The sequence below is a fragment of the Rattus norvegicus genome, chromosome 13, assembly GCF_036323735.1.
Source record: "Rattus norvegicus strain BN/NHsdMcwi chromosome 13, GRCr8, whole genome shotgun sequence".
Lineage (NCBI taxonomy): Eukaryota > Metazoa > Chordata > Mammalia > Rodentia > Muridae > Rattus > Rattus norvegicus.
This window is the reverse complement of record NC_086031.1, coordinates 98819785-98941680: the sequence shown is the minus strand read 5'-3', so window position 1 is coordinate 98941680 and position 121896 is coordinate 98819785. Positions and strand designations below refer to the sequence as shown.

General features: G+C 46.9%; 2 protein-coding genes and 1 long non-coding RNA gene across 7 annotated transcripts; 2 read left to right on the top strand and 1 right to left on the bottom strand.

Moving 5' to 3' along the window:
* Positions 1 to 12926: 12926 nt before the first annotated feature.
* On the top strand, positions 12927 to 47334 carry Mtarc2 (mitochondrial amidoxime reducing component 2). Of its 3 annotated transcripts, none has more exon segments than NM_134410.2 (8): positions 12927 to 13210; positions 17173 to 17346; positions 22887 to 23055; positions 24172 to 24312; positions 37281 to 37342; positions 37424 to 37495; positions 40275 to 40422; positions 44321 to 44580. In NM_134410.2, coding segments are annotated over 7 exon segments (1017 nt in total). In that variant the 5' UTR covers positions 12927 to 12938; the 3' UTR covers positions 40402 to 40422; positions 44321 to 44580.
* A 138-nt stretch (positions 47335 to 47472) lies between these two features.
* Mtarc1 (mitochondrial amidoxime reducing component 1) lies at positions 47473 to 87446 on the top strand. Of its 3 annotated transcripts, none has more exons than XM_039091110.2 (7): positions 47473 to 47911; positions 51519 to 51692; positions 54931 to 55093; positions 56664 to 56804; positions 61794 to 61855; positions 62007 to 62078; positions 85203 to 87446. In XM_039091110.2, the coding sequence occupies exons 1-7, from the start codon at positions 47628 to 47630 to the stop codon at positions 85204 to 85206; spliced, it is 900 nt and encodes a 299-aa protein (XP_038947038.1). In that variant the 5' UTR covers positions 47473 to 47627; the 3' UTR covers positions 85207 to 87446. The 3 variants fall into 3 exon arrangements, with proteins under 3 accessions (XP_038947038.1, XP_063128699.1, NP_001094281.1); XM_063272629.1 differs by lacking the exon at positions 85203 to 87446 and adding an exon at positions 73904 to 78387; NM_001100811.1 differs by lacking the exon at positions 85203 to 87446 and adding an exon at positions 69347 to 70416 and having other exon boundaries at positions 47628 to 47911.
* LOC134481538 (uncharacterized) lies at positions 82162 to 86140 on the bottom strand. The gene is made up of 2 exons (XR_010057118.1): positions 86003 to 86140; positions 82162 to 82385 (listed from the first exon to the last, which is right to left on the bottom strand). It is a non-coding gene; the product is annotated as an uncharacterized LOC134481538 (long non-coding RNA).
* Positions 87447 to 121896: the final 34450 nt, after the last annotated feature.

The following is a 121896-nucleotide window of genomic DNA, read 5'->3' as shown; positions in this document are numbered from 1 at the left end:
CAGCTCTTGCCTCCAGGTTCAAATATATACATATATATTTGAAACAGTGTCTCACTATGTAGCCCTAGTTGCCTCAAAGTAGCAAAGGTCCACCTGTCTGTGCCTCCTGAGTGGGAGGATTAAAGGATGTGCTACTGCACCCAGCTGATATTTTCAATGTTTAGGTATATGTGTATGTGTCTGTCCATCTGTCCATCCATCTGTCTCTCAGTTGGTCTGTGTGTGTATGTGTGTGTGTGTGTGTGTGTGTGCGTGCACATGTGTGTGTACATGCATGTATATGTGTCACATTCAATGTATGGAAGACAACCTTTCTTCTTCACTTTGTGGGCTCCTGGGTCCAAACTCAGGTCATCAGGTTTGTTGACAGACACCTTTACCCACTGAACCATCCCACTAGCCCAGCCTCGGGTCCTTTATTTGTTTAAACCTGAGTTCCCTTCAATGCTGCTCCAGCATGGCCCTACAAGTTCTTCATGCTTTCTTTTTATTCCTGTTGACTTAGCAGTATTTTCCAATCTCCCCTCGTGATTTATTCGTTGATTGGCTACTGTTTAGGAGTGGGTGTTTGGTTTTGAATATTTGTGCTTTTCCCGTATGTATTTCTGATGCTGTCTTCCCAGGTCCCACAGGTTGCACAGGTTCGCTGACTCGCAGTCTGCCATGTTTTCAAACCCCGGAGCTTCATCAGTCCTGTGTGCCCGGCCATCACTGCGTCTGCTCTCCTTCTTCTGATTCTTTTCCTTTGGAGAAGAATCCTTGTTAATATATCTTTATATATTATACAAATATACAAATATATATTTATATAATATATAATAATATAGTATATTTTACTTGTGAATATAAATATCCAATATGCTCCACATCAGGCTCTCTGGCTTCAACATCTCAGGTAAGTCAGTTTTGCCAGAGATGGTAACATCTTCACAGGCACAGGACTTGGGATGCTATGTCAGCTGCCTTTCTGTTATTATGATAAAATGCCATGACCAAGAGCAACTTATAGAAGAACAAAGGTTCAATTTTGGCTTATGGTTTCAGAGAAGGAGTTCATGATATCAGAAACATGAGTTCTGGCTGTTCTTTCAAAGGAACTGGGTTCTGCTGGAGCTCTAGTTCTTTCTTGAAGGTAGCCAAGGGGGAAGAGTGTTAGCAGGGACAAGACTTGGTCATGTGAGAGAGTAGGGTTGCTTTCTATAATAATATATGTTTATCTTGACTTTAAGTTACTCTGAGGCCAGAAGCTGTAGGTCTCTGGATCAATTGACACTTGTTGCTAAAATTGGGGGCTGGGGGAGTGTTGGGAGTGGAAGATGAGTAGAGAATTAGGTAAAGGATTTATTTCTAGTGCTCTCTTCTCTGGCCAGGAAGTCAGTAGCCCCTCACTGACTTGGCTAGCTAATTCCTTTTAATCTGGAAAAGAAAGAAGGAGTCACTCACACAGAAAGCACGCACACCAAATGAAGCAGAAAATGGCCACACCACCTTTTATTTATTGCTTTTAGCTTTTTATAGCTTTTAATTTCTTCATACATACACACTCTGGTTGGGCCCAGCCATCTGTCCCATCAACTCCACAAGTGTTCATGCAGGCTTACACACACACACACACACACACACACACACACACACACACACACACACACACACCTTCCTACGTACATATAGACAAACAGACACATATTTTAGGATGGATGGATGGGACAGAGCCACCCACCTTGTTTCTTTCCTTTAGCCTTTTTATACCTTCTTAGACAAAAGTTTTTAGAAAGTTACCTCAGAGATAAAATTATAGAATGGGCGTTGTTACAGAGGTTGTTGATATGAAGTTCAAAGCAGTGTTTCATTATAATAAGCTCATTATAAGTTCAAAGCAACAGTTTTTACATGGCTTTGCCATATTATAGTGCACACCTGAGACTTTATCCTTGGACCTAAATGTTTTTCCTTGAAAACAAATATATCCCAAGTCTATTTCTCTTTTTAGTGTGATTATGAAAGCTCATTGTATTCCTTATTATGCAGCCTTTGTTTACTATCCTACCAGGAGTGGGCATATTCCATTCTCGATTATAACTTTATTACATCTTTCTAGCAAAGCAACTAAAACCGTCTCTAAAAATTTTCCTCCTAAAATTATTTGAGTCAAATCAGGAATTCTATAAAATCATTGACTCATCTAAACAGCATTAATCCATGAAAGTTCATCTTTAGGTTGGTCTGCAGGAAATCTGATCCAACAGGGTGGGCTGGTTATAAATGACAGGAAAGGCATAGCAGCTGCAAGAAGCAACCCTGAGATTAAATATTTTTGGGACCCTGCCTCACAGAGTTCATCTATCACAGACCAGGCAAAGGTGGTGTGCCACCTCCAGGAAGGCCACCTGCTAGCCTTAGTCTATCCTCATGGCTTCTGACAGGGTTCAGCTCTAAGCACTTACATAACAGCTTACAAATATCTGTAACTCTAGTTCCAGGAGGTTCAACACGTTCTAAGGGCATAGCATGCTCATGGTACACACACACACACACACACACACACACACACACATACACACACACACAGAGGCAGGTGTTAATGAACTTTTATAAGTGATAATTTTCCTTTACCCTGGCTAGCTCCCAAAATGAGACACTATTAGATTTATTCAATCGGCTTTATGGCACAATAACTGATCAGTTATTAATCTATTCTAATCCTCTAAGCTAATCTGGCTACCTCCTAGCCAAAACCCCCAAGAGACATGCATTTAGTATTGATCTGGATCTCTCTCTGCTCCAGGTATTACCATGGCTTATCCTCAACCCTCTCTTTCCATGGGATCCTCTTTTCCTCTTTCTCCCCCCTTCCTCTGAATGAGATGGGAAGTCCAGCCCTATTCTCTCTTCTGCTCTGTTATTGGCTGATCAGCTTTTATTGACAATCAGAGGTAACAATCAGAGATAATTGGTGAGCAATGTTTCATAACATTGAGACAGGAGAGTCTTAAAGTAAGTGTTGCAATGCCATGTCCAGATTGCAACCAGATTTAGGGGTAGAGAAATCAGCATTTGAATAATACAAGGGTAATCTTTACACAGTGCATAATAACACTATGACAACAGGCAGGTAAATAAATCTCAAAAAGCCCTAAACAAACAAAAACCCAACAATACTAAAACAATTAAAATAATGCCAACACTGTGTTATTATCCAGTCCTGCTTACTGATGCTGCTCACAGGAGAAACACGAGTGAATGAATGAATGAATGAGTGAGTGAATGAATGAATGAGTGAATGAGTGAATGAATGAGTGAGTGAATGAATGAGTGAGTGAATGAATGAATGAGTGAGTGAATGAGTGAATGAATGAGTGAATGAATGAGTGAATGAGTGAATGAATGAATGAGTGAATGAGTGAATGAATGAGTGAATGAGTGAATGAGAGCCTGGGAAACAGGAGTCCCACTGTGACTAACCATGTATCAATACTTCATATAATTTATAATGTTTGTATTATATTAACACTTTGTATGCTTCCACCCTTGGGGTAAGGATAGGAAAGCAGAGGTCGTAGGGAATTATCAGCAGGCATTGACTTATAGACACCATGCTTTGGAAAGGGCACCCCAACCCCCAGATTCTCTTCCCTCCACAGACATCTTGCCTTAGCCTCCTTCCTTCTCTCTGTGACAAAAAGCATTTCACAGCGAACCTCCCAGCAGCAGCCAAAGAAAACAAACCCAGGAAAAAGCAGCCACAGACCAGGGAGGAAGCAGGGTTCTGAACCCTGAGAGATAACAATCTTTTAATCAAAGCCACAGAGCCCACCACAATGGTGAAGGACTTCAGGGGATACCCGGAGCAGGTTGGCTGGAGGTCAGGTCCCTGGCCTCCGTCAGTTCAAGTCCCACAGTTCCGAGTTGGATATGAACTGGAAAACGACGCCTTCCTGTACACAGATGGAGACCCAGCAAATTCCTGGACCATTTATTTAACAAACAAACTGAAATTTTACTGTGCCTGAGGTGGGCAGGCAGATGAGGCTTGCATCTTGCTGACTCCTTGGCTGGTTCATTCCTTGGGCTGCACATTTAGGGCAGTCTGATTCCGACTTCTATCTTCCCTCCTTCCTCTCAGATGAGAGCGACTCCTGGAGACCACCTGCCATTTGGAGCTCTTAGTGTCTGGGTTGCTGTGGGAGCCCACGCTGTGTCTGCTGTGTCTGTTCCCTTTCTGACCTGAAATTGCCTCAAAGGCAACCAACCCCCATCCGAGACAGCATCACAGACTGCAATGTGTCACTAATGTGTCAGGAGCATTGGATTGGCCTGTAGTCTCACTTCTCTTGGTCTCTTTTAAAACACTTTTCCTCAAGGGCCTCTTAGGTCTGACTCTTCACTGAGCTGAAATTGCTCCTTAGGACTCACTGGCCAGGAAGGGTGCATTTCCTTCACTTCCCCCTGGAACTAGTTCCCCCTGGAACTTTCTCCCCACCATTCCCTCCAAAACCCCGGTTACAGTGCCCCCTGGTGGAAGCATGCAGCAACAGCCTGGGAAACACCAGCTTAGCAAGGGCCTCCAGAGGCCTAGGGAAGTCAGGTTAAATTGGGGAGGAGAGCTGGAGCCAGACCCTACAGAGTAGTGGGGATGGTGCTGGGACAGACGGAATATAGACAAAACTCCCTGTAACCAGGTAGTGTGAGCTTTCAAGACAAGCTAGAACTTCCAATTAAAGCAAATGTGTAGGACTGGAAAGATGGCTCAGTGGCTGGTCAAGAGCATTTCATGCTTTTCCAGAGGATGCTGGTCCAATTCCCAGCACCCACATCAAGTGACTGGTAACTAACTGTCTGTAACTCCAGCTCCAGGCGTATCCAAGGCCTCTGTAGGTACCTTCACTCACGTGCAAATACCCCCGTGTACATACACATAATTCAAAACATAATTTCTATTCAGGGCCTATAATCTCAGCACACTGGAGGCAGAGGCAGGAGGATTAACATGAATTTGAGACCAACCTCGACTATATAGGAGACCCCATCTCAAAGAAAATAAAGTAAAATAGCACAATTTCCACCAAGCTGAAAAGTTTTTCCTGCTACTTGGGGGAAAAAGTACATTTTCCTAAAGGTACATATTCACCACCAGAATACCAAATTTGAGCGTTCTAGAGATGTATATCCTCATAGGCATTGTGTAAAACCTGCACAGTTGCCCTGCTCCTACCTGCTAGGTCCTCCTCCACAGCCAGACCCTCCTCCCCAGCCAGACCTTCCTCCCCAGCCAGACCCTCTCCTCCCCAGCCAGACCCTCCTCCCCATCCAGGCCCTCCTCCCCAGCCAGGTCCTCCTCCCCAGCCAGGCCCTCCTGTTCTCCACACTTCTGCGGTCACAACAGAGCTGTTTTCCTTCCAGAAGTCACTTCAGATCTCTCCAGAGAGTCCTTTTACTTTAATAGGTTGTGCTGCCTCTGCTTTCAATCTTTGAAACTTCTATTCAGTCTTCAGAGCCCTACTTACATGCTCCCTCTCTGGGGTCTTGGGGCAGCCTAAAGCGACTCAATCCTCCATGTAAACCCTAATCCCTAATATCTAGGAGAACATGTCATATCACACATGTCCTCTTTGCTTACACATCTTTGTTTGAAATTTTATTTATTTAATGTGTGTACGTTTTTGCTGGCATGTATGTATGTATGATGATGTTCACCACATATGTGCCTGGTGTCCAAAGAGGCCATGAGATGGAGTTGGACGCCCTGGAACTAGAGTCACAGATGTTGCAAACCACCATGTGGGTGGTGACACGGGAATTGAACCCGTGTCCTCTGGAAGATCAGTGTAAGCAGTGTTAACCACTAGTCTCTAGCCGTTGTCACATCCTTTGACATGAGTTGTTGGCTCTAGGTCTTCTGAGACTCCTTCCAAATGGAAGCCTTAAGACTATCCACCCCCTCTTCTGCTCACCCAGAACCCGGTGACTGCCTGACTTAAGGCAGGCAGGATCATTTTGAGAAATTTTTTTTTAATGCTTTTTATTTCTGAATATTTGAACCAATACTGTTTGGATTCAGCGCTCAGATCGTGTTTGTATGTGGAAGTGACCTTCCTCTCCCTCCCAGGTCTCCAGTTCCTTGCTTTGCTTTGTCTCTGAGCAACTAATAATCCTCTGGCTAAAGTTCACATTCCACTGCGCGGTGTGGCTCTGTCCTGTGCTTGTTTATCTCCTGTGTCCTCCTCCCAGCCCCCTCCTGCCTTTCCTCTTCCCTCCAGCAGAGGGACCCGGAGGACTGGGCTCAGTTCTTGTCGGAACCATGAGGCAGGCCTGAGATTCTCTATCTGGTGGCCTCTCTCCAGCTCCTACCCGGGTCAGCTGCTCCTTGCTCACGTGTGGGCTTGCAGTCTATTGGTCCCTGAAGATGGGCGGATACACAATGGCCATTTTCAGCCAGCTTCTTTCAAGGCCCCATGTGCTACAACGTGGGCCACCTCCTTCTGGTGAAATGGCGTGACCCTGGCTGATGAGATCCTTCCCGATGCAGACAGCACGTGCCTCTGTGTCAGCAGATCCCTCTGACACGAAGACCAACCACAACCCCCCCAACACTAACGGCTCGGTGAATATCCATTTACACAGTAACCCCTTTGTAACAGCTGGGTCAGCCTTTGATGATGTCCTCTGAAGAAGGCAGCAGGCGCTTCCTTGATCAGGCACAAGAAATGCTGGAAGGAGAAACTCCTTATAACCTGGAGAGAATAGTGGAAAGAAACACGGCATCTGTTAAGGCAGGCCAAGAGAACAGGCTAACTGTCCCTTAGTGAGATATATATGTATGTAGATGCCCCTGGAGCCCTTCCCCTGCCCCCACGCAGTTGCTCACTGATGTCCACTGCTAAGTTTGTCTGCTTTCTAACTCAGAAAGCAGAGCCTTTTCTATCTCCCTTTTCCAACTTCAACACAAATCCTAAGCTCCAAGACCTGAGGTAGCTCCCTCCCTTTGAAGGGACCCTTCCCTCCCACACCTGCTTTGTGTTCCTGTCCTCTAACTTGCACAGCATGACTCTCTTTAACTTCCCTATCTCCTCCTAGTCACTGCTGATATCTCACTTATCCACTCTGGTTGTTGTTGTTGTTATTATTATTGTTGTTGTTATTATTATTATTTCTTTTCTTTCTGCCAAACTCTGGTTTAAATTTCTTTTATCGATGCGACAAAACTGGCAGACAGGACCCTGTGTTGTCCTGGGAAGAGAGTACAAGGATTGTCTAGATTAGGCTAGCTCATGGGTGTGTCTGTGGGGGGTGGGAGTTGTAGTAATTAAGTAATGTGAAAAAACTCTGCCCACTATGGGTGGCATCATTCTCTAGGTATGGGTCCTGGCCTGTTGTAAGAGTGGAGAAAAAGTCATGAGTGGAGAAAAAGTCGTTCTTAGGAGCGCATTCCTTTCTCTAGTGGTCTTGACTGTGGATGTGATCAGCTGTTTTAAGTTCCTGCCTTAACTTCTCTGAAATGATAGGCTATGTGCTGGATAGTTTTATGTCAAACTGACGCAGGTTAAGTCATTAGAGAGAAGGCAACCTCAATTAAGAAAATGCTTCCATATGATGGGGCTGTAGGGAATAAGGCAGGCTTGTGGGGCATTTTCTTCATTAGTGATGGATGGGGGAGGGCCCAGCACCCTGTGGGTGGTGCCATCTCTGGGCTGCTGGTCTTGGGTTCTTTAAGAAAGCAAGCTGAGAAAGCTATGTAAACAGCATCCCTCCATGGGGTCTGCATCAACTCCTGCCTCCTGGTTCCTGTCCAACTTCCCGCAATGTTGCACATCGATATGGAAGTGTAAACACTTTGGTTTTGGCCATGGCGTCTCATCACAGCCATAGTCATCCTGACCAAGACAGGCTGTGACTTAGAATTGTGATCTAAAGTGAACCTTTTTCTGCCCTGGGTTACCGTTGTTCAGGGTACTTTATCACAGTCACAGAAACTAAATCAGGACACTGTCTTAGTCAGGGTCTGTATTCCTGCACAAACACCACAACCAAGAAGCAAGTTGGGGAGGAAAGGGTTTATTCAGCTTACACATCCATGTTGCTCTTCATCAACAAAGGAAGTCAGGACTGGAACTCAAGCAGGTCAGGAAGCAGAAGCTGATGCAGGGGCCATGGAGGGATGTTGCTTACTGGCTTGCTTCCCCTGGCTTGCTCAGCTTGCTCTCTTATAGAACTCAAGATGACCAGTCCAGGGACAGTATCACCCACAATGGGCTGGGTCCTCCCACCTTGATCACTAGTTGAGAACATGCCTTACAACTGGGTCTCATGGAGGCATTTCCTCAAGGGAGACTCCTTTCTCTGTGGTAACTCCAGCTTGTGTCAAGTTGACAGCACAAAACCAGCCAGTACAGACACTGTCACTGCAATAGCCTAAAGCGCAGCCTCCTCCCACACACAGCAGAGCTGGGAGGAAGGCTGCTCCCTTAGCCGGGAGCTCCTTACCACCTCCAGCTGTCCTCACCACAGAGTAGCAATGTGATCTCCTCCTCACAGGAGGAGGCACCCCCCTCACACTCAGGTGACACTAGAGTTGCCCCACTCCAGAACACACAGCTGACTTTCTCTGGGGATGGACAGGGCACGGGACGAGTTGGCAAAGGTTAGTGTCCTTAGGACCAGTCCACTGCTGACACTGCAAAGTTGTTAGACTTTCCACTCTTAAAGGCTCAAAGGCAGACTCTGGACTGAGGTGAGTTCTCAGTCTTTCCCCAGGGCTCTCCCCAGCTTCCTCCCCCACAAGGCAACTGATGGCTTTCAAACTTGAGCTCCTGCCTCATCCTGTGTCAAACTGTTTAACTGTCAAACTCTGTTATCTTTGTTCCCACCACCATCAGTTTAGGTCTGATTCTTAATGACACCGTTAAACACATTTTGTGAAGTAACACAAAATCCCACTAGGCATGACAAGGCTTAAGTTTTTGCTACCTTGTGACAGTAGTGTATTGTGGACATGGCTGCCTTCTTAAAAATCAGCATTGCAGGGGGCTGGAGAGATGGCACAGAGGATCAAAGCCTGGCAGCTCTTCCAGAGGACCCAGGTTCAAATCCCAGCACCCACATGGCAGCTCGAAACTGTCTATAACTCCAGTCCCCAGGGGATCTGACACCCTTGTACAAGCAGGCAAAACACCAATGTACACAAAATAAAAACGAATACGTTATTAAAATTAGCATCATGTTCACTAATGTTTCCAAATCAAAACCAGGGCCTGTGAGGTAGACCGTACAGTCACTGCTGCAGATCAATGCCAGTACCCTGCCTGCCGCAGGGCTGGGATGCAGGGAGGTCACCTGAAGCTGAATGCTCAGTGAGGAAACACGTTCTTGCTGTTTTATTTCTCTGCTCAACCAAATAAAAGTGAAAGGCAATGTAGAAAGGTGAGTGGTGGTTCCCAACCTCTCATCAGCTGTTGTTACAGACAAGAGGTCTACAAAGATGACCGATAGGAGGTTTCCCTGCTAAAAGTCACCAAGACAAGGGCATCCTGGCAGGGCAGGTAATGGTGAGCTCGGAAAGTGGAGGATTGGCATTCACCATGGTGAAGGTCCTCACTGGTCTGATCAAAGAGCTCAGAAACAGCCTAGATCGGAGAAATCCAGCATCTATAGTTATGTCTTAGATCGGAGAAATCCAGCATCTATAACCATGTCTTAGCCGTGTACCCCATCACTTTACAACCAGGGCGGTAGAAGCCCAGAAGGTTCAAGTTACCTGTCCGGGAAGCTATTTCTTCTAGGATATCTCGAGAATACCTCATACTCAACAACAGGGCTCACCGCCTTTCTCCCCGGGCCGCCAGAATCTTGCCTTAGGTTGTCAGACTCAGTGTGGCTCACCCACAGACTCATCCCAGGCTGCTGTGTTGTGGAGACGGGAGCCACCGTCTCCTGACTGTTACCTAGCTCGTGTCTGTTCTCGGTGGTATCCCTGATTTGGTATGACATCATCCCACAGCAGTCAGGTGACCTCCCATCACCCCTCTGGCCACGATGCTCAGGTGGCAACATATTTAAGTAGAGGCCAGTTACATTTTCATCTGTCCTCTCTGTCCCACTCTTATGTCCCGTACTGGAACATTCTAATATAGACAGCATATGGGGTGGCCTGACCATGTCCCCCTCTTGCTTCTTCAGCTTCTTCCGGCCATGACTTGTGCTGTTCTTATTGTACAGAACTCCTTCCTCTACCCCACCACTCCCTGGAGTTTGTTTGCCATGCAAGTGTGTGAACCTTGGTTCAGATCCCTAGAACCCACAGAAAGCCAGGCATGGTAGCATGAGTCTGTAACACTGGGCTGCTACCAGGATGTTGGGAGATGGGAGGTGAAGGCAGGAGAATCACCAAAAATTCCAAGGCCAGGTAGCCTGGCTGACAGTGATCAACAAGAAAGAGACCTGCTTCAAAGCAGAAGGTAAGGAGGGATGGTTGGAGTTATCCCTAGACCTTCACACTCACACTGGAGTATACCTGCACAGGCACACACACACAGACACACCTGCACCCAATACACACAGATAACATACACACAGATATAGACACACAACAGACACACATACAGAGACATACACAGAAACACCTGCACACACACACACACACACATACACACAGATACAGACACACATACAGAGACACAGACACACAAATACAGACACAGATGCGCGTACACACACACACACACACACACACACACACACACACACACACACTCACTTACATCCTCTGGGAATGTAGACAGCCTGAATTTATCTGTTCCAAGTCTTGACCAGGAGTTCTGTTTGTCACTGTCTCATGGACTTCCAGATGGACAGGCAACTGCATCTAAACTTTAGGTGTTAGGACAAAGCCTGGTGAGTGGACAAGGCATTCAGACACACACACACACACACACACACACACACACACACACACACACACTGAAAGGAACAGATAAGACAAGGCTGGCTCAGATGGCTCAGTGGTTAAGAGCACTGGCTGCTCTTACACAGAACCTAGGTTGTTTCCGGCATCCACATGGTGGCTCACACCATCTGTAATTCCAGTTCCAGGAAGCTGCTGCCCTCTTCTGGTCTCTTCAGGAACCAAGCATTTATGTAGTACACACACACACACACACACACACACACACACACACACACACACATGTATTTAAAGAGTCCCTCCTCCATCAGGTGGCTTAGCCCGACTTTGGAGTGGATGACAGGATGACCTCCCCAAGAGGCCTCAAACAGACTAGGTCTTGATGTAAAGAACCATCCTTTGAAAAATAAACTCCCATCCTGTGTAAGAAAGTCCATTCTTATCCCAGTAGTTAGCTTGAATGAAGCTCTTTCAAAATAACAGCAGACATTAGTTAAACCACAGAGCCTGACTTTTATTCATCAAGTGGGGAATGAGCTCAGATCTCGTTTGATGTAGGCAGAGGTCATTGGGCTTTGTGGAGGGAACATGAAAGGGCAGAGAAGTGGGACACAAGCTACAAGGGTAGGCTCCCTTGGGGGTCTAGTGTCACCTATCAGAAGCATGTGCAAAAGATGAGAAGCAAACACACTTGCTCTGCTGGCCAGCGTTACAGAGGCAGAGGCTCATACTCTCTGATGACTCTGATGACTGTCCAAGCTGCAGAAGAATGGCTCAAAATTCTGAGTCCTCAGCTTTTTTTTTTTTTTTTTTTTGGTTCTTTTTTCCGGAGCTGGGCACCGAACCCAGGGCCTTGCACTTCCTAGGTAAGCGCTCTACCACTGAGCTAAATCCCCAGCCCCGAGTCCTCAGCTTTTTAAAAATTTATCTTTATTTTAAGTGTATGGATGTTTTGCCCGCATACATGACTGAGTATCACGTGTGTTCCACCTACCTGCAGGGGGCAGAAGAAGGTGTTGATCGCTTGGAACTGGAATTGCAGACAGTTATGAGCTGCTATGTAAGTGTTGGAGTCCAACTGGGGCTTCTACTAAAGCAGCAAGTGCTCTTAACCACTGAACCATTTCTCCATTTATTATTTACCATTTATTCTCCTCTCCTCTCTTCCCTCCCTCTCTGTCTCTCTGTCTCTCTCTCTCTCAATATCTCTCTCTCTCTCTCTCTCTCTCTCTCTCTCTGTGTGTGTGTGTGTGTGTGTGTGTGTGTGTGAACACGCGCGCGCGTAAAAAATGGTTCCTTCTCCACCACTTAGGTTCCAGGGACTAAATTCAAGTTGTCAGTGTTGGCAGTCGGGACCTTTGCCTGTTGAGCGGCTTTCAACTGATGAATTAATTGTTGATGTTTCTGAGACCGGGGTCTGGCTATCATAGTCCATGATAGTCTTGAACTTGTGGCTATCTCCTTGCTAAAACCCGACTTTTAAATAGAACGTCGTCTAAGAAAAGGCGACCAGAGTCCTCTATTCTGACCTCAGTCAGAGCAAGTGGTAAGTTCTGGCAGCATTTCCCTTCCTCGGGCTGTCTTAATTGGCTTGTGTACCTGTAACCCCCCAGGCCACACGGCCAGAGCCGCTCCAGTCGTCTTGTCTGTACCTGCAGAGGTTGAAGCCGAGCGTTCCACTGAGTTGGCGCGATCTCCGGGCAACCTACCCCAAAGCTGTTCCCAGGAAACATTTCCTCCATCCCGCTTCATTTGAGTGCGGCTTCTCGCACAACTGAGTGCGCTTTTAGAAGCAAAAGGGTAAACGAGTGCAGCGGGTTGAAGGACGGGGGCAGGGCCGCCTTAAAGGCGGACAAAGGCAAAGTAAAATGAAAGTGACTACCCCACGCGTGCGCCAGGTTCCGCCACCGGTCGCGACTTCAGCAGAAGTTTGACAGGCGCTGCGGCTGCGCCAACTCTGGCTCCTCCCACACTCCCCGAACCTTAAGCCTCGCCCCGTCCCCGCGGCCTGGTAGCCCAGGCCTGCCCCGGTTAGTTTAACATGGGTTCCTCCAGCTCCACCGCTCTGGCTCGCCTTGGACTCCCCGGGCAGCCGCGGTCCACCTGGCTCGGCGTCGCCGCGCTGGGACTGGCCGCAGTGGCGCTGGGGACCGTGGCCTGGCGTCGCGCGCGTCCCCGGCGGCGCCGGCAGCTGCAGCAAGTGGGCACGGTGTCGAAGGTTTGGATCTACCCGATCAAGTCCTGCAAGGGGGTGTCGGTGTGCGAGACTGAGTGCACCGACATGGGGCTGCGCTGCGGCAAAGTGCGCGACAGGTATGCCGAGCCCCGCGCGCGCTGCACCCCGTGCAGATGGGCCAGGGCGAGGGAGGTGGGGCTTTGCCTATCCCGGCTTGGAAGTGTGGGTCCAGGAACCGAGCGCCCCTCGGTGAGTGCAAACTTTGCGAGCCGAGCAAAGGAAGGAAGTCGAGAGAGGAGTTCCGTACCGCAATCTGTGTTCTCCCCAAACCTAGAAAGTAAGGGTTCGTTTGCATCTGGGAAACACGCACACACATATGGGAAAGAGCTGACATCAGTTGTAACACTGGGCACATTTGTGAGCATGTTCAAGTTGAAATCATAGTTTGCCAGCCCCCAAATGGCTGTTGGGAGGCCTTCGGGGAGGAGATTTTTAGCTTTACAACATTCAAATTTACTCTAGAGTGAAGCAGAGAGCCTCGATTTTTGGCTCCCACTCCTTCCAGCACAGCAGAATTGAGGTTTGTTGCCTGAATTCTCTGGGCTCTCGACCTTTGATCCTTTAGCCGCGTAGCCTATGCTTCTAGCTAAAGTAGTTTTGGAAGAGTAGATTGGAGCATTCCTGAACCCCCGGAGGAGAGAGACTCGCCTGTCACAGGACCAACTCAGCTGTCTTACAGCTCTCCTAACTGTAGGATACTAGAAATGTAAAATGCCATTGGCTGAATGTTTTCAAGAACATTGGGCCTTTCCTTCCCTCTAGTTCTGGTGACTACTTTAATGAGTAAGGAAAACAATTATATGGTTTGCCAGGAGTGGGGAGGGCGTGGGGTGAGGTGAGGTACCAGATGAGGATAAAGAGCTTGTCACATATGGGTACAAAATAATCATAAAGGAGGTTTGAATGGAAAAAAAAAATAAAGCAGAGAGCTTAGTTCTGGTACAGAGTAAACTTACAGATCAGGAAACTCATGGGTTTTCCATTCCTCATTAGCATCCTAGGTTTCCAATGCTGGCAGGCGCCCCCCCCTCCCAACCCCACCCCCCCAGCTGGGGACTGAACCAGGGCCTTGTGCTTGCTAGGCAAACGCTTGCCAAGGGCGCAGGAAGTAACAGAATCTTATCTTCCAGGACTTCAGTGAGGCATGGGGGCTCACGTCAGCCATCTCCACGGGGGAGGATCAGAAGTTCCCAGGTCAGCTGTAGACCTGGGTTCAAGGCTGGCCTGGACTATACGAAAACTTGTCTGTATACTGAAATAAAAATAGAAAATAAAATAAAATACCATCATTCCCCGAGAGTCCCATTCCTGTCCGGATGAACTCAAATCACCCAGAGTGGAGTATCCCCCAGGTGGTTGTTCTGCCATAATTAAAGGGTGTTATATGAGACCATTGCGAGAAAGAGCTTATTAAAGTGTGAAGGCTCAGATCTGGTCCCTGAGGCTGGGAAGACCTCGGGGACCTAGTACTGGATATTGTACAATATCAGGAGGTGCCGAGGCTCACAGTGCTTACCGAGGGAGGCCGTGAGCAGCTTCCCTCCCATCTGAGAACTCTGGGGTGTCTCACAGGTAACCAGAACCGACCTGCGTTTCCTCAGATCTTCGGAGCATGTTACGTTTGTCATTAAGATTGCTATGGCTTGGCTGTAGATATTCCTAGTGTAGAGTGAAAAGGTGTCCTGTGCCCTGCTCTTCAGATTCCTGGGGACTCAATAAAATAAATAGAACTATATCATTTCTCTTGGTTTGGGCAATACATTCTTCTTCTACCTTCTTCTTCTTCTTCTTCTTCTTCTTCTTCTTCTTCTTCTTCTTCTTCTTCTTCTTCTTCTTCTTCTTCCTCTTCTTCCTCCTCTCCCTCCTCCTCCTCCCCCTCTTCCTCCTCCTCCTCTTCTTCCTCTTCCTCCTCTTCTTTTTTTAAATAAAGGCTCTCACTCCGGCTGCCCTGAACTTGCTGTGTAGATAAGGCTGGCCCTTAGCTTGCAGGGATCCACCTGCCTCTGCTTCCCATGTGCTAGGGTTACAGGTCTGCACCACCCTGCTCAGCGGGAGCAATTTTCTCTTTGCCTGGTACGCTCTGAAGTGGAGGGAAAGTCAGAGAAGCAATTATGTGGTAGACGCTGGGCTAAACCCTGTCGTGTATGTTTGCCTGGCTAGGGTTGATTTTGTGGGCTACTATGAATGCCCCCGCCCCGTGGGTCTAGTAAGACCGTATTGGACCCCCCAGTGTGCCTGGGGGCAGGGGGTTACAAACCCAGCCTGTTCTGGGGGAATTGAATTCAGATCCAGGGGAGTACAGCAGCCACTTCTCTGAAACTAGCGTGTGATAGAGGAATGTAAGGAGCGCACAAGAGCAAGAGGCCTTGAACATTTAACCTCCCCCAACTTGAGTTTTATTATCAAAGGTAATTAATATTCAGAAGCAAGCTTGCCGGCCAGAACTCTGCTTAATGGTCTTTGTTTTCTGTTCCCGAATCAGGACCATAACTACTGGTCTTTCTGGAGGGAAAGAGATCTTTTGTTTATTTTGTGTCTGGACTTTCCTCTGCACTACTCCATTCCTCCAGCTGCTGGGGGTGTATGGCTAGTGTTCTCGGCCCGTTTGAGCTCGACCTTGTCCCAGCTCCTTGAGCTGTGAAGTGTTTGAGGTCCTCCCAGAAGATGGTAACACAGGCAGGCCGTCTGCTGAGGGGTGGCTTCCTTCCTTCATCTTGTAAATGTCTGTAAGCATCCGACTCTGACACCTTCTCTGTTACACACCTTTCTCTGAAGCCAACTGTCTATTTCTTCTGCATTTATCACCTCTTGATAAAGGGAACACCTTTATCAATTCCCTTCTCCTACCTTTCCCTTCCCACCTCTTTTGGGCCTCGTCTTTCCTTCCCCCACCCTCCTCCACCCCCACTTTGCTGACTAGTTGGCAGCAAGTCTTTAACTGGAGTGAGATCTTTCATTTGCCAGGGCACCGCCTCACTGTTACCCTGGTGTTCAAGGCCCTGCTGTTGACTGAGGGGGTTCTGAACTCTGGTCCATCTGCCGCCTGCTCATGCTTTACCGTAAAGTCAGGGTGCTGGTGACCTCTTATTGTGAGTCAAGTTGGGGGTAACGTGATTATGAAAACCCACTTTTTAGGCTCATTCTGTCTCTCGGAGATGGCAGGACACATTGGACCATTTATTCATGGGGAGTTATCTTCGGGCACAAGATAAAGTGTTCAGAAGGAGGCGGCTGAGGCTTGTTGTCAGAGGCAGCTGTCTTAGTTAACTGTTCTTGTTGTTGAAACAAATACCTGACAAGAAGCAGATGAAGGGGCCGGTTTCATGGTGTCCACAGTCAGGAAGCAGAGGGGGTAGGGGGAGCAAGGTGGGGGTGGCAGCTAGTGGTCAATTGACTTTGTCCTTTCTATTCAGCCTAGGACCCCAGCCCATGGGAGGATGCCATTCGCATTTAGACATTTCCTCAGGGAAGCCCAGAGGTGATTCAAGATCTCGGTTGCCTGTCAACCCTACAGTAGCCTGCTAGCTTTGTATCAATTTTTGTGCAGCTGCTGGCTTGAATTCCCTTGTAGTCCTCTTTTGTCTTTTCAGTTGCTACAATGAGCAGGCAGCTGCCGAGCATCGCTCTTAACTACAGCATTTAGTGCTCCGATGTTACACAGTGGCCTGGGCTAAGGCGGAGGGGTGTTGTCAGCTGAGGGACTGATAACCAGAGATAATGTGTTTGGTGCACAGGAGTCTTGTTTGGGGATGGGGAATGCTGAAAGTTAAAAGTTTAGGCTTGGGTGACATTTTAACCAAAACAAGGTGTCTTAGTCTGTTTTCTTTGGCTGTAAAAGTACATTTGAGATTCAGTAACAAATGAGTCTAGGGATCCTAGGAACATATGCTCACATCTGGTGAGGGCTCCTTGCACATCTTAAGGTGGCGAAGGGTGTTAGAGAGAGCTCCTTTCCGGGATGGTTTTGAGGTAAGGGAGAGCTAGAGGAAGTTCTTGAGAAGCGAAGATGTTCTAAATGCACACGTCTGCCTCTCTGCAGGTTTTGGATGGTGGTTAAGGAAGATGGTCACATGATCACTGCCCGCCAGGAGCCTCGCCTTGTGCTGGTCACCATCACCTTGGAGAACAATTACCTGATGCTCGAAGCTCCAGGCATGGAGCCGATAGTTCTGCCTATCAAGCTGCCCTCTTCGAATAAGATCCAGGACTGCAGGTGCTCTGCCTGGGGGAAGCAGGGACCGCAGTGACAGGCCTGACTTTTCCTTGCCTTTGTTACAGTTCATGCCAGAAGCATAGTTGATGAAATCGGTGCAGGAAAAGACTGAGGAGGGTTAGTCTCTAGGGTAGGGCTCAGGTGTGAGCAGCTGTCAAGGGAGCCCAGGACTAGCGTTTATTTTGGCTAGATTTTACCTCTGAGACAGGGGTCTGACATCCCAGGTTAACCTCTAACCTCTTTTTAAAAAATGTAATCAAGGATGGCTTTGGACGTTTGATCTTTACTATGTCTTTATCTCTTGAGCTCTGTGCCCCCTGTGTGTGACCCTTATCACTGTGCTCAGTCTGTGGTGCTGGGGACTGAACCCTGAGCTTTGTGTGCACAGATATTCACTCCATAGCCCAACTACAGCCTCAGCCTCAGGATTAGTGATGGTTAAGAGCTGCAGATGATGAGATGACTGTCATATAGGAAAAACTATCACTTATGTTAATGGACTTCTTTTTTAAAGACTTATGTATTCATTATATATGAGTACACTGTAACTGTCTTCAGACACACCAGAAGAGGGCAGCAGATCTCATTACAGATGGTTGTGAGGCACCATGTGGTTGTTAGGGTTTGAACTCAGGACCTCTGGAAAAGCAGTTAGTGCTCTTAACCACTGAGCCATCTCTCCAGCCCCATTGATGGTTTCTAGAAGTGGGTAGAGCTACCACACAGGGAAGCCTAGGGCTGGCCAGAGGCAATGTGGAGAAGGAGAGACCACTCCACTAAGGGAGGGTTCAGGTTGGCCAGTTAGAGTAACCTCAGTGGGCCAGGACATAGGTAGCTGTGTGGCTTATAGTCTGGACACCTCCTGCCTGTGCGTAAGGACTCGATAGAGTTTGCGGGTCATGCTTGAATGCGACAAAGACTATTGTCTCCAAGAAGTAGCTGGCCACCAGAGAACCAGTGACAGTGACACTAAAAGCATAGTTAGCACAAGTGCCTGTGTTCAGGGCAGGCAGGCAGGTGTGGTCCTGGAGCATTAGCCTAGAGTTTACATCCTAATCAGCAGGTGGGGGGAGGTGAATGAGAATGAATGAAAGAATATAAATATGCTAGCTAGCTAAATAAGAATTATGTGGGCTTTGAAACCTCAAAGCCTACGCCCCAGTGATAGACCATTTCCAACAAGGCCGTGCCTCCTAATCCTTCCCAAACTGTTCCGCCAACTGGTGGCATGAGCTACTGCGGAGGCTACTCTCATTCAAACCGCCACAGAAAGCAAGAGGCTTGCTTTTTCATTCCCTACCTCAGAGTCTGTCGCCTCTGGGTCCTCAACGAGTAAGCGTTTCCCTCTACCAACCCTCAAACCTTCTCTGGCATACTCAAACCGGTCCCCAGAAATCCAGTCCTGACCATATCTGCCTGGAGACAGCATCAGCCCTCACAGGTGAAGGCTTGGTCCTGTGTGTCTATTCCAGGTGTCAGACGCTGGTAAGGGGGGAACCCTGAGCCTCTCCGTCTCCTCCCTGGGCTCTGTTCATTTTCTAGAGTGGCCTGGATTTCCAGAGGCCTGGATTCGTGTTTGCTGGGTACTGATAAAAGATGCTTTAGAGGCTGAGGATGGATGGGACAGGCAGGGAGCTGAACTCCTATGTGCTTTGCTGGGTGTGCCTCCCTCTACACACATCTCCGCACTTGGGAAACTCTGAACCTTCCGGCTTTTATGGAAGCTTTATTACGTGGTGCAATTGATAAAAACAATCAGTCATTGACCGACTCAACCTCCAGCCTCTGCCCCTTTCTTGGAGGTCAGGGGCTGTGGTACTAAAGTCCAGCCCTCTGGTCTTGGGGTTGGCTCCCCTGGCAACTTGTTCCCCATCCTCAGGTAGCTTAGGAGACCACGGACATTAGTAATCTCTGCAGCACACAGTTGCCCTTCGGCGTCCTTGAAGGCTCCTTGGCCGCTTGTCTTCTTGTCACCATGCGGACCGTCTTATGAGCGCAGTGTGTCTCCCACTGTGTGAGTCTGTGGCAGCCTGTTCGTGCATGCTCATAGAAATCGTTCACTGGTCTTCTAGAATGTGAACGGTGTTCTGTGAGCATTCTTTTAAGGTTTGTGTTTGTTAGTTTTGATGATTATCTGTGTGGGGGTATGGAGGTATAGATGTTCCGTGCCCTCAGAGAACATAGGTGTTGGATTCCAGCTCCAGGCTGGCGTTTCAGGCCATTGTGAGCTGACTGACAAGGTTTCTGGGAATTGAACTCTGGTCCTTCAAAAGAGCAGCAAGCCCCTCTTTAACCACAGAGTCATCCCCAGGCCCCTTATGAGCATTCTCGTGTCTTCTGAGATGACAGTGTGGGCAGAGCGTGGAGGTCAGAAGACAGTTTGGGTGAGATCAGCTAGCTCTCATCTACCGAGTGGGATCCCAGGGATTGGACTCAGGTAGTGAAACTTTGTAGTAACCCCATTCCCTGCTGAGCTGTCTTGCCAAGGTATGGATTTTAAGAAGAGGTTACCTGGGTCAGTAGGCATGTAACATGTACTTGTTTGTGTAGAGACAGTCTGGCTGTGCCACTCAAAGTGGCTTAGAATTCTCTGTGTTGCCCAGATTGGCACAAATTCTTAAATTTCTTGCTTCTGAGTCTCCAGTGCTTGGATTATAGGTACATACCAAAACATGAGGCTCTAGAAAATGCCAAGCTGTTTTCTAAGATGAGCCTGCCGATTTGTACTTCCGTTGAGCAGGGGTCCACTGGGTAAGTTTGGTGTGAGTTCTTATCACATAGATTTATTTTTTGCAGCAGGTACAGGTCTGGTATGCCCGCCATCCGTGGGATGGCACGGGTTGGTTGGCATCCTCTTGACCTGTTGGGTACTTTCTGCTTTTCCAAAGTCTCCCGTGTGTGTGTACAATATGGCGTAGAAGAGTGTGCAGGGTTCTGAAGGAGCTATGGGCCACCCTTGCTTCTGCCCAGCCGCAGATAGACTCTGTTTTGTGTGTTTTATAGTGGTTTTAGATAAATGGCTGAAGATCAGTCGAGAACTTCGAGGGATCCTTAGATGCAGTCAGAGGCCAGGCAGTGCCCTAAGAAGGGTTTCAGATAAAAGGAAGGGGCTCTAGAAGCCTTAACAGAGGGTTATCAGGATCTGACGATGTGTGGCGTGGTGGTACGTACTTGTAATCCCAGCTCTGGGAGGCAGAGGATTTTGAACCTTCAAGAGCTCAGAAGTTCAGCTGTGAATGAGAATTCTGGGAGTTTCTGTTGGACTCCTTTGGCATCTTCACAGTAGGTGTCACAGCATTCACACGAGCTGAGTGTGTGTGCATGTGCATGCATTTCTCATGGTGTGTGTGCGTGTGTGTGTGCACACTTCTGATGGTGTGTGTTTGTTTATATCTGTGTCTGTGTGTCTGTGTTCACTTCTCGTGTGTGTGTGTCTGTGTGTGTATGTGTGCGTATGTGTGTGTAAACTTATGGTGTGTGTTTGTATGTCTGTGTCTGTGTGTGTACACTTTTTATGGTACATGTTGGTATGTCTATGTCTGTGTGTCTGTGTGTGTTTACTTCTCATGGGTGTGTGTGTGTGTGCACACTTCTGATGGTGTGTATTTGTCTATATCTGTGTCTGTGTGTTTACTTCTCATGGTGAGTGTGTGTACACACTTCTTATGGTGTGTGTTTATATGTTTATGTCTGTGTCTGTGTCTATGTGTGTTTACTTCTCATGGTGTGGGAAGGAGAAGAAGCTTTCAAGAGTTTAATTTCCAGCTCCTCGAATCCATAGTTTTCATCTGCTCCTTACCTGCCATGCCCACGGTGGTGTTGGATGGAACCCAGGGCCTCGCACATGTTAAGTCCTCTACCACGGAGCTAGCTATCATTTCTGTTTGTTGTTTTAAAGTGGGACTTCCGTATGCTTTCTTCGGTAACATGCACACTGAAGTTGGACTGATGCAGTCAGTCAGTCTGGCCCTGAGCACACAGATGTGCTAAGTCTTCTGTGTCCTCAATACTGTCATATAAACGTAATGAATAAATAATACATTTTAAAAAGTAGCTGGGTGGGGCTGGGGATTTAGCTCAGTGGTAGAGCGCTTACCTAGGAAGCGCAAGGCCCTGGGTTCGGTCCCCAGCTCCGAAAAAAAGAACCAAAAAAAAAAAAAAAAAAGTAGCTGGGCATGGTGACACAGCCTTTCACCTCAGCACTGGGGAGGGAGAGGCAAGTGGATCTCTGTGAGTTTGAGACCTCCTTGGCCTACTTAGTAAGCTCCTGGCCCACATAGTGAGACCCTGTCTCAATCCCATTTCCTCAATATAATAGGTAATGATAATGATAATGATAATAGTAGTAGTAGTAGTAGTAGTAGTAGTAGTAGTAGTAGTAGTAGTAGTAGTAATAAGTGGAGTTTTGCTATGTAGTTCAGGCTACCCTTGAACTCAGTGGCCTCCCGTGTAGCCTCTGGAGTTCTGGTATTAGAGGTGTATACGGTCATTCTCAGCCCCTTGTTCTTAGGGCTTATAAGAGGAAGGAAGGAAGGAAGGAAGGAAGGAAGGATGGACGGACCCAGGCCTGGTAATTCACATCTCTGCTCCCAGCCCTGGGGAGGTAGAGCAGGAGGATTGTGAATCTGGAGTCAAGTTGAACTACATTGCAAAATTCTTACCACTTGCCTGCATTGCGAAACCTTGCTTAAGAAAAAAATAATAAAATAAAATTGACACTAAACCTTGTCTGGAATTAAGTAAGATTCGTTGATATCCCAAGGGTTCTTTAATGCATGAATTTCAACTAAGATCTGCTCTATTTTTTAGAAATCATCAAAATTTACAACACAGTCATTTTATTAATATCATCAGTTACTTACAAGTCAAAATTATAATTTAATCTCTCCCAAGTGCCTTTGCCTATTAATTCTTATGAAACAAAATTTATTGATTCAAAGGAAATATTTTAGGAGACCAATAGCCATAAGTGTGTGCCAGCCTGCAATTATGTGGGGAAAAGTTGAACATACATATGTATTAAAAATTAAGAAGGGACCTGTTCAAAACTGGATCATTTATCAGGCATGGTGGACCTTGCTTATATCCCAGGACTGCGGGAGGCAGGAGGTTCAAGGGCAGCCTCTACTACATAGCAAGTTGAAGGCCAGCCTGGGCTACTGGAGACCATGTCTCAACAACAACAACAATAACAACAATGGTCAGTGTAATGTTCTCATCTCCAGCTTATAGCTGAAGCGGAATGATGAGAAGAAGCATTAGTTTATTTAAGACCGACCAGTGGGCCAAGGGAGTGAGAGCTTCCCATTCTGAACCAGGCTGGAGGAGTCCCAGCCAAAGGTGCAGCCCTCCTCTTCTGAAAGAACCCGAAGCCTTGGTATTCCTCAGTGGTCTGAGGACCCCTGCTCGATGGAAATATCCTGTACCCTCTTCTGCTCCTTCCCAGCTCCTCTCTGAAGAACTCTTAGCAGCCTTCTGGTACATTCGGGCCGCTGTCCCCCAGTGTGTCCACATAAGTAATCCTGTAATCTCCCTTCCAGGTTGTTTGGCCTCGACATTAAAGGCAGGGATTGTGGCGATGAGGTGGCCCGGTGGTTCACCAGCTACCTAAAGACGCAAGCCTACAGGTTGGTTCAGTTTGATACCAAAATGAAAGGAAGGACAACAAAGAAACTCTACCCGTCGGAGAGCTACCTTCAGAACTATGAGGTGAGCGTACAATCTTCCTCCAGCCAGCCAGTTACCCTGGGCTCTCCCTGCTTCCTTCTCTGTCCGTAGGAGCCCCTTGGGAGACTTCAGTTAGAAAGCCGTGGCAGCGGTCCAGGGCACAGCCTACACTTTCAGGATGGAGAGGGAATGAGGTGAGAGATTGTCTCAGTGCTGGGGACTTGTGCTGTGCAAAGAGGCCTGGGTACAGGAGATTTGTGGAGGGAGGAGCCAGGGAGATGAGAACTCAGGAGGAAACTGGCCGGAAGCAGAGTGTGATGTCTGACGCCTGTAATCCAGCACTTAGGTGGCTGCGACAGGAGGATTGCTGTGAATTCAAGGCCAGCCTGGACTAAAGGCTTTTTTTTTTTTTTTTTTTTTTTTTTTCTGGACTAGAGAGGAAAGGAGATTCTGGAACTAAATGTGCCTCTCCTGATGCAGACCCTCCAGGCTGCCTTCACCGCCTGTGTTGGGGACAGCTATTTCAAGGACAGGAAGGTCACTTCCTGCTAGAGAAAACAATAATGAGTCACATTTTAAGACACAAGTAGCTCAGGGATTCTCCTCTCAATACAGTAAGATTATTAATGATATCATTTATCTGCCTTGGTTACTCCAGGGGGCGCTGTCCCCCACCTAGAACAGTGTCGGGTATCTATGGGTAATCAGTAGGTTTTGAGTGATTGGGTGGTGTTGATGAAATTGTTACTAGAACATTCCGGATTGGCAGCAGACCTCCCTGTGATCCGGAAGTAGAGCAGGCTGGCGAATCGCAGCAGATGCAGTGGTGCACACCTTTACTCCTGTCATTCCTGAGGTAGAATCAGGTGGCTCTCCGTGAGTTCAAGCACAACCCGGTCTACATAATAAAGTCTAGGGCATCCAAGGCTGTGTCAAATAAATACATAATTAAATAAAATAACAGGAGGCAGCGCAAGCTGCTACCTGTCCAGGGACCGGATAGAAGCCACGTTTCAATCCTGTCTACAAGCCCCGACCTCCCTCTCCTGCATACTGCCCTCCCCTTCCACACTTGAGAGGGTTTCTTTCTGGACTCTGCTGGGCTCTGGAGGGAACAATGCCACTGGGGAGGCCTGACGGTGCTGTGTTCCGCGACAGGTCGCCTACCCAGACTGCAGCCCTATCCACCTGATTTCTGAAGCCTCCTTAGTGGATCTCAACACCAGGCTGCAGAAGAAAGTGAAGATGGAGTATTTCAGGCCGAACATCGTGGTGTCAGGCTGCGAAGCTTTCGAGGAGGTAAGGTGCCACTGACGCGGCCGTCGAACTCAGATGTGCTGCGCTCAGAGTTGGTGCAAACCGAGCTCTTGCAATAACCAGATTCCCCAGTGAAGGTGGTGGGGAGACAGACTCCTTTCCCTAACTTCTCTATGGTTGCTTTGGCCCCCTAATGGCCTCCAGGCCTCCAGGGGGCGCTGTCCACATTCTCATGCTAGGGCTGCAGAGCACACGACATTCCAGCGCGCAGCGGAGACTGTGCTATCGCCAAGGCGAAAGGAAAGGAAGATAAAGAGGACAGCCCTCCTTCTCCCTTGTATCACCCAGGAGTGTGTGCCAAGATTTCAGTTCCAGGTTCCCAAGTATAGGCGGTGAAGGTACAGGAGCTCCATCCATGGCAGTGCCCCTTGACAGGCATTGCCGTGTCCGAGTTCCACTCTTCATTCACTGCAGCCTGAAAGGGGCAGTCAATCAAAGCCTCTGGTGAACACACCCAGCGGGGTGTTGCATGGTCAGGAGAAGCTTCTGCAGTTGTGCTGGGCCTGGGGAAGAGAGGGGTATGCTTTCTGAGTGCCTTTAATTGGGTGTGAGGCCCTGAACTAATGAATGGCTTTATACTGAGCTCTCCCTTGACCCTTTGAAGTCTTATCCCCTTTATATAAGAAAGGATGCAGAGTTCCCCAACTCTGCCCAGCAGGTGGGGGAAGAGCTGGAGGAGCAGCACAAGGCTTGCTTCCTGCCTCTGTGGACCTGGGGTGAGTGTACCAGTGTACCCCCCCGGGGTGAGGAGACCTGAGTGGTTAGCACCCAGAGGAGAAGCTCTTAAGCATCTCAGCTCTTGGCTCCCATGGGTCCTTCTGTATGAGTAGAATGTGCCCTTATTTGTGGGTCCCCATGGTGCAGTGGTTCTCAACCTGTAGGTCTCAACCCCTTAGCAAAGAGAGATCTCCAAAAATATTTACATTATGATTCATAACTGTAGCAAAATTACAGTTACGAAGAAGCAATGAAAATAATTTTCTGGTTAGGGGTCACCAGAACAGGAGAAACTGCATTAATGGGTGACAGCATTAGGAAGGTTGAGAAGCACTGCTTTCCCATAAACCTTTGCAAAGAGCTGATTTAAGCCAGTTAAGTCACTATCTTAGTCAGGGTTTCTACTCCTGCACAAACATCATGACCAAGAAGCAGGTTGGGGAGGAAAGGGTTTATTCAGCTTACACTTCCACATTGCTATTCATCACCAAAGGAAGTCAGGACTGGAACTCAAGCAGGTCAGGGAGCAGGAGCTGATGCAGAGGCCATGGAGGGATGTTACTTACTGGCTTGCTTCCCCTGGCTTGCTCAGCTTGCTCTCTTATAGAATCCATGGCTACCAGCTCAGGGATGGCACCACCCACAATGGGCTGGGCCCTCCCCCTTTGATCACTAATTGAGAAAATGCCTTACAGCTGGGTGTCATAGCGGCATTTCCTTAACTGAGGCTGTGATAACTCTAGCTTGTGTCAAGTTGACACACAAACCCAGTCAGTATAGTCACTGTCCACACAATTTGACAATTTAAAAACAGTAGTATATGTATAACGTGTCTGTTAACTGACACTCTCCAGCTGTCTTACTTTTTGGCTGCTATCATAAAATACCCCCAAAGGGAGAAGGGGTTTATTCTGGTTTGCAGTTCTGGAAGGATAGAGCCCATCCTGGCCTTGATGGCCTGGTGGCAGGAGCAGGAAGCTGACTGGTCATATCTCGTCTGCACTCAGCAGATAGTGGACAGGAAGTGGGACTGGGTTAAAAACGTCAAGGCCGGACCCCTAGTGACACCCTTCCTTTATCTATGTGCCACCTTCTAAAGGTCCCACAGCCACAAGCAACACCTCCAGGGAGGGACCAAGTGTTCCTACCCATGTGTCTGTGGGTGTGAGCAGCTCGAATTCAAACCATACCAGCTGTCCATACAATTTACTATTAAGTTTCTTTGATTCCTTCTCATATTTGTTAAGTTAAAACTTGGGCAAGGGGGCTGGAGAGATGGCTCAGTGGTTAAGAGCACTGACTGCTCTTCCAGAGGTCCTGAGTTCAATTCTTAGCAACCACATGGTGGCTCACAACCATCTGTAATGGGATCCGATGCTCTCTTCTGGTGTGTCTGAAGAGAGTGATAGTGTACTCATGAACATTAAATAAGTCTTTAAAGAAGAAAACAAAAACTTGGTCATCTATTATGGGCTAGGCACTGTGTCTCAGATCCTGGGCACAGAGATGAAAAGAGGGCCTCTGGGGACAAGCTGCGTGGCACTGTGACAACGGTCCCCAGTCCAGCTGAGAAGTGCTTCAGTGTGAGTGTTTATAAGATGGATGGGTGCTTACAAGTGGTGTCCTACTTTCATTTCTGTTGCTGAAAAACAAACAAACAAACAAACAAACAAACAAAAACACCTTAAGGGAGGAAGGGTTTGCAAAGTTTGTGAGTGTGGAAAAGGAACCGAATCAGGATCTGAGTCACAGTGTCACAGTGCCTAGCCCATAACAGAGGACCAAGTCTTTTAATTTAACAAATATGAGGAAGTATTAAAGAAACTTGATCGTCGCCTGCACCGTCAGTAGCATAGAGTGTGTGCACGCGAGCTTAATGCTCTGCTAGCTCTCTCTACTTTTACACAGTCCAGGGCTTCAGACCTGCGGAATGGTGCCTCCTGCAGTGGGCTGGATCTTCCCATGATGGTTAGAGCAATGAAAATAGTCCCCCAGGCCCGCCTGGAGGCCAATGTAAACTACTGTTGTTGAGCCTCCTTCAGGTGATTTTGGATTGAGTTGAGACTGCTAAGTGCCTGGAGAAGGGGGGCTTGTGAGTGGGGGGTGTTTGATTTGGCTCCCAAGAAGCAATGCTATGCCTTTGTGTCCTGGCTTGTTCTATGTGTGGGTTGGGAAATCAGACAGATAGGAGGTGTAGAAGCATGAGAAGGTGGAGCAAAGAGGCCTTGAAGCATTTCAGAATTCCAGGGGCACTGGAGGACCGATGGAGGTGGCTGGATCGGGAGTCTCGGGAGGCTACTGTCCTAGGAATTTGATTTTTAGGGTGTGGCTGTTAAGAAGCTGCTGGTGTCTGAACAGGGAAGCTGTTGTGGCTGGCATCCATGTAGCAGAGGTGTAGTGAATGGCTGCAGTGTTCCAGAAAGTGCTAGAATGTGCAGTAGCCTGTCTCCCTCTCAGGAGTGCAACCAGCAGCTGGGAGGAGGCAGAATCCCAGTGCTGTATTCCATCATCACGGTCTCAACTCAGAGCCTCCTCAGGTCTTACCCACAATCCACAGCAGCAGCCGCCAGGTGATTCCACAGCTGTGCTGACAATGTCTCACATCTCACAGGCCACTCACCAGTCAGTGGAGCCAGGAAAGCCACTGGGGGAGGGCATGGCGGTCATGAAGGTAAGAAAAAAGAGGGGCTACTGGAGAGGAACCCTACTCTACTCAGGTTAAACCTAGATTAGATGGGACCTGAGAGGTGTGTGTGTGTGTGTGTGTGTGTGTGTGTGTGTGTGTGTGTGTGTGTGTGTGTGTGTGTGTGTTGGGGACACTTTAAGAAAAACAAAGCCAAAATTGCATGCAGGACTTTGAATGATCTGATGCAAAAGGGGCCTGGACCTGAAGCTTCATTTGATTCCTGGTCCTCCTGCTTATTCTCCCTGTCTGAGATTCCACATTGCCTGTTAGAGTGTTTATGATGAAGGAGCCCTTTTTAAAAAAAAGATTTATTTATTATATTAAGTACACTGTAGCTGTTCAGACACACCAGAAGAGGGCATCAGATCTCATTACAGATGGTTGTGAGCCACCATGTGGTTGCTGGGAATTGAACTCAGGACCTCTGGAAGAGCAGTCAGTGCTCTTAACCACTGAGCCATCTCTCCAGCCTGAAGGAGCCATTCTTAAAACACTTGTTAAATATCAAGGAGTCTGACATTCCGTGTTAAGAATGCATGTTATTAGCTGAGCCTGATGGCACAGGCCTGCCACTTGAGAGGGAGGCAGGAGATCTCAAGTTCAAGATCAGCCTGGACTACAGAGTGAGTTCAAGGTCTGCCTAGACTGCAGTGTGAGACCCTGACTCAGAATTAAAAATGAGGGACTGGAGAAATGGCTCACGGCTAAGAGTACTTGCTCCTCTTGCAAAGGACCTGGGTTTGGTTCTCAATACTCACACGGTACCTCTCAGCCCCCCATAACTCAACCTCTGACCTGTCCGGGCTCCAGGCATGAATGTGACACACATACGAGTGAGTCACATATCTCAAAATAAAAGTAAATCAATTAGAGAAAATTAAAAATGAAAAGAGGGCTGGGGAGGTAGGTCAGGCAGAGAGAACACTTACCTGGCATGCACCAGGCCTCGGATTCAAGTACCAGGACTGCTGAAACAGGGTGCCTTTTAACACCGGACCTGACCAAACTGGCCTAGGAATCATCCCATGAAGTAAAAGTTCTACTGTCGGTGCCTTGTAATTTGCCTGTTATTTTGGGGAAGTTTTACTTTAGGCACTGTTCCAGTTTAGTCTCTGTTGCTGTAATAAAAACTACTGACTAAAAGCAAGTAGGAACAGGAAAGGGTTTATCTGGGTCACACTTTTGGGTGACGGTCCCTGATTGAGAGGAGTCAAGGCAGGAACTCAGTAAGAACTTGAAACAGAAGGCACAGAGAAACGCTGTTTGCTGGTTTGCTCACTTTCTGGCTTATGATCCGTTAACCTTGTGCAGCCCAGGTTTCCCTGTGTAGGGAATGGTGCTTCCTACAGTGGGCTGGGCCCTCCTACCTCAGTTAATAACCAGACAGTCCTCCACAGGCGTGTCTACAGGCTGATCTGATTTTTATAGGCAAGGTGACAGAATGCTAACTAGGACAAAAATAAAATATTTTTTATTTGTTTTCTAAGACGTTGTTTTGGTACTAATTTTGATTTAGCCAATGGAAGAAGACAAGATGATGTCATCACTGGCTGTAGAAGTCTTGATTTCTGTAACCTGTCAAACTTAACCTAAGACTAATATAAGCATAGCCCTTTTCTGGGGCCATTTGGATGTGCAGGGGTTTTTTGTTTGTTTTGTTTTAATATTAAAAAATAAGCTGTTTAGCTGTTACATTTCTGAATTATGATGGGCTTCCAGAAATACTAAATAAGATATGACATTGTGATTTTTCTAGAAAATTCTATAGCCATGCATTTTTTTTTTTGTTCTTTTTTTTGGAGCTGGGGACCGAACCCAGGGCCTTGCGCTTCCTAGGCAAGCGCTCTACCACTGAGCTAAATCCCCAGCCCCTCCATGCATGTTTTTAACAAACTCCTTACTGTGAAACAGTGAGCCCTTGCTGATTTAGTCCCAGTCAAGCGAGGAAGCCCAGGCGTGAAGGGTTCGATGTGCTGACCTGTCCACCTCCTGCTGTCACAACCCTTTCAAATACTAATGCAGAGTGATTAAATGCATATTTAATCCTCAACTAATAAAAAAACACATCAGGCCTAAGTGTGATGCAAAAGTCCGGGCATTGTTTATCATAAACTATGGAGTAGGGATGCCTTGTGGGACCTTCGCAGCTTGTGGTGCAGAGTGGAGTGGACTTTCTCTGTGGGGAGTTCGAGGATGGAGCCGGTCTTAAAAGGCCTGGGCCGGTGTGGTGCGTTTGACTTCTGGATTACAGAGTGATGAAGTTTTAAAGACCAATGTTTGCTGCTTATCTCTGCCTCTGGCAAGCGAGGGGCTCTGTGTCCCCTGGACTTTGCTCACTGTCCTGAGCTGAACTTGAGATGTTTTAATGGGGCATTCTCTTTACGTAAGTCCTCACTCTGTGTTGAAAGAGCAGGGGTTGGGGGTGGGGAAAGGCAGACAAATCTCAGTGTGTTCTCTGTCACGTGGCAGGGGCTGTTTCTACAAACTTCTAGAGAAGGAGCTTGATTGTTTGTTTGTTGTTTGGCCTCAAACTCCCTGTGTCGTTGATGAGAACTCTGAACTTGTCATGTTGGGGATTGCAGGTGTGCCTTTTGTGACGTTCTGGGAAGCAAACCCTGGCTGGACGCATCCTGGGCAAGTGCTCTATCCAGCCTCAGTGCCCAGCCTCATCTGATCAAAGAAGCTAAGCAGGGTCAGCCCTGGTGAGCACTTGGGTGGGAGATGTTTTAAAGCCAGGCAGCTGTGCTGAGTCCCGGCCTCACTACTCAGTGCCGAGGCCAGGGCTGAGGAAGAATGAGAGGACCTTGACCTCACCAGCTTTGCCCATTCTAACAGGCAGAGGTAGCATTTGGGCAAATCCTCATTTCTAGACCTTTGTCTCTGAGGGTGTCTTCCTTAAAAATCTGTTTACAGATGCATGCAGTACTTGTGGAAGCCAGAGGGGGTGCCAGGTCCCCTGGAACTGGACTTACAGATGATTGTGAACTACCATGTGGCTGCTGGGAACTGAACCTAGGTCCTCTGTAAGAGCAGGCGATGCTGGTAACCACGGAGACATCTCTCCAGCCTCCCTTTAAAGACAAGCCTTTCTTCTTTCAATTATCTTGGTGCGTGCGTGCGTGTGTGTGTGTGCGCGCGCGCGCGCGCGCGCGCGTGTGTGTGTGTGCGTTTTCGCGGTAGTCAAGAAAATTAGAACTGTGCAATAGTGAAACAGGTCGTTCAGTACAGATTAGAACCGTACACACCTGGGTTGTGCAGGGGGCAGGCGGTTATGCTGTAAGGGTAATAACAGAGTCAGAAACCAGGGGCACAGGGAGCTTTTGAAATGGTCTATGGCAGAAACTTTGGCAGATAAAGCTATTTCTTTATTTTATAGAAGTAATCTTGAAGTGCCGCATGCTGGCTGGGTGTATGACTCCATGGTGGAGCAGTGCCCAGCGTGTGCACTGGAGAACCTGAACTGGCTCGCAGGTCTCTCATGGCCCTTTCCCAGCGTAGACTCCGCTCAGCCGGCTGCTCTTGTGTCTCTCTTTTCCATGTTTCCCTGCTCTCTGTGGCGCTCTTAAATACCAGCCGCTGGTGGGAAGACCCCACCTTGGCTTTTGTTGTCCCGTGATGTACACCGCCTTTCTGGCCAGTGCACACATGCATTATGATTGAGCATAGGTATAGCATGTTTTATATGGTGAGATGTACGTATCACCATGTCTGTTCACAGACAGGGGAGAAGGGAAGAGGAGGGTGTAAAAGTAAGGGTTTTTTGTGCCCACCCTTGCTCTGATTAACGACACGGAGGCCGTTAAACTTGCTAAAAGCTTCAGGCACTACAGCTGGGCAGATTCTGAGCTGTTCTAACACAACAGTGCGGACCTGGCCTACTTCCCAGCCACGAGATCCATTGCCTGCTATCTTGGTCTTATCTGAGACCCCCCCCCCCCTCTCTCTCTCTCTTGGAGCTGGGGACTGAACCCAGCTAAATCCCCAACCCTGAGACCTCTCTCTTTATCTGTGTCCTAATGGCCAGCTCCCCCTGGCCCCACTGAGACCCTCTGCCTCTCACCGTGCTTGGGAGTCCCACCTTTCCTCTCACCCTTCCCTGTTCTGTTTGTGTGTGGTTCCCTCCCTGCCCCCAGCCCATATGTTGCCTTTCTCTTAGGGTCTTGCTTATGGTGGAAAGCCAGTCATCTTAGCTTTCCTATTTACAAACTACACAGCCTGGCAGAAAATTCCCAGGATGGGCTGGAGAGGTGGCTCAGCGATTAGCACACTGGCTGCCCTCACAGAGGACCCAGATCTGGTTCCCAGCACATACATGGTGGCTCAAAGCTATCTCCAATCCCAGTGCCTGGGGACACAATGCTATCTTTGGGTGGGCTTCCTCTAGCACCGCATGCACAGATACACACGCAGAATCCCAGCACACAGTTAAAAAATTAATAACAATAAAGAAATTCTCAATGCCACTGCACAGAGTGTAACCTGTAACACAGAGTATTTCCCCCCTTTCTCCTTGACCATTTCTCTTCCCTTTTCTCTCTCTTCTTGCAACTCAAATTCCTCCTCGCCTTGACTAGGGGCCCGATTTTGTCAGAATGCAGCTGGGCTTTTCAACCAGCAGGGGGCGCACTAGGCACGTCTAACGGTTCCCACGTTTGTGGAGTCCCTGGAATCTCGCTGGATAGTGCATTTCTTTGCGTTATGTCTAGTGAGTATTAAACTCATCCATGATGCATTCAATTTTTGAGTTATTTAAAACCTACTCTTTTCCTTTAGGAACCGAATCGGCCATTGGATTTAAACTTAAGCGTAGCTGTTTTCAAAGTAGTAGCGCTCTTGAACCAAAATGTGAACAATGATCAGATGAGAATGGATGCCTAATAAAGCCGTTAACAAGACATAGTCAGAGTTAGAATTAGGCGTTAAGGACAGATCTTAGGAAGCCAGATAAATCGCTAAGGATCCCTGCACTTGGCCTGTAGAACGGGTGACCTAGTTGAGCTGAGACCCCCTAACTGAGCATGTCAAGGTCGCTGGCTTTCTGTGATAGCCACAGTGCAGAATTCCACAGACAAATAGCTTAGAATGTTGAATTCATTGTCGTTTGGAGCAAGGTCGGAGAGCCTTGGCCCCCCCAAGCTGCCATTGGCTCACATGCCTGTGGCTGCAGCGCCCTCGTGTGGTGAAAGGAGCGCAGACACCGGGCCCTTTCCCTTCCAGACAGGCGCAGCACTGGTCACCCTCCAGCGGGAGGTTTGTCACATGCTTCCCTGCAGTTCCACTGTTTGAACACCATTTGTCACATGGTGTGACCTTGGCTTTTACAAAGCTCACATTGCTCCTGGGCCAACTGATCGCTTGGAACATGGCGTGTATTCCCACCAGAAGCAGTTTCTTGGAGGGTGACTGGGGACTCAGGGCATCTGTGGAGACCTCCGTATTGTAGCTCTGGTCATACTGGGTGGGAGGTGGCAGTTGATACTGGGCTATGAATTGTGCTTTGCTCAATAATTCCTATAGGCCTGAGGGAGGACCTAGTTTGCCTTTGAATATGGAGTGGATCATGATGTCATAGCCAGTTGCAGAAGGGGAGACTAGGTAGTGCTCCCGTCTGCTCTTGCTCTGCCCTCTGCAGAAACTTAAGACCTTCTCAGGCCCCGAGGGAGTCAAAGCCACCAGCTAATCAGCTCAGGCCTTCCTCATATGCACCTCTACACACCCATCCGGCCTCACCTGGTTGGCGTCAGCTCATAAGGAACATAGTTAGGTGTAGATGCTGTTGCTGGTTTATGGGGCATCTGTTGAGAGGCCCATCTTCAAATGCCCCCTGATTCTGGAGACCCAGACCAACGATTGTACTATTTATCAGTGGGTCTCAGCAGGTCAGGCACAAACCTTTAAGAGATGGACCTCAGATTTTGTTCTTTCTGAGACAGAGCCTCCACGTAGCCTAGGCTAGCCTTCAACTCACTGTGTAGCCAAGGGTGACCGACTCATGGAATTCTTGAATCTGTGCCCATATCCCCCTTGGTCTGAAATTACAGGCCTGGGACCTCGTGCCAGGCTCCTAAATCACTTTTTAATTAATAAATAAATAATGTAGATCCGTGTAAGTGTGTGCTGTGTGGTATTACATCTGTAGCTATGGAATTCAAGGTGCTGTAAATGTCCTACCCCCAAGGCACGATACCCTGGCATCCTGATGAACTGGAGTTGCAGACACTTGAAAACGCAAATGCAGGAGGTTGTGCTGATGCTTGAATCGGATTCTCACGTAATCCAGGCTAGTGTGTCCTTACAGAGACAGGGTCTGGGGCTGGGGGAGCTGTACACACAGAAGCTGATCTCTCTCTCTCTCTGATTGGTCGTGGGTTCTCTGTCTTGTCACCCTCTCACTGCCTGCTGTTCCTTGTCATATTCAGGGTGTTAGCACTCAACACCAGACAGAAGCTATGCAGCCTCCTATAGGATGTAATCCCGCGATCTGTGCATATGTGACTATATGTGTACAACCAGCCCTTCATAGACAGACTCCAGACAAAACATGATTTGATGTCTGGGGAGAATAATCAGTGGTTAAAAGCGTTGGTTGTGTAATCATTAGGACATCTGTGCAGCAAGGCTGGCCTCTCACAAACACCTGTAACTGTGCTCTGCGGGCTCTGAAGCCCTCTTCTGGTGTCTGTATGTAAATGCAGGGACCGCACCCCAGCCACCCACATGTGTACACACACACACACACACACACACACACACACACCACACACCACACCATACACATACACATACACACACACACCACACCACACCACACACATACACACACACCACACACCACACACCACACACACACACACACACACCACACACCACACACCACACACCACACCATACACATACACACACACCACACCACACCACACACATACACACACACACACACCACACACACACACACCACACACCACACCACACCATACACATACACACACACACCACACCACACACATACACACACCACACACCACACCACACCACACCACACACACACACACCACACACCACACACCACACCACACACATCATTCACACACACACCACACCACACACCACACCATACACATACACATACACACACACACCACACCACACCACACACATACACACACACCACACACCACACACCACACACACACACACACACACACCACACACCACACACCACACACCACACCATACACATACACACACACCACACCACACCACACACATACACACACACACACACACCACACACACCACACACCACACCACACCATACACATACACACACACACCACACCACACACATACACACACCACACACCACACCACACCACACCACACACACACACACCACACACCACACACCACACCACACACATCATTCACACACACACCACACCACACACATACACACACACCACACACCACACACACACACATACACCACACACCACACCACACACATTCACACACACACCACACCACACACATACACACACACACCACACCACACCACACACACACACACCACACACCACACACACACACACACACCACACACCACACCACACACATACACACACACCACACACACACACACACACCACATCATACACATACACACACACACCACACCACACACATACACACACACACACCACACACACACACACACACACACTATGTCTTTTTTAAAAAATGTTTTTAAATTTGGGGGGAGACGTCAGTACTGAACTATACGCCTCTTGGGTATTATTTTCTGAAGGAAACAGTGTAACTTTACTGACTGTTTACATTCCGTTTTGTGACATAGAAGAACTAGAGATGACCTCAGGTATGTAGGGATGTATGCGCAGATGAGGAGACAGTGCCACGCCATTTCATTTATGAGGATTCGGGATTCTGGAGGGGGTGCTGGAAACAATCCCCCTTTGGACACCAGGACGCTGAAATGTATTCAAGTGACTGTGTTTGTAAGCCATATGCAGTGTTATGACGCAGTATGTTTTATGCGTGTGCACACGTATGTGTGTTTATGTTTTGTATGTGTATGTGTGTTTGCATGTGTTTCTTTTTTTTTTTTTTTTTTTTTTGGTTCTTTTTTTTCAGAGCTGGGGACCGAACCCAGGGCCTTGCGCTTCCTAGGCAAGCGCTCTACCACTGAGCTAAATCCCCAACCCCTATGTGTTTCTTTTTTAAAGCTATTTTTACTTCTCCATATATGTGTGAGCCTGTTCTAGTGTCTGTGCACCGTGTGTGTGTGTGCAGTGCCCGTGGGAGCCAGGAGGACAGTATCAGTCCCCTGGAACAGGAGTTGTGGCTACCATGAGGGTGCCGGGGAGTGAAGCCAGGTTCCCTGCAAAAACAGCAACTGCCCTTAACCACTGAGCCATCTGCAGCCCTGGTGCAGGTGTTCGTGTGTATTGATGTGTGTAATGTTTGTATATGTGTGCATTTGTCTGTATTCGTATCTGTATTTGCACTTATGTGCCTACACGTTTGTGTGTATGAGTTTGTATGTAAACATGTGTTGGTGTGTATTCACATATACATGCATGTGTATGTGTTGTTGTGTACATATCTTTGTATATTTGTGTGTGTGTGAGTGTACAAGTATCTGTGTACACGGAACTGTATGTTTGTGAAGTCTATGTCAGATGTGTGGGTATATTAAAAGTATCGGGGGACTGAAAGCTTTGCTTACATAGTAAAAGATTTTGAGACCTCGGCATCCTGCTTCCTCCTGGCGTGACTTAAAGTTTTACAGTGTGCTTGCTGCACGACTGTCTCTTGGGGAAAATGGGAATTGTAATAGCAGCTCCCTTCAAGTCACGAGGACTAATTAGAGACCAGTGTTCACGAGTGGAAAGGCAAGGGACTGTCTGTGGCGTGCAGTGCCTGTCTCCTTTTCACTTGTATCCTGTGGGGATTGTGCTTGACTATATGCTGACTTCAGCCGGCCTCTGCTGCCCTGAACCGGCGCTTCTCAACCTTCCTAGTGCTGCGACCCTTTAGAGCAGGTCCTCATGTCCTGGTGACTCCCAACCATGAAGTTATTTTTGTTGCTAGTTTTGTTCTAGTAAGTATGGTTGCCACTGTTGTGAATTGCAATGTAAATACTCTTGGTTTGCCAAAGGGGTCATGTCCCACAGATTGAGAAATACTGAGCTAAACCTTAGGCGAGTGTGGACTTGTCTCAATAGCTGCAGGTTTCTCGTTGTGTAGTCAGAAAGCAGTCTGATGGGTCTGCTGGGCTCGTTCTTGCTGACCTGGAAGAATCACTGAGCGAGACTGAATCAAGGGGAAGGTGCCTGGTGCTGGTGGGTAGTGCTGTGCTTGGCCCCTGTGCTCCGGCATTCGGTTCCACACTCAGTGCGGTAAAATAGTTTGTGAGAGCTTGATCGTAGCTCTCTTGGGCACTTTCTAGAGTACTCTGCGTTTCCTGAGTACCTGTCTAAGATGATGGAAGCCTGACTCTAAAAGCCACCTCTCCCTTTTCTCCTAGGACACCTGGGATGAGCTCTTGATTGGTGACGTAGAGATGAAGAGGGTGTTGAGCTGCCCCAGGTAAAGGCTGGACCTAGACGTGGCCTGTGGGTGTGGAGTGCACTTCAGTGTGTAACCACCGTCTAACTCCGGCCTTTACAGGTGCGTGTTGACTACAGTGGACCCAGACACCGGCATCATAGACAGGAAAGAGCCGCTGGAGACCCTGAAGAGGTAGGACACATGTGTGTACTGTTGCTGTCACCCATGCTCAAAATGACCTATTGTGCACCAGGGGCTTGTGTGATATCCCAGGGGCACCTTTGATTTGTATCTGTCCCTCCAGGATGTGAGTCTGCTTCTTCCTCTTTTTATTTTGTAATTTTCTAGGTGGTTCCTCTGAATCAATACATTTTCAGTTGTACAATGTTCTATTTTGAAACTTTTAACCTCTCACCAACTTCTTTTCTGATGTATGTGAGTATATGTGAGTATGTATGTGTGTATATGCATGTGTGTGTATGTAAATAGGTGTGTGTATGTGCTTATGTGTGGTGTGTGTGTTTATGTGTGTATGTGTGTGTTTATGTATGTTTGTATGTGTTTGTGTGTCTGTGTATATATATATATGTGTATGTGTGTATGTGTGTGTATATATGTATGTTTGTGTTTATACATGTGTGTTTGTGTGTATTTATGTGTGTATATGTGTTTGTGTGTGTGCACGTGTGTGTGTGTGTGTAGGGCCAAGGTTCACATTGAATGACTTTATCAGACACTTTTCATCTCTGTTTTTTGGATTTGTTTTATAGAAATCTCTTTTTAAAAAATAATCTATTTATTTTTTATGTTATGTACATCAGTGTTTTGCCTGCAACTATGTCTGCTCTAGGGTGTCTGATCTCCTGGAGCTGGAGTTACAGACAGTTATGAGCTGCCATGTAGGTGCTGGGAATTGAACCCTTGTCCTGTGGAAGAACAGTCAGTGCTCTTAGCCTCTGAGCCACCTCTCCAGCGATTAGACTTATTTTCATGGGGCAGAACTCCTAGGCAGTTTAGAGCTGCTGTTAGCAGTGGACCGCTGTCTTCTCACTCCTAGACATGAGGAAGAGGTCTCCACACCTCATCCCTGCACATCCGTCTGATCTAAAGCATCATACATAATCCCTTGTGAGCACACTCATGGCTCTGCATGCATGCATGCATGTTGGCAGTTCTAACCCAAATCCATATTCTGTGGCCATAAAAGTCTTAACTTGGTCCAAATTGTCTGAGGCCAGGACTTCAGAAAATGCTAGGTGCCTTGGGGCTTCCCGGGCCAGGCTCAAGGCGAATGGAACTCAGCCCCTGTTCCCGCTGACGTCGAAGAGGCATGTCACCCTGGCAGTAAGAACGGCACAGTGGCACCCATGCAGTTAGTAGAGACGAGGTGTGTGAGCCTCCTTCTGCAGGGACACACAGCAGTGCTGAGTGGCTGGGCCATGGCCAGCTTGGAAGCAGGGACAACCAGGAGGTGAAGACACATAGCTGCTGTGGCCCTGCCCACCCAGGATGTACCCAGGATGACCCAAGGCCTCTCACTGGCCAGTGAGCTCCAGGGACGGATCATCTGTCCCTGCCTCCCCAGTGCCAGGGTTATAGGCGGGTGCCACTGGGCTTTTCCTGGCTGCCTGAGATCTCAATCCAGGTCCTTGATCCTGCACAGCAAACATTTTACCAACAGAGGCATCCCCAGCCCCTCCCATCAATTCCTAACAATGTGAGAGTCCTGGGTTCCATCTCAAACATTGCAAAAAGCATAAGAGGACAAAAGGCCTAATTTAACATTTTTCAGGGGTGGCTGGTTGTTTTGTTTGCCTCTCTTCTGTTTTGTTGTGTATCTCTAACAGGTTTAGAAGTTTTTTCATGAGGCCTTTGGATCTTAATTTTGTCTCTGCTTTTTAAAATACGGTGAAGGACGGGGTTGGGGATTTAGCTCAGTGATAGAGCACTTGCCTAGCAAGCACAAGGCCCTGGGTTCGGTCCCCAGCTCTGAAAAAAAAAAAAATACAGTGAAGGTAAACTTTCTTCAGCTAGGCCTCAGACTCTGTCAGCAGTCTGATTGGTCAGTGACATTTCTGCCATAATTTTTGTTTGCCTAGGAACTCCAGTTTTGAATCTTAATGCTGGGAAACTTTAAATTCTAGGGGGCCAATGCCTTGACCCAGAGCTTTGGCAAGTGTTCTAGTCTCATTGCTGGGGTAAAATAAAATACCTTGATTAAAGCAAGTTAAGGGAGAATGAGGTTTATTGGAAGCTCCTAATTCCCAGGATCCAGTGCAACATTGTGGGGAAGTTGAGTCAGGAACCTGAAACAGTCATGTCGTTTGGAGTCGTGGACAGAGAATGAATGTCCACTCGCTTGCTGGCTAATGCTCAGCTTGATCTCTCCACTCTCAGACAATTCAGGGCACCCTGCCTAGGGAATGGCGCCACCCACACTGGGCTGGGTCCTCCCACATCAGCCCACAGGCCAACCCAGTGTAGGTAATCTCTCTCATTGAGAGTCTTTTCCTAGGGAGTTCTAGGTTGTGTCATTGACACTGAAAGCCAGTCATCTCAGTGGGGGAGGGGTGGTTCCACTCTGAGATTCTGTGAGCGTTTTCTTTCCCCGTGAGTTGTGAGTCTAAGGTACCTAAGTCATAAAGTATTTGTGCTTACAAACCCACACATTATTATTATTTTTATTTTGAGAGAAAGGGTTTATCTGTGTAACTCTGGCTGTCCTAGAATTCACTTAGTAGGTCAGGCTTGCCTCGAACTCAGAGACCCAGCTGCCTCTGCCTTCTGAGTGCTTGAATTAAAGGTGTGTGCTATAGTATTTGGTTACAGTCACTCCTGTCTACCTCCAGAAAGGGCTTGTTGTTGGCCCGTAATTAACCTAAGGAGCAGTCTTCCACGTTCTCTGGATAACACTAGACTCCTGTTTCCCTTTGGGGCCTGACGGCAGAGTTTGGCTTTTTTTTTCTTTCAGCTATCGCCTGTGTGATCCTTCTGTGAAGAGTTTATACCAGTCGTCTCCACTCTTTGGGATGTATTTCTCAGTGGAAAAAATTGGAAGCCTGAGAGTGGGTGACCCTGTGTATCGGATGGTGGATTAGTGGATCCCGTGGACTGACTCGGTAAAAGTTTCCCTTTGTTTGTAGAACTCGGACTCTTGACAGCATGGCCACATCTTCTCATCTTCTGATTCTTTAATAATTTTAAAATTACTTTACTATTTTCTGTGCATGGATGTTGTGCTCGCCTGTATGTGTCCCATCTGCATGGCAGTGCCCAAGGAGGCCAGAAGGGGGCCCCCGATCCTCTGGAAGTGGAACTACAGACAGTTGCGAGCTGCCACGTGGGTGCTGGGAATCAAACCTGTGTCCTGTGGAAGAACAGCCAGTGCTCTTAACCACTGAGCCGCTCAGTCACATGCCTGTGTTTGGTTGGTTTGGTTTGGTTTTCGAGACAGGGTTTCTCTGTGTAGCCTTGGCTGTCCTAGAACTTGATTTGTAGACCAGGCTGGCCTTGAACTCACAGAGATCTGCCTGCCCCTGCCTCCCAAGTGTTGGGATTAAAGGTGTACACCAACACCATCTGGTTCAGATGCTTTTAAAAGGAAAACCTTATGCTGTTTTAATTTTGTGGAGAATGAGCAGTTTGGGAATCAGAAAAAAATGCCCCCTCCCCCATTCTTTCCATACTCTGTGCCTTCACTGTTCCTCCTCCCGTTTGGTCATAAAATACCCAGGGCGGCTACACTGCCTGACTGGCAGGTACCCCTGGCTCCCTGGGGAACATCCCTAAAGGATAAGGAACCAGGTGTCATGGGCACGCCTTTGGTCCCAGGACTTGAGGCAGAGGCAGGCAGATCTCGGAGTTCAAGGCCAGCCCGGTCTACAAAACTAGTTTCAGGACATCTAGGGCTACTCAGAGAAACCCTGTCTCAGTCAGCAAAATGTCATCAACAACAAAGGGGAAATAAGAAATGAAGGCAAATGATTCTCTAGGGTTAGGGGTGTGTGTGTGTGTGGTGTGTGTGAGTGGTGTGTGTGTGAGTGGTGTGTGTGTGAGTGGTGTGTGTGTGTGTGTGTGTGTGTGTGTGTGTGCATGCACATGTTTCTGTCTGAGGAAAGGGAGCAAATATTGAAAGCAAGCGCCTTATCAGACATCTCTTAAATATAACTTAAGGTTAAAAACCAAGTGTGTCAGGCTGACTGACAGTGCTTCAAAGGTAGAAAACAATGATGATGTTCTTATGCTGAATGTATCAGGTCACCCGAAACCCTGAACCCTGCAGACACAAGCATAACCCTCGTGTTATTAGAGTGATGAGTCACGGGAAAACAGTCCTAAAGAGCCTCTCTTTCAGAGCCCATTATCTACCCCTGAAGCACTGCTCTTCTCTTCGATTTGTTTTTATGTTATGTGTATGAGGGCCTTGCCTATGGACATGAATGTGTACACATGCAGTACTTGCTGAGGCCAGAAGAGGGCGTTGGATTCCATGGAACTGGACCCAGGTCCTCTGTAAGAGCACCCACTGCCCTTGAACGTCTCCAGCCCTATTTCCTAGGTTTTAAATTTATCTCGAGGCCCAAACCTTTGATTGAGACTTTGCTCTCTAATTCTTCCCTGGGATTCTCAGATATGGTCACCTCTCTGCAGCTTTGTCCCTGCCCACGAGTGATCATCCTAAGGACAAAGTGCCCCGAGGTTCATGTGGACTAGGGGTAACAACAGCACATACATTGGGGTTCATCCTTAGCTCCGAGTCTCTATGGATTGTAAGTAGGAAGTAAAGGTCGTCCTCACAGGGTTGGGGATTTAGCTCAGTGGTAGAGCGCTTGCCTAGCAAGCGCAAGGCCCTGGGTTCGGTCCCCAGCTCTGAAAACAAAACAAAACAAAACAAAACAAAACAAAGATCGTCCTCACCAAAACATGTTATTTTGGTTTTAGTTCATTATATCAGAAACACAGAGACAATCGGTACGTACCAGCCTTGGTGTCTTTTATTGTCCTTTGGACCGTAGCATAGAGTTAGAGACCATTGAAGTATAAATGTGAGGCAGGAAATGAGAAGAAGGAAATCAAATCCCAGGGACCGACTGCTCAGTATGATGAAGTTCAAATAGAGAATGGTTTAAGCATCCCCTAATGCATCTACAAGGACCTATTAAAGACAAAGAATACAGAAAAACTACATCCTGGTTGGCAGTTGCGGGGAGAAACAAGCAAGCAGTTTAGCAAGCCAAGAACATGCACTTAGCTGGGGCGTTTTGACCCCGAGTTTCCAGAACAAGGTTGGGTGCTTTCCCACGGGACGTTTTAGGCCAAGGGGTAGAAACCAAAAATGGCTTTGGCTGAGACAGGATGGAGAAACCTTACCCTGTTAGGGCTACCTGCTGTAATGAGGACACTGTAATACTTCTGACCACGCTTCATTGTTCCTGTTTTTCTGAGACAGTTTCTCTAGGTAGCCCTGGCTATCCTGGAACTCACTCTGTAGACCAGGCTAGCCTCGAACTCCTAGATCTATTTGTCCATGCCTCCTGAGTGCTGGGATTAAAGGCAGGTCCACCACACCCAGCACTTTATTGTTTTCTTTTAAAGATGCCTGTCTAAACTATCTGAAACGCTTCTCATAAAACATAGGATGCATTTTACAGAAATTCTTGTGAGGAGGGTTGGAGAGATGGCTCAGTGGCTAAAGGCACTTGCCGCCAAGTCTGTCATCCTGGGTTCGATTCCCCAGACCCACCATGGGGGATGAGGAGAACTGTTTCTTCTCCCAAGTTGTCTTTTTTTTTTTTCATTAGATTTATTTATTTTATGTATATGAGTACACTGTAGCTGTCTTCAGACACACCAGAAGAGGGCATCAGATCCCATTACAGATGGTTGTGAGCCACCATGTGGGTGCTGGGAGTTGAACTCAGGACCTCTGGAAGAGCAGTCAGTGCTCTTAGCCACTGAGCCATCTCTCCAGCCCCCAAATTGTTTTTTTGATCTCCACATGTGTGCCACACCACACCACACCACACCACACCACACCACACGCGCGCGCGCGCGCACACACACACACACACACACACACACACACACACACACACACACACAGAGTTTTAAATAACCAGATGTGATCATTCACACCTTTAATCCCTCTGCTTGGAGAGTAGGGGTAGGAGGGTCTCTCTGAGTTTGAGGCTAGCCTGGTCTACATAATGAGTTTTGGGACAGCCAGTGCTACATAAAAAGACCATGATTCAAAGAGAAAGAAAGAAAGGAAGAAAGAAAGGAAGGGAGGGAGGGAAAGGAAAAGAAAGGGAAGGAAAGGAAAAAAATTAAATAAAACCCTTGTGCTTGAAAATCGATGTATTTTTCAATGGTTCTGCCTTGGATTTGATGACATATAGAGGACACCAGAGAGGAAATGACAGCTCCCATTGGACTTCCCCCTGCTGTCCCAGCTCTGGGTGACTGAGCCCAGGAGCAGTGCCTGGCTGTGACTTCTGAGCATCTTTATAGTTAGACTAGTTCCTACAGGTCACCTGGTGATAGGCCTACGTGTTCAGATCCCATCTGCAGTAAGCAAACATGGCCGCCCTTCTGTAGATCACTCTGCCGTTCCCACTTGCTCAGCCTCCCAGGAGGCCTTGAGTTTCACAAACCATCCTCTTAGGGCCTGTGTGGAGGGAATGGCAATGGATGCTTAAAGCTAAGCAGTAAGGCTCCTGTCGCCAACCGAGCTGGCATCGTGGGGCTGCGGGGGAGACACAGCCAAGACACAGTCCTCACCAGCACCCTGTTGTACTTCTGTGTATGAGGAAATGACCTCTCAGGGGTCACATTACTCCTCATACCGCTACACGGGAGCCTCTGTGGGCGCAAAGCACGGTGTGACCACAGCCAGCAGCGTCAAGTAAGAAAGACGTCTCCTTAGGACTCTGCTGGGAGTCGATTTTCACAAGCGGCTGTTTTCTGATGGTAGCTTCTGCAGGTCATAGTTTACAGTCCCCGCGTTTTAACTTCCAGGTTTGGATTATTCACAACTGACAGTCTGAGTAACAAAGTGATGGGGAATCTTGTCATTTACTCGGCTTCCCTGGGAGACGACGCATCTGCAAGTCCTCACGGCCATCTTCCTGGAAATGGATCTCTGTTCTTCCTCTGGAGCTGCACATGCCCGAGTTCATTCAAGAAAGCTACCAGAGGTGGTTTGGGAATGTGACGGTGTATAAATTTTAGATAATGAGGTTTTAAAAAATTAAACGGAATTGTTACTCCCACGGTTACATACATTCTTCTAATTCCTGCCTGTAACATTGCTGAGTGAAGAAAGTTTAGGGGCTGGGGATTTGGCTCAGTGGCAGAGCGCTTGCCTAGGAAGTGCAAGGCCCTGGGTTCGGTCCCCAGCTCCGAAAAAAAGAACCAAAAAAAAAAAAAAAAAAAGAAAGTTTAAAGAGACAGCCAAAAGCTGCCATTTAAAAAAAAATGTTTATACTTTTTATAGGTATATCATCTGAGAAAAGTAAGAAACGGAATCATCGTGTCCTGAATATCTATCTTATGCGCTAACATGCTCACAGAAGCCTGTCTTCGGTCTTCACAGAAGTCTTGACCTGGCTCTTGAGCCCTCCTGAGTTTTCATATATGGCGGCTGTGTTTACCTTGCTGTCACAGAAGCATGCTTACATACAGAAATGACTTCATAGGTCAAGGGGTTATTTTATTCATAGATTTTGTGTCTTTATATTTCGTTCCGATTCTATTAAGACAGGTAGAGTTTATCTGTAGCTGTGAATCCTTCCAATTCTACAATTTAAAGTTTAAATGAATTTAAAAGAATGGAACCTTCGGAAGAGACAAGGAGAAGCCATGAGCACAGTTTTCAAGGCTCGTGTCCATTTTTCATAGCTCGCTGTGACAGTGAAAGCACCCACTAAGGTCACAAGTAATGGCTTGCTTACAGCGGTATGGTTCCTTCGTCATTAGTAAGTGGGAATCTCTCCTACTTCCTCTGTGACTTTGCTCTTTCTTTATAAAATCATGTCGTGAGTCTTCCCTGGGTCCCAAGCCTTACCTGGTCACTGGTGTGTGGAGGGCACCTCGAACTGTGTGCACATGACTGTCTAAGCCAATGGTTCTCAACGATCCTTCCACAGGGGTCATATATCAGATATCCTGCATATCAGATATTTACAGTTCCTAACAGTAGCGATCTTACAGGTATGGAGTAGCAATGAAAATAATTTTATAACCATAAAATCATGTGGGGTTGCCACCACATGAGGGACTGTATTAAAGGGTGGCAGTATTATGGAGGTGGAGAACCGCTGGTCTAAGGCATTGTCGTTGATGACTTCAAGAGTCATCTTATAATCAACGGGGGACCGATGTTGTACCTTCCGCCTTCTCCTTCTCTGGGTTCTGGGCCCCTCGCCTCCAGGAGGCTGTGACGTAAACGTGGTCTACGAAGCTGTATCCTAAGTCAGTTTTAAAAATGATAATTTTTTAAAACGGTCACACTCAGTTTAAAGTCAACCATTAAATTTCGAGCCATTTCCTCTTTACGTTTCCAAAGAGAAGTAGGAAGCGTGATGAACACACTCGGCTCTTGGCGCCATCAAGATGGCTTTCTGTAGAGAGCGTAGAGCACCGGGCTCTCCTGTGGCACCGCTAAAAATCCCCAAGAGAACACCTTGAAGGAGGAAGGATTCATCTGTTCCACAGTTTCAAAGGGTTCTGGCTATGGTTGCCGCTCTGTTGCAGTGGGCGGAGCCTCATCTATGGGAGGCGCAGCAGGAAGGGGCCGTGTGCATCAAGCCCTCAGGAGACTTCCTCCTCCACAGCCAGCCTACACCTCAGAACTTACTTCAGCCTCCCCACATAGTGCTACCGACTGGGGACATGCCAGCTAGAGGGTGACATTTCATATCCAAACCCACGGAGGTGAGACGCCCAGCTAGCTGAGACCAGTGTGTGCTAGCATTCCGCTTCCCCCACTCTTCATAAAGTGACCTCTCCGGGGCACCCTTACAGGGCGTCCAACTGGGCCGCCACACATTACCCAGCCTCCCTCTGATACCTCGGTCTTGCATTTTCATTCCAGTATCACGTAAACATGGAGTTTGGGGGACTGTCCCTCTCTGCTTCAGGGCGCTTCGGGTCAGCAGGATGGTTCTGAGCAAAGTGTGATCCTACCCATCACGGGCCCTCCAGTGTGTCAGCTGCTGTCTCCTGAAAGGCAGGTCCGGCCCTGTCAGAACTGTGCGGAATCTCTCTCTGGGAGACGCTCTCCCTTCAGCTGACACTAGGCTCCCAGCCTTTTCCTTCTCTCACCCTGAGACTTGGGGTGGAGCAGAGTCGGTGTATTCCAGTTTCTCGGTCCACTGTTTTAATAGCGAGCGTGATGGCCTGAGGGAAGGGGCACAAACTTCTCTTCAGCAAAATGGCTTTATTTCTGCCTTGACTGTTGCAGCCGCGTTCACCCACCCCCTACCCTCTGCCCCTTGGCTGTAAAATCCCCAGCCCTTGTTTTAGTACAAAGTCCAATCTCTCTGCCTTATCATACTAGAGAAATACGGTTCTCCTTGTTGGAACAGTCTTAAATAAAGACTTGACATTTTAGCCACTTGATACATCAAACGGGTGCCTAAGGCGACCAAGGTACCTTGTTGGCCTTGTCTTTGTTGTTCAAGATATGGTGGCATTGGAAGAGACTCCTGGCAGTGCCAGTCCACATTAGGATGCCCGGGAAGGGGGTTGGGGTGGGTGGGAGTGGGGGAGCTTGTCTAAATTACTAGTCCACACTTGAGCCTCTGCGGATAGCAGCAGCCCTGGATCGGCCCCTGTAGATCCTCAGGGCTTGGTCAGATCTTTTCACTTCAGATCCCAGCTGGCTGGAAGCTCCCGGCTGCTGCCAAACTGCTCCCCACAGTCTCCAGAGGGGCAGCTGCCCGCAGCCTGGTTTCTAATTTCAAAAGCACGCCATGTTCTGCAAACGTTGTGTGTCTTGGGTCAAATAAACAACCCTACAAACATGTAAATAAGCTGTTCTGCACCGATTGATCGTGGGGCAGGGTCAGCCAGGGAGAGAGGGATGGAAGGAGGGAGGAACGAAGGAGGGGGCAGCGGGAAGTAGGGACAAAGGGTGAGAATAGTGACAGCTGAGCCACCACCTCCCGCCTAGGCCGAGTGAAGATGCTCAGCTTGGATTGGAGGGGAAGGGTCAGGAGTTGCTGGCCTTTGGGCTGAGGTCCAGGCCCCAGCCGCCGGCCACAGTAGCTCTTGGTCCAGTTGGCGCCCGAGGTGTATCAGCGCTCCCCCGCCCGCTCCAGCCATGAGTGCCCGCACCTGGGCGCTGGCCCTCCTCGGCTTCTCTGCGACCCGGGTGTCCCGGCAGCCAGGGTCCACCTGGGTCTGTGTCGCCGCGCTGGGACTGGCCGCGGTGACGCTGGGGACCGTGGCCTGGCGTCGCGCGCGTCCCCGGCGGCGCCGGCGGCTGCAGCAAGTGGGAACGGTGGCACAACTCTGGATCTACCCGATCAAGTCCTGCAAGGGGGTGTCGGTGACCGAGGCGGAGTGCACTGCCATGGGGCTGCGCTGCGGCCACCTGCGCGACAGGTATGCGAACGCCGAGCATCACCACGCTGACCTAGGCTGTGTGGGTGCGGGGAGGTCAGCGGGGTCCGCTCCCAGGTCCCTTCTTTCCCAGACTAGGGATCCGGAGCTGGAGAAGGAGTGGTGAGAAACAGAAAAAAGGGATCCTCACCCTCCGCCAGCCAACTACGGGAACTGGAATTCTGAAGTTTCCCAGTTTCCCCGCTTATTGGAGATGGACCGCTTTCTGTCCATCCTCCCGTGGCTGTTTCAAGTCTTGTGGTGTAGACGAAGCATTTCTCACGTCGGCCAATTCGCAAGCAGAAACTTCAGTCTCCCTCCACCCAGGGACCCGGAAGGGATTGACCCTTGGTTGCTGTACTCTTAGCGATAGTCTTAAATTTAGAGCGAATCCTAGGCACCGCTCACCACTGTTAGTGCGGTAGTTAAACACGTCCTTGCAGCTTAAGAAAGTCATCCGTGAGTGTTATTTCCCCAAGGCTCTTGGCAGATACAGGTTCTGCGCAGGGCTGAACCTCGGACTTGTAAACAGCAATTAAGAGTCCAGCTGAGGAGTGACCCGTATCATCTGGGCTTCAGCAAAGGGTCAGCAGCTCTGCCTCTCACCAGCTCCCAGCATTACTGGAAAGCTTGCCTTTCAGGATCCTCAGGGCCTCTCCTTCAGCAAAGGGCACAGGCTAACAGAGGCTGTGACCTTCGGTTCTCAGCTTTCTAATGCTAACACGAGCACTTCGCCCCCTACCAGGCCAGTCCAGTGGCTATGCTGATGGAGCGGTTCAAGAAGAAATGGAGATCCTTGCTCCAAAGCACTTCTTGTCTCATAGCTGATTTACGGGCGACTTTTACATAAGGTTGATGGGCAGTTACGGACTGGTGGGATTTTCCTTTCAGTATGGACCTTGTTGTATGACAACCCCCTGCCCCCCATCACCTGTGTTTTGCAATCCTTCATGTCTCAAGAACCAAAGATCATTAGAGGCTGGAGGTGGCTGACACACGGCTCTGGCTGATTGCCAGACTGCCTGCACCCCTCCCCCACTCTTGAAAATACACCAATGATTCTTTCACCAAGACACAGCAGTTCCCCACGAAGTTCAAAGGTCAGCTGCTCATCCCTACCTCAGGCACTCAGGAACCCTAACTATTCTCTGCTTTGTGCAGTGGGGCCTCGCATACACTAGCCTCTCATCTCTAGGTGGCTCCTGTCAGCCTTGGAGGCAAAGCCTGTTGACATTTTACTACCATTTGATTCAGAAAACATGTTCTGAACTGCACCACAGCTGTGGTGGCGAATTCTTCACTTTCCCAGGGAACGTAAGCAATAAATAAATAGAAAGATAGATAAACAACAGCAAATGCAAACAATCAAACAAAAAAATGAGGAACTGCTTCACTGGGGGACCGTGACAAGGGCCAGAGAACAGAGAGGACGGGTCCCAGAGGCTGTCTAGGGGGGACTTGGGGAGAATTTAACAAAAAAGAAAAAGAAAAGTCATTTGCTTATACTGAAAACTAGAAAACGGCCAAGCCCTTTCCAGGCAAGTAAGAACATTCTAGAGAGTTGGACAAAAACACCAGGCTTAAAGGCTGGCATGTTCTGATGTGTTTACCAGAAAGAGTTGAAAACCGGACAGGGGCTTGAATCTAAGGAATACTTTTGCAACATTGAAACGACCGTGCCCAGCAGCCAGTAAGAAGTGGAGATGACCCAAGTGTCCGTGAAGGGGTGAGGAGATTAAGTAAAATGTGGTTTATACAAACATTGGAATATCATCCAGCCTCGGCAAGGAGCACAGGCAGACAACGGAAACACAACACTAATCTAACTGAGCAGGACAGAAGGACTAGTTAGTTGTAAAGGATTTCAGCTCCAACCGCGCGACTCCAAATTCATAAACAGAAACAGGAGAGGAGGTTCTGGGGCTGGAGCGGGTGGGCGTGGTGAGTTCTTGTCTTACTGGGTGCAGAGTTTCTGTTTGGAAAGAGGAAAAGTTTTGGAAACGGTGGCGAAGGTTGCGCAACACTGAGCGCGCTGAGGGCATGACTCGCTCATGTGTGGGGGATGTTACTGGTGGTCAGTGTCTGGGTTGGGCCTTTCCTGAGTTCTCGGCTCCTTCTCTATTTTTTTTTTTTTTAAATCAGGGCTTGCCAAAGCAGCCGGTAACTTTATTTGAAGCAAGGCAACGGTACAAGTTTTAGACTCCAGCATCCAGAGGAATACACTGGCAAGACTGATTGACAGAGGCCACGTGACTGAGATCACTCAAGGGCTCTGATTAGTGCTCCAGGCTGGGGATCAAGAGAAGGAAGGCCTGCGTACGGGGCATAATGAGTGTGTCTCTCTGCCTTGGCTGACACATTAGGTCAGAATACTAGCTTTTCACGGAACATGTGCTTTTCACAAAGCATTTAGTTACAATTATACCAATGCCCACTTATTTATAGGCATAAGATGATAAGTGGGATATCCTGATTTTTTTTTTTTTTTTTTTTTTTTTTTTTTGTTCAACACAATTTAGACTTATCTGGGAAGAGGAATCTCAGCTGAGAACAAGCCTCTCTAGATTGCCTAGAGAAAAGTCTGTGGGGCATTTTCTTGATTAAAGATTGACGTAGAACGGCCCACTCTCTGTCCTGCGTTGTTTAAGAACGGAGGTAGAGCCAACTAGAACGAGCAAGACAGTGAGCAGCACTGCTCTGTGGCTTCTGCCTCAGCTTCTGCCCTGAACAGCGGAGAGGGGATGCATCGCACTTCCTCTGCAAATGGTTCTATCCGTTGCTCTTCCGTCTCCAGTTACGTTTCCCTGAGGAGTGAGCATCTCTAAACATGGAGAAGAGTGGGCTAGGAAAGTACTGTAGAGAGACACCAGACCTTTTCAGCAAACTCCAGAATCCACAACACCCTGTGTTTAAACATCGGGTGGGTGGGGCTGGAGAGCCGGCTCAGCAGTTAAGAGCGCTTGACGTCTTGTGGGTGAATGGGGTCTTTTGTTGCCAGCACGCCCTCTTCTGGCCTTTACAGGCACTGCATGCATGTGGTGCTCATACAAAGGGGAAGGCAAACACCCACGCCTAAAATTTAAAAGTAAACAAAGGCAGCCACCCGTTGCTCAGCTGAACTCTATGGCTGCAAACTCCTCACTTTTCTGCCCGGGAGAGCTCACAGCTTCCCCGTGACCCTCTGGCCGTCTGTGAAGTGGGATCTTCCCATCTTCTTGGGCCTTGCTTAATGAATATGATCAAGTCCTGGCAAGCGCTCCATCTGTTACACATTGATTCTTGATTGGTTATTAACTCCTTCAAAATGAACAGACGGTGTCAGGCCCCAGTCTTGCTCATTGCCAAGGCAATGCTGAGGACAACATACTCTCTCCCTCCCCCTCTCCCCCCCCCCCCCCAGCCCTCTCTCTAAGCTCATGGGGAGATGAGAACTGGGTAAAAGGTGCAGGCTGGGGGTTGGGGATTTAGCTCAGTGGTAGAGCGCTTGCCTAGGAAGCGCAAGGCCCTGGGTTCGGTCCCCAGCTCCAGAAAAAAAAAAAAAAAAAAAAAAAGGTGCAGGCTGAGGCTGCCTGTGCTGTTTTCCATGGAGTCCGTATTTTGTCCATGTCAGGTTTTGGCTCGTGGTCAATGAAGAGGGGAACATGGTCACTGCCCGGCAGGAACCTCGATTGGTCCAGATTTCTCTGACCTGTGAGGACGACAACTTGACACTCAGTGCAGCCTACACAAAGGACCTGCTGCTGCCTATCACACCGCCTGCCACAAACCCCCTTCTCCAGTGCAGGTGAGCAGAGCAGGCCTCTGGCCTGTGGGCCAGATATGCATGCACTGTCCCTCACTTTAGCCTTTAGTTGTTTAAAATTTCAGTTAGCTTATGAGATAATAGATGGGTTTCATTATGCCGTTTTCACACACACACACACACACACACACACACACACACACACACACATACACACATACTGTACCTTGCTCATATTAGCCCCATATTTCCTTGTCCTGTATTCCTTTGCTGGTCCTTTCTTCCCCTCAAATAATTATCTCAGTACTTCATATCACGTATGTATAGATAGGTAGGTCTGTGAATTCACCTCAGTTGGTCCAGTATTTGCCTACCATACCATACAGGAAGCCCTGGATTTACTCTCCAATACCACATAATCCAGGCATGATGGTACATTCCCCTAATTCCAGTGCTGAAGAGGTAGGGGCAGAAAGATCTGAAGTTTCAGGTCATCCTTGGCTACATGGTGAATTTGAGGTTAGCCTGGGCTACATGAAACGCTGGCTTTACATAGATAGGTAGGTAGGTAGGTAGGTAGATAAATAGTTAAATCTAGACTCTAAATAAAGCAGAAAACATGAGCTATTTTGCACCCCCATTTTTGTTTAGACTGCTTTCTCTCCATGCACAGACCCTGTGTTACTTCCGTGTCCTATAGATACACGTATGAACACATATTTATATTAAAATCCAGATCGTGCATATGCTCTTGCAATTCTGAGGATGTGTGAACAACAGAGAGGCTCCAGAAAGCACACTGTTAACAGCCATTGATTGCACAGGACGCCCTCAGCATCCAGTCCTCTGCCTCATGAGAGGAGAGACGCGGCTTCAAAAGCCGGTGTGGGAACAAGGGACACAAAAGCCCAATGTAGCAGGCTGAGGATGGGGCGCAGTGGTAGAGCACTAGACCAGCATGCTCGAAGCTCTGGGCTTGAACCCCAACTCAAATATAAATGAGCCAATTAAACAAAGTTCTATGCAGAAAGCAATGGGGGCCAAAGCACTTAGAGCATGACCCTAAGAGAAAAATAATAATCCCACCAAAGAATCCAGGACAAACTGGGAGCAGGTAGGAAGGGTGTCCTAGAAAGGGGGGAAGTCCTGTAATCTGCCCCAGGGCTGTCTTACAAAGGGCTCTGGTAACAATGCCATATTAAATGATACTCAGCTCCAAGCAGGGAAGTTGCAAAGTGGAAAAGAGGGGCTGGGGGTTTGGCTCAGTGGTAGAGCGCTTGCCTAGGAAGCTCAAGGCCCTGGGTTCCGTCCCCAGCTCCGGAAAAAAAAAAAGAACCAAAAAAAAAAAAAAAGAAAGAAAGAAAAGCAAAGTGGAAAAGAAGAACAGTGGTAACTGAAGAGGTGTCCTGTGCTCCACTGGAGGAAATGTGGCATTGCTCGAGCTGTTGGCACACAAGTCCGCCTCCCGAGCCCTGACGCTGGTGGGCTGCAGGAAGGGAGGTGCTCTGGGGCCTGACTTAGCAGCTGGGAAAGTGAAGCTAGCATTTCCTTTTGCCCGTTGTGGGGAAATGATTTGGCTTAATTATATTTTTGATATTGTTTCTGTATTTTTAATTTATATGAACATGAGTTGGGTGTGGTGGCGCATACCTTAAGCCCCAGCACTTGGGAGGCAGAGGCAGGCAGATCTCTGTAAGTTCAAGACCAGCCTGGTTTAAATTGAGTTCCAAAACAGCCAGCACTATACAGAGAAACCCTGTCTCAAAAAAAAAAAAAAAACCAATGAAACAAACAAACAAACAAATAAACACCCATGAATCCATCTCAGTCAGATCTGTAATCCCAGCAGGAGGGAGGCTGAGGCAGGAGCATCATAAGTTCAAAGGCAGCCTAGGCAACTCAGTGGACCCCACCTGAAAAAAAAAAATGAAGAGACAGAAAAAGGAATGGAGTGTGGGTCAGTGGTAGAGTGTTTGCTTAGCATGCACAAAGTCCTGGGTTCAAACCCCTCTACTGCTAAAATTTCTCTCTGTCTCTGTGTCTCTCTGTCTGTCTCTCTCTCCCATCCTGTCTCTGTTTCTCTCTGTCTCTGTCCCTCTCTGATTCTCTGTGTCTGTCTGTTTGTCTCTCTATCTCTGTCTCTTTCCACAACAATTAGCTGTGTCTTCCTATAACAATTAACAATTCCTCACTTGAGGCTCTTGGGTGACTGACTCTGAGCTCCCAGCAGGTGATTGCACTTCTTGCCACCTACCAGAGTTCTCTGGATTCTCAAATGAAAGACACACACACACACACACACACACACACACACACACACACAGAGAGAGAGAGAGAGAGAGAGAGAGAGAGAGAGAGAGAGAGAGACCATTATTTTTAATATGCCTTACTAGCTCACCCACTGGCTAACTCCACATGGCTAACCTACTTTCCCCTCCGATATTCCTAACTTATCACCTTTTAAAATCTGCATTTCATCTCTACTACTCCTACTTTCCTGGATTCTTACATCAGTGGTCTCTTAAGTCTGACTTTTCTGCTCCTTCATGGTGCATGGTCTGTCCTACACCCCTCTCCTGGCAGAATTCCTCTTCCCTTCTGCCCAGGAATCCTAAACACTGCCCAGCCATTGGCTGCTGGCTCTTTATTGATCAATCTAAAACCAACTGGGAACAGGAACCCTCAGCATCTGGACACATAGATTCCCGTGTGACTTTGGGAACCAAATTAAGACAAAACAAAAGACCCAATCCCCAATAGGCTCTGGGTACTTGGGTTCTCATGCTCATACCAACAGAGCCAGCTCCCCAGACCATGTCTCCCACCCTGCTCACGTTCTTCTGGAGATGCTCAAATCTGTTACCTCCCTTCAACCCCCTACACAGGCCTTCTGGGTAAGGAGTCACAGGTTTGCTTCCGTTGCATGGTGGCTGAAGCCTTTAATCCCAGCACTTGGGAGAAGAGGCAGGTGGATCTCTGAGTTCGAGGCCAACCTGCTCTACAGAGCGAGTTCCAGGACAGCCAGGGCTACATAAAGGAACCCTGTCTTGAAAACAAATAAGTGGGCAAAGCAAGTCTTCAAACAATACTCTCAGCGTCACTGGGGTTTGTCCAGATGCTTCGAGGCAGGGCCGAACTGAAAGTAAAGTCCTCTGGTGGTGAAGGAATGCCAAGCCGCATCACCGTTGGACCCGTGCCGCTTTCTGACCCATTCAGGCATAGTGTGACAGTACTCAGAGCCTCCAAATTGTCCCGCCCTGTTGCCCTGTCCCTGCTGCAGAGTGCATGGCCTGGAGGTGCAGGGCAGGGATTGTGGCGAGGATGCTGCTCAGTGGATCAGCGGCTTCTTGAAGACGCAGCGCTGTCGCCTGGTGCACTTCGAGCCCCACATGCACCCCAGGAGTTCTCAGAAAATGAGGGCTTCATTCCGGCCCACGGACCAGGTAAAAAGGCTGGTGAGAGGCTTGGTGTGGTCTGAGAGTGGAGAAAAGTTGTTGTGGGTTTCCCCACATGTGACACATCCCTGATAGGCTGTGGTTTTCACCGCAACCTCCAGGGTCCAGGGACTCCAAGCAACAGACAGAAAGAAAGCACTTGCGCTCACAGCCTGGGCCGGGACAGCGCTCCGGAACCAGGCTTCTAAATAGAGGGCCAAGACAGGCAGAGCAGTAAGGCCTCCCTACCACCCCGTTATCTAGGCTCCAGTCTCCCCTAAAAGCAGTCAGAAACTGGGAGAGGCAGGCCCACGTCCCCTGGCTGACATCACAGTCTCATGGCGTCCCACTGTGTCTCATAGCCAAAGGGAGCACTGCAAGTGTCTCTTGGGAATAAACTCCTTCCTACCCAGATAAGTATGAATGGGGTTCCTGTTTCTTGATTTTGGGGGAGCGTTACACTCCCTGGGAGTATCTACATTCCCTATTTGTGTTAGCTTTCTGGTGCCTGTAGGGATCTGACACTATTTATTCTGCAGGGATATCATTTCAATCAGTCCTGTAACAGTGTAGTCCAAATGTTTTTAGCTTTCTTACAATGTGTAGGGTGAACCCATATTGAAGGGGCACCTTCTATAGAGCAAGTGTGGGGAGTCCCAGACTTTCACACAGTCCGGCTTGTTCTTTGAGACATGGGACTTCAGAGATTCATGATGTAGGGAAGTAACACCCCCAACAGCTTTAATGTTAAAAAAATGAGGGGCAAAATTTATACTTCATATTAAATTGGAGGTTGCATAGAGACAGGTACCTATAGAACCAGTGAACATTTTCTCAAAATAGTGAGACATTGAACTCAGGACCTCTGGAAGAGCAGTCAGTGCCCTCAACCTCTGAGCTGCTTCTCCAGCCCTCCCCACCCCCAAATTGAGTGACTCAGTTTTTTTTAAAAAAGATTTATTTATTTAATTCATATATATGAGTGCACTGTACACCATAGCTGCCTTCAAACACACCAGAAGAGGGCATCAGATCCCATTACAGATGGTTGTGAGCCACTACGTGGTTGCTGGGAATTGAACTCAGGACCCGGCTGAGCCATCTCTCCAGCCAAAGTGATGATGCCTTTAAGGGAAGATGTGTAGTGATATAGAACTCTGAAGTCATGCATAAAATAAAACACAATTTTATAGCTTTGCGTGTTTTGCCCGAATGTCTATGTGCCACACATGTGCAGTGCCTATGAAGGCCAGAAGAGGGCATCAGATCCTCTAGAAAGGAGTCACAAATGGTTGTATGCTGCCAACGTGGGTGCTGGGAATTGAACCCTGGGTCTCTGCAAGAGTAACCAGTGCTCTTAACTGCCATTCTCTGGAACCCCTTATGTCACGCAGTACTGTAAGGACAGTTGAGATTTGAATTGCTGTGACACGTCTATGAAAAGAACTGGGAAAATAGTTGTAACGATGTGTGTGTGTGTGTTGGGGTGTGGAGGCTGAATTTTCAGGGACCAGACCCATGATACCCGGGATGAGGCATTCCTGGGCCACATTGTATCCAGTGTCTGTTCCCTTGTCAGGTGGCCTATGCAGATGCAAGTCCATTCTTGGTGCTCTCTGAGGCGTCCTTGGAAGACCTCAACTCTAGGCTGGAGAGAAGAGTGAAAGCAGCGAACTTCAGGCCTAACATCGTCATCTCAGGATGTGGCATCTATGCTGAGGTAACGTTTGGCCCGAATAGCCTCTTTCTTTTTATTTTGTGAAAGGTGAAATAGTTATTCCCAGGTGGCTCATAACGGTAATCAAAGCAATGGCGGTAGAGGCAGGAGGATTAGGAGTTCAAAGCCAGCCTGAGCTATGTAGTGAGTTCAGGGTCAGCCTGAACTTTCTCAGAATAACAACAAGAAGCATAACAGTTATTGGTATTGGGCTAGACTATTGCCAAGAGTTGTTTGTCTCTATGCTGCACAATAGCTCTATGGTAGCTTGCTGAGCGCCTAAGAAGTGAAGGCTTGTGTATGGAAGGCACACCAGAGGTGCTGCTGTGTGAGGTCTGAGGCTTACAGGAAGAGTCCTGAGGAGGCAGACTGACCGTTGAGCTACATGCACTCAGCACAGACTGTGTGGACTGTGTCATTCATTCAGGGGACAAACAAAATGCTTGTTTCGTCTTGCTACCCCACCCAGTTTCTGCCTAGCTGGTGACTCCTTTGAGGAAGAAAGACCAGCATTTTTAGCATGGCGGCTGGTAAGGGGTGGAACACTTCTCAGCTTGATGGTGCCATTCCCTAATGTCGTGGTGAAAATAAAAAAGGGGCGGGACCGATTCCCACGCATACCCTGGCAGTCGGTCGATAGTTCCGGCTCCAATGGGCCATTGGCACTAGGGCTAATTTACCTCAGATTAATATCTCTCCTGGTGGCTCTCTGCTAGCCTTGAACTCTCTGGTTCTAGCCACCTGGTAAAATCATGGTTCTAGAAATCCAGCATGGGCTGGCCTACTATGGCTCCCTGCCACGGACTCTGCCCACACTCCCAGCAACCACCCCCTAGTAGTTAAAGTATAAACTCCCAACTACCCAGGGATATCAAGACTCAACAAACTGTAACCCAACAATCAGATTTATGTGTTAAATTCTTAATCCACAATACATCCACACGATATCCTCTGATCCAACTGGTAAAATACAATTTGCCCATCTAGACAATACAAAATCCTGTACTCATCCAATATGTGCAGAGAGGAATCTTAACATCCGCCGCCATGTTCTCTCAGCCCTCCTCCTCGCTCTGGTCTCCTCTGCCTCTCTAAAACTTTTCTCCTGCCCATCCTTCCTTCTCATCCAATGACAGGCCTCGTTCTACCCTGTACCTGCCTTCACCTGCATAACGACATCAACCTACACCCTAATACTTCCAGGGCCACCTTCGTCTGGCTCTTAGGTGTCCCACATTGTGCCTCAACGAAGAGATCTAGGATGCTGGTTTCTAGTGTCCCATGTGGCCCTAGCACCTGACTTACCTTTGTGATGACCTTTGGGTGTTGACTTTGACTCTGCCTGATCTGTCATGAAGGCAGATGCTGGTTACAACAGAGCTGCATGTGAGGCTCATGAAGAAATGTGGGACAGTGCCAGGGATGGCTTCAATGAGATGTCCTCTGTGGACTCGGGCATTTGAATAGCTGGTCCCCAGTTGGTGTCACTGTTTGTGCAGTTTGGGACCTATGACTTAGTGACATTCCAGTTAGCCCTGTCTGCTTGTACTTGTGGTTCAAGACGTGAGATCTCAGGGCTCTGTTCCCACTGCTATGGTTTTGCTCTGCCAGCCCAGACTCTAACTTCTGGCATAGCCCACATCAATGGTTTCTCTTTTAGGTTGCTAGGTTGCAGTGTTTTATCACAGCAATAGAGATAGAAAAGTAGCCGATACAGGAATGAACGTGAAACAACTCACAACCACACAATGAATCTGATGTGTTTCTGGCAGTACCTGTCCACAGTGTATCACGTGACTTCACCACAGCCTCAGTTCTGAACACAGACATGTGCACTTTGAGCGGACCGTCGTCATGCCACACGACACAAGCAGATTTGAAACTTTTGTTTGTTATGAATTGGGGTGGATTTTATTGCGCATAACAGAGTTTCTGCACAGCGTCGTGGTTTCATAACTGAAAAAGAAGGTAATGTCTTTCTACCTCCGCTTCAGCACAGAGCCAGTAAGAATTTCTTTGGGTTTCTATTTTGTCACACAAACACATTCATGGCATTAGCGTACAGACTTCACTTTAGTCTTTGGCAAATGCCCTGAAGAATTGTTTTAAAGACAGTTTTTACGACTTATCAACGAATGTTTGGAAATCGTACCTATTTTGTATAACTGGATGCTTGGGGAGTCACATAAAGATTTCTCAGGCAAAAAAGGGGTTGTGAATGGAAAATACAAGGACCCTGGCATTGGGGGCCCAGTGAGTGAGGCTGGTATGGGTACCCAGCGGTGGAGTCAGCCTGCAAATAGGAGTTTACTTCTGGCCATACCTTTTGTATGCGTATAGAAAGGGAAAAGCAGAGGAGAGTAGACAGAGGCCCTGACCTCTGCCAAGTGATTGAATTCTAACCCCATATATTGGGGAAGCTAATTCTGCTTCTGTCAAATCTTCCTCTTTCATGGCTTTGCCTGTCACTCAATTGACCCTGACTTTGTCATGAAGATCACTTTCAAACACGGGTGCTTTCTTCCACAAACTCACTTTACCTTCATTGTTTGGAATGAAAGATGTGTGCTAAGGGCATGTGTATTCGAGTCCGAGGTATTAAATGTGCGTGTGTGCTAAGGCTGAGCTACACCACAACAAGAAACAGGTTTTTCCAGTGAACAACAGTCTCGAGGTTGACAGTGTGATCAAACATCTTGCAACAACATTCCTCTGATGACGGCAGAGTGTCTGCACAGTGGGTGAACTGCATGTATCCTTATACAATGACTTTGCATTGCTTCTGTTCCTTTGTGACAATGGGCCGTATGTCCAGGCTTGTGTCAATCATTGATCAGCTTGACAAAAGGCAACATCTTCTGTGCCTGCCGGCTGTGCCTCTAGAAAGCCATCACTCTCTTTCTCTTCCCCCCCCCTCTCTCCCTCCCCCTCCCCCCTCCAATTCTCAACTGTCTGCACCAATCCTGCAGTGCTCCACCTGTCACTTCTGAGATACATATAGCACAGGACTGTGGGCTGCCCCGTGCTGTTTGTATTTTGATGCTAATTACGCTTCCCCAAGAGGGGCTGCTCTGATGAGAAGTGAATCTTGTACTCAGGCTACCCGGACCTTCTTCCCAGTTTAACTTGTAAAATAAAGGCTAGAGCTGGTGATTGGGCAGCAGAAGGGAAGGTGGAACTGAAAAGTTGGGAGGAGAGAGAGAAAAGGGAAGGGGACAATGGAGGAGGAAGTGGAGGAGGGGGAAGGGGAGGGGGAGGAGGGGGAGGAAGGAAAATGGAGCAGAAACACGTGGCCTGGAGAAACTGTATGTTATAAGGGATCTTATAGCTGGGGAATAGAGTAGTTTAGTGGTAGATCTGCCCAATCTAGGCACGCAGCTTGTGTTCATGTTAATTGGGTTGTGTTTTCTTTGCACGGGCTTATTTGGTTGGAGAATTTACCACAACACAGGACTCCCTCTGAAGGGCTCAGTTCTGCTGATAAAGAAGATGCATGCTCCCAGGCTGCCCTCAGGCTCCTCTCTTACCCAGAGCCCCTTTCACTTTCCAGCATCTGCCTGGGGCACAACACTCTTTCACTGAACTTGGCACCGGAAGTTTGCTCCTGGCTCCTCCCTCTGCTCTGCCCCTCCCAGACCCAGTCGGGCGCGCTTGCCTTGTGATTCTCAGTTCTTGGCCACTTGCTAGGTCAGAGTTTGACACATCATCACATCTGGACCACAAAATGTTCCCTCTCAAACCCTAGAGAGGCAAGGGACAAGTTCCCAGGAGCCCTGCGGGAGCTCTTAGGATGTGACTGTCTTCCTTCTCTCAAAATGTCCATAGTAAGTCTGTGAGTGGGCTGAGCTCATGAGACTTAGCACTCACCATGACACCCCTCACACCCATTTACATACCCATACAATAGTAATAAATGAATGAGTTTTAATTCATCCTCATATTATTAATTCATAAATAATAATAATAATAAAAATAAAGAAGTCCATACCCTGTTTCCAGCTCTCAAGTTATGTCATAGTTCATTTTCCTAGCCTGTACTTTGGATAAGAGCACTATAAACTGTACATTGGCCTGCGGTGATATGCAGCCGTAGGCCAGAGTCGGCTCTGTCCAGACCTTTCTGCACTGAGCCCTTCCTGTTTGGAGACATTGCCTCCAGCCAGTGTGCCCTGACGTAGCCTCCCTTGGATTCTTCTGGCCTGGTGTGAAGTCAGTAGTAACAGCTTTCTCCTCCTTCTTCCCTTTGCTGCTTAGGGAAGCAGGGCACTTTCTAGATGGTGGGATTTTTACCTTAATTTTCTTTTTTTATAACTTTTTTTTTTTTTAAAGAGAAGAGTCATACTATATAAAACTGACTGGCCTGGAACTTGCTATATAGACCAGGATGGTCTCAGACTTAAAGAGATCCACCTCTTGCTGCTTCCTGATTGCTGGGGTCAGAGGCATGTACCACCATAACTGACAATCTTCTTTTAAATAAAAAGATTTATTTTTAATTACGTATGTGGTGGTGGGGGCATATGCATGTGAGTGCAGGTGCCTCTGGAGGCCAGAAGAGAGCCTCTGATTCCCTAGATCTGGCATTATGGTGGTTGTGAAGTGGTTGACGTGGGTCCTGGGAACTGAATGCTGGTCTTCTGCAATAGACTTTTTGTTTGCTTGCTTTAAACAGGGTTTCCCTGTGTAATAGCCCTGGCTGTGCTGAAACAAACTTGTTATGTATCAAGACTGGTTTAGAAGTTCTGATCCTGCTCAGAACTAGGGATCCAACCTAGGGTGTTGTGTGTGGATAAGCTTTCAAAGAGGAGATGGACAGACAATGCTTAGGAAGACAGGGAACTAACAGGTGTGTGGTGTCCGCTGGTCCCCTCCGGACTGAAGTGAAGCCCAGTACCGCTGAAGCAATGACATCATTAGGTATGACTCCCCACAAGTTCCTGCGCAGATGAGTACCCCCAAAGAGCTCCTGGGAATTTGTCCTTTACTTTCTAGGATTCTTGGAACGAGGTTCTCATTGGAGACGTGGAACTGAAACGGGTGATGCCTTGCACCCGGTAAGGCTTTTTCCTGTCCTGGGGGTGGAGGCGGGGCGGGGTGGAGGCGGGGCCTGGGCGGGGCCATGGGCATGGGCGTGACCAAAGGCACGGGGCGTGGCCAGGGCCTCTCTGCTTTGTCCCCCTTACAATACTTTGTGTGTGTGTCCAGGTGCCTTTTAACAACGGTGGATCCGGACACTGGCATCATGGACAAAAAGGAGCCTCTGGAAACACTGAAGAGGTAGAACCAGGCGCGTGGGGTCTCATCTGGGGGTCTGGGTGTCGGAGGAGCCATGTTTAATAATATTCACCATGTTTATTATTATTTATAAAGGGGAACAGTGGAAACAGCACACACACGCAGAATGGGAGCTTTGGGGAGTCCTGGCCATTAGGTAGTTGGTATGAATGGAAAAAAGACATTACGTCCAAGGTTCCATACTGCCTACAATTTGCTGTTCCCATTGGAGATCTTGGACGGTATCTCCAGAGAATAGTGGGGGTTGGGGCGGGATGGGGCTCCCATAAGGCACTGTGGGAAATGTCACTATGTAAGGTAAAATACCCCATGAGGAGCAGGCTTTGGGACAGCAATAGTGAGCCACTACAGCCCTTACTTTTGTCTGTCTAACATCAGAACAGTGGAGAATCCAGTCTTTTTATTTTCCATGGAGGAGATACAGCAAAGAGAAACCCAGGCCGAGCAATGGAAAGAGACCAACCATTGCAATGCTGTTTCTGTCAGCAAGTCTTTAGGCCAGGGCCTCCATCTGTTCTGCTTTTACGTTCTAGGGATTGAATCTAGAACCTTGTGAATGCTTGGTAAGCTGTTCTACCACTGAGCTCTGTCCCCGACCATCTTTTCTCCTCCTCCTCCACCTCTCCTTCTCCTCTCCCTCCTTCTTTCTCTTCCTCCTCTTCTTCATTTTCTTCTTTTTTCCTTTTTCCTCTTCCTTTCCTCTTCTTCCTCTTCATTTTCTTCCCCCTCCTCCTCTTCCTCTTCTTCCTCTTCTCCTCTTCTTCCTTCCCCCCTCCCCCTCCCCTCCTTCCCCCTCCCCTCCTTCCCCCTCCCCTCCTTCCCCCTCCCCTCCTTCCCCCTCCCTTCCTTCCCCCTCCCCTCCTCCCCCGTCCTCCTCATCTTCCTCCTCCTCATCTTCCTCCTCCTCATCTTCCTCCTCCTCCTCCTCCTCATCTTCCTCCTCCTCCTCTTCCTCCTCCTCCTCCTCCTCCTCCTCCTCCTCCTCCTCCTCCTCCTCCTCTTCTTCTTCTTCTTCTTCTTCTTCTTCTTCTTCTTCTTCTTCTTCTTCTTCTTCTTCTTCTTCTTCTTCTTCTATGTATGGGTGTTTACACGCATCTGTGCAGCTCGTATGTGTATAATCCACACATAGGCCAGAAGCAGGTGTCAGATCCCCTGGAAGTCTAGTTGTAGACAGTTGACAGAGCAGCGGGTGTGCTTAAGCAGCCATTACTTTTGTTTTGAGGCAGGGTTTCCCTAAGACATCCAGGTTGGTTTTGAACTTGGTAAGCCTTCAACTTGTGATTCTCCTGTCTCAGCCTCCCAGGTACCTTGAACTGTATAGGCTTGTATCACTAGACATGCCTCTGATCCTCATAAAATAAGAGATGGGGAAAACTTAGATGAGTCTACGTGTAAGGCAGACAAAAGACCTGGGAGCTGGTTGTCACCTTTGTGTCTCTTAATCTCTCTCTCACACACTGCTGGATACCAGACTTCCTTTCTCTCTGGCTTTGAAAGGCTCACGTGATTGTAGACGCATCTCCTCCTTAAAGGGCTCCAGGTTCTAGGGTTGTTTTCTCTGTACTGTCAGAGTCCCTCCCTTAGGAGGCTATATTTGTAGAAAGAGTAATGGACCCAAAACATAGAGAAGGACAGGAAGGGGGAGTGTGGGGGTAATCACAGGAGCCCTACTCACCTCCTGATCTTATGCAGGTTTCTTACAGCCCAGCCATCGGGCCCTAATTGCTTCTAATACCCAGAGAGACAGTGCTGCTGGCCTAGGTGTCTTCTGTCTCTCCCTGAGACTTAAAGTGCCACAGATATAGTGATTTATACTCTTCCCGGGACAGGTGGTCATAAATCTGGCAGGGAGAGGTCCCACTGCAGGGGTATAAACCATGAGCGGAGGGCACAGCCCTTCAGCGGCCTCTCTGAGTATTGCTGATGGCACTGCTTTGCACTGACTGTGCTGGGCAGGGCTGCTGACCTCTCAGCCACCTGCCTGGCCTTGCCTGCTGACTATACGGTGGGCAGGAGCAAGACAAGGCAGAGGGCAGAGGATTGTCCTCCAGCTAAGGACTAGTTCTGTTAGCTAAGCTCAGGGAGTCTTGTCTGCCTAAGGGACAGTACAATGAATGGATGAAATCACTCTGTTCTTTCTTAAAGGACTGGCTGAAGTGGGACGTCTTTTTTTTTTTTTTTTTTTTTTTCTTGTATAGTGCTAGGATTGGAACCAGGACACTGAGTATAATGGGTGAGCTCTCTGTCACAGAGTTCTGTCTTAGCATGCTTAGTATCCTGAGGTTTGCGGGGTTTTTTGTTTGTTTGTTTGTTTTCTGTAAGGATTTATTTATTTTTATGTGTACGGGCATTACCTGCATTCGTGTATGTGTGTATGTGTGTGTGTGTTTCTGTGTGTGTGCCTATGTGTGTGTATGTGTGTGTGTGTCTGTGTGTGTGTGTGTGTGTATGTGTCTGCGTGTGTGTCTGTGTTTGTGTGTGTGTGCGCACCCCAATGCATGTCTGGTGTTATGGATCCCCTAGAACTGCAGTTACAAACAGTTGTGAGCTTCCTTGGAAGGCTGGGAATTGAACCTGGGTTCTCGGGAAGAGCAGTCAGTGCTCTTAAATGCTGAACCATTTCTCTAGCCCCTGGTACTTGTTTTGTTTATTTGTTTGTTTGGTTTGCTTCGTTTTTGTAACAGAACTTTACGTACCTGAAATAAAGCGACTTGTATGACTTTCAATGGGTGACCGGGTCCTGACCGTAGGAAGAACTTTCTGTTCTTGAGGCTAGCTGCTTTCAGTGGCACCCAGCCCCATTGGTGGCCTAGAGTGGTGACAGTTTCTGTGTGTCAACCCTTTGGCAGCTGCCACAAGATACTTAGCTCAGAACCCAGCCTTGGAGATGGACAGTGAGGCCTCAGTGGGGGTGGGGGGGTGGGGGGGTGGGGGGTGGATCTAAGGCTGCCCATTGCTCAGTGATCTCCACATGGGGACTGGCTGGGGACCTTGCACTGCCGTGAGTACAGAAGGCCGTGCGATTCACACCTGCTCCTCACTAATGCACGGCACTTTGATATATGATGAAATGTTTCTGCTCACATGTAAGGATGGAGAAGTCTGACTGGAGAGAGAGTTGTTTGTTGATGGTTGCTTTCAGTGTTGGGATAAAACCCAGAGGCACAAGCATGCTAGGCTAGTGCTGTGCCCTGGGCTACAGTGTCCAGTCCAGAGGCCTCCACTTAGGGTAAATGCCATGTCTTAGGACCTCCTGCTGATCAGAGTAAGTGCATGTTCTCTATACACTCAAATGAAATGCATAGACATTTTTCTTTGAAATGGAATTTATTGCTCAGTAATGGGGCTATTAGTAGTCTCCGTATTTGGAGATTGAGGCAGAATGATTGGTACAATTTTGAGGCTAACCAGGTCTACAGAGTCAGTCCCAGGTCATTCTGAGCTACAAAGTGAGACACATCTCAAAATCTAATTTGTTAATGATAACAGAAGTTGCATATGTATTTATCCATATCTCTATCTCTATAGATATCAATATCAATAGATTGATACAGGTAGATATAGATACAGATATAGGTGTTAGATATAGATGATAACTAGATCAGACAAGACTTACGGGAAAAGTTTAGTACACACCTCTTGCAATACCCAATCATGTCCACCAGAGGCCGCTTTTGACCTCACTTGGTTTCTCTTGCCTGATAACTTAGTAACTGTCCAAGGCTAAAGGTGCGCGTGTGATTGGTTGCATCTCTGGATTCTTACTGGTCTTGGGGAGGAGGGTTGCTTAGGAATATGTAGATATGAAGAGTAGTTTCATCCTTGCTAGAGGATAAGATAGCTTTGAACTCCCAATCTTCCTTCTGGACTCTAATACCAGACAAGCGTTTAGAGACGGGATTTTGGCCACAAAGGTTTTGCCTCTGAAACTCACCTGTGGATCAAGGGTGTCACACATTCCTATTAAGACTCGTAAAAGGACTTAGAGTATCCTGGTAAGTGCTCGATGCATATGCAAGTACACAAGAGGCACAGGGATTCCCTGAGATAGGTAAGCTCCTCAGTCCAGCAGTAGAGAGCCTGGGAGTAAGATATGCCAAGCCCCATAAATGAATGCTGTCTTCCTCCTACCCCATGCTCAAATGTCTCTTCCATCACAAGGCAACCAAGAGAGAGACAAGTAAGAAGAGATACCTGGATTCATGGATCCAAGGCCACTGCAGGCTATGCCATGAGGAAACACTAAGCAAGCTGAGATAGCCCAGATTAGCAGCTTTATTCATCCATCTGTCCATCCATCCATCTGTCTGTCCATCCATCTTTCTGTCCATCCATTCATCCATCTACCTGTCTATTCATCTATCCATCCATCCATCCATCTATCCATTCTTCATCCATCCATCTATCCATTCTTCCTCCATCCATCTGTTTATCTATCCACTCCTTTCTTGAATGGCTGCAGTGAAAGCTGGCAGACATATTGTTATCCTACAGACTAGGGGAGGGGTTGGGGGCTGCAGAGGAGACAGACTCAGCTCTTTTTCCTCTATTAATTATTATTTTAATGTATTCTTTGACAACCTCACGCATTTATATAATACATTCTGGTGCTATAGCTCAGGGGCTTGAATGCTAGCCTAGCACGCTGAAGGATCCCCATCTGATATCCAGCACCTCCTAAGCTGGGCAGTGTCACACAGACCTGTTATTCTAGTGGGAGAGGATCAGAATTCTAAGTCGTCACAGCTTCATTCAGCCCCTGACCCACCTCGTGAGATCTTACCCCGAATCGACTTGCTCAACAGAAAATTTAGATCTTTGTTGGTTGTGGTAACACAACCAGAAAGAGATGCTTGAAGAGGCAAAAGTAGGAAGGTCAATAGTTCAAGGACAGCCTAGGCTGTACCTTTTGTTCACAGCCATATGACCCAAACATTTGGGATCTTGGTTGAGTCCCTGTTCTCATCAAACATTTATGTTTTGAAGAGTAGGTAGTACCAAGTTTTACAAGGCGTTGTTTTAAAGGTAAAGTAGAACAAAATTAATACTTTCAATAATAATGCTGAGGTCAGCTTAAGTGGGAAAGTAAAAGAAGTTTTCCTGGTGGAGAGGCGCTGGGGACAGGGTCTTACCGTGGCATCCCATGTTGTGTATATGGATTCTTCAAGGTTTCTTGAGTTTTCTGCCTGGCAGAGGGCATATCCCTCCTCCGCCCCCCATCAAGGTCTTGCTCTGTGTCCAGGTTGACCTTGAACTTGATATCCCCCTTCCTTGCATCTCCTGAGTGCTGGGATGACCGCATCTAGCTCGCACTGTCTTTAAGGGTCTCACTTACCAACACTCTTATCCAGTCAACAAGCAGTGAACTAGAACTGAGTGTAAGTGGATAAAGGGAACTGGACACACTTGGATTTCCCCAGGTCATTCTGTCCCGTAGAACAGACAGATGTGTGGGCTGGACCTGTAGGACAAACCATGGAGAGAGCGGAGAGATAAAGAAGCAGGAACTGATGGGGGTGTGGGCTTCATCGATGTTTGAGCAGAACCCTAGAGGGAAAGGTGGGATCCTGCTGCTTGGGGAAGGGGAGGAGGGATAGTTACAGGAGTCAGCAAGCCATGAAAAGCAGAGTGTTGCATGGGTGCAGTCTGTAGCAGGAGAGAAGGGTTTGAGAAAGCTGTCTGGGGTCAGGTACAGTGCTTTGCACACCATGTGGGAGAGCTGCAGTGTCGCCCTTTTTCCTTTTAAGATTTATTTATTTATTTAATGTATATGAGTTCACTGTCATTGTCTTCAGACACACCAGAAGAGGGCATCAGCTCCCATCACAGATGGTTGTGAGCCACCCTGTGATTGCAGGGAATTGAACTCAGGACCTCTGGAGGAGCGGTCAGTGTTCTTAACCACTGAGCCGTCTCTCCAGCCCCTGCAGTGTTATTCTTTATGCACTGGGGAGCCAGACAGGCTTTCCTAGTACAAGAATAATAAGATCAGAATGAAGTTAGGGCAGCATGGGGCTGGAGAGATGGCTCAGTGGTTAAAAGCATGAGCTGCTCTTGCAGAGGACCAGGGTTCAGTTCCCAACACCCATTTGGGGCACCCATAACCGCCTGTAACTCCAGCTTCAGGAGAGCCTTTTCTCTGGCACCCGCAGCCCCTGCACACATGGTCATTTATGCATGTGTAGAGCAATACTCACAGAGTTAAATAAAACCAACTCCTTTCTTAAAAGGGGCACTCGTAGGACAGCGTCCACAATAAGTTGATGTGGGGGAATGAAAAGTGAAGAGAGCTAAGAAGTTAAAGGGCTTGATAGTACAGCTTCTCACGTACATCAGCCATGCCGGCAGCAACACTGGAACAGTGGGAGCAAGAGAAGGGAATAAAACCAAATGATACCCTCCAAGGGCCTCTGCTCTGGGGGTATCATGGACCGGGAAGGGAGAGATGCAGTGGAAGGGGTGAGCTTGGACCAGGTGACACCGCCGTGGAGGAATTGTGAGAGAAAAGGAGAACTGCAGGCATGTCTGGTGAGAACGGTAACTCAAACGAGATCCCATTATACGTACTCAGGCATGTGTATTTGATTCCTTTTTTTTTTTAAATTTTAAATCTTTCTTAAAATTTTTTTCTTTTTTTCTTTTTTTCTTTTTTTTTTTCGGAGCTGGGGACTGAACCCAGGGCCTTGTGCTTGCTAGGCAAGTGCTCTGCCACTGAGCTAAATCCCCAACCCTGTCTTTCTTAAAATTTAAGCTTATGTTTGTTTGATGCCCCTGGGTGTTTTGCCTGCTTCTGTGCCTGTGTGCCATGTGTGTACAGTCCTAGCAGAGCCAGAGGAAGGAATTGGATCACATAGACCGGATGTGACCCAAGTGTTACAAGCAGTTAGGAGCCTCCTGGTACGGATACCGGGAACCCAACCCTAGTCCTCTGGAAGAGCAGCCAGTGCCCTTAACCACCGAGCCATCTCTCCAGCTCCAAGTATCCATTTCTTAACGTTGGAAGAGAGAATGTCCCTGCAGGGAAAAGCTGTGAGGATTTAGCTTTTGCCTATCTTTGGTGATTCCAACTGGCCTGTCACTCTCTGGCCGTCCGCCAGGGGGTGCTGGTCCCTTAGAACTGTTTGGAACCCGGCTCTAGGCACAGCCGGCCTGACTGGGCGGACACCTGCTTCAGCCCTGACAAAGCACAGCCACCTGGGGTCCAAGCTCTTCCGTTCCTTCTGACTCATCAGCGCCCTTTCCGGTTGCAGTTACCGCCTGTGTGAACCTTCGGAGCAAGCGCTGTGTGGAAAGTTACCCACCTTCGGACAATATTTTGCTCTGGAAAATCCAGGGACAATCAAAGTGGGAGACCCTGTGTACCTTCTGAGCTAGTGATGGGAACTGTGCGTTCCGGAACAACAGATGTCTCTTAAAAAAAAAAAAAGTTTTAAAAACTGACACCGCTGGAAATCGTTCTTCAGCCTATTCTTTGGATCTGTGGGTTCCAAGTTTCTCCTCTTTCAGATTTCCTTCTGTTTCAGTGTTTCCTGGGGCCAGCACGGAAAGCAGGGAAATACGGTCTGGCGAATTTAGGCCCCCATTAAGTTTCTTGAAGAATGAAGGGATTATCACATCGCCCTGTTTATAATTATGGAGTAATTTTTCTATTTCGGCATTCACTTGCCAAGACAGCAGATGTCCGTCATCTCCCTAGCCTTCTTTTGGGAAAGAGGAGAAAAAAGGAGGACGACTGTGTAAGCCAGAAGAATGTTCCAGAATGTTTTGCTACCCCTGGACATGGTGCGTACAATGGAAATTAAATACTCTCCCAAGTAAAGCTGGAATGACGGCATTCACTTTTCTCCTCGGGCCCAGGCTTTGGAAAGGGTTTAACGAGCAAATCCCGAAGATACAAATTGTTCCATAGATCCTGGATCAGACTCTGTTGCTTACCAGACAGCATGAAGATTCGACGGATCCGTTAGCCCAAGAAACCTCTGAAGTGTCAGGGTCTAAAGCTAGCTCTCTGGAGCACCCAGACTGCCTCTCAGTTCTGTGAAAAGTAATAAGATCCCACTCTGGAAGCAAAGCCGTTGATGCTCCCCACTAAGGGATTCGAAGTCGTTCCTAGCATGTGGGGACAGACAGTGACACTAGAGAGGGAGACACCTCCTTCTGGGTGTCTAAGATGAGATTTGAGCTTAACCGGGGAAAATGATGGCTCGCCGAATGTGAGCAAAATGAAATGGCCCTGTGAGGATATGGCGCCGCCTAGTGGTGGTGATTGGTAGCTCAGCCCACCTTGAGAAATATTAAAAAAAAAAAAAAAAAAAAAAAAGCAGTGTTGTACTTGCTGTTTAGTTTTAAAATCTGCTTTCAGATTTCCTTCTGTTTCATTGTTTCCTGGGGCGGGCACACAGAACAGAAATACAGTCTTTCGAACTTAGCAGGTCCCCGTTAAGTACTGGGCACATTTCCATCTGAATTCCCCAGGTGCCCCTGTGTTTCTCTGCTTTAGGAAAGTACTTTCTTTTATTATTTTAAATTTTAATTTATTTAAATATATAAATATGTACATTAGTATAGTAAATATTGGTGCGTGTGCGTGCGCGCGCGTGCATGCGCCATGATACACACGTGGAAGTCAGGATAATTTGCAGAAGTCAATTCTTTCCTTCTACCCTGGGATCCACTTCAGGTGGTCGGAGTAGTCACCTTTATCCTCCCTGGCCCTACGCCCATATCCCTACCACCATGTAAAGATGGCGTCCATTTCCCCACGGCTGTCGCTGCAGGTGAACCCCTCATTATCTCGGTACAGAACCTTGTGTGAGGTAGCTAGAGCTAGCGCTGCAGGGCAGCCCCCAAATGGGCGGTGGTACCCAGAACCCTGCTCACTTAACGCTTGCCTTCTTCAGCCCCTTGGATGAAAGGTTCTCCTTGAACACCGAGAACCCAGTGACCTCCAGAAGCTCTGAGCAGTTCTCGAGCTCGCTGTCAGTGAGATTTAAAGGCCATTTACTTGTGTCTATTTTATATTTAACGAGGGGGTTGGTACTAAAGGAAAAGCTGATGTCGTATATACTTTGAATACTGATCACATGCACACTCGAAGTAACATAGGATCGGGTGCATGGGCCATCACAAACCCTCAGAAAGAGCTTGTAACAGCCAGCGACAGACTTGTGAGGTCACGCCCAAATAGCTGCATTTTGTGGATGTTCTGTGCCTGGGGACTTTATGTGGTAATCATGGCGGACAGGTGAACCCCAGGGCTGCAGAACAGGAGGAGAGCTGTAGCATGACTCCAGTGGGCAACCTTAAAGGCTTGCTGTCTTGGCATCCCACAGAAAGTGCTAGAAACTTGCCAGAAGGAAGTAAAATAGCAACTTAGGCACGCAAAAACGGAAAGAAAGCAGGATGGGGTGGAGTGTGGTGGGATGAACCTATAAGCCCGGCCCCTGAAGGACTGAGCCAGGGGACTCATCATGAGTTCAAGACTACATTGGGCTCCATTGTGAGTCGGAGCCCTCTCCTAGTTTTGCTTAGGCTGCTGTGATAAAATACCACGCCCAGAAGCAGCTGAGAGGAAAACACGTGTATTTAGCCCATAATTCAAGGTCTACCATGTGGAAGAGTCAAGGCTGTGGGTATTTGAGGGGCCTGGTTGTATTCACAATCAAGAGCAGAGAGAGAAATGAACGCACATATCCTCACTCACTTGATTGTAGACAGCTCGGTTTCTTGTGGGTTGCACTGCATTTTCCACAGTGGAAGCCTGAGTTTGCAGGGGTGGGGGTTAGGGAGAATGCCATGGAGCAATATGTTTGAGAAGTCCAGCATGCCTCAGTCTTCTTCAAAGACACAGCAGCCCATCTGGAGGCATTTCATTTGGCCCTTGACAAATGCCATTCTGGTATCTAGGGAAGCTTGTGGAACAGCTCAGGAGTTCTGGTCAACAGGAGTGGTGCATTCGTGGGAAGCTGGGAAGAGATAAAGCGATCCCAAAACAAGCCCTCTGCAACTCTGGCTTCATACGACATCCAACTGCAGAGGTTCCCAAGGTGCCCAAGGACGAGGGTTGTCCTCTCTCCTTCTAAGAACTTACTGTAGTTCTTCTTAACTCTGTTCCTCTATATCTATCACCTATCTATCTATCTATCTATCTATCTATCTATCTATCTATCTATCTATCTAGTTGTGTGTGTGTGTGTGTGTGTGTGTGTGTGCATTTGTCAAAACATGGTCTAGCTGCGTGTCCCAGGATCCTCCTGCTTGAGGCTCATCAGTGTTGGTGTGTGAGATGTGCACTGCCACACCCAGCTCAATATTTATTTTTAACTATGCTTATGTTAGTAAGAACATAGATTATTTACAATACTTTCTTAGATATAGTCAGATGAGTTATGACAGCTCTATCTGTCTGTCTATCTTCTATGTATGTATGTATGTATGTATGTATGTATCTATCTATCTATCTATCTATCTATCTATCTATCTATCTATGTATCCTATGTATCTATCTGTCTGTCTGTCTATCTATCTATCTATCTATCTATCTATCTATCTATCTATCTATCTATGTATCCTATGTATCTATCTGTCTGTCTGTCTGTCTATCTATCTATCTATCTATCTATCTATCTATCTATCTATCTATCTATGTATCCTATCTATGTATTTATCTATGTATCTATCTATGTATCTATGTATGTATCTATGTATGTATCTATCTATCTGTCTATCTGTCTGTCTATCTATCTATCTATCTATCTATCTATCTATCTATCTATCCATGTATCTCTCTATGTATCTATTTTTTTGCAGCAGGGTTTCTTGTAGCCCAGATGACTGTGAACTTCTGCCCCTCTTGGTGCCACCTCCTGGGTTCTGGGATAATAGGCGTGCACTGCCACATCCAGTTGTATGCGGTGCTGAGGATCAAGCCCAGGGAGTCAGGCATGCTAGGCAAGCTCTACCAACCACACTCAGTTCACCAGCCCCGCATTATGACAATGTTGTAAATTACTTAATTTCAAACAAAAGGAGAAAAGTCTCTCAGTACAGCCAAGTTCTTGGAATCCATCTAATAATAAAATGTGCCTGCTGTACCCTCTGATCACCGTTTGCTCTGACTACACACTCTTAAGAAGCGAGGCCACGGCTTTGACTACAACCCACACACAGCTCCAGCCAGGCCAGTAGAACCATCAGCTTCCACACTGTGTCCCAGCTCAGAGACAGGAATTACCCTTGTTCACAGCATTAGTCTTCTTGGACAGCCTGGAGGTCCTGTTTCCCATCCACCTTCTCCCGGGGCCATTTTGGATGGGGGGGTCAATTTGGCTGTTGACCAATCTAAAGTGTTCACCATTGGTGGTCCTCAGTTGTGCAACTTTCCTCACAGAGCGTTCTACACGGGGACTCAAAGCCTCCCATTCCTTTCCTTCGTCCTCCTCTCTTTAGCTCTCTGTGCGTCCCTGAGCTGGATCTTCAATAGTCCAAGCCCCATTGAGCCTAATGGGTTCCGGGTCAGGCCCACCTTCTCTCACCCTCTTTAGGATTTTCCTGAGAGTCCTGTATATAAAGTATTGTCATAATTATCCCTGATTAATATTTTTGCACCTAATAAAGTCTCAGGGCCTGGGCTGGGGAGGCTCATCCTCCCAGATGGCTTCTCCAGCAATTAAAGTGACTTGTTAGTTGGAGGCCGGGGATGGCTGGGGGCAGCTGGAGAGCTGTCCTTTGCAGGCATCTCTGGTTAACATCAACCAGGAAAGCTCTCTGTAAACACATGAATAATTGATTGTGCTGCACTCACATAGCTACTGCGGATCTGAGCCCGGATGACTCATTTTCGAGGCATCCCTGTCGTCTGGATGCCATAACATTGGAGGAATGATGATGGTTTCTTGGAGGTTCTTCTGTGGCCGGCGTAGCCAAGTCGAAGACTGTAATGGTTTGTTATGATGACCTTTGCTATTCCATTAGGCTCAATTGCTTTAAAAAATGATGTGCATGTACTTTAAAAACATTTTTACCCTTTACGTTGACCTGACATCATAGTTTATATTAGCAAATGTATTAATGACAGAGGAGTGTTTTCATGTCCCAAGGACAAGTTTTAACAACCATAATCTGCCCTCAGTCATCATAAATATAAATGTATTGGTCAAACAGACCTCGTTAATGTGGCCAAGATAAATGCAAGTCTATATTTTAAGGCAGTAGAGGCAGTGGAAGCCCTAGAGGATACTCGGAGCTTTTTGTGGGGCTGTGAGTTTCTGTAGACGTGTTATCTCAGGATGAGAAAATTAACATGTTTCCCTGCTCTGGTTCTGCATCAGACAGATATAAATGTCTTGAGGACATCAAGCGAGATTGCTCACATAGTTTCTGGACACCGTTAATGCCTGGTGGGGTGAATCTTAGTTCTTAAAGCTGTCTCCTTGTTCTAATCACAGGGCTTTTAGAGAATAAGAAGAGACCCCAAGTGCTGGCAGTGTGCTACCCCACTGACACGTCTCTGAATTATATTGTGTCGTAGCTTTTTAATTATATCACCCTCCCCGCTCTCCAGTATCTCCTTCCCTTTGAGACAGGACCTTCTGTGGATGTGTGCCTGACATCTTACCTCACACTGGTTGGTAAACCGCATGTCAGGCAGACAGTGTTCCAGGCATCATCTGTAGGCAGGATGGGAGGGACACTCTGTTTCTCTCTTTGTTACAGCACACTCACAAGTGCTGGGCTTTCTTAGCAATGCCTGTGTTCTGAGCTTCTTGGGGACAAAATGGAGAGCCTTTTAATGGTATTTTGTTTTGAACCGTGAAAACTGCTCAGAGTGGGAATGTCTCAGGGCCCCTTCCAGAGAAGACTGTTTATAGGCAAGTCTGTCTCTCTCCGATATGATCAACTTGGTGCCATCACTAAGTTCTCCTTGGGTTGTGGTTACCTAACAATGAGTGATGGGTAGACACCCCAGAGACAGATGTTGGCTTTTTTCCCTTGTAGAACAATCTTCTAGAATGCATTTGTTTAACTGAATTTGCTATATTTTTTGATGGTTCAGAGATTGAGGCCTATACAATATTTTCGTAGCAGAGTTTTTTATAATGCTTGAGAGACAGAGACAATTCAAGGACTCATGGACAGATGGACAAGCACGGACAGACGGGTAAGCAAACACAGGCGAGCAGTAGGATATTATATTCAGCCTTAACATTTAGCAACGCCCTGCATGTACTCAACTCAGAATGAACCTGAAGAACATGAGACTACCAGAAAGAAACCAGTCACATGGCATACATATCGCACAGTTCCACTTCTGTGGGTACCTCGTAGTCAAACTCAGACCCAGGGAGAAGGGAGGCTTGGGATGGAGAGAGCAGGGGAAGGTAACTGGGATGCTGCTATCTAGGGGGTTTAGAGCTTCATTCTTACACGTCGAAGGGGGATCCAGTGAGCTATTGTACAGCAGCGAGGAATGGTTCCCGTGGCAAACATTGTGCTCTGTGCGCTTTGCTGAGATTTAAACATTCAAGAAAAAGAGAGGAGTAGGAGAAGGAGGAGGAGGAAGAGGAAAAAGGAGGAAGAGGAAGAAGAGGAAGAAGAAGAGAAGAGGAGGAAGAGGAGGAAAAGGAGGAGGAGGAGAGGGAGGGGGAGGAGGAGGAGGAGGAGGAGAGGGAGGAGGGGGAGAAGAGCCAAGCCCCGAGTAGCTTGCAGGTGAATTTAAACTCTAAGGCTCCCCTCAAGAAACACTGTAGAGTCCAACTATGGGAAGGATCCCACCCTCCCAGGCCCTTGAATGAGTCTTCTCCCAGACACTCAGACTAAAGCAAATGAACTTGAGACACTATCTTTGAGCAACACCTCCACTGAAACTGAGGTAATTAACCGAAGCTCTTCAGTTCTCGCCTCTGAACTGTGGTTCATACGAACACGAGACTCCTTGGAGTGAATGTTGGTGGGGTTTACATTCAGGTCTAGAGTGACTTTTTTTTTCTTTTTTGGCATTTTACTGTCAGGCCACATTTATGATTCAACTTGATTGTCGCATTCAGCCCTGGTAGGTTATGTTGGCCAATGTGGATGGAGATAATGTGAGATGGGGGACAGATGAAAGAGGATACTTCTCCATGACAGGAGGACTATTTGGTACTGACCCATCTGAGGGCCCCACAGGCAGAAGCCCTGCCTAGAGGAGCTGTATTAGAGATCAGGGCTGGTTCCCTGTAAGGACCTCTCTAATGCTTGGTTAATTATATGTGTAATGGATTCTAAGAATACAAAGTTGAGTGATTTTTTTTTTAAAAAAACTTCCATTTTGTTAACTATTATCTCTCTCTCTCTCTCTCTCTCTCTCTCTCTCTCTGTGTGTGTGTGTGTGTGTGTGTGTGTGTGTGTGTCAGGGAGGTGTGTGTGTCAGAAGTCAGAGAGTGGTTTTGTGGACTTTTTTGTTTCCTTCCACTTTTTTTTTCTTTTTTTTTTTCTTTTTCTTTTTTCTCTTTTTCGGAGCTGGGGACCGAACCCAGGGCCTTGTGCTTGCTAGGCAAGCGCTCTACCACTGAGCTAAATCCCCAACCCCGTTTCCTTCCACTTTTACACAGGTTCTGAAGATAGAACTCAGGTCATCAGCCTTGCACAATGTAACAATGTAAATTTATTACATCCCTGTTGCTGTAATAAAGCACTCTGATGAAAATCAGCAGGGGAGGAAAGGGTTTGCTTGGTTTACAGGTTTACAGGTCATTGTCAAGGGAAGCCAGTGTGGGAACCTGAAGGCTGGTCCTGAAGCAGAAGGTTTGGAGGAACACTGCTAACAGGCAGGAGCAACCACCACATGCCTTGCTCAACCTTCTTTCTATACCACCCAGGACCACCTGCCTAGGGGTGGTGCCGCCCACAGTGGACTGGGCCTCCTACATCAATCAACCAAGACAATACAACACAGATGGCCTACAGACTCATTGAATTGACCAATTCTTCAATTGTGGTTCCTTCTTCCTAGATAACTCTAATGTGTCAAATTGACCAAAACAAAACAAAACGAAACAAAAAACACAACAAACAAACAAACAAACAAACAAAACCAAGCAAAAAATTAGCACAGACAGCAAGTACCTTTACCCTCTGAGCCACCTTGATGGCCTCTGAAATGGAGAGATTTGGGGCAGAGGTGGTGCCTGTCTACAAGCAGCTCCAGAATCATCAATATTTATCCCTGTGGTGCCTTAGTCTTGGTCCCTCTTTGTGACCTCCTGTTCTGTCATCTGTGGAAGAGATTGGTAAAGTCGGGAGTGGCTAAGTCAGCCTCTTCTCTTTCTCCTCCCTATTCTTTCTGGACTCTGCCCACTTACAAGGTCACTGGGGCCTCTGGTGACCTTGGCTGAGAAGACCCCACCCCAACTGGAAGGGGACCACAGTTCTCTACTGTTGCCTGAGGCTGGCAGGATGAAGCTCACAGTGGGATTTGGTATCAGAAATTCCATTGTTTTGGGCTTTCTAAACCACATCTTTAGCCTCCTTTCCTCCCTCCTTCCCTCCTTCTCCTCCACCTCCATCCCTCTTCCTTTCTTCCTTTTCTCCTCTTCCTTTTCTTCCTTTTCTCTGTCTCTTTTTACAATGCTGGGGTTTGAAGCTGGGTCTCTAGTACACACTGAGCCGCACCCCCACCCCAGGTGGGGCTAATATTAGTGAGAAGCGGGTAGTTTGATCTCAATGGAACAGAATGAAACCGGCAAACAAACAAACACAAAAACAAAAAACAAAAAATAAAAAACAAAAAAAACAAAACAAGTCCCAGCAAGCCCCCATGGGTCTACAGTACTGTCATGGTTTGCAGGAGAAATGACTGCGTAAGAGGAGGTTTGTGGGAGGTGTGTCCTCGCTGAAGGACCATGTCACTGAGGGTGGGCTTTGAGATTATATGGTCTTATCCTACTTTCACTCAGACCATTCTGCCTCAGGCTTACATTTGAATGTGACCTCTCAGTCAGTTGTGCCGGCTCAGGCCTTTCATCCCAGCACTCAGAAGGCAGAAGCCGGTGATCTCTGAGTTTGAGGCTAACCTGGTCTACAGAGCAAGTTCCAGGACAGCCAGAGAAACCCTGTCTAGAAAAAAGAAAGAGAGATAGATAGATAGATAGATAGACAGACAGACAACAGACAGACAGACGACAGACAGAATGTAAGCTCTCAGCTTCCTGCTCCAGCCACCATGCCTGCTGCTTGTTGTCACGTCTCCCAACCAACGACGGTCTCTCGTTCATCTAGAAGTGTAAGCCCAAATAAATCCTTCCTTCTGTAAGTTGCCTTGTTCACGGTGTTTTATCACAGCGAAAGAAAAGTAGCTAATGTAACACAATCTTTTAATAAAAAAATTGTACTTACTCCTCCCACACATATGTAGCAGATGTGCAGCTCCCTGTGGGTCCTGAACAATTGTAGCAGAGGCTATCCCAAAAGCTGTTGCCTGCCTGTGGGATATGTTCTCCCAGCTGGGATGCCTCAGTGGGAGAGAAAGTGCCTAGCCTTACAGAGACTTGATGTCTGAGGGGAGGGGGCTGAGCCATTTACTCAGAGGAGAAGGGGATGGGGGGGTGGGGGAAGGATTGTGAGAGGGGGTGGCTGGGAAGGGGGCAGTGAGCGGGATGTAAAGTGAATAAGTAAAAAATTTAAATAAAAAGTGTACTTGTTAGTATTATTGTGTACATATAAAATATACATCATGGGGCTGGAGAGATGGCTCAATGGTTAAGCGCACTAACTGCTCTTCCAAAGGTCCTGAGTTCAAATCCCAGCAACCACATGGTGGCTTATAACCATCTGTAATGAGATCTGATGCCTTCTTCTGGTGTGTCTGAACAGCTACCGTGTAATATAAATATAATAAATAAATAAATCTTTAAAAAAATATACATCATGTGGTCTCACGTGTCACAGCATGAGTGTAGAGACAAGAAGACAATTCTGTGGAGTCAGCCCTCGACTTCCACACTCTCGTGGGTTCCAGAGATTGCAGTGAGGTCACTGGGATTGCCACACCCCCACCCCGGCCCCCCCAGCCCAATGCGTTCATTCCAGTTGTATCCTGTGTTTGTAAGGGGACCTGGAGTCTGAGGAGAGGTGGAGGAAGGATGCAAGTCTCTGAGAAGCAGCTTAGAGTCCCACAAACTCCTGATACACCGCTCACCGCAGTGGGTTCCAGAAGGTTAAGTAACTTGTCCACACTATACATGAGAGGCTAGAATCAGAATTCAAGGCCTTGGCTTCTGACAGGCAGCCCATGGCTATCCCTTCAAAGAACGGAAACAAGTCGCCCCTGTTAGCATCAGAACTGTCCACTGACAGCCAGAAGCTGTTTACAGCCAGTTCTGACGTCAGTGATGACTTCATCCCTAGGCAACGACTCTCCTACTGTTGCCGTGGCACCTGACCCACACCCCTTGCGCACAGGTTACTTGTGTTACTTTCATCACCTGTGTTAGTTACCTGCGTCACCTGCATTACCTACGTCACTGCCCGGATAAAAGACATGGACCCCGACCCATAGCTCTCTCCCTTGCTTCTTACTCTCACCCCACTTCAGGGGCGCCTCTGTCTGTAAAGAGCTCCCCCACCCCGTGAGAACTGTGCTGGCTTGGTGTGATCTGTCCAGGAATACGCCGCCTTCATCGAAGAGCCCCCAACCCCACCTTCTTGGTTTTAAATATTTGCTTGTAGTTTAATGACAGACACTGGAGCTCAGTGTAGTAAGTGTCATGTGTGTTTGGATCACCCCGAACTCTTGTTTAAAGTGGTTATTCACGTGTATGACTCTAAGCTGGTCGCAGCTGGTGGATCTGCAGTGGGTCTTAGGGGTCCTCGGACCCCAAACTAGTTAAACTCTCAACCCCTTTCTGTACACCAAGTTCCAACCCTGCCTCTACTCAACTGACATTAATGTCAACTTCCTCCACAAAAAAGACGTTAACTGGCATGGTCAAGTCTAGCTCTCTGTGAAAGTTGGGACCCCCTGGAATGCATTTATAGCCAAGGAGGGATGAGTTCACATTCAAATGCTCCCGCACAGCCTCCACTTTGAGAGAGATGGAGAAATACAGCAAAACTCTAGCGGCACCAGGACTCCCAGAGTCCCCACCCAGAGCTGTGAAATGGCCTATTTCGAAGTAACCCTAATCTTTAAGGCTTGGGGTTTCACTAGCATGTACGAATTGTGTAACATGTGCCTGTACATGTGCACCTTCGTTTGGGAGAATAAATGAGAAAGGATGGTTTGCTTAAAAAAGTCAACTATTGCCTTTTTGAGGAGTCAGTAAATAGAAAGGAATTCAGAATCAATCAGGGGTAATTTCAGGAGCATGGGGGCCAGGAGCAGGGCCTTGGGGTTTCTTGGTTGTTGTTGTTTTGTTTTGTTCTGTTACTTTTTTTAAAGGCCATCTCAGGACTGGGAACATTGTTAAAAGCTGGCAAGGAGGGAGGGAGTGTGTGCAGAGAAAGTCCTGGCTTTCCTCCCCAGCAGCCATGCTCCTCAGAAACGTGGAAAGATGAATTTCAGGCTTTGTCTGGAGCTCTGAAATCTTAAATCCTTCTAGAAAATAACCTGTCTCTCAGGAATTTGAGGTCCTAGAGAATAATAATCTCCCTCCCTCCTCCACCCCCGGCGGGTCTGTGGACTGGCTTCACTATTGGCCCCGATTACTTGAGTCTGAATAATAGAAGGATGTAATAAATCTGCAGGTATCTGCCCCGGTTTGTGATGGGGCAGAACCACAGGACGAGAGGTGGAACTCTGCTATAAACATGAAGCAGCACTTTTCCTCCAACCCGAGACATCGTGGCATTGGCTCCTAAAAATGTTTCTGCATTCTTTGTACATATTCCGACTTCTACTAGATTTTCTTCTTTCTGAACATGAATGCTGAATGACACTGCTTTTGCTCAGCCGGGCTGAGTAGACAAATCTGAGTCCTGATTCCTTTATGGGCTCTTGGTTGTGTGTGCGTGTGCGTGTGCGTGCGTGTGTGCTCGCATGGCAGTGAGTGTGGCAGCAAAAAGCCAACGAACCTCTAGCGTAATCCTCAACTCTGCTATCTATATATTTTTAAATCACACACACACACACACACACACACACACACACACACACACACACACACACACACACTACAGCTGGATTTTCACGTGGTTGTGAGCTGTTTTGTAGGGTGCGAGCCGGGAATCAAACTGAGACCCTCTCTCTGCAAGAGCAGTGGGCTCACCAATTCTGCTAGTATGGCAAGCTAGTGACCTGCAGAATCTACCTGTCTCTACCTCCCCAGTGCTGTGGGAATACAATTGTGTGCCACCACTTCTAGCTTTTGTATGTGACTGATGGGGATCCACACTGGGGTCCAAATGCAATGGTAGGCAAGCTCTTTATCTGCTGAGCCACACCCACATCCCCGCCCACACTCCCGCCCACACTCCCGCCTACAGTCTGCCCACACTCCTGCCTAGTTTCTACCCACAGCCCCGCCCACTTTCTACCCACAGCCCCGCCCACATTCCTGCCCACATTTGGCTCTGCGTTCTGATTTCAAACCTAGGCTCTTTATAGTCTACATTTTGAGTGTCTCCCAAAGGATGCCTGCTGAAGGCTTGGCCCTGAGCCTGTGGTGCTATTTGGAGGCAGTGAGGCTTTAGGAGATGGAGCTTAATAGGAGCAAGTTGGGATGTTGGAGGTGTGCCTTGCACTGAACAGTGGGACACTTCTATGTACTTGGCTCTTTGTTTCTTGGCTGTGAAGAGGGGAGCAGCTTCCTCCACTATCTGAGTCCGCCATGCTTTGTCCCCTCATCATCAACCCCCTAGATGATGGGATGACTCACATGGATTGAAACCTCTAAAACTCTGGGACCAAGTAAACATCTCTCTTTTTTCTTTTTTATGAGCTTATTTAGTTCACTTATTTTTGTCCCAGGGGACAAAGCCAACTAATACAGATCTCATGGCAAGAAAGATGTTTAAAAGGCAGAGAATTCATCCAATGCCTTCACCTTTTTAAACCAGTCTTTAAGGAAGTGATATTTTCTCATTTTCAAGACTTTAAGAGATTTTCGTAGATACCCAGAGCAGCAGCAGGTAGTATAAGGGGAGATGCAGCGGTCAAACCAGAGGCGTGGCAGTGCAGAGGGGAACAAGTGTCAGAACATTCTGGATTCATCTTCTGGAAGGCTCTGGTCTCGCTGTGGTCCCACACACTGCCAGAATAACTCAGGTAACATCAGTCCGAGTCTGTGCCCTTGGGTTTGGCTGAGCCACCCCCTGGTTTACATGAACAAAAGAGAGAGAGCTTTCAGACCACAGGATGGAGCTGCAACTGTTCTAAGTCACCCACAAGGCTTGTGCCTGGCTTTTGGTGTCCGATGAGAGCTAGGCTGTGCTTCGGTTCTACAACACAGAGACTATGCCCACACGGACGAGAACAGCGACACTGACAACAACACAGCAACACACTGAGTGCCGAGCACAACTACAATTCTTTGTGTTGCTGCATAAGCATTGCTTTGTGTGTTTTATGTGCATGGTTTTATGTGCATGGTTCTATGTGCATGGTTCTATGTGCATGGTCCTATGTGCATGGTTTTATGAGTATAGCTCCCATGCATTACCACTTGAAATGGATTCTCATGTAGCCAGTCCGGTCTTGAACTCACTGTGTAGCTAAGGATGGCTCTCAACTCTGGATCTTCCTGCCTCTACCTCCTGTGTGCTGAGATTGCAATAGACCAGCACACTCCACTTACTTGTTACTGAGGCTTGAACCCAGGGCTTTGTGAGTGCTGTGTGTGTGTGTATGTGTGTGTGTGTGTGTGTGTGTGTGTGTGTGAACTTGACACAAACTAAAGTCAGCTGGAAGGAGGGAACCTCCACTGGGTTGCTGTCTCCCTCAGATTGATCTGGGATCATGTCTATAGGGGTATTTTCTAGATTAATGAATGACTATGGGAAGGTCCAACCCACTGTGGGTAGTGCCACCTTTGGGCAGATGGCCCTGGGTTATGTGCAAGAAAGCAGGCTGAGCAAGACACCAGGATCAAGCCGGTAGCGGCATCCCATGTGGCCTCTACTTCAATTCTTACCTTGAGCTCACTCTGACTTCCTTTGGTGATAGAGAGAGACCTCTGATGTGTAAGCCAAATGAAGCCTTTCCCTCCTCAGCTAGCTTTAGTTACTGTGTTTGTCACAAAATAGAGAGCAAACCAGGACTAGGAAAACACTCTGTCAATGGAACTCTCCTTAGCACCAAATATGTTAGGGTTTTTGTTTGTTTGTTTGTTTCGTTTTTTAAAGATTTATTTGTATGAGTACACTGTAGCTGTTTTCAGACACACCAGAAGAGGGCATCAGATCTCATTACAGATGGTTGTGAGCCACCATGTGGTTGCTGGGAATTGAACTCAGGACCTCTGGAAGAACAGCCAGTGCTCTTAACCTGCTGAGCCATCATCTCTCCAGCTCTATGTCTATGTTAGTTTTTAATATGTTAATTTTTATAATTAAGAAGCCAGACTGCAAATGAAAATATAACCTTAAGATGTTTGTGTACTTAAGTTTAAAACTATTTAAAATAAAATGAAATATATATATATATATATATATATATAGTGTGTGTGTGTGTGTGTGTGTGTGTGTGTGTGTGTGTAGAGTGATCCAAGGCCACCTTTTAGATGTTGGTTCTCTCCTTCGACCGTGGCTTCTGGTTGTTGAATACATGCTGTTGGGCTTACACGGCAAGCGATTTTACTAACTACCTCACGACTCCTAATAATCTCTTCCTACGTGATGATTCGGGGTACGGATGGCATCCCAGACATTGCTCAAAGCCACAACACCCAGGTTCAATTCACTGACCACTGGAAATGTGCCTCGTTCCAATTGAGGTGTGCTGTAGATATAATTAGGCGCTTCATATTGACAGAGCATAAGACATTGCCGTAATTATTTTTATTATGACTGCATATAGAATGTCATAACTTTCTCTGTGGTGAGATCTTCTAAACCATGTTATTGGTTTGTATGGTGTTAATGACTGTATTAAGTGTTCCTAATAGACATTTTTAAAAACTTTAAAAATTTTATTCGTTTATTTGTTATTTTTATTTGTTATTTTTATTGTTGTTTTTATTTGTTACGTATGGATGGGTGCATGCTTGCCCCGGCATGCCTGCCGAAGTTGTCAGGCTCAGCAACAGACACCCTTAGCTGCTGACCTGCTGAGGCTGAGCCCTCTCTCTGGCCCCTTGAGACTTATTTTAAAGCCACATCTTTTGGCTTGAAAGATTGCAACAATTGACAGGTGTCACGATGTATTTTCTGATGTGCAATCCTTGTTCTGGGGTAGTGATTGTGTTTTTGTGTAAACACAAGTGTCTCTAGAATGGGGTGGGGGGGTGGAAGGATATGCGGGCTGACGGTGAGGGGCAGGTTTGAACTCTTTCCCCTCCCTTGTGAGAAATGCTAACTGCAGGCTCAGCTGTGCACTGCTGGAGGCGCAGCCTCTCAGGCTCCCAGCTCCTTACAGCGCCTTCTATAGTTCATCTCATTTCACCTGCAGGCTCAGCATTCTGTCTACAGCGGTGATTCTCACTCAGATGATCCTTTCCCTAAAAGTCTTTGCCTGGTGTTCCTACGGTTATTAAGCACTCAGTGATCTTCGCCATCACGATCCAAATAAAACCCCTGAGTCAGGCTTTAGGCGCTTGGTAGACAAGCTGGTCTTTTATCTCCCACATCTCTGGAACTCTGCTTCTTAAGGTAACCCCAGAAGGCAAAACTAATCTGTGGTTAGGACAGTTACCCTGAATGGCAGCGGGGGTGGGGGATGGGGGCGTTACCTAGGTGGCGGCGGGGTATGGGGGTAGCTGGTAAGGGGGTGGGGTGGTTGTTCAAGGATGGAGAAGGGCTCAGGCCAGGAAACTACTCCTATGTTACAGGCTTTGGCTTAACCAGAGTGTGTCCATTTCGGCGAGTGTTTTGAGCATGTGAAGCTGTACACTTCTGGATGGATGTCATACATCAACAAGAAGTTAAACAGCTTGCCTACGAGTGATTGTTTTTTGTTTTGTTTTGTTTTTTTAGGTGAAAAGCCCTGTGTTAATGAGATGAGAGAAATGACCACGAGGGGGCGCTGTATCCCTTTCCTCTGTGTGCAGAGGCCCTCCCCAGGGCCCTAGGGCTCTAGGAGATGCCGACCCACACAGTCCTCAGAGCAGAGATTTGTGGGTGAGTGACCCACCTTGAACAAGTCTCCTGAGTAACTTATGTCTCCACTTGAGGCATCTGCACACAGAAAGACCCAGACAGAGCCGACTTTTTCTTTTAACTTTTGATTCAGAGCGCTGTGCAGGGATGGGAGTCAGTGTTGCTTACGGAGAAGCTCCCTTGGTGGTCCCGTATAGGTTAGACAACTATGGAATGCCACATTCTTGGGAGAAGTTAAGATGCCTTCCTCGCTGTAAATATACACCCTCAAGGAGATGGGGCAGTTCTGGAATGACCAGGCCCTGCTGTTATCATCGACGGAAATCCTGTGTGGTGGTAAATATTACCCTCAGCAGGGCCTGGAGAAGAGATTATGGGAGCAGAGGAGGGCTGAGAAGGCAAATGTGGAAGGTTATTGGCTAGATAGTGGCCAGGAAACCAGAGACTGGGGTGGGTGAGGGGAGGCGACGGGGGAGGGGCTGAAAGAGCATAAGAGGAAATGAGGGGAGGAAGGATAAATAAATGAGATAAGCAACTTCCTCCACTTCCTCCCTCGCTGCCCTTTTGTTTGCTTCCAGGACTCTGGTGTTTCTGAGTCCTTTTCTGGGGACAATAGCCTGGACTCTGAATTTGAGAAGCAGTCCTAGCTCTACCTTCCTGATCCATCCCCAACCTACCTGGTCTACTGTAAGAGACTTCCATATATACAGTCAGCCACTGGACGTGCGCCCCCTAAGCAGCCGGTGGGCAGGGTCTCTCTGAGCTCAGACCCAAGCCCCAGTTCTTCAGGAGAAAGAGCACAGGTTTAGGTACCTGACTGTCCCATCCACAGGCACATATGTGGCAGTCACCAAATGTTGGTTCACTGGCATTGGGGGTCGGTGGAGCTTAGTAACATTGTTGGGGGCTACGGATGTGGTTCCGGGGTGGAACTTGGTATGATCAGAGCTCTGGGTTCCATCTCCAGCACCCAAGCCAGAGAAGAAACGGACAACAAAACCCAGTGTTGCAGTGTGGAGAGCTTCTTCCGTCTTGGACGGGAACTGGAAATGATGGGGTGGCCCAACACTGATGGGGGTCATGGGGTGACTAGTGGGGTCCGACTGTGTGCTAGAAAAAACACCCCCCCACTCCCAGTTCCAATAGCAACTTCTCATATACATCTGGAGAACCTGTGACTCTCTGAGGCAAAGGAGGGGGACTGGAAGGTGTCGAGGAGGGCAGCCTGGCGGTACCTCAACTCTACTCCCCAACTATGTATCCTAATGTTTGAAGGTCCCTTCGGGTATTCGTAGAACAGGTGACGGGATCAAACCTCCCTGTAAGGTTGCAGGAATCGAACACCAAATTGTATGCGAAGCCCTCTACCGTGTGCAGAACACTTAAATGCTAGCTAGCCATTTGCCGGGGCCCAATAGCCTACCAGCCTCTAGCCACTAGCAGGATGTGTAGGAATGAGTTCCCACCCAAAACTGGAAGAATTCAGTGTTTGCGAATGGTTTCCTGTTGACTTTGGAGAACCATGGGAGATTGTTACTTTGAGATCAATTAACATCAGCACCACCCATGCTCACCCAAGGAGGAAATGGGGTACCCGAAAGCCAAGCCACTCAGTGCTGGACACCAGTGACTCTGGGACTCCTATCTGAGATCTCTTATTCCATCTACAGGACATATCTGTACTTCTCAGCCACCTGTCCTTAGGAGTGAGGGTGCAATACACTGGATTCACCGATTCAGGCAGCTCCAAGGGAAGTTGTGTCTAGATTGCTTGTTTCAAACCCTCTTTCTGCTGGGGCTCCCTCTTAATGTGCACAATTCGGTTTGGACATAGGATGCTCCGAACGGTGCCTGTGAGATGAGAAAACCAAGAGGTGGATTCTTTTGACTGCCTCCATGAGGGCTGTGCAGGGATAACATCCCAGAGGCTTTCGTTAAATTTTCATTGGTTCAGCCTTGGAGAGACGGCTCAGCGGTTAAGAGCACTGGCTGCTCTTCCAGAGGTCCTGAGTCCAATTCCTGGCAATCACATGGTAGCTCACAACCATCTGTAATGAGATCTGGTGCCTTCTTCTGGGCTGCAGAATGCTGTATGCACAATAAATAAACCTTTTAAAACAATGTTTCATTGGTCACCATCTATACTCTGCTACTGTGCTAGTTATGGGCAAAGCAGACATAGAGGTTGTGGACAAAGTAGACTTAGTCAAACGGAGCATATGAGGGGTCAAGAGAGGGAGTTAAGCAATGGAACACATATAGAGTTAACTACCTGAAGCACAAAGCACCAGGAAGATACTTCAGCTGAGCCTGGAAGAGAACCGCCTCAGAACGATGAAGGTGTGGCAGTGTTGGGGCCAGAAGTGAAGGAGAGTGTTCCGAACAAAGAGAACAGGCTGTATGTGTGCCCTCTGCAGATGGGTTACATGGCCATATAGAATCTACTCATACCCAACTCAACCCTGGTTCCTCATCCCAACACCTTCTTCTGGAATTCTGCAGAAAACTTCTCAGCAGGACTTCCAGATGTGGCTAGATCATGCCTACTGATGAGGCCATGACAGCGCGCACACTTTCTTAGTTCAGTCGTAAACCACCCCCTTCCCACCCAAAGAGAGAAATGCTAAGAAAACACACTCTGAATTTATTACAGTTACTATGACTCAGACAGGCTGAAGGCTAGAATCTGACAGATTCCTTGGGGGATTTGAAGGATTCTTTTCCCACCAGCCAGAGAAAGATTACAAAAACACATTTCCTCTGGGCAGAAGAAATCCCTTGACTCCCAGGTTCTGGTGAGTTGAGCAGCAGAAGCTGCCCCACACCTCACCACGTCCCCATTCCTTACCCTGTCTCCAAACCTCAGCCTGTCCCCGCACCTGTCTCCCCCTTCATTCTCTTCTCTGTTACTTCTCTGGTGCGACAGTGGCCAAGTGGACAAGAAGCTGATTGTAGTTTGGAATCTTGACGTTGCCCCTTCACCAAGATTCTGCTCCCTTTTAATTTTTTTTTTAATATTTTTGAGAATTTCATACCCGAGTACTGTATTTACATAATCTCCACCCACCTTCCTTCCCCAACTCCCTCTCAAATTCACGACCTCTTCCTTCATCATACATGCCCACACATCTACACACACACACACACACACACACACACACACACGTATATCTACTAATGAGTTCGTTCAGTGTTACCCATATGTACATGCACCTTTAGAGCTGACCACATGGCATGGGTACCCCGGATGAAGGACTACTGGTAATCAATGGCTGCTTCCTCTTTAGATTCAGCATCATCAAATGTGGAAGCAGAGACTAGATCACAGTAAGGCTTCCCTGCTGCCCCTGGTTCTCATGAATGAAACCCAGCCAAGAGGCAAGATGGGGAGTCCCACAGGCGAAGGTTGGCTGAAAATTTCAGGATGAGGCTGGAAATCAACCTTCCTCCTCCTCAGATAACTTACGCAGGCCCAAAGCAAACGTCAGCAAAGGAGCCGTTTCTCTCCAGTCCTGCGCCCTTTCCAGCCTGGCTTCATCTACCTTTTCCCAGATTGTATTTCTTCCAATAATCTCGCAGAACCAGGGGTCCTCCCTAGTTTCCCAGTGGAGCCTGCTATTCTCTACAAGGATTTCTCTGGATGTCCAGAGCAAGGGTTTAATCTCTAAAATTCCATAACAGAAACCAGAGAAGAGGACGTGGGAAGGTCCTAAGAGATAAGTAGACCATGGCCAGCTCCAGTCTCATGTATGCCCGATGGGAGATGATGTTGAGTCAGGATCTCCAGAGAAAGAGAACTGTTGGAGTGTATCTAGGAAGCCTGGAAGGTCCACCATCTGTTGTCTGCAAGCTAAGGACTTGGAAGGGCCAGCATTTTGGTACAGTCTGGATCAGGGACCCAAGAAATAGGCCAACATCTGAGGCAGAAGAAAGAGAAGGTGGGAAATGCATATCCAAGCTGAAACCCACAGAATCTCCCTTTCCTCTCCGTTGCATGCAAGCTCTGGGTAGAGGGGACAGTGGCGACTGTCCCTGGGAGGGTGCTCTTTACCACTCACCAACATGTGACATTCTCTCCCAGAAACCTCCTCCCAGGCGTGTCTAGACACAATGTTCTCACCAGTTACCTGGGAACCCTTGAGTACAAGTAAACATAAACACTTAATAATCTTAATAATCTTAATTCACTCTGCTTCCACAAGAGATGCTGAACATCAATGATTTACAGTCAGTTGTAGTTCAACTTAAAAAAGAAATACACAGGGTAGGCTGGCAAGATGGCTTAGTGGGTGCAGGGACTTGATGTGCAGGCCTGGTGACCTGAGTTCAATCCCTGGAACCCATGAGAAGGTGGAAGGAGAGACCATACTCCATAGAATTGTCTGCCACATGTCTATACGCGCACACACACACACACACACACACACACACACACACACACACACAGAGAGAGAGAGACAGAGACAGAGACAGAGAGACAGAGAGAGACAGAGACAGAGAGAGAGAGACAGAGAGAGAGAGACAGAGAGAGACAGAGAGAGAGAATATCTTACACTACAGTGCTGGCAGGTCTAGAACTCACTGTGTAAACCAAGCTCACCTTGAACTCACAGAGATCCACTGTCTTAGTTAAGATTTTACTGCTGTGAATCAGACACCATGACCAAGGCAACTCTTATAGGGACAACATTTATTTGGGGCTAGCTTACAGGTTCAAAGAGTTAGTCCATTAGCATCGAGTGGGAGCATGGCAACATCCAGGCAGGCATGGTGCAGGAGGAGCTGAGAGTTCTACATCTTCATCTGAAGGCTGCTAGTAGAAGACTCACTTCCAGGCAGCTAGGATGAGGGTCTTAAGCTCACACCTACAGTGACACACCCACTCCAACAGGGCCACACCTCCTAATAGGGCCACTTCCTGGGCCAAGCATGTACAAACCATCACATTCACCTTCCTCTGCCTCTCTAGAGCTGAGATTAAAGATATGTGTTTGTTCATGATTTCTTGTGCTGGGTCTTGCCACCTACTGGGCTACCAGAACCATTTCATTCAGTTCTGTACACCCAGCATCCCACAGAGCTGACACAACACGGTGGCTCTGGAAAAGAACAGGGATAGGTGAGTTCAGAGCTGTGAAGAGAAAGAGAGAGAGTCCCCTGGGGCCTTCAGAGGCGCCCCTCAATTTATTCACTCCCTCAGACTGGGCAGAGCTCTGAGGGACATGAGGATTGGTTAGTTGGTGACCCGAAGTTTCACAGTGAGGTCTTGAACAACCTCCCCACTCCACCCAGGCCTCCCCCCCCCACCCCCACACACACTGTAAAATGAAAGGTGGGTAGACTATCTCCACAGTTACTTCTGGCTTTCACAAGCTCCGCTTCGTGACAGCAAAGTGGTTCCTTGGAGTTCACCTTCCCTATCAGGAAGTAGAACAGACACGCAAACACATGGGCAAACATGAGTGCGCCTCTCCTGTAAGAGTAGCCAGAGCTCTGCCCAGTGCTGAGGGAGTCAATAAATAGCTTCGCAGTGGGAAGTCTCCCTCCTTCTGAACACAGACCACACCACACCGGAGCTAGCCAGCTTTCCACAACACTTTGACTATTGGTGTGTTTGTCTGCATTTCAGTTCTTTTAAGTTCAATTCAGTCTCCATCTCATCACACTGCACAATTCTCTAGCTGGAGCTCTAGGTGAGGGGCACAGAGGTTGGCCTGCAAGGGATATGGGCGGGGCAATGAGATGTGGGCGGGACAAGGGAGGCTGGTACTGGGACCCGGAAATACTCTCTCTCGGGAGCCAGAAATCTGACATCAATATCATTAAGTCTGTAAAATCTATTTTCTCTGAGATTAAATACTTGCTTCGCACACTATTTTTTTTTTTATCACTCAGTGATTCTCATTGACTTATTCAAGATTTCCACTTGTTACAGTCAACTTCTTTGGGCTCGTGGCTTGTTTAATTTCTTCCATGGATAGTATATCAGATTCAGCTATAACAATTCATTTATTTAAAGGGCGCACATCCCAAGCAAAACCAACCGACAAAGACTGGTGTTTCCCCCTCCAGCTCCTTCCACGTGGGCAGACAACTGTCTACTGCATGTATTATATAAAACAAAGAGTTAGTCGTGCATTCAGAGTCTACGAAATAAAATCCTAGATCCTGGCTGGGGTGAAGAGCAGCAGCTAGCTGGACAGTCTCCTCTCACTGCTCCCTCACCAAAACACCCTGCAGCTCTTAGGTCTTGGCAGCCATCAGAGGGAAAGGTTGCCTCTGGAAATGAGGTGTGGTGAGGTGGAGGTTCGGGACAATGCCCAGAAGAAAGAGTTTGCATAGGTGTGCTGAAAGCAGAATTATGTTGTCGATTTGTAGTATCTTGAGACACGCCTGCTTTCCCAACTCACTTGGAGGCCATAAACTCTAGAGTAGAGGCTCTTGACCCTCCGCCAAGGTATGTACCACCAGAACAGTGAAGGTAGCTAGTAGTCTCCAGGGGCTATGAGCTCAGAAGAAACAATGAGAACATGAAGTACACAAGAACCATGAAAGAAAGGCCAAAAACCAGAGGAAGCAGAGTTAATGGACCAAAAAGAACAGGAATGTAAATTAAAGTTAATAAATGGCTTCAAAGTCTGAATAAAGGATATTGGCAACACGACACAGGGACTAACTTATGACTTTGGGCCAAATGGAAACTCTGGATGTGAAAAATATATAAGACAAGAAATAAAGAACTCCCTGGTTGGGTTGGAAAGGTCTTTTACGCCCTTCTTAATTTCCTTAAAATATATGACCGTTCAAAGCAAACTATATACTGTCTACAAGACTAATGCTTTTAGAATAAGACACAGATGGAAATAAACAGTCAACAATGATAAGCTAGAGGCATAGGAAATCTGAATTAATTATAAGTGATTAATATGCTAATGTCAGGCGAAACATACCTCAAGGCTAGACGTAAGGCCAGAGAAAGGAAGTTTCATAATAATAAAACATGAATTCATCAAGAAAATGTAATAGCTCTAGTAAGCATGCATGAATGTAATAACAGCTACCAAATACATAGAATGAAGTTGGCAGAATTAGTGGGAACAAAAACAGAAAAACAAAAGACCCAACTCCACGATTAGAATTGGATACATTTTTTACCTCTCTTTCTCGGAAATGGAAACAACTAGACAGAACTCAAGATAAAGCAGCGAGATTATGGAAGATCTAGACAACAGATTAGCCTATCTTGATCTAAATGGTGTTTATAGCTTGTATCCAACACCTAGAGATTTCACATTCTCTTCCAAGTGCGTGTGTAGAGCTGGGGATGTAGCTCCGATGGGAGAGTGCCTGAGTTCATTTCCCAGTATTTCATAAATCAGTGTGATGGTTCATACTTGTAATCTCAGCTCTTTGGAAGGCTGAGACAAGAGGAACAGGTCACATTCATGTGCACAACAGGGCCAGCCCACCCTTTAGGCTTGGTATGCGTTAGTTTGCCCCTCATCCCTGCCATGGGACCATGCAGACTAAGATGTAGGCATGACAGAGTTAGATTTATTTTGCCTGTTGCACTCACCAGATCATGAAGAATGGTCTGAGTTAGTTATGGAAGTGGGACCACCAATCTGAAGGTGTTGAGGCCTTGGAGAAGAGATTAGGGTGAGCAGAAGCTGAGCTAGAAAGTAGCCTGTGTTCTCCTCCCTGTTGGTCCCTATTAGAGAGAGGCCCACGAAAACTCCCTGGGTGCTAGACCCCACTGTTGGGTCTTGTGGATGAGGCCAAGGGGCAGATGAATTGACAGGTTTTAAATAGAAGAGAGCAGAGGGAGTGGAGAAAGTCTATGCCAGGCTTCTCCAGGAAACCTGAGTTGCGTAGTGGGTGGGGAATATTCCAGGCAGGGGAGAGCCTCCCCACTTGTGCCTTCTCTGTGCACTGTTTATTAACTTCTTCATGACCAGGCTTTGGGGTTGGACTCCACATTCCCTCCCCCAACCTTATCTATGTGACCCTAGCAATAAAATCCTCCATCTGAAGAAGAAAAATGAGAAGGAGGAGGGGGAGGAGGAGGAAAAGAAGAAGAAGAAGAAGAAGAAGAAGAAGAAGAAGAAGAAGAAGAAGAAGAAGAAGAAGAAGAAGGAGGAGGAAGAGGAGGAGGAGGAGGAGGAGGAAGAGGAGGAGGAGGAGGAGGAGGACGACGACAACAACAACAACAACAACAACAACAACAAAAGGGTCCATAGCATATCTGAGCCAGCCTGAGCTATAGGAAACCTACCTCAAAACAAGAACCAAACCAAGCCATATAAACAAACAGACAAACCTACCTCAAGATACATCTGGAGGTTTGCTGGGCTGATGAGTGGGATTATGCAATAAGCCTGAATACATTTCAAAAGATTGGAACCATTTTGCTGTAATTCGATTGGAATCTAATTAGGATCCAATCTGATTAGAATTAGATTGGAAATCACTATTGATAAACTATAAAGATAAATATGAGCACATGTAACTGTTTAGGTAGCTATAGTTATAATGCACATTTATAAGGTCCTATATGAAGTCCAAGTTTCTACTTTATGAAACTAGAAGAGGAGAAATTAAACCCATAGAAAATACTAGGAAGAAATTGTAGAGATAAGAAACCACGGACATGGGAAAAACAATAGGAGTCATTAAGAAAACAAAAGAAACGGTTCAGAGATTAATGAGAGGAAGCATGCCCGCAGAAAGAGTTTCACAGGCGTGTTTGTGAGAATGCTATTCATGAGACCCAACAGCTGAAAACACCGTGAAGGTTTATAGATAAGACGGATGTGGTGTGTGGACAACAGCATCCGATTCAATAAAAAAGGAAGAATTGTCAACATGCAGGAGACTGGACTAAGCTCTCCATCTTGTTGAGGAACAAAAGTCAAGCAGAAAGGAGAAGATCCTGCATGACTCACTCATGTGCTTTCAAGAGCAGGCAAAGAGACAAGAACCAACGGTGAATACAGTTAAAAATGGCTGCCACTAGTGGGAAGGCAGTTGGCCAGGGAACTCTCTGGGATGGTGGGAACTCTCTGCCTATCCTCAGAGCTGTGTGAGAGAGACCAGTGCGTGAGTTTGTCACCGTTTGTGGGACTGTACACTGCATCCACTTCTGGAAAGTTTATAGAAGAAGAACTAGAAGCGAACATTAATTAGATTTGCTTATTCGGAGAGGTATGGGCTACTGTATGAGTGACTTTATCAAGGGTCATAAGAGATTTCCCATTGTTGGGATTATAAATATGGCAAAAAGAAAATATAGGATGTGCCCTGTGTTGCTAAACTGATGTTAGAGGTATCGGTATGAACCTCTATATGATAGCTACAACTATATACATATGTGAAAACATTCCCTACATGTGCTATGATCGAGACAGCCTAACACACATACGTATACTATATATACCTATAATGTATTATATGTATTCAAATATGTATACACACAACATCAGTATGATAAAGGACACACACATATATGTATATGTATTCTGAGTTCCCAGAGAACCTAGAAGTCATGACATATAAGGGATGATCACTTTCCATTAAGCAAATTGGAGCTCCTCGGAGCAAAGGCTGTTTCCAGGATGGGAACAGAAATCTAAGATGTGTCTAGAACCTCCTGGTGTAACAGGGGATCCGGCAGGGTTCCACCTACAACGGAAACAGGAGGAAACTAGATTGAGGCTATAGGCTGTCATTAACCTATGGAAAGTGATAGCCATTTTAGCTTCAGGATAGATTTTACCTTTATAATCAAATTTGTAGTGAGACTATAACGCGATAATGAGACTGGAGAGATGGCTCAGTGGTTAAGGGCACTCACTGACTGCTGATTCCCAGCACCTATCCTGGGTGGCTTGTAACCATCTATAACTCCAACACCAGGGAACCCGGCACCTCTGGCCACTATAGGAAAGGGTGAGTAACCGCCCTAAACGTAAGAGAAAACAGACACACCATACACAGAGACATCACCTAATGCCGCAATGGGGGATGTAAGTCGTATGTTCTACATCCCAGTCGAAATACCATTGAAATTAAAAATAAAATTACAATAGCATTTAAAAAACAAAGAGAAGAGATACGTCAACACAAGACGTGATCTGAATTGGGTTTCATTTCGGGAGGGTAAATTGCTTTATCCCATTATTGGGACCCAGGATGCAATCTGCATGTGCTCTTTGGATTAAATGGCAGGATGCATCAATGTGTAGCATCCTTAATTTTATAATGGAACATGATTCATAAGAGAATAGTTTTTAGCTGAAGAGGTTTGTAACTCCATAGGAAGAACAACAATATCAACCAACCAGACCCTCCAGAGCTCCCAGGGACTAAACCACCAACCAAAGAGTACACATGGGGGGACCCATGGCTCCAGTCGCATATGTAGCAGAAGATGGCCTTGTTGGACATCAGTAGGAGGGGAGGCCCTTGGTCCTGTGGAGGCTCATTGCCCCAGCATAAGGGAGATGCTAGGGTGGTGAGGTGGGAGTGAGTGGGTGGGTGGGGGAGCACCCTCATAGAAGCGGGGGGGGGGCGGTGGGGGGGAGAGATAGTATAAAGGGTTTATGTAGGGGAAACGGGGAAGGGGAACAACATTTAAAATGTAAGTAAATAAAATAACCAATAAAAAGAAGAGGCTAGTTTTTGTTTTGAATTTTTTGAAAGAGGGTCTCACTATGTCACCTTGGCTGGCCTGGAACTCATTGTGTAGACCAGGCTGGCTTTGAACTCACAGACAGACATCTGCTGACTTCTGACTCACAAAGGCTGGGATTAAAGGGACACATCCCCACATATGACTTTTTAAAAACTTTGTTTTTAGATTTATTTTATGTGTGCGAGTGTTTTGCCTGAGTGTGTGTGTATGTATGTATGTATGTATGTATGTATGTATGTATGTATGTGCACCACGTGTGTGTCTGATACCCTCAGAGGGCATTGGATTCCCTGGAACAGGAATTGTGGCTGGTTATGAGCCGTGATGTGGGTGCTAGGAATCAATCCCGGATCCTCTGCAAGACAAGTGCTCTTAGCCACGGAACCATCTCTTCAGCGCTGCCTCTTTTGTGTTTAAGGGAATACATTGCTGAGATATTTAGCAATGTTGAAGTGCTTAGAATGAATTCATAAAATTAGAAATGCGTAGACAGGGATGAAGCACATGGAGAAAAATCCAAGTGACTGCTGAATCTCAGAAACGGCTTCAAGGGGTGTTGCGTACTGTTTGAGCCTTACTATCGTTTTGAGCTAATATAAAAATGCTGAATTACCAGTGACATCAGCGGGGGGGGGGTGGAGGAAATGATTGGTCATTCAATAAAAAAAAATAGTAATTACAGACAACTTGTGTCTACTCCTAAGGGAATGGATAAGGGAGAGGGGACATTAGCAGATACGGACTCAACGGGGTAGAATCACAACACGCATGCGCAGAGGTCATGTTTCGTCTGAAGACAGACTCTGTATGCAGTGGTGATCCTAGAAGACAGTGGAGCTGGAAAATTCCAACTGCTTCATACTTTTACAGCAGCTTTGCATAACCAGCTATGCTTAGATTCACAAACAACACCACTGTGTGGCAACGGCCTACGGTTTCCAGTGCGGTGACTCTCTGAACAGGCTTGTCGGCTTGAGGAATAGACTATACCATAGAGCCCCAGCGTGAAGTAGGCTATTACATCTAGGTTTGGGTACGTCCGTTCTATGATGTTTGGACGGTCACAAAGTGACCTAAATGATGCATTCCTCAGAGCATCTCTGCTACTGGACAACGATCACTTTTAGCAACATGATCTGGGTCTCCATACTAACTTATGAGCATGGTGTAAAGTAGGATGAGAATCCCGCCTGCATCCTCTAGAGTGGATGCTGATGGGGGAGTGCAGTGAAAGTTGGTGTGGAAGAGTGTAAGGAAGAAAGAGAACAGGAGCATAATATGAGAGGGAGCCTTGTGAGGATTAGGAACGAACATGTAATGTGGACAGGGCAATATGACTGGTATAGCTGGCTGGCACCGGCATCCAAGGAGGGGAGTCTTTATCTCTCCATTTCTCAACTTACTCACCAGATGCAGATTAACTGTCTGCGGGTCATCTTGTTAGATGTGGGGTAAGCAGGAGGAGTAATCTGGGAACAGTTCCTGCACTTGCTCCATAGGTGAGCTAGGCGCTTGCCTGGATGACCTCTGTGCATTGTGATGGAGCTGAAGAAAACCCAGAAGCACCTTTGCTAGAAACACTGTTTTGCTTGTGTGACTAGATCCCAGGAAGCTACTTTAATGTTTCCATAAGCTTACAGTTCCTGGACATTTGTAAGATTCCTTTTAATTCCTGATCTCTGTAATTCTGTAATCTCTTCTGTCTGTCTGTCTGTCTGTCTGCCTGCCTGCCTGCCTGCCTGTCTCTCCCTCCCTTCCCCTTCCCCCTCCCTTCCCCCTCCCTTCCCCCTCCCTTCCCCCTCCCTTCCCCCTCCCTCCCTTCCCCTTCCCCCCTCCCTTCCCCCTACCTCCCTTCCCCTCCCCCTCCTTCTCCTCCTTTCCACCTCCCCCCCCTCTGTGTGTGTGTGTGTGTGTGTGTGTGTGTGTGTGTGTGTAACCTCAGTCTTCACTCTACCTTCCTTTAACTTACCCACACTGTCCTTTGCTGTGGTTTCTATCTGGTGGACACACCGAGCTTTTCTTACAAGAATGTAGGCATTTCTTTTTTCATGCCTGGTTTATGTAATAACATTTTCTACCCATCAGTCTTTATTTATACCTAATTACTAATGCTAAGTCGATATGCCGAGAGGAAGAAAATAGTCTAGTTGGAGCATCTTGACCCTTCGTAGTAGCACCTGCAATGAGTTCTACATTCTCTGTGATTGTATTCTACTTAGAAAAGAATTAAAGGCATTTTTACGAAGCTTAGCATGAATTACTGTAGGTTTTTGTCAGTGGTCAGCAGCTTGGCACCCAAGCAATGGGAAGTACATTTTCCCACAGATAGTCTGGGATGCAGGGCACATTGTTCATACTGTTGACCAAAAAGGAAAAAAAGAAAAAGAGGAGAAACAATAAAAATAAGATACCGGGAGAGCTCTTTGAAGTGCTTGGGCACAATGACGGGTTCCTTTGTTGAATAGCGGATTTTCCGACTGCCGTGAAGTTAGATCTTTATCAGATGTTTCTGAGCAGGAGACAATGAAAATGACCCAGCACGAATAAAAGAACAGATGAGAAATGTGCTGTGCTAAAGGCGGGGAGGAGGCAGGCAAGTGCCCGGGTCCTCCTTGAAAACAAATCACCAGAGCTGGGAGAGAGGCGTGCTTTACCCTACAGCATTCTATTTATAGCTCTGATCGGAATTGTTTTCCTTTGAGAATGAATGGAGTGACAGGGGACTATGCATGGCCTTGTCTCCTGGCCTTCTCCATGCCCCGTGCCACCATGTTAATGAATTATTGCTTAGAGGCACCCGACCAGTCCCATTACCATCAATATCTCTGTTTTGGAGACAGAGGCAAGGGCTGAGGGGTGACACTAATGGGCGTTCAATATGTGAGGGTCGTGTGGCTAAGGATGGCAGGCAGCTGTCCTGGGGAGTTTTCTGAGTCCTCGAGGGGTGTGAGTGGAGCTGACCCAGGGGGTTTGTGACATTGGAACAACAAACCAGGAAGAAAGTTCTCCATGATGGGAAGTTTCCCCAAGTCAGGAATCTATCCTCTGTGTGTAACACCAAACCTATGTGTGTTTCTAGAACACAAATGCCTGGTTGGTTGGTGGACAGCTCCTAATGTGGGGGTATTTCAAACACACCCGAGACACTGGTGTGGCTTGAGTTGATCTGTCAAAGAGGAAGGATCCAACACTTCTACAGAGCCACTGCCATTTCTTGGGTTACACAAGTTGTGTCTGTGTGAGTCCAACTCTTCAGTTAGTTTTAGACAGATCAGTCCTTAGTCATTTATGACATGGGAGGGAATGGGTGAGATTCTGGGAAGACCGTAGAACTCATGGCACCTGCCCTCTTAAGGCAAAACATGGATCTGGACAGAAAGGAATGTATGATTCCATACACCACCAGAATCTGAGGATATGAGCAGACTCAGGAATCCAGTCCACGTCTGTGAGACACAAAAAAGAAAGGATCAAAGTCTGGTTGGAGAAATGGGTGTGTGTGTAGGGCACAAGGCAGACCGTGATGGTTTACTTGAATTTCTAAAATTTAATTCTTCCAAGACCTGCTGCGCCAGTCTAAAGGTCACAGGTGCTTACATGGACCCTGCTGTTGTTTTTCCTCCTAAGTGTCTACGTTTAGACCTTGTCTTAGTCTTCAATTGCTTTGACAAAGCACCATGACCAAGACAGCTTATCAAAGGAAGCATGTAACTTGGGGTTAGGGTTCTGGAGGGTTAAAATCCGTGACTGTCATTCAGGGAGCATGACAGAAGGCAGGCAGTCAGGCAGACATGGCACTAGAACCGTAACTGAGAGCTGACATTGTCATCTACAGGCATGAAGCATACCAAGTTGACCATGAGTGGTGTGGGCTTTTAAAACCTCAAAGCACACCTCCAATGACATGCTTTCTCCCACAAGGCCACACCTCTCAATCCCTCCCATACACTTTCAAGCATTCAAATATCTGAGCCTGTGGGGACATCATTCTGACCACTGCAGGCCCATAGATCTGGGCTGTTTTTAATCTTGACCAGAGAAACTTCTTTTTGTAGCAGGCAGCAGTAGATGTAGAGACTCAGAAGAGGTCAAGACGCAGATAATAAGCAAGTGTGAGTGCTTAGCCACACCCTCTGACAAAGCTCAGGGAATGCAGAAGAGGAGGAGGAGGGGGAAGAAGAAGAAGAAGAAGAAGGAGAAGGAGGAGGAGGAGGAAGAGGAGGAGGAGGAGGAGGAGGAGGAGGAGGAGGAGGAGGAGAAGAAGAAGAAGAAGAAGAAGAAGAAGAAGAAGAAGAAGAAGAAGAAGAAGAAGAAGAAGAAGAAGAAGAAGAAGAAGCTGGAGAATGGGAAGCAGTACTGTGAAATCTGTCCTCTAGATATGACCTATGACCTGGCTATTGCACACAGCAGCCGTGGTTTTGAACAAGACCTGCACAAAATCAGGCCACCCACCACAAGTTCCGGAATGGATGTGGGAAGAGCTCACAAGGCCCCATTTTTAAGAGAGACACTATTGATAGTAGCTGCAGAGGGGAGGAGAATTGTTTTCTTTTGGGGACATGGCCATTGACAAGTTGCCTGTGTTCCTTGGACTGACCGATACCCATGGAATTATGGGCAGCAATCACTGAACTAATTAGAAGACATAACATTGAGAGAGGGGTGTGTAATGGCGGTCTCCGGGGAACTAAAGGAGAAAAATAGGTAGTGGACACAATTGTGTTTCATTGTATACGTGTTTGCAATTCTCTAAGGGTAACATTTTTAAAGCTCTGCATAATAAGCGTCAGTGCTATTTTCATTCTATTCATGATAACACGGAAGCAAAATTAAGGGAAATGATTCATCAGTAAGTGCTAGAGAAAGAACGAGCCCACATGGTCTAACAGGGCTGCGCTATTGGGAAAAAAATGCATATATTTAGCAACGTGTGTTCGAGTCCCTGGGAAAGGTGCTTCATATATATTACTCATTTGTTTTTCCCCTTTGATTTCTGTTTTGAGACAGGGTCTTGCTATGTAGCCCAGGACTAGTCCCAAAGCTATGATCCTCCTGCCTCTGTCTTCCAAGAACTGGGATCCCTAGTGTGCATTACCCTTCCAGGTCCTTGTTTTCCCCATTTTTAAAAGTGTGTGTCTCAGAGATTAAATGATTTGATCAAGTTATACCATTTATAAATTTCAAATAGGAATGCATGTTCTCAAATGTGTAGCTTCCACTATCTCTTAAAAGAAAATTTGGGTCAGATGTGGGGGCATATGCCTTTAATCTCAGAACCTGGGAGGCAGAGTCAGGTGGATCTCTGTGAGTTTAAGGCTAGCCTAGTCTACATAGACAGTTCCAGGATAGCTGGGACTTCATGGTGAGATCAAAACGAACAAGCAAAATAAAAATGAGAAAAGGAAGCCATCAATGGTCCCCTGGTGGTTACAAGGTCCCTTGGGAGACCTGTTTAGAAAGGTTCTTTAGAGCAACGCCCGTCTGTGTTGCCTGGAATTGGCAGTTCAGTTCACAGGCCAGCAGCCTCGATACACTCACAAACCCTTCCCAAACACACCAGCGTTAGCAACGATGGTGACATGACCTAGCAGAGACAACCTGGCTTGCTGACACTCGACCTTTGACTTCTAGCTTCAGGAGTTACAAGGAATAAAGATCCCGGGTTTATACACCTCCCAGTCTATACTGCCTTTCCCTGGCAGCTCAAACTCACTAACACGGAGTACTAGTTATCATTCTCATTGATGTGGCAACATACACAGCAAAGGTGGTGAAGGGCTCAAGGATTTATTTTGACTCGGTATGAAGATACCATCTACCATAGAGGGGAGGACATCACAGCCGGGGGAGCTTGAGGCCGCCAGGAAGCACAGAGAGGTGAGGACCGCTGCTCAGTTCACTTTCTTATTAAATTTTTGTTTATCCACAATTGTATGTGTGTGTGTGTGTGTGTGTGTGTGTGTGTGTGTGTGTGTGTGTGTTAGCAAATTCAGGTCTCAGCTGCCAGCTTTCACGAGTTGATTCTCTTCTACTGTGGGGGCTGGACTCAAGCACTTTTTCCTGCTGAACCATCTCACCAGATCCACTTTCTCTTTTTCACTCAGCCCGAGACCCTGGATCATGGGATGATGCTACCCACAGTTACTGTGGATCGTCTCGTATCGGTTAAACTAAGATAGAGACTCCCTCTCAGACATGCCCAGTGTTTTGTGTTCTAGGCGATTCCTTTTGCTGTCAAGTTGACAATCAAGAGTAACCAGTACGGTGTTTCTCTCCCGAGGACATACTAGCTTATCTTTAAAGATGTCCTCTTGATGAAGTCAGACCCACACATGATAACCTCCCTCTGGCTCACAAAGTCCCCTGACCAGTGTCAAGTATAGCTGAGAAATCTCCTCATCTTGGCTACATAATCTAACCTAGTTGGAGGAGTGGTACGCCTCCCCAGATGTAGGACTCACATGCACTCATAGGAAGAGAACTATGTGTCTGGCATTTGGGGATCATCTTCATAATTCTGTATAGTGTGTCAAAATTGGTCCTAGAGCTGAGCAGGCCTTAGCCACCTTCCAATGAGAGTGAGCCCCATTTTCTAGACAAGAATGAAGCAGTCTCCATCAGCTGCTTGGGTTCTGGAGTCCTTGTGTGCTTCCTCTCCCTCATGGTTCACACATCACCCATCAGTCTGCCTTGGCCATGGGTCAGTAATTGCAGTAAACGATAACATGGGAAAGAGGTGACATTTGTGTCTAACACCGGCTTGACTTGGTGGCTGACTTGGGGTATTATCTTTGCTTCCCCTCCTCCCCATTGTTGTTGACAGTCAAGATTTAATTGTAGGTAGTATTTATTGAAAGAGCTAAAGAGGAAAGGGCCAAGGCTAACGCCTCATAAGTGAAAGGAAGCAACAAGTCCGAAGAGATTTGGATGTCAATGGATGGGACTGGCTTCTAGACTTAGAGATGTTATCATTAAGCATCGTGGGAAAACCGCATCTCTACTCAATCGAGGGCCTCTTGTAACAGAATCTGATGTTGTTTCAAGGCTTGTCTGCTTAGACCCCACCTTCCTTTTTTTTTTTTTTAATTGTTTGTTTTGTTTCAGCCAGCTTCCATTCTCTCACATATACACTTTAGGTCCATAGGGATTGAACCAGAAAAAAAAAAAAAAAAAAAAAAAAAAAGAGGCCAAGGTTTTGGCATGAGGGAGGTTAGAAAGCTATTTAGGGATCCTAGTCCCATAGTCTCTTCCAAGAATGTCTGACCCTTCAGCATACATAGCAGAAGATTTTATAATAGCTGTGTCTAAGTTGACAACTTCGGCTTCTAAATCAAACTATGATAGTGATCTGCCTTCATCAGCACCCCGAAAACACCACCAGCGCCATCAAAGGGTGGCCTCTCATGCATTCTTAGGTCTCAAGATGCTGTCTCCAAATACATCAGTCAGCAACTCTGCTGGGTTCACAAAGTCTGCTCCTGGAGATGGGGGAGGCAAGACTTTATTATTTATTTATTTATTTATTTATTTATTTATTTATTTATTTACTCACTCACTCACTCATAGACATGGTCTTCCTGGGTAGCTTGGCCTTGCTCCCAGTGTACTGTTAGGAACTCGTGATCCTCCTGCCTCTACCTCCTGAATCCTGGAATTACAGGCGTGGGTTACTATGCTCCGTTTACATGGTACTGGGAAGCAAATCCAGGGCTTTGCACACACGAGGCAAGCATGGTACCAACTGAGCTGTGTCCCCCAGCCACTCGAGGAACATCTTGACCACAACGAAAGGCAGGGGAAATTCTGTGAGCTTCCTATCTGCAGTCCCAGTAAGGATCAGCGTGAGTCTGGAATATTCTTTCCCTGTTCCTCTCTCACACGTCCTTTCCAAACAGTTTGAACAACCCTGAAGGCCTCCACGAGTTTAAACATCTTCCTGGATCTGTAATGAATCTGTGTAACGAAGATGCTTATAAATATTACAAGAGATTTATTGCGTTGGTGTGAATTTCTCTGATACCAGCAGCAGGGAATTTTTAAACACAACTGGCAACTAGAAGCACGCGGTCAGAGAGTCATGTTACTGTTTTCTTTCTTTTCTTTTTTTAATTGTTGTCTGCCAAGGACAATATATTTTTTTCCCCTTTCTTCAAAATAAACACTGTGCAGGAATGTGCCTCAGCAAATGGTTGGGGTTCCGTTATATTTCACTGCAGCTTTCTAAACAGTTTCCAAGCTCTGGCTGGCCTGGTGTCAAACAGAAGGCAACCAACAATAGCAAAATCCCATTAAAGCCAAGAAGGTTCCTTCCTGAGGTGAGCCTGGCCAGAAATAGTCATCTTGGCTCATTCTCCAGTTTGGCACCAGGGACTAATAACGCACGGTCTCCTAATGGAAATTGTCTAATTTCATCCAAGAGCTGCTCCGGAGAGAGCCGGGCTGACGCACGAACAGTCCATATAACAACATTCTTCTCGGAGCGCCGAACAATGGGTCTTCGGAGAGACCGTGATAAACCACGTCAGACTCCGGACAAACATGAGTGTAAAAATAGGGCTTCAGAGGCATTGACACAGCCACCCAATTTCTCAGGAGGAAGCCCTGAGAGGCTGGCTTGTTAGGAAGGCTTGTAGAGAGCACTTCATCAGATGCGGTGGGAGAGGGAGGGGGGAGGAAGAAAGGAGACAGAGCAAGACTGAGGATGGGGAGAAAATGAACATAATGGGAAGAGAAAGAGAAGAGAGGAGAGGAAAAAGAGAGGAGAGGAGAGGAGAAAAAGAGGAGAGGAGAGAGGGCCATTGTTCACGGTCAATCAACATAAATCGTACTTGTGTGGAATTCCCGTTAACATTCCAAAGCTGCTAATCTGCAGGGCGCAGTCAGGAGGAATTATGCCCTACTTAAGACATACATGCATATATGTCTGGTTTATGCTCCCTCGTGATAGTAGGAGACATATTACAACGGCTGTGGTGACGCATGCCTGTAATTCTCCGAATTCAGAGTCTAGGGCAGAAAGGTTGAAGGTTCAATGCCAGTGTAGGCTTTGTAACCAATTGCAGGCCAGCCTAGACTACACAGCAAGACTTCGTTTCAAGAAAGCACCGAAAAGCCAGGGGGATGGAGATGGCTCAGTAGGTCAGTTTGCTCTGCAGGAATGAGGAGATTCTGAGTCCAGATTCTCAGCACCCTCAGACAATATGGGTGTTGCAGTGTATTTATGTAATCCTGGAGTGGGGGTGGGAGGTGTGGGCTGGGATGGAGGGGGAGATACAGTTAGATCCCTGGGGCTTTTTTTTTATATATCTGTATATATATATTTATATTTATATAAAAAGACCAATAATAGCAGTGTGTTATGCATCAACAGCAGCAACAGCTTTTCCAGGTTCTGCAGTCATCTGAACAAAACTGTAGAGACATCCAGCACACTCCATTAAAAAAAAAAAAAGTAAAAAAACAAAACCCGAGAAAACAGCACAGTTCTGTTACTCTTGTGGTACCTGGCACCATTTTTTTTTTTTAAATTAGCTTCTCAATCATCATCTGGAAAGAAAACATTCTGAGCAACATCATTAAAAACAGCTCTGATAAAGCACGGTCACTACTACGTATCATAAAGCAGGTACAAGCTATTTTACATCCACAGAGGTATGATACAGTACTGTCCTACATCTATAATACTAGAGGATACAATTTAAAAGGCATTATTTGAGACTTGATTCTACTTTTCCAGCAGAGGGCCCAAAGGATGGTGTGACACAGCTTTGTAAAGAAACATACTCTAGACAGGATTTCCTTTCACTAGTGGCACAGTTCTAAGGATTCATTCTCTCCATGAATGTCAGCTAAAACCGTTATTAAAAAAATGAAATATCCCTAGAACAAAACCGTATAACCACCGGATTCACATGACGATGACCTAGTGGAGACAAGCTGGACCTCACCTTACCAACAAGCTATCAAATCTGTTATGTTTAAACAGTGAGACCTCCAAGGAAGGAGATGCCAAGTAGTGCTTCAAAGCTTCGGACCACAATCAAACACAGCATCCTTTTCAACAGAAGCAGAAGCTCATCTGAATATGCTCATGGATGCTGACATCAACATTTAATCATCTCCTCACTCATCCAGGAAGAGGGGGAGATCAGTTACTACTGTACTTTATTGTGTTCAACCAAATCACCATGTTACAAAAATAGCAAGCTGCCATAATAAAAAATAAGGCTCCTCTATCCAGCACCAGATAGCATCATTTTACTTTCAAGCCTAGAAATTGCACACTTGTATATAAACCAACCGAAGATGAGGATTGAGAGTTCATCTTGGTGGATTTTTCCTTTGATGAATATGAAGTGTCCTTCCTTATCTTTTTTGATGACTTTTAATTGAAAATTGATTTTATTTGATATTAGAATGGCTACTCCAGCTTGCTTCTTCTGACCATTTGCTTGGAAAGTTGTTTTCCAGCCTTTCACTCTGAGGTAGTGTCTGTCTTTGTCTCTGAGGTGTGTTTCCTGTAGGCAGCAGAATGCAGGGTCCTCATTGCGTATCCAGTTTGTTAATCTATGTCTTTTTATTGGGGAGTTGAGGCCATTGATGTTGAGAGATATTAAGGAATAGTGATTATTGCTTCCTGTTATATTCATATTTGGATGTGAGGTTATGTTTGTGTGCTTTTCTTCTCTTTGTTTTGTTGCCAAGATGATTAGTTTCTTGCTTCTTCTAGAGTATAGCTTGCCTCCTTATGTTGGGCTTTACCCTTTATTATCCTTTGTAGTGCTGGATTTGTAGAAAGATATTGTGTAAATTTGGTTTTGTCATGGAATATCTTGGTTTCTCCATCTATGTTAATTGAGAGTTTTGCAGGATACAGTAACCTGGGCTGGCATTTGTGTTCTCTTAGGGTCTGTATGACATCTGTCCAGGATGTTCTGGCCTTCATAGTTTCTGGCGAAAAGTCTGGTGTGATTCTGATAGGTCTGCCTTTATATGTTACTTGACCTTTTTCCCTTACTGCTTTTAATATTCTTTCTTTATTTTGTGCGTTTGGTGTTTTGACAATTATGTGATGGGAGGTGTTTCTTTTCTGGTCCAATGTATTTGGAGTTCTGTAGGCTTCTTGTATGCCTATGGGTATCTCTTTTTTTAGGTTAGGGAAGTTTTCTTCTATGATTTTGTTGAAGATATTTACTGGTCCTTTGAGCTGGGAGTCTTCACTCTCTTCTATACCTATTATCCTTAGGTTTGATCTTCTCATTGAGTCCTGGATTTCCTGTATGTTTTGGACCAGTAGCTTTTTCTGCTTTACATTATCTTTGACAGTTGAATCAATGATTTCTATGGAATCTTCTGCTCCCGAGATTCTCTCTTCCATCTCTTGTATTCTGTTGGTGAGGCTTGTATCTACAGCTCCTTGTCTTTTCTTTTGATTTTCTATGTCCAAGGTTGTTTCCATGTGTTCTTTCTTGATTGCTTCTATTTCCATTTTTAATTCCTTCAACTGTTTGATTGTGTTTTCCTGGAATTCTTTCAGGGATTTTTGCGATTCCTCTCTGTAGGCTTCTACTTGTTCTCTAAGGGAGTTCTTTATGTCTTTCTTGAAGTCCTCCAGCATCATGATCAAATATGATTTTGAAACTAGATCTTGCTTTTCTGGTGTGTTTGGATATTCCGTGTTTGCTTTGGTGGGAGAATTGGGCTCCGATGATGCCATGTAGTCTTGGTTTCTGTTGCTTGGGTTCCTGCGCTTGCCTCTCGCCATCAGATTATCTCCAGTGTTACTTTGTTCTGCTATTTCTGACCGTGGCTAGACTGTCCTATAAGCCTGTGTGTCAGGAATGCTGTAGACCTGTTTTCCTGTTTTCTTTCAGCCAGTTATGGGGACAGAGTGTTCTGCTTTCGGGCGTGTAGTTTTTCCTCTCTACAGGTCTTCAGCTGTTCCTGTGGGCCTGTGTCTTGAGTTCACCAGGCAGGTTTCTTGCAGGGGAAAAGTTGGTCCTACCTGTGGTTCCAAGGCTCAAGTTTGCTCGTGGGGCACTGCCTAAGTCCTCTCCGAGGCGGCAGCAACCGGGAAGATCTGCGCCGCTCTTTCCGGGAGCCTCCGTGCACCAGGGTTCCAGATGACGTTTGGTGTTTTCCTCTGGCGTCTGGATGTGCACAGAGTGCAGTCTCTTCTGGTCTCCCAGGTGTGTCTGCCTCTCTGAAGGTTCAGCTCTCCCTCCCACGGGATTTGGGTGCAGAGAACTGTTTATCCGGTCTGTTTCCTTCAGGTTCCGGCGGTGTCTCAGGCGCAGGGGTCCTGCTGCTCCCGGGCCCTCCCCTACGGGAACCCAGAGGCCTTATACAGTTGCCTCTTGGGCCAGTGATGTGGGCAGGGGTGGGCAGTGTTGGTGGTCTCCTCCGCTCTGCAGCCTCAGTAGTGCCCACCTGATCAGGCGGTGAGGTCTCTCTCCCACGGGGTTTGGGAGCAGAGAGCTGCTGCGGGCCGGGATCCTCGGGTGTGGGACTTCTGGTAAACACCTCCCTGGGGCTTTTTAACCGAGACAACAAACTCTGGGGTCAGAGAGAGACCTGGTTTCAAAAATAAAAGTGGGAGTAATAGAGAAAGACCCTGGTCTCTAGCCTCCATGTGTACATGCATGGACACGCACATACACACACACACACACACACACACACACACACACACACACCACATGCATGAACAAGCACACACAAATATACATACATGCACACATATGCACATGCACACATATATACATACATACATATACATACATACACATACACACATACATACACACATATACATATATACACATACACATGCACAATACACACACATACATCTGCACACACACATACACTCATACACACATACATACACACATAAACATACATACATGTGCACACATGCACTCATATATACATGCATACATATACACACATACACATACACACATTCATACACACATATACATATATACACATGCACAATACACACACATACATCTGCACACACACATACACACATAAACATACATACATGTGCACACATGCACACATATACACATATACACACATCTGCACACTCACATACACATATGCAGACATATACACACATGTACACACATACACGCATGCATGGACATGTACACACACTCATCCCACATGCATGGACAAGCACACACAAATATATACACATGCACACACATACACACATGGACACATACATACATAAATACATGAAGAAGCACACACACATGCACACATATACATACTCACACACACATACACACATGCATGGACAAGAGCACACGTATACATACACACACACACACACACACACACACACACACACACACCCCTACATATGGGGAGTTTAAAACATTCTTCCGTGTTCTTGGTTGTAAAAGCAAACCAAATTTATTTTAAAAATAAATTATAAGATCTCTTATTAAAACAAATGGGATATAGCTAAAGCAACATAGGACATTGTGCAGTTGTAAAATGTGTGCGTCTTAGAAAAAAGAGGTTAAAAATGAGCAAAGCCTTTAAGTCCAGAATAACACAAGCAAAATTAATAAAGATAAAAGGAAACAGAAGAGAGAACATTAACACACATTCATATACTGCCACCTAGGGAGAAAAACCCTGGGTTCTCTTCTGTAGAATAAGACAAAATGAATGTTGCCAAGTGCCTGTTTAGACAAAGCATCGATAAAGACGATTTCTGGTGTGTTCTACATGGGTAATATTATGTCATAAAGACTTTGATGCAATAGCTCGTATCGGAGTAAGTCCTAGCCATCAGCTGTTTTATTATTATTATTATTATTATTATTATTATTATTATTATTATTATTATTATTATTTACTATTATTAGTGTGTGTCTGAGGAAGAGCCATAAAGCTCCCTTTAATGGTTTTAGGGTTTTTTAATTTTTAATTTTTAGGGTGATATCCTGGTGCTTTCTTGGACTCCCCTTTTCTCTTTAGTTCTGCTAACGGTTAGTTCAGCTCCCTGTGTACATCCCTCCCATCCAAAACCCGGGGGGTGGATGGCCTGCCCTTCACAGAAGACCCTGCTGCAGATCTGTGGTCAGACAGGGCGGCCATCCTGCCCGGGCAGCCTTTACTTGTTTGTCTTTGCAGGATGGAATCCAGGTCTTCCACATTCTGTGCTCTGCCCTTGAGCCCTCCTTTACCCTCTGCCAGACTTCCTTCTTTCTGGGAGTCATTCTGATGCCTTGGTCATTCTAAGGTTCCTGGGATCCACTCTTCACTTGGTGTTTGTAAATCAACCAATGCTGTTCACTTGGTGTTTGTGCCAACGTCATCGTCTACGATTTTGGTCAGACTGGTGTCTTTATAAATCACGGACAAGGGGCTGGAGAGATAGCTCGGTGGTTAAGAGCTCTGGTTGCTCTTCCAGAGGCCCTGAGTTCAATTCCCAGCCACCACATGGTGGCTCACAACCATCTGTGATGGAATCCCTCGTTTGGTCTGTTTGAACACACCTACAGTGTACTCATATACATAAAATAAATCTTAAAAAAAATCATGAACAAATCATTTGCTGGTCACTTTCAATTTGTCATTCAATTTCAATTTCAATGTCATTTCAATTTGCTGGACATGGGGGCTCAGGAATAATGACTGTTAGCCAGGAGTCTGTATATATGTGTTATGGCAGTATAACACGCTAGAGGCCGTGACAGTGGTCAACACAGATGTTCTGGGGTCCCGGGGAAGGAAAACCCACAGAGAAATGAAAAGAAGAGTGGGGATGAGGTCCAGAGAGGGTTCCAGGACAGAAGGTCACAGGAGACTAACTCTGAAGGACAAACAGTAGTTAGCCAGGAGCAGGGATGAGAAGGATGTTTCTAAGGGGGGTGTTATAGTCACAGGGTGTTCAGGACTTAGAGCGCTGAGACTCTGCTTTTCATCTCCCTAGTGGTTGATGTGGGCCATCTTTTGCACAATCCCAGCTGTGGTGTGTCTTCAGGGACATGCTTAGCGGACTCTATTGTCCATTTATTGTCTATTTTAAACTGGATTTCTTACCGCCTTGTTCTAACTGGTCTTTACACATCCACTAAAACAAAGCTCACTTTGTTTTAGTTTTACATTAATTTATTTAGTGTGTGTGTGTGTGTGTGTGCGAGCACCTTGCACACATGCTACCTTGTTTGTGTTTGGAGGAGTCAGAGGGCAATCCGTGGAAACTGGTTCTCTCTGCCTTGTAGTTCCCAGGGGATTAGACTCAGGGAATCCTCCTTGGCAGCAATCACCTATGCTCCCTAAGCCATCTCACTGGCCCTCTTTATATATTCTATGTTCACAACTTTTATGATTTGTTCAGAGATTCCATGTGATTTCAAAATGTCTTCCCAGTCTACGGATTTCCTCTTACTTGGCTGATGGTTTCCTTGTAAGTTTTGTCTCTCAAGACAGTTTTGGAAGTCCAGTTTTGTTTTATTGCATTTTGGTGCCACGTGTAAGAAACCATTGCTTAGCGTTAGATCTCAAAGACTTATTCTTATGATAACTTTATAGTTTTTTCCCTTATCTTCAGGTCCACAATTGATTTTGAGTTGTTTTATATGTATAATATATATATATCCATATATGTGTGTGCTAATGTCCAACTACCATATGCCACGTGCTAAAAAATTATCTTTTCTCATTGAATTTATCTGTCACCACTGTTAAGAACCCATTTCCTGGGATAAGAGTTTATTTCTGCATATTCTGTCCCATTCTGTCATCTTGTATGTCTAGCGTATGCGCATACAATACCTGGAGCTCACTGACCAGGGTGGTTTTAAACTCACAGAGATCCACCTGTCTCTGCCTCCGAAGGGCTACAGTTAAAGGCGTACACGACCATGCCCAGCCAACATCTACTGGTTTTACACCATTGTTGTTACTCAAAGAGCTGGAAACTGACCTCAGTCCTTGCATGAGTCAAACTAAGGATGTCTTTGCAAGAGAATCTTCTCAGACAAAGCACTGGGCAGAGAAGAGAGGGGAGCCTAAGCAAGATTTACTAAGACCAGTGTTCAGAGGGTAGCATGTTTTGCAGGAAGGACCAGAGGCAGAAGACCTGGGAACAGAACAAGGAATCAGTCACGTGGAGTCTTTGTCCATTGGCTTTTATTGGGGTAGGCACAAAAACTGCTTTCTTCCCAGGATGATGGGATCCATTGACTCAAAATACTTTACTACACCCCCTTGCTGTTGGCTCTTAACTTTAGGCTAATTAAAGGCTGTTCTGTGTGGCCAACTCAGTATGGGTGTTTGAGATAGGAGATAGCTTAACCAAATTTATTACCCGGAATGTTTACCTTTTAGCTTTTGTTTGTTTGGGGACAGGAAGGAACAAAGGACCCGAGTCTGCCGCGGTTGGTTTACCTATCGGCTTGGGGGACAGTTTGAAGCTCCCAAGCTTGCTGTTTCAGTTCATTTCAAACTCAGCAGTGACAAGTTTGAGATTAACTTGTGGAAATATGGACACTGGAAGGGATTTTTGTTGGTAGTGGTGAAGGTGGTTGTTGTGCTGGTGGTAGCGGGTGTGTGTGTGTGTGTGTGTGTGTGTGTGTGTGTACATATGTACAAGCCTTCAGTTGATGGCTGGTATCTTCTATCTGAGTATTTATTTTTATTGGAAACAGGGTCTCATTATGTATCCCTGGCTGGCCTGGAATTGGCCATGTCGACAGTCTCTTCTGGAATTCACAGAGATCTGTCTGTCTCTGCCTCCCCAGAGTGGGATTTAAGGCTTGTGCCCCCTTAGGTTTTGAGACAGGATCTCTCACTGAGCCCAGAATACACCAGCTTGGCCAGAGCAGCTGGCCAGCATCTCCTGTCTTCATCGGTGTGGCCTGGAGATGCAGGTGTCACTGCCACACCCAGCTGTTGTGTGGGCACTGGGGCTCTAAACTCAGGTTCTTAAGCTTTCGTGGCAAACACCACTCAGAGAGCCATCTCCCCAGACCCTCGGTTGCTCTTCTGAGAACCTCCCCCATCTCTGAATCTCACTCACTTCTTCTTGCCTACCCTTGGTGTTTGCTGCCCTGAGCTTTAGGTGTAATGTCTGGGCAGCTCCATCTAGTCATAAAATACTAGTGTTAATCAAGACTGGACCAGAACTACCATGACACTTGTTCTGGAATCCAACCGAGGCCAGTTACTGAGTGTTGGGCTGAAGAATCCAGTCAACAAACATCCCACCACCAGGCACACCCAAGGCCTCCTGCTGAGGTTGCATGTGCGGCCACTGCCATGTGTGTTGTCTATAGAGAAGACGTCGCCGTTCCACGCACGTCACAGCTCTTTGCATCTGTCCTCTGCTCCGGCTTTATTTTTATTTCCAGCATTTGTCACTGCATTTGTCACCATTAGCAATGACACATCTGGTCACTCATCTTCCTGTTTTGCTTCAAGGCTTGCGCTTCTTGAAAGCAGGAGGTTTCAGGTTTTCTGCTGGGTTCCCAGTGTTTAGAGTAGTTCTCAGCTCACAGGACTGGATCAGTATCCTCTCTCTCTCTCTCTCTCTCTCTCTCTCTCTCTCTGGTATAATCAGATATATATTTTTCATATAATATATTCTGATTATAGTTATATATACATAAAACTGACATCTAAAATAAAATAATATACAATAAAAACACACCAGAATAGGACCAAACAAACAATATATATGTATATTATTATATAATCAGTGTATATATATATATATATATAGAGAGAGAGAGAGAGAGAGAGAGAGAATGAAATAAATGAGTGCCCAACCAACTTAATAATCATAAAAATAACAAATGTTATTGGCATATCTTTTTCTTTTTAAAAAAAAAAGATTTACTTATTTTATGCATATGAGTACACTGTAGCTATCTTCAGACACTCCAGAAGAGGGCATCAGATCCCATTACAGATGGTTGTGAGTCGTCATGTGGTTGCTGGGAATTGAACTCAGGACCTCTGGAAGAGCAGTCAGTGCTCTTAACCGCTGAGCCATCTCTTTAGCCTGACATAACTTTTTCTTAAGAAAAGACTTTCTCTGCTTCAGTGAACCTCATAGACTTTTGAAAATGCAGACAAATGATACTGAATGCTCTAGGCTGGTATTTCCAGGAAATAATTTTACAGTCTCTAGCCTGGGGCTTAAAACTCTTGTAAAATCTGGAGGGTTTTTTTTTTTTTTGTTTTGTTTTGTTTTGTTTTGTTTTTTGTTTTTTTTTTTTTTTTGTCTCTGGGCTTTGGTCGTTTCCCCATTCTTTGTAAGTTCCCCCAAATGCAGTAAACAATGAATCTACGATTACATCAGAATGGTTTTAAGCGTTTTGGAATCCAAGGTTGTAAATCTAAGCTCAAGGAAAAAAAAAACCAATTTAAAATAATCACTTTTATTTTCAAGGCAGGTCTTAGATTAGAACTCCAAAATTTACATTGTTTAAACATCATTTATAATTTGCAAGTCGTTCTTCCTCAAGGAAGAACAACCACCTCGTGTGGGTCTGACCTCTGTACTGCTAGCTGGGCTCACACCATTCTCCGTGAAGGTGGTGGGGTGAGGCTCTCCGGCTCTTTTCCCAGATGTAGATTTAGGAGTCCTGTTTGTTACAATTTACTTTTTGTTGAAAGAATACTTTTTTTCCGTATAATGTATTCTGATTACAGTTTCCCCATCCCCCATCTCCTCCCAGATCGAAGTTTCCCACACGCCCATCCAGCCAAAGCCACACCCTTATTCTCTCTCTCTCTCTCTCTCTCTCTCTCTCTCTCTCTCTCTCTAACAGACATCTAAAATAAAATAATACACAACAGAAACACACCAGGATAGGACGAAACAACCAATCAAAGAAAACAACATAAACAAACACAACAAAGAAACAAATCGAACCAACCAAAAGGAAAAAAGCACAAGAAGCGCCCAGAGACACGGAGGCGCGCACCTTCGGACATCCCTTGAAAACACAAAACCGGAGCCCGTGGGACACGAGCAAAGACCCATAGGGCGAAACCAAAAATTCCCAGACAAAGGATTGTGAGACCAAAATCTGGAAAATTACCACAGAATTCATTTTGTGTGGCCAGCTACGGCTGGGCCTGCCCTCAAGTGTGGTTTGTATACACAGTCAGACTCCATTGGAGATGATTAAATTTTCCGTCGTAAGCGGCTGTGAGTTGGAGTTCGCTTCTGGGTTAAAGATGGGGACTTGCTTCCATTTCCCCTTCTCAGTTCTGGGGCCTCATCTGTCTTAGGCCTGTGGAGGCCCTGTGCGTGCTGCCATAGCTTCTTCGAGTTCATGGGTCCTGTTTACTCAGAAGGCACTGTTTCCATGGTATTGTCCGTCCCCAGGGGCTGTTATGATCTCTCCACCTCCTCTTCTGCTGAGTTCCCTGTGCCCTGAGGGCAGAGATTTGGTGGCGACATCCCATTTAGGACTGAGTGCTCCAAGTTTCCTTCACAATAGACACTAATTTTAGAAGAACTGGCCTTCCCTAGCTTCTGGCCATTCTAAACCCCTTTTTAACAGATTTATTTATTTTATCAAACATTTATATCTATCTTTTACGCATATATGTAGCTCTCTATGTTTTTATCTATTTATATTTATCTGTCTGTCTGTCTATCTTCATCTACGTCTTTATCTATCTGTCACCTGTCTGTGCACTATATGCATGCACTACCTATAAGAGGCCAGAAGGGGGCTTCGGGTTCTCTGGCACTAGAGTTACAGGTGATTGTGAGCTGGCATGAGGATTCTGGGTAAAAGCAGCAGTGCTCTTAACTGCTGACCCATCTCTCCTCCTCAGATTGTGCTACTCTTAGGACTCTTGTCACCCTCTTGGACTTCATCTTTGTGACTTCCAGCTTTAGTATAAAGCTCATCTGCACAGAGCCCATGGCTGCTCTGATGGCTTGGCCTGATGATGTGAGTTCAATCACTAGAAGCCACATGGTGGAAGGAGAAAACTGGGCCCCACAAGTTATTCTCTCTCTCTCTCTCTCTCTCTCTCTCTCTCTCTCTCTCTCTCTCTCTCTCTCTCACACACACACACACACACACACACACACACACAAATAAATGTAGTGAAAAACTTTAGATCTATAATTTGAAGGGGGGAAAGAGAAATTCATGTGTAGTGAAAGCTTAGTCCTCCGTGCAGCCATTTTGACTTTGGGGTGGGGACACAGCCTTATGCAAATCAGGCTGACATTAAACTTTCTAGGTAGCTGGGGTTAGCCTTGAACCTTTTCTTTCAACCTTCCACATGCTAGGGCTACAAGTGTGTCCCACACCCACATTATGAACCCAGACTTATACAGCTCTAGCAAATTGGGCTCCACTCCTAGCCCCTGGGATCTGAGGTTTGGTTTGAGAATCTTATACCCTCTCTAACAGGATTACTTCTGCTATTCGTCACAGGATTAAAGTTCACGGAGAAGCTTTATAAATCGTTGCGTTTTCTCTGGTTCTTAAAGAACGTCCAAAGTGAAAATGCCGAGAGATTTTTTTTTTTTTTTTTTTTGGTTCTTTTTTTCGGAGCTGGGGACCGAACCCAGGGCCTTGCGCTTCTTAGGCAAGCGCTCTACCACTGAGCTAAATCCCCAACCCCTGAGAGATGTTTTAACACCAAATAAAGAGCGTCGCCCTCCCAACAGAACACAGGCATTAAGTGAGAAGGAGAAAGGAGAAGACATTCTATGCAGAGATGACTCAGGGAAGAAGGCTTTCCTGTGCTTGTGTGAGGACCCAACTTTAGATTCCCCAGCATCCACATAAGGACCCTGGCCTTGGCGTTGTGCCCCTGTAACCTGAGCAGGCAGGGGCAGAGACAGAAAGATTCCTGGGGTTTGCTCCAGATTGAGTGAGAGATCTCATCTCTGGGAGTAAGATGGAAATGTGGATAAGGCAGGACATCCAGTGCCCTCCTTTCTCTGAGAGCTTACAGGAGTGCGCACCCATAGGCGCATGTTTTCGAGTATCTCTCCCCGCCCCTCTTCACACACACACACACACACACACACACACACACACACACTACCAACAGAGTGGAACTTATTAAACAGCTATATTTTAAGCCTATATTTCAGAGAACGCTGTGTCTGAGTTGTAACCATGATTGCCTGCTCATCATGAATTAACCCTAGGCGTTTGGTTGGAGAAGACTTAAATGTCACTGTCCCCTTCTTTCTCATTTCTTTCTTTCCTCTTTTTTTAACATTGGATGCGGTTTGCCCTGGGATCCCTAAAGGAGAATGAAAGTGCTGAAACGGAACCCAAGCAAAGCAGAGGTTTCAACTGTCAGGAAAGCGAGTTGACAGTAGGCTCTTGCCACAGAAGCTGCAATCTCCAGGGACAGGAGGCAGCCCAGGAAATCTGAGCCAATGGAGCCCTAAGGAGTGAAGGGCTGTCAGGAGAAGGGTAGGGAAACATTGTGACACCTATTAGGAAGGCGCAGACATTTTTACTCCCAGGCCTGTACAGCAAGGGAGTTTTGAGAGAGAGCCTAAGCAAGTCAAGGTAGGCTATAAATTTGGAAGGGTTAAGTGAGACCCCCAAAAATTTAAAAATTAAAAAATAAAAAAAATTCACAATACATTTTTAATAAAACAGTTAGCTTCGTGATACCATAACAAAAGACAGAAGGCAATTAATCTAAATGTAAAGGTTTATTTTAGCTTGTTTTCAGACGGTCAGTACCCAACAGACATGGCTCTGCTTCCAGCCTGTGATAAGGCGGGTAAGGTGTCAACGGGACAGCCGCTCACTTCCCCAGCCAGGCCATGTGTGGTCTGTCTTCCAGAAGGACCTCACCGTACTGTGTTCATCCTCGTGAGGACATGGGACACAGTCCCTGTGATAAGATAAAATGAGGGGGATGTCACAGTGTGGGGCTACAAGGAGAGTGCTAGTCAATCACAGACACTTGGGTACCACGAGAGGAGCTCTGATAACCCAGGTGACTGTTAACTGGCCAACAGATGACTAACAGGTGGTCATCCACATACCATGGGGGATTTGTGTTCTGGGCAAGTTGGTACTGGCTGGTATGAGACTTTGCCACAATTCCTATCACTGCACACAATTTTAACCTTAGAAACAAATACGTTTTTTTTTCCCCCAGAATTTCCCACTTAATGTTCTCGGCCTGCCACCGATGATGCTCCTGACCCCTCAAAAAGCAGAGCGAAGAAGAAAAGAAAGTCGCACACATTCAATCAGCAAAACTTGCCCCACAGTAGGGTCTGTTTAAAGGTGGGGGCCCTATGCTCCCACAATCAGTCTGTCTCGCCTCACCTACATTTTCTTCTTGAAGACAGTTTGAAGCAAGGCTGAGCCAGCAGGACACTGCTTACTTAGCAGGAAGGCCCCTTTTGTGATTCTGGGCCTGCCTTTCTGCTGCTTCTGTCTCAGATTCTCTTTCAAGGCCCTCGGAGACTTGAATTACTTAACACTCAGACATATGCACATAAGCTATATATGTGCTGTGCTCTGTGTGTGCATGTGTGTGTGTGTACACATGCGTGTGAGCGTGTGCGCATGCATGCATACATGCCTGTGTATTGGCCTCAGAGGGGAAAGGATATTCATGTTATAGAGTTGGAAAAAGCATTGAAATCCTATATGACTACTTAGTGTTGATGCTGCGGATGGAGGAGCGTCAGAGGGACAGACACCTCCCCCTTCTCTTGAAACACCATTTCCTGACAATGGTAACCTTGGATGAGCCACTTAACCTCTCTGAGTATCCGTTTCCTAAGCCCCCAAAGACTCTCTCTCTCCCCTACACCTTAGTGGGTGAGAAGCTACCTGTGAACTGGCATGGAGAACTGTTCACTGCAGTATTATTGATGGCGGATGATTGAGCCCTTCACCTTGTCTAGAGACTTTGAACATAGGACCCAAAGGCTAGCCATACTGTCGGCAACCTGGAAGGAAATGGCTGCAGGTCAGAGCTAATTTTAGAAACCCACGTTTTTTGAAAAAAAAAAAAAAAAAAAAGTCCATTTTCATCCCACAGTGTTGCTGGCATAGGGATGGTCCAGCAGGTGTCAGCAGAGAACTGGCTTTGTCTACTCAGGGGCAAGTCCGGGAAGGAGAAGATGCCTAATCAGCTGCGCTAAGTCAGGGCCGGCTGGAAGATTCTGCTGTAATTTCACAACTGCTTCAATTGTGTAAACAGGGGTGCAGACTCAGACCTCTAAAGGGCGGCACACTGTTGGTTCGATCTACAAAGTTCCTCTCTGAGATTCTTGCCCCTCATCCTGTTTCTCCCCACCCCCGCCTTGAGTTTATTTTATTTTATTTATTTATTTATTTTGCCGACAGAATCTCGAAGCAGGCATGCGTTCAGTGACTCACTTTCTGCAGCTAGATTTCACCATCTAAAGCTTCCTGCTGCCTCTCAAAATAACGCAGCCAGGTGGGAACTAAGCGTGAGACACAGGAGTTTGTGGGGAACATTTCACACTCGTAACCGTGTTCCCGAAAATGGATCAATCCCACCATGCAGGAGTGAGTTTATTGTTGAAGAGCAAACTTTAGGCCCCTTCTTGCAGCAGCATAGAGCGGCTTGGAAAAATTCATCTCAATTCCTTTCTGTAGTGTATGTTCCCTTAAAGAAATCTGGCTTGGCGTGACTGTGGTGTCTCCTGGGTGGCAGGTTTGTTTTAAACATGGAGGTTATTTATTTATTGTATCTGCACTTACTTCTCTTCCCTAAGCAATAAACCGTTCAGATTCAACAATTGAGGAAACAAAACCAGAGCCTAATGGCTAGTTCTCTGGAAGCTAAGGAACACACACCCGGGAATGAACAAATGGTGACCAGTGTGTCGGGTGGCTTCTCAGTTTCTACCCTTCTACTTCTCAGTTTCTACCCTTCTACGTGTCTTCCTTCATTGCAAAGTTCGGTGGCTTGACGCTTGTCTGAAGCCTGTGGCATTCATTCCTCTACTGGATGTAAGGTTGCACTGGGTAGGCAGAGAACAGGGACAGATTTTAATACCTCGACTGTCACTCCCCATTGTGGTGTTTGTGTGTGTGTGTGTGTGTGTGTGTGTGTGTGAGAGAGAGAGAGAGAGAGAGAGAGAGAGAGAACACATGAGGGCGAGAGCCAAATGACCACACGTGTATGATGTGACACGTCCTAAGAATGACAGAAAAGAAACAGGAGAGACACTTGGGGCGAACTTGGAGAGACAAAGGGCCTGGAGTTTTGGGTCCCAGACCTATGGGATAAATAAAGTTTAAAGGGAGAGGTTGTGGTCCTAGGAGAGGTGGGTCACCAGAGGGCCTGGCACACCTGGGAAATGGGGAAGGGTATGTGTGAACAAGTCAAATGACTACAGGTGCCTACAGTCACTGTTGCTCCTTCTACCTCATAGAAAGTCCCTACCCCCAACCTGAGTAACCCTGAGGACTCAGAAAACAGGTGAGCCTATTTAGAATAACTCTCCCTCACACCCTCTCTTTGTTAATGTTCTCAAGAGCCTAAACTGTAATATTTAGAGCCCCACCCCCACCCCACCCCCAAGTCCTGCATTTGCCATCGAATGTGAGCCTGACCGGCAGCTAATCTAAGCCTAGCTGGTAGAGAAGCAGGAGCCTCTCAAACGCTTAATACCAGGATACGATGGCTTCTTCTCCCTTTTCATTACAGATATTTATTTCTCTCTCCTTCCAAACAAAACAGAAGAACTCCCAGGCCGGGGTAGATAGCATGTTTGACAGAATTTTTACAGTGAACTGGAGATGTAGTCCCCATGTGGAGATAGGGGTAACTTCACACAGTATATTCCCCAGAATCTCAAGACAAAAACAAAAGGCCACCACAGCTCTGGCTAGTTTAAGTTCACCTTGAGTCTTCTTCCTGCAATAAGGAATGCCTAGCATGCTCCTCTCCAGCCGGCTTTGTGTGTCCCTGGGTCTAAAGCAGGAATTTGCTTCTCTGAACAAAAGAGAGAACCAAAAAGAGACCAGACCTTTCTCTTGCCTGAGTGTTGTGTTTGCGTCAAATCCTTTCCTCAATCTTAAATCCCCATAAACCCCATTGTCAAATTCTAAAGGGGACCTGCCTTGACCTTGGCTATCCCTGGTATTGCGAAATAATCTTCGGCTGTGTACTTTCTCTGGAAAAGAAAAGCGGGGGAGGGGGCTGGTTACAGGCTGCATAGACAGTAATCACAACTGAGCAGAAGCCCCAGGCACAGCAGCCACTTACAAAGTTTTCAGCCACTTTCAAGTGTGTGTGTGTGTGTGTGTGTGTGTGTGTGTGTGTGAACTAAGTTCAAGTAATTTGATTTAATCAGGCCCATTTCTTTCCCTGGTGGTTACAAGATCCCTTGGGAGTCCACGCCTCTGCCCCTAGGGCCTCCCTGCCCAGGCACAACGCAACAACAACTCTTGGGCTAGTTCATTTCATCACAGTCCGAGGACTCTCGGAAAGCAAAGATTAAAGGCGAAAGTCGCAGCTGTGTATTTATATTTTCATTGCTAGAAGGGAATTGATTTCCGTGCATTTATTTTGGAAGTTGTAATACAGAAGAGCGGATTTGCGTCACCGCAGCAACTTGCCGGTGGAGATAAAGTTGCACAAATATTGAAAGGGGAAGTGCTAGGAGTCATTATAGAGTTTTTCACCGGAAGAAATAAGGATTTCTGCAGTATCCTAAAATACTAGGACCGCTTCTATTTTGAGACCAATCTCGCAGGCATATCCGCTCATTTAGTCCAAGTTTGAGCCCATCAAAAAAACAGGAGATGACCTGAACTCCGGGCGAGCCCTGGGCTTCCTGCTGCTTTCTTGGTTCTGAAGGGTAGGGGGTAAGGAGGAGGGCAGTGTTCAGGTTGCCGCCAA

Bases quoted from the DNA above. Each gene is read 5' to 3' on its own strand.
- Mtarc2 (XM_017598658.3), top strand. From the start codon at position 12,939: ATGGGTTCCTCCAGCTCCACCGCTCTGGCTCGCCTTGGACTCCCCGGG. The intron at 37,343-37,423 runs GTAAAGGCTGGA...CGGCCTTTACAG, and splicing joins AGGGTGTTGAGCTGCCCCAG to GTGCGTGTTGACTACAGTGG. The intron at 37,496-40,274 runs GTAGGACACATG...TTTTTCTTTCAG, and splicing joins CCGCTGGAGACCCTGAAGAG to CTATCGCCTGTGTGATCCTT.
- Mtarc1 (NM_001100811.1), top strand. From the start codon at position 47,628: ATGAGTGCCCGCACCTGGGCGCTGGCCCTCCTCGGCTTCTCTGCGACC. The intron at 56,805-61,793 runs GTAACGTTTGGC...TTTACTTTCTAG, and splicing joins GATGTGGCATCTATGCTGAG to GATTCTTGGAACGAGGTTCT. The intron at 61,856-62,006 runs GTAAGGCTTTTT...GTGTGTGTCCAG, and splicing joins CGGGTGATGCCTTGCACCCG to GTGCCTTTTAACAACGGTGG.